At 40.1% G+C, this 144,179-nt stretch overlaps 3 protein-coding genes and 1 long non-coding RNA gene across 6 annotated transcripts; all 4 read left to right on the top strand.

Moving 5' to 3' along the window:
* The first annotated feature begins 47,684 nt into the window (after positions 1-47,684).
* LOC141350009 (uncharacterized) lies at positions 47,685-48,407 on the top strand. 2 transcript variants are annotated; one of them, XR_012357864.1, is made up of 4 exons: positions 47,685-47,815; positions 47,895-47,941; positions 48,010-48,088; positions 48,163-48,407. It is a non-coding gene; the product is annotated as an uncharacterized lncRNA (long non-coding RNA). The 2 variants fall into 2 exon arrangements; XR_012357863.1 differs by having other exon boundaries at positions 47,698-47,941.
* Positions 48,408-55,192: 6,785 nt separating this feature from the next.
* On the top strand, positions 55,193-63,239 carry LOC129443124 (retrovirus-related Pol polyprotein from transposon 412). 2 transcript variants are annotated; one of them, XM_073854020.1, is made up of 4 exons: positions 55,193-61,740; positions 61,820-61,867; positions 61,934-62,012; positions 62,087-63,239. In XM_073854020.1, exon 1 carries the CDS (start codon positions 57,395-57,397, stop codon positions 61,541-61,543), a length of 4,149 nt encoding a protein of 1,382 aa, XP_073710121.1. In that variant the 5' UTR covers positions 55,193-57,394; the 3' UTR covers positions 61,544-61,740; positions 61,820-61,867; positions 61,934-62,012; positions 62,087-63,239. The 2 variants fall into 2 exon arrangements, with proteins under 2 accessions (XP_073710121.1, XP_073710120.1); XM_073854019.1 differs by having other exon boundaries at positions 55,193-61,867.
* Positions 63,240-74,803: 11,564 nt separating this feature from the next.
* Positions 74,804-97,563, top strand: zdhhc15b (zDHHC palmitoyltransferase 15b). The gene is made up of 12 exons (XM_073854018.1): positions 74,804-74,983; positions 75,512-75,535; positions 75,689-75,783; positions 75,876-75,996; positions 80,673-80,742; positions 81,276-81,308; positions 81,402-81,522; positions 84,384-84,516; positions 84,645-84,771; positions 86,808-86,920; positions 88,971-89,037; positions 96,120-97,563. The coding sequence occupies exons 1-11, from the start codon at positions 74,863-74,865 to the stop codon at positions 89,012-89,014; spliced, it is 1,002 nt and encodes a 333-aa protein (XP_073710119.1). The 5' UTR covers positions 74,804-74,862; the 3' UTR covers positions 89,015-89,037; positions 96,120-97,563.
* A 2,227-nt stretch (positions 97,564-99,790) lies between these two features.
* On the top strand, positions 99,791-143,017 carry abcb7 (ATP-binding cassette, sub-family B (MDR/TAP), member 7). The gene is made up of 16 exons (XM_055178227.2): positions 99,791-99,992; positions 106,229-106,303; positions 106,411-106,485; positions 107,425-107,544; positions 118,434-118,566; positions 123,824-124,092; positions 124,204-124,292; positions 124,372-124,459; positions 126,307-126,481; positions 126,613-126,770; positions 127,377-127,540; positions 127,631-127,760; positions 130,610-130,781; positions 130,870-130,973; positions 132,798-132,905; positions 142,258-143,017. Exons 1-16 carry the CDS (start codon positions 99,843-99,845, stop codon positions 142,471-142,473), a joined length of 2,226 nt encoding a protein of 741 aa, XP_055034202.2. The 5' UTR covers positions 99,791-99,842; the 3' UTR covers positions 142,474-143,017.
* Positions 143,018-144,179: the final 1,162 nt, after the last annotated feature.

Below are 144,179 nucleotides of genomic sequence, written 5' to 3'. Positions count from 1 at the left end.
GTAAAATTCAAATGACATGTTAGATGTCAAATGACAAACATCAGTATATATATATTTATATATATATTTATATATATATATTTATAATGTTCTTTTCACCTCAATAAGGAATGAGCTGGCTCAGATGTGGGCTATGGAGAAGCTGGCTTGGACACACTGATGGTGTCCTCTGTGGTCTCAGCCTCGCATGCAGTGTCCTTACAAATCCCACCGGGCTCCGTGGGTCTCCCACAAAATTTTCTGACTGCCCACTCCTGCCTGCAGCATTGGGCCGTGGAGCAATGACGGACCTAGGCCATATAGGACTGGGGGACCTGGGTCATGAAGCACTGGGGGTCCTGGGCTGTGAAGCACTGGGGGACCTGGGGTGTGGAGCACTAGGGGACTTGAATCGTGGAGCACTGGGTGTCCTGGGCTGTCCAGCTTTGGGGGACCTGGATCATAGAGCACTTGGGGTCCTGGGCCATCCAGCTTTAGGAGACCTGGGTCGTAGAGCACTGGGGGTCCTGAGCTGTCTAGCTTTGGCGGACCTGGGTCGTAGAGCACTGGGGGCCTGGGCCATGGAGCATTGGGGGACCTGGGTTGTGGAGCACTGGGGGACCTGGGTCGAGCCATGGAGCAATAAGGAATGAGCTGTTATCCTCTGTGGTCTCAGCATCGCATGCAGTGTCCTCGCAAATCCCACCTGGCCCCGTGGGTCTCCCGCAAAATTTTCTGACTGGCCACTCCTGCCTGCAGCATCGAGCTGTGGAGCAATGAGGGACCTGGGCCATAGAGGACTGGTGGACATGGGTTGTGGAGCACTGGGGGTCCTGGGCTGTCCAGCTTTGGTGGACCTGGGTCGTGGAGCACTGGGGGTCCTGGGCCATGGAGCACTGGGGGACCTAGGTCATGGATCATTGGGGGACCTGGGTCGTGGAGTACTGGGAGACCTGGGTTGTGGAGCACTGGGGGTTCTGGGCCGTAGAGCACTGGCATGGGCTTGGACCAGGTCAAAGCTGGTGTGGACTTGAAACATGGAGGAGCTGGCTCGGATGTGGGCTATGGAAGAGCTGGCTTTGACACACTGATGGCATCCTCTGTGCTCTCAGCCTCACATTCAGTGTCCTCACCCCTCTTGGCCTCCGCCTCGCTTACCCCCTTTCATAAAACCTTTATGATGCTGGCCATTGTGGTCAGGGCAGAGTGTTAGGAGCTTGGGAGAACTCAGGTCCAGCCATCTTGACTGTAACAGGAAGCTGTGGAGTGGACTTTTCAAAAGATCAGCACCTTTCTCCAGTATAAATCATGCCACTCCACTCCTTACTCTGCTGCGCTCATATACTTTAGGGTGAAACAAACAAACATACTGTGGCTTGAAAAATTATTTAGACATTTGTGCCACATGCCTAAATGTCATTGCATTACTATAAAACTATCTTTACACTTTTGAGACATTTTTCAACATTGAGACATTGAGACTTCTCAACAGATGATGGTGTCAAAGTAATGATAGAAGTTCATACAGTTGTCCTATGGCAAAGTAAACACACAGGTGTAGTTCATCACAGAATCTACACTGACTTATTGAAGGTTTCACAATGTGTTTTGTCTTAATTTTAAGTGTACAAAGTTAACATTTATGGAATTCTGTGAAAAAGGAAAAATGAGAAAAGATGAAACTTAAAATTCAGAATAGCAGAGAATAGATCAATTACTTTTACAAGCACATGTTTACTGACCAGATTTCTTTGCATGGCTAATGTGACGCTAAAGAAACAGCTTGAGTTTTTATGATTTGTAATTGTACATGAAAAATAATCTGCAATAGAAGGATTGTGAGCACGCTCACTTTGATGTGATTATACATTAGCTAATGTTAGAGGTAGTTCATTCTTTCAAACATGTCTGAACATATTACAGATGACTTTCATATATAAGGTCAAGCAGACACAGCTGCAATGAACGTGATGATTTCTCTTCATGTTCAACATGTGACAGATGCATTCTTCATGTTAATCAGTTGAAAAGAGAATAAAAACATTCGCTGTCTTGAAAGGTCGCTGAATTACCGTGTTCAGAACCCAACTTCTTTCCTCTCACTTGTTGTCTAACAAGGGCTCAAAGTTGTGATGTAATCATGGATTGTAGTCTGTTCTGGCAGATCTCAGACCTTCCTTTCTTGGTTGAGTGGAATAAAATTACTCTTTTAAAACTTTATAAAAGCCAAAGAAACCTGTCAGCCAGATGTTTTTGCTGTAAGGAACAAAGTATATGATGAGGTAAGCGATTCGACTGAAACATTCTCAGAAATAAAATTAATCGTGGACACGACTTTCCGAGGCCAAAAGCTTTTGTTTTCTATGCCAGTGACTAATCTCTCTTTTGATTCAATGGTGTTTGTTCAGTACACTTGATATATTACCATATGAATCAAACTCCTTTACTGTCCTCTTCAAAGTATTTAATGTGATTTTATATTAGGTCATGTAAATCCAGAAACACTTAGATTTCCAGATCAACAGGATATAAAATCAGTTTGCATTCTGACTTATTAACACAGTTAAAGAGTTGTAATCCTCATGCTAAATAAATGCAAAGTGTCGAAAAAGCATTTGAGCATGTGACGGAGTATTTCTGGGCCAAACGCACATGTTCTTTTCCCTACAAGTTTCATAAAGTTTTTTTTAACATGGGTGCCCGTTAAGTATCATTTTCCTTTTTTGGGGACTTCCACCTAAAAAGCACGCCCAAGCGTCAATCAGAGTGAGAACGAGGATGCACATTAGCATTGTTTCTTTAAGTAGAAGTCACGGCTTCACTGCACACAACATCTTTGTTTTATATCAGGGATAGCAGCAGGATTATTTGGGCAGGGTTAAAAAGGTGGCTCAGTGGCGCACTTCAGCCACCGAGCATGGCCTGCCCCTAAATTATCGCAAGCATCCATTCAGGTTGTAGCTGTATTTAAAAGTTGAGAGAGACAGGCAGCCTTCCTGCGAGTGGGAGTGGTTTCAGCGCCGACAGTGGACACAACCCCACAGCTTGAGAGCAGAGAACATTGCCCATTTTCCGAGATTTTGATAACTTATTTTATTTACTTGGTATTTTTTTCCAGCATTCAAATTTGGTTGGGTGGTTAATAACACATCTTTCTATGGTATGACAAACTCAGAACACATTTAATATCTAACTTTACAGGGACTTTAAATGCCATACAATTCACATGATTTTTCATTTTCAGTGTGATGAAACATTTCTTTTATTACACTGGACTGTCAAAACTTTTTGATGCTTTGGATTAAAATGCAAAGCAATCACAAAATAATTTAAAAATGATGTGTGTGAATGCCACTTATGGAGCAATGCTGAAATCCAAGAAGCAGATGCTTCTAGCCAAGCAAAGCTATACTGGCACACAGACTTTGCATTTATTTGGAACCTTACTATAGATTTTTTATGGTAAAACTTTACCTTTTTTCAGGTAATTACTCTCAAAACGCTTCTTATATTGGTGAAGGTTATTTTAATCATGGACTGTTTTTGGGGGATACACACTATTCCATAAACTACAACTGCATCTGCAGTATGTTTCACTCGCACCATTTTGTTCATACAAGCCTGGACACACTATGATTTCTTCTTTCCAGCACATATAGTACAGTACCTCATCGCAACCCGATCGATCACACATGGAAAGAATGGGACGTACATGGCGGCTTTCAAACATGCAGTGTCTTTGGTGGGGCTACATAATGCGTTTCTAGCCTGTGCACGGTTCACTGTAAATGGTGTAAAAGTTCCCCCAGGAGCCTCTAGGGCTCGAGCAGAAAATGCCACAGTCATTCGTCACCAATGGAAGTTCACTTTACAAGCCAGTGGAATGAGAGCATCTTGGCTGGCTGCGGAGTCAGGCCGGGACAATAGACTCCCACCCTTCAGCTCCTCACAATCCCTCAAGATCATGTATCTCACTAAACGCATCCTTATCCGTGCAAACGGATACACCTCGAACTACCTCGACACAAAACATTTACAGCGAATTCATCTACGTTGGACGTGTATTTTGATGTGTCTAGCTTAAGAGGGGAGTTCGTCGCAAGCAGACGAATGTCTTCCTGGAGATGTTAGGGAGTGAACGTTGTGAAAGGCCGTCGACTCCTGCTTGAAGTGCTGAGAGTTGGGTGGTCTGTCCTTCAGCACAACATTCAGAGGGGGAGATGTACGACCCGTATCACTTTCAAAGAGTGAAACTCTACGCTTGCTGCATTTCTCTAGCCCTTAAATTTTGACAAAGGCACCTGTTGTTTGACTCTGACGGATTGACCGGCCTGTTTCGTAACTGCTAAAATAAAGATTAGGATATTTTTTTTAAATTGATGTTGGACTTTAATCCATTTCATTTCAGGACACACTATTTTCTGTGCATCAAGTTTTACTTTCTTAAGCATAGCACTGTAGAGTGACAATGTGAGAGACAAACATTTACCTTCAACAAACAAGTAAGAGTACCTTAATAGAGTAAGTTTTTGGCTTTTTGATGGACCAGTGCACCTTATGACAATGTAAAAAAAATCAACGACCCTGCTTACGCACGGCCTTGGATCTTAATGTTATGTGTTGCTATCAGCGAATGCTTGTAGATTTTGTAATAGTTGTGTATGAGAATGGCACATCTGGATCTCAATGTCAGCCACTGCTGATGTGTTGAGAACTCAGATGAGCAGAACACATGTGATGGAGGATTTTATTCAAGAACTGTGTGCTGCTGAAGTGTCCAACCAGGGATTCGGTTATTGATTATAAATACACATGTCTGTTATTTGGTTTGTAAAATAGCTCTATCATCAGTATAAATGAAAAACCTTTGTATGATGATGAGATTCAGGCTTTGTCACTAAAGTTAACTGAATCACTCATACACTACAATCTGCCCCAGGCATCATTTCACCGTCTACAGTATTTAGACTCGATATAGTCTGGCTATGAGTAACCCACTTCTAGCCACAATAACCTTGAATTTGGTAACCAAAATAAAATGTTTAATATTCCATCATGTAAGCAAAATCAACAGTGATTACAAGCTGTTTGCTTTCATATATTTATTTAATTTATTTAAGGCTATGGTTAAATGCATATTTAATTTTCGCTGACAGCCCAAACTTTGCTAAACGTCTGTGTTCAGATGCCTATTAGACGCATTTTAAATGCAAATGGTGACCGTAATGGGCCGTACACCCCAACCGGAATTTGCGATTTGCGTGAGTATATTACATACAAAGTCAATGCAAATGTGTAAAAAAAAATATGCTATGCGCCTCAAACGCGCCTTTATGCAAGTTGAAAAGATTCTGCTAAAGTGAAAAATTTGCATGATACGAAGTTAAATCCCAGGAGGAATGCGATGCTACGCGTTTGGTGTGTACATGTAACGAAGAGTAACGAGACAGAAGATCCATTTGCAGTTTTATTGAGGACACAGCTTTAAACATACAGGGACAATTCAGAATCATAAACAGGGACAGGCAGGGTCAGGGCAGGCAGATAACAATCAATAATCCAATATAACAGCCCAGAACAGAATAAACACAATCAGAATATAAATGCTCAGTATTGATCACACTGGGCAAATCAAGACTTAGAAAAGTCTCCCCTCGTCTTTAGGAAAACAAAAGATTTGTTATTTTCTAAGAGTTATTTGTTCAAGAGTAGACAAACAGAGACACAAGTTAAGTTCCGCCCACATGCGTAACCGAAACAACGCACTTGCGTCAGATGAAACCGTCTATAGATCGTGTAGGTGTAGGAGCTAGACATTTTGTTCCCGTTATGGTCATTATTGAGTGGATTACTTGCCCGGTAAAACTGATGAAAACTCACATTGCACAGTTCTTTGGAGTATTCACTTCTGACAGGCTAACCACAAAGATTTTCAGTCTGATATTTATGACTAGTTTAAATTAATATATGACACATCTGATTTAAAGGATATGCAAAGGGGGATAGTGGTTTTACAAGGGTTGATTTTTTAGTGTTTTTATTTTTTGTTTTAAAGAGAAAGACATCTACTCTGATTTGAAGGTCATGACAGTCAGAAATTCCCTTCTGACTACTCTAATTCTTTGAATATGTTGCCAGTAATTGTCAAAAGTAGTTTCTAGATGGGATTAGTTTTGAGAAAAACTAGAGGAACTTTTATTATTGCCATATTTTTGTTCTTAAATTATGTAATAAATATCCCTCACACTCCAGATTTTAAAGCATTGCACAAATAAGAGTGACTAACTCGGTTGAGGATAGACAAGATTGTCTTTCGGCTCTGTGTGTCCGGTAGGGGACAGTCAGACAGGAATAACTGCGGGTAACATGATCAGTCCTAGTCTCTCTTCACTACGGATGGGTTAGTAATAACAGAGAATAGCCTTTGTTTAACTGCCAAAGTGATTTATGGAATCCTGGAGAAAAATTCATTCTCATGTTTAAAAGATTCAGAGTCCGGAGATAAGATTCCTCTGGTGAACTTCACGGAATGTCCTCTCAATATTATTGGAGAAGTTTGACAAAGTAAATTCTCACGGTACTGAAAACTTCAACATTAATCTCACATTGACACAGCTCAGGCTCATGAGAGGAATCTTTAAGCCAACCAGGAGAATACCTGAATTTTGTGTGATGGACTTTTATTACCTTCAAGCATTCCACACATTTGTGCTTTAATTTGTCATTTTGTCAGATTGCAACCCAAAACTAAGATCTCCACATTGAAAATCTGTTCATTTGTAGAAATGTTTCCATGATTTTAGCCGTCTCCATTACAAAAACATCAGATGACGTCTGATGACCTCAGTTTGCCTTTGGTAAGCATAAAAAAGATGCCGTGATTAATCCGCTATGATGAGAGGTTAATTTTCCATCATTTGCCAAGCAATGATGTGTTCTATAATTAATATTCCATTTGCCTTTTGTCTGGGTTTACATGAATACAGGATATTCCAGTCTGATGTCTATTAATATCTCTTTCCATGTGTGCGTACAGAGCTCTCATCAGTGTATATATGCCGACAGAGGCCTTTCATGTGGCCTCACTCGCCGTTTTTAGATGCTGTCGGTTGATGAAATGAGTGGGGCTTAGTTGAGACAAACGCCCCTGTCACTCCTCTGCACAAAAGTATTATCATCTGTTTATTTCATTGTGTCCTGACAAACTGTTTAAAGCACGCTGGAATAGGAAACTGTTTAAGGTCACATATTTAATTCACTCCAGGTTCCAAGGTCAGAATCCGAGATGGGTAAAAGTTTGGGAAACTGCAACACGAATAAGAAAACCCTACACGAGATTCTCCAAGCCACCTGCTCCGTCAACATCCTCTGAAAACCATCCGCTCCTGTTGCTCATAGCTGTGGCTTCACAGCTGTTTCAGAAAGCAGCAATAAATTAATAGGCCTGCGGTACAAAGTACACAATGAGAGCTGCCAGCCACCGCTGTGAGACCGCTGACAGCCAACTCTAACGTTCACTCGTCCGACCGCGCTGACCTGACGGATGAGAAAGAGGAATGTTTATTGTGGCCACACTTGTGTTTTTGGTAGGAGCGTACACTTGTCAGCTTGTGAGTTTCACACTGAAGATATTAATAATGTCCTCAGTCCCAGACTGAAATGAGCAGTGGATTTAATGCGCTGCACGACGCTCACCGCAAAGCATTAGCCACGAATGACAACTAACTGCTGCTCTTAAAGAAACTCTTGACAGAGAGCTGGTGATGAAGTCACAACATTACACATCTCATGCTGAATAAGTAGGGAACAATTGACAACGAGCTGTTAAATTATTCGAAAATAATGCACACCCAAGGTGGTATTGCGGCAAGATGCGAAGAGGAGTGTGCATTATTTTCAAATAATTCAAAAGACCAGATTTGTCTCGGCAGTCCACAGAGTATTTTCCCAAAAGTCTTGGGGATCATCAAGATCAGCAAAACTGAGACGAGCCTTTATGTTCTTTTTGCTCAGTGTTTTTCATCTGTGCCATGCAGACTATTTTTGCCCAGTCTCTTTTTTTATGGTGGAGTCATGAACATTGACCCTAACTGAGGCAAGTGAGGCCTGCAGTTCTTTGGATGTTGTTGTGACCTCTTGGATGAGTCGTCACTGTGCTCTTAGGGTAATTTTGGTCAGCCGGCCACTCCTGGGAAGGTTCACCACTGTTTCATGTTTTCGTGAATAATGGTTCTCACTGTGGTTCGCTGGAGTCCCAAAGCTGTAGAAATGGCTTTATAGCATTTTCCAGATTAATAGATCTCATTTATTCCTGTATTTTTTGGATCTTAGCATAATGTGTAGCTTTTGAAGATCTTTTGGTCCACTAACCTGAATATCTGCTCTAGTTACAAAGTGTTTATATTTTTCATGTTCACATAACTTAATTCTGCAACCTAAAATCAGCTAATAGGAGCAAATGTTTTATGATTTTTTATGAGTTTGACATAAGACTGCACTACACAGAGTTTCTAGTTAATGGTCTATTTTTTTACAATCCTTATGTGAAATGTTCAAAATCAAGGACTTGCTCATCTGGAGTGAGTTGTGTTTCTGAGGATTGTCCTAGTTGCTCTGGGAAATAACTAACCGTGTTGCTTTAGGCGAATGAATGAGCTCACTTTTCCCTGTTGTACTGTATCATGTGTGGATGGTCTGGTGGAACTTTGCAGAGAAAAATTTCCTTGAGTGCCCATAGCAGGTGTCTGAACTTTCCACCTCGGGTTAACATCACATCACCTCCTGAACTCTCCAGCTTTCTGCCTACTAAACTGAACGTCTATGCCACAGCGTTTCTGATTCCTGCTGCTGTGGTACTGAATTCTGGATAAATCTCTTGTCACTTCAGGTCATGCGGTTCACAACCAATGAGCTAATGAGTTTATTACACGAGATAAAGGTGTGTGTATAAGATTAAGGAGACATCCAAACTATGCAGGTCTGGGATATTGTGTTTTGTAGTAAATCACTTCTACATAATCAACAATGTCCAACATCTGATCATGAGATTGTCCAGGTCTTGTTTATGGATGAGTGACACCAGGAGTTTGTGGTCTGTCAGAAGTCTACAACTATCTGTGCCAAAATATTTCTTTTTCCCAGGCCCACACATGTGCAAGACACTCTCTGTGTTGTGTTTGTGCATACCTTGTCTACACATCTGTCAGTGGTCTGGAGTAGTACACCTCTGCTGTTACTTGCATCAGCTGCTGTGTGTGTGTGTGTGTGTGTGTGTTCGTGCGTGCGTGTGCGTGCGTGCGTGTGCGTGCGTGCGTATGTGTGTGATGAGTGAAGGACTCTCTTTATGAATAGCACATAAACTGGCTAACCTGTAGTTTTGTGGTGTTAAAATATTTGCTCTGTTTGTTTCAGCATCTTTTGAATAGGACTACAGTACAGTACTTGTTAACTGGTAATTCTGCGTTTACACCAGCCGCGGTAGAGGCGGCAAGCACGGATGATTTACATGTTAAGTCAAAGCAAAGACACGATTAGGCATCCTGCGGTGTGAGAATTGAGCGTTGCCGCAGGAAACGTGCGAGTTCAAAAATCTGAACTTCGGCGGATTTCCGTGCCGCGTTAACCAATCAGGACCTTGCTGTAGTTGTGACATGATTACAGGAAGTGAGCGGAGTGGCTGAGTCTCAGCGAGTCTGCGCGTTTTTACCGCCTCTACAGCTGCTGGTATGAACTCTGCATAACAGTGCAGAAGTGGATTGTAAACTTGATCAGAAACTATTTCAACTTTATCAATTCCTAAAAACGTTATACTTTAAGGTTTTGTGCTTTCGGAATTAACTCTTATCTTGCACGTTCCGATCTGCTGAATCCAACATTATTACCTTGTCCTCTAGGAGTTCATTATGTGAATGTGAATTTAGCAGAATCTGCTCCACGTAATGTACAGTAAATGACCTCCAGTTCATTCATTGTTATCCACTGAGAGATTTTTGGTGAACTGCATAAACTGTATCTATCACAAGAAGTTATAAATGGGATTTCATGTGCTGCTGTCTACACACAAGAGGTTTCATTGGAAGCCACTAGACAGATCTATTGATGTAAACACTATCAGTTGTTGGAAGAATTCACTTTTCATTACAGTCTGGTGTCATTTATTTAATTCAAGCAATGTTGAAATCCTGGAGTGACCTGCTGCCTGTTTTATTAAAACAACCTGGACCACAACAACAGCCACGTGAGCTTAATGGCTATCATTTGTAACCTTTCCATGCCTTAAGCTCGCGTCTGCTCTCTCTCTCTCTCTCTCTCTCTCTCTCTCTCTCTCTCAAAGGAGGCTTTGTTTTCACTCCCAGTTATTAATTTACTTCCTCTCCTCTGAGACCTTGGATTTTTTATGTGTGATTTACTTTGATCACATCTAACTTTAAGCTTTAAAAGACAGCAAACATATTGATGTCAGTAATTGTATATAACAGGTCATGTTGCTATATTAGTGCTATGTTGAGTTACTGTATAGATTGAATGTTTATCTTAGGTGTTGGCTTACCTGGTCTGTTGGCTCTGCCTGGGTGGCTTTATGATCACATGATTTCTCATGAGATATAACCATAATCACTGCTTATTTACATTATGTTCCACATTAACCTCATATCATTAGGAAATACAGTTTAACTCGAGTTTATTTATCTTTGTAATTACAACATTGATATTAGTGTGGAAATTGGGCAATTGTCTTCAGCCATGTCACCCCTAGTGGCAGAAATTGGTACCAGAATATAGCAAGTTATGAATATGTTTTTCATGCAGTGCCCTCCTTGCACACTCTGAGAGTGAAGTTAAAACATTGTGTTTGATTTAAAAATATATATTTCCCTTGATACTTCTGTATTTCAAGGTATTTCTATAGGCATAGTTTGGCTGTGGACATTTGTGTTACACTTTTCCCCTACGAACCTTTTGCAAAGAACCCTTTTCCTAAAACATATATCCATTTATACACTGACCAAAATTATAAACGCAACACTTTTGTTTTTGCCCCCATTTCATGATCTGAACTCAAAGATCTAAGACTTTATCTATGTACACAAGGCCTATTTCTCACAAATATTGTTCACAAATCTGTCTAAATAGTGTCACGCGTCCTGTCTGTGTCTGCCCTGTTTTAGTCTACGGCCCTTTAAAAATGGCGCACTTCATTTGGACTTTCGGTCTCGTGGCCTTAAATTGCATGTGCTCGCTTAGTTTACGAGTCCGTAGGGTGTCCCCTGTCATTTTTAAGCTTTAAAGTGTGCTCATCAGCGCCCCCTTGCCCCCTTGATGCGGTCTCCGGCGAAGCCCCCACTGAAGCTGGCTCCGCACACTTTACCAACCCAGAAGACCTTGTGAAAGAGCAAACAGACCAATTAGACGACGAAAGGGAGGAGTTCGAACTGACGGGCAACTTTGCTTCCTATTTCCGGCGTGATGCTCGAGTCTTTCCCAAAATACGACTCCGGTGCACCCACATGGACTCGCATCAAGGGTCCCTAAAGTCTTCACTCTATGATGTCATCAAAGTGTGGACTCTGAGGAGGACCACAAGTCCGGAGTGTGCCATTTGGGACAGGGCCTACCTTGTTCCCTCTTGTTCCTGTTTTGCTCCGCCCCCCTTGTTTGTTGCCATGGACATTAATTCATTCTCCACCCACTGAATATCTGTTCCCATAGTAATTCATTGTTTCTGTTCTGTGATTGGTCCTTGTCATGTTTAAATACCTTGCCTGTTCATTGCTTGTTTGTCATTTGTTGTTGTTGTGTTTTTATGTCAAGTGTTCCTGTCAATTTCTGTTCCTGTTCTAGCTCTGTGTACCCTTTATGGATTTATTACACTTTAAACTGCATCTGAATCCGCCTCCTTGTCTTTCCTGCCTTCCTGTGACAGAACGACTGACCACTATGGATCCAGCAGTTGCCCTTGTACTTGTATTCCTGGACTCTTCAAATTCCACCGCTCTTCCGGAATGCATGCTCATTGACTTTTTCTATCATGGATCAAATTAACCACTTAAAACTCACCTCACCCGTTATGGTTCTCGAGGGTCATTCATGCGATGTGTGGATTATGCACTGTCCCTTGTAAGGTCTCCTTTCACTGTGGGCAAGGTGAAGGTGGATCCCTCGCCTAAACAGTTTTTTTGGGCGGGGGGAAGTATGCACCAAGCTCTGCAGGTCAGAGAGCCAGGCCGGTCACGGACGCCTGTGTGCACTACGCTAATGGTGGCTAGGCCAAGACTCATGCCTGTACCTGTTCCCAAGATGGCCGCCAAGTGTTGTGTTTATAATTTTGGTCAGTGTTTATATAATTTTGTATATAGAACCGTTTCAATTGTATATATAAAATATAGTGAATTTAATTTGTGTTTTTCATTTTCAGTTTAACAGCAAGTTTATCATTAAATGTATGTAGCAAATACATTAATAAGATGCAATTTCATTCTGACCAAAAGACGTGTTTATTCTTTAGTAAACATTTTTTGTATTGCTGTTTTTTACTGTGTCACAGCTTATTTGAAAATGTGTCATAAATGTCATTTAAGCGCGGGACACACCAAAAGATAATCGGGCTGAATTTTGGCAGATTTTCCCCTTTACGACAATCCAAGGTAAAGTTCTGATCATCTTCGTGGTTGGACCGATTATCATATCAGATTTTCCTGTTGTGCCCGATGTGTTAACAGCCTCTGAATCTGCTTGGAAGCACGTCAGGGCCCAGCTCCGATAGCAAATCATAAATACTTAAAATGTTGAATATTTACGATCAGAAATCCTGTTGTGTGGGGGTAAACTTGACGACAAATGCACATGCATGCTGTATTGTCACATGGAATGAAACAATACCCAATTAAAAACTGAGCTGATAATAGATGAAACCATAACAACTACAGTCATTGTGCAGCAGGCAGAGTCCAAAGTGAGATGGACATCAGAGATGTAAAAAAGCAATCCATTGTATTAATGCCATTTCTTAATGGTCGTTGTTCACCATGTTTGTTTACTGTAAAGTCACGTTTGACCACAAGAGACATTGTGAGATCTCCACTAGGGATGGGCATAATTAATCGAATTGATTGTTAAGAATTTCGTCGATGACGTTAATTTGTTATCAATTAATCGAATGCATTTTTTTATCTAACTCCTATTTCACAAATACTCTGTATGCAGTGCGTTTGCGTATGTGTGCGGCGAATCCGTCAAGCACCAGTTGCGCTGCTGACCGGTTATTCTGCATATAAAACGTTCATGTGTTTTGACACTTTCTGTGAACACTTTTCCTCATAAACAATAGAACAAATCATAATTTTTTTTCACAAAACAATATATTTTAGATATTATTTGACAGACTAGTAAGTGTGGAATAAGGATGTTTAAAATCTCTAGCCTGGTGTTCAGGATCTGAATGGATCAAATCAGCAGTTTTGCAATGCTTTATTTATCTCCACATATATCATAAATAAAAATAAGCAGAGTAACTTTGCAAGTCTACCCTTCCACATTATATATTTTCTACTATGTATGTATATGATTTCCAAATAATAAACGAGAGTATTCAACGACAAAAAGCGTCTCATATGGAAAAAATCCTCACAATATTATTATTTCTCAAAACTTTATGACAAAAATAAGCAACTGTATTCCTACAGTTATTCAAAGATGCAGACATTATTCCGCATATAATTTGAATATTATATAAAAGTATTCATTTAACGGCACGTTTCATATGGCAAATAAATATCCTCACATTAACATAACAGCATAATGAAATGAATAAACAGACAATGAAACAGGATTGAAATATAAATTGTATTATTATTACCGGAAAAAAAGCAATATTGCTAAAATAATCTCTGAGGTAAATGCGTCAAAAACGCTGTTACCCGCACAATAAGTCTAAATGAGCAATAACAGCGAAAAAAGCATTATTAGGCCATGTCTCAAAACTTTATATGACAAAATATATTTAAAAGTAATGTATACTTACAGTTATTCAAAGATGCACACATTATTCCATATTACTCCTGTTTATGAGCACGTTTGTCTATGGCCTCGCTCTGTTATGTAATAGATTGACAGGTGCGCATCTCCGTCTTTCAAACATATATAATTTTGTAATTACTACCTTAGGAAAATTAGCCATGATTTTATCATTGTGAAAATGTTTTTTTTTTTTTGCATATAAAAAACGATTTGTATTTCCGCAATTTTACTACAAATAACATGGTTATGGTAGGCTATATTGTGGAGTTGGAGACCATAGTAAATTTGTGTCTACTGTTGTTTTACAACAAATAAAAACTAAAAGACTATGTTAGTATAATTAAAGAATGGTGAATGGGGCTCACAAAACGCACGCTGTTTCACACATACTCTGTATGCGGAATAAGACAAGTTAGCGCTGAGGTACCTGTGCATCCCAGTCAGTCTCCTCAGAGCGGCTGTTTTCGGCGGCGGCTGGACTGACGGTCACCATGGGTTGCGGTCGCGTCTGACCCCAAAACATGCTTTTATTTCTCAAAAAAAAAATCAGTAGACTGGTGCAGAAGTTTTATGCGAGTTACTAAAGTTAGTTATTTTTCACGAGGCTTTAATATTTAATTTGTTATAGCCTAATGTTAGGAAGGCTAATATCTTGCACTTTCTTCTGGCTTGAATAATTTTGAGTTACATTTTGACAAAACCTTTCAGATCTAAGTATTATGTTTTTGTTTAATTTAATGTTAAACATGAATCTGTTTTTTGTTTTTTTATTTTGGAACTAATGAGGTCTCTGTTTAAAAACGCTGGCTCGCAGCTGCAGGTTCCGCTGCTTTAGAGCACCGCACATGCACGCACATATATGTTTGAAACAGTTTAACTGTCTGCCACAAGTTGATCTTGTAATAAAGGTCTCATCGAGGAAAAACACGCTGTATATTTGTATTCATTGCATTTTTTAAGTATAAAAGTTAAATAACAAATATTATTATAAAAATATTAATGATTAATCGATAGTCGATCGTTAATTCTCCCGACGATCAACAAAGAAAACTTAATCGAATGCCCATCCCTAATCTCCACTGGATTTCCTGTGTTCTCAGCTGAGACTCGCATTGTTCGTTGACTCAAGTTGATTGAGCGTGGCATGGTTGTTGGTCTGAGTTGTAACAGAGTGAAATATTTGTAACAGTTATTTTGTAATGAAAGAATGGAAAGGTGTAGAGATTCTACAAGCCATTAGAGGGCTTCTTCATCTCTCAGGACAAAACTTCATCCCAGATAAAAACCTTTATTTGATTTTTGTTTTTTTGTGTGTGTGAAATCAAAGAAACTGTTGCTCTAGTCTTTCATTTGGATATTTGTTATAAAGTGTCACAGAATTGTGGAATTGAGGCGGATGGGCTACAACAGCAGAAGACCCCACCGGGTACCAATCATCTCCACTACTAATAGGAAAAAGAGGCTACAATTTGCACGAGCTCACCAAAATTGGACAGTTGAAGACTGTAAAAATGTTGCCTGGTCTGATGAGTCTCAATGTCTGTTGAGACATTCAGATGATAGAGTCAGAATTTGGCCTAAACAGAATGAGAACATGGATCCATCATGCCTTGTTACCACTGTGCAGGCTGGTGGTGGTGTTGTAATGGTGTGGGGGATGTTTTCTTGGCACACTTTATGCCCCTTAGTGCCAATGGGGCATCATTTAAATGCCATGGCCTACCTGAGCATTGTTTCTGATCATGTTCATCCCTTTATGACCACCACGTACCCATCCTCTGATGGCTACTTTCAGCAGGATAATGTACCATGTCACAAAGCTTGAATCATTTTAAATTGGTTTCTTAAACATGACAATGAGTTCACTGCACTAAAATGGCCCCCACAGTCACCAGATCTCAACCCAATAGAGCATCTTTGGGATGTGGTGGAACGGGAGCTTCGTGCCCTGGATGTGCATCCCACAAATCTCCATCAACTGCAAGATGCTATCCTATCAATTTGGGCCAACATTTCTAAAGACTGCTTTCAGCACCTTGTTGAACCAATGCCACGTAGAATAAAAGCAGTTCTGAAGGCGAAAGGGGGTCAAACACAGTATTCACGAGTTCGCCCTTACATCTAATCTGATTGCGAAAGTAAGCATATTTTGGCGTGCTGTCCTGGGGGAGGGCTCAGGATCCGGAGTGAAGCTCGAACTCCGAATCCGGGGTATGGCCCGAACCCGGAGAACTCCCCCATCCCAAACTGGGATAGAACAGATTAGAGTGGCGAGTTGGGGTGGTGGAGGGATATCCGAAAACAATCACGATAGACTGAGGTAGGTAGGAAGTCTGTATATGTAGTGTTTGGCTGATTACCAAATTAGATGCACCTGTGCTTGATTAGTTAATTATCTGATCGTGCTCCTCCCGAACCTTGTTAATAAAACATCATTTCACGAGTTCGCCCTTACATCTAATCTGATTGCGAAAGTAAGCATATTTTGGCGTGCTGTCCTGGGGGAGGGCTCAGGATCCGGAGTGAAACTCGAACTCCGAATCCGGGGTATGGCCCGAACCCGGAGAACTCCCCAAAGGAAGCTTGATGCATAGGACAGCAGCCAGAGAGAAAAATATTTCTGCACCCCCCCAAAATATGCGTGTTGAGAAATATGCCGGCCGACCGGGAGAGCTTAGTGGTTCTTAATAGGAACTGAAGCTTGCAGCTTCGGCCTGATGAGCCCCCTGTGAGGGCTAGAAAAGGAGCACGAATATGATGCGCATAAATGCTGTGGGTGAATTAGCGCGTCGAACGGAGGGCTCCTGCTGCGCCTGAAGGGAGCCAGCGGCTCTGCTGCACCGGGCAGGGGGATCCCCATCCATCGCAGAACATGGTATAGCTCAGGCGACAGACGGGGCTCGCCCTGCGACCGAAGAGAGCCGTGGGTCTGCTGCACCGGAAGGGGAGCCCTGACTGACGATGAATAGGCATGTAATTAAACCGGGGTTGACGCGTCAGACGGAGGGCTCCTGCTGCGCCCGAAGGGAGCCAGTGGCTCTGCTGCACCGGGCAGGGGGATCCCCATCCATCGCAGAACATGGTATAGCTCAGGCGACAGACGGGGGGTTCGCCCTGCGACCGAAGGGAGCCGTGGGTCTGCTGCACCGGAAGGGGAGCCCTGTCCGATGCTGAATAGGCATAAAATTAAATCGGGATTGACGCGTCGGACGGAGGGCTCCTGCTGCGCCCGAAGGGAGCCAGCGGCTCTGCTGCACCGGGCAGGGGGATCCCCATCCATCGCAGAACATGGTATAGCTCAGGCGACAGACGGGGGGTTCGCCCTGCGACCGAAGGGAGCCGTGGGTCTGCTGCACCGGAAGGGAAGCCCTGTCCGATGCTGAATAGGCATAAAATTGAAGCGCGGTTGACGCGTCGGACGGAGGGCTCCTGCTGCGCCCGAAGGGAGCCAGCGGCTCTGCTGCACCGGGCAGGGGGATCCCTATCCATCGCAGAACATGGTATAGCTCAGGCGACAGACAGGGGGTTCGCCCTGCGACCGAAGGGAGCCGTGGGTCTGCTGCACCGGAAGGGGAGCCCTGTCCGACGCTGAATAGGCATGTAATTAAAGCGGGGTTGACGCGTCGGACGGAGGGCTCCTGCTGCGCCTGAAGGGAGCCAGCGGCTCTGCTGCACCGGGCAGGGGATCCCCATCCGTCGCAGAACATGGCATAGCTCAGACGACAGACGGGGGGTTCGCCCTGCGACCGAAGGGAGCCGTGGGTCTGCTGCACCAGGAGGGGAGCCCTGTCCGATGCTGAAAGATTTACAAAAATAATGGAATGATAATGAGATGAGTTGTGACTTATGTATATGAATTTATGGGCTGTTGAACGGAATACATGTTTAACCGATTAGGGCTGCATGTGCTTCTTTAATGTGAAGATGATTATACCTGATGTAGCTTTTGAAAGCGTCTGATGACCATCGACCGAGGGCTTGTATCTGATTTTGTGATAGACCTTTTTGAGCTGCGGTAGTTGCTGCGAAATGAGTGGCTGGAAAAATGCTCCACGGGTAAACCTGACAGAGCTATGATTTGTTTTAAGTGTTTTTGGAACCAAAAACGTGTCACGGGATGGTTGGAGTCGTCGACGAGTAAAGGGGCCATTGCGGATTTAGACGGGGAATTCCTGAGTTTTAAATAAGACAAAAGAGCCTGATACAGTTGAATTGGGGATGGGAGATTAAAAATGTATATATAATGGCCTTTCTTCTCTTGGTCCGTCTTACTTTGTTTGATGAAGTAAGCGATTGTTTCACTATCGAGAATGGACAAGTCGGAGATAGTCGGGTGGATTTTCGGGTTGAATTTTGAGTTTATTGCAATTTCGGAGCATCTCAGGAAACCGAAAAAAGACAATAAAAACATGGCATCGAGGGTATGAGCTGTATGGATCGAATGATAATCTGTGCGGAGAATTTGGAGACATTTTGTGAGGATGTCCAGGGTTATAGGTTGTCTTGAATCTATTTTTGAAGGACGAGAGCGCTGGATTCCTTTAATTAGAAGAGAAGTTTGAGAATTATTTAATTCGGGGGAGGGGAAACCGTAGATTAATTTATGAAAAAATTGGATGCCGCTTAAATATCCTTTAATAGACCCTACTTGGAGGTTCTTAACGGAATTGAGGTAGGAAATAAATGAAGTAATTGTGAGGAGAGAAAAATCTGGAAATTGCAGGTTAAAAGAAAGGTGAAATGTTTTGAAACATCTCCATGCTGTTAGATATGAATTAATGGTTTTAGGTGAAACTGCTTGGAGAATAGAATCGAGTGACGCGTCGAGGAGCGCTTTTAAAGGATGCGTTATGGGAATATGAGTTGTGAATAATGAGGTACTGGGGTTGGTGATGGGTCTGCCTCCGGAGCCAGCATTCTGAATTTCTGGAATATAAAACAAGAGAGAGAATCAGCTATTTGATTTTTGGATCCGGGAATATGTTTAGCTGTTATGATAAATTGATCACAAGCTGAAATCCAAAATAGACGTCTTATTAGTGGCATCAGAGCGATGGAATGAGAGCGGCCTTTATTTATACAATGTACGGTTGCTTCATTATCGCAGTATACCAGAATATTACTCGTTGACCAGTTTTTTCCCCATAGAAAAGCAGCAACGACTATTGGGTAGAGTTCAAACAGTGCGGAGGACTGGGGAGAGTTGAGCATTTGAGGGGGCCATGTAGACGCGAACCAGTGCCCCTGAAAAAATCCACCGAAACCGACGGATGGGGCTGCGTCGGTAAATAATTGAATGTCTTCGGGAAGAGAAAGCAGATCGTTGTAGAAAAAGGATAAACCATTCCATTGTTTCAGGAAAGTAATCCATAATTCGAGTTCGTTCCGAATTGCTTGATTAATGTCAATTTGGTCATCTAATGCATGCACGGAAGATGCCAGTGCGAGGAGGTGAGAGATGAAAGAGCGGCCTTGCGGAATTATGCGCATTGCGAAATTAAGATGACCGAGCACGGATAGGAGATCGCGTTTGGAGCAGTTTTGGCTTTCTGCCAGAGAGGTGGCTATTAAGATTATCCTATCAACTTTTTCCTTTGGCAGAGAAGCTTGGAATTTGACTGAATCTAAATTGATGCCCAAAAATTCGATATATTGGGTTGGTCCTAAGGACTTCTCTTGCGCGATGGGAATTCCCAATTCAGAAAAAACCCTGTGAACTTTTGTAATGTTTTCGGCTGGAATGGCATCGGGAGGAGATATGACAAGAAAGTCATCAAGCAGGTGTAAAATGTGAGGAATTGCGTAGTTGTTGGACAGGATCCAACAGATTGCTTCTGACAACATGTCGAAAATTTTTGGACTACTTTTACATCCGAAGGTAAGGCGTACTGAGAAATAAAACTTTCCGTGCCAACGTATCCCGAATAAGTGCCATGAGTCTGGGTGAATAGGCATCACTTTGAATGCAGAAGTGATGTCTACTTTAGCCAGCCACGCGCCGCGACCTACATTTTTAATCATAGAGATCGCTTGGTCTATATCATGGTAGAGCAAAGAATACTCTTCGCTGGGTATGAGGCTATTTATGCTGGATACCAGGCAATTATGTGGAGCTGATAAATCGATTATCAAGCGCTTTTTCCCTGAAAATTTCCTGGTAGCCACTCCTATTGGACTGATGCGAAAAATGTTAAAGGGGGGGGTCTCGAAAGGGCCGATCATGAAGCCCGAGTCGACTTCTTTTTTGATTAATTCATCTACTGTATCTGGTTCTGCGAGCGCGGATTGTAGATTGTCGCAAATAAAACTATGAGCCAGCGGACAATTAGTACCGGGATTGAACCCCTGTTGGAGACCGGATAAAAGAAAATTAGTAAAGTTGGTATCTGGGTGAAGTGCAAGTTCAGAGGAAAGACGCAAATAATTGACTGGAGTCGATAAGTAATTTCTAGATTTTTTATTTGAAGCTTTCATGACAGGGCATATTGTACGGGCATGAGCCCCACCACAATAATTGCATACGTGAAGATATTTGCAGTGTTGTCTCACACACTTCCCTCTGTTAAAATTCCCACAAACTTGTTGGTTGTTGGAAAATGGATTATCTGATGATGAGTTAGAGGTTGCGGGGCGAGGGACGTAGCTGGTGGATTTTACTTGCGTTGGTTCTGGGCAGGGTATGATGGCTGGGTTAATTTGTGGGCCTGAGGTAGTGGAGTGAGAAACTGACCTGCATACTGCACAGGAAATATTGCGGCAACTGAAAAATACCTTATTATGCAGATCGGGGTCCAGCGCGCCCCAATAGGGGCACTGGTTCCACTGGGCGACGCAAACTGCACATTTAGCCGAAAATAACTTGTGGTATGTGAAAAAATGGGTTCCGCCATAAGACAACGCGAGATCCGCGATTAACGCCAGATAATCATTGAGTTTGCGTCGTCTATGGGGAAAAGCGGTGCAGATTACTTCGGTGTAGCGGCCAAATGCAATGGTGAATTCCGAAAATGAAAGGGGACGGGATGAATTGTGAGATGCATTTTTTAACGTTACGGAAAAATCTCCGCAATCTATTTGCCGGTGAGATTCGGCGGGAGGTAATAAAGAGAGGAGAGATGATAAATCGATGTCTGCACCTGTCAGAATCTGCGTTTTGATGGAGTTAGGCACGGGAGGTGGTTCCAGAGCGGCAGCATTCACTGGGGTAGGTAGGTGGGTTGCTGTGAAAAGAGTGTAGCGAGGTTTGTCTTGTAAAGATGAGTTGGAAGGAAGATAAAGAGGTGCTGAAACCGTTTGCGGAGGCAGCCTCACGCACGGATTAGCGCCTGGGTCTTGGGGAAGCCCGTAGAAAGGAGTAGGAGGAAATTGAGAAAATAGGGGGGGCGTAGCCGTTTGCGGAGGCAGCCTCACGCACGGATTGACCCCTGGAGCTTGGAGAAGCCCGTAGGATGGAAAAGAGGGAGAAGGTCGGTGCGCTGTAGCAGGCTGATGGTGTGCTGCTTGTGCACCCCCAGCAGGGGCTGCTGGCCATTGGTAGGGAAAAGTAGCAGAAGGGTAAAGCTCGACTTCAGACATGTTGGCAGTTCGAAGCAGTATATCCGAAAACAATCACGATAGACTGAGGTAGGTAGGAAGTCTGTATATGTAGTGTTTGGCTGATTACCAAATTAGATGCATCTGTGCTTGATTAGTTAATTATCTGATCGTGCTCCTCCCGAACCTTGTTAATAAAACATCATTTAGTATTGTGTTCCTTATAATCCCTATAAAAATGCATCTTGGATTTTTCCGGGATCATTTGAATTTTTGTTCATTCACACTGCCAATGATTTGCTGGCATCTGCAAGGTCCCGGAAAGACGTGACTTGTTTAAAGTCCTGCACTATCTTCTACGCAGCGTCTCCAGTTTGCATATTATTTATTATTTCTCCCTCCAGAAACCACTCCAGTTTCAGACATTTCTCATTGTGATTGTTAATATGCATTAAAAAACCCTATTTTAAGGAGCTGAACGATATATCTTGTTGGGATGACGCGCAGGCATTTTTGTTTATTATAAGCTCAAATGAGCATGTGATGCAATATTCTTTTATACTGCTGAATGATCTCCTCTTCAGCGAAGTGACGAGCTAACTTACCTGATATCTGCGTCAGTCCAGTTTACTGACATTTCTCGTCGTGAATGTTGATCTGCATGTAAATCCCTCATTTTAAAGAGTTGAATCAACTTGCATTCACACAGAATCTTGTCTGGCAATTTTATGGTTATTTTCTGGGACCAAAGGTCTGTGTGAATTGGGTTTAGGTGAGTGTACTTTAATCTGAAGAAAAGCATGGCTGTAATTTACATTCAGATTTACAATGAAAGATATTTCACATTTCTTTCTGAAGTACAGATAACAGTATCAACCGTAAATGTGTCTTTGATACAGTAAGTAGTTATAATGGTGAGTGACAATGAATCTGTAATTGAGCTCTGTACTGGCACACGCAGTCACATCAATCGCAGGTGAAGGCTGAGTTAGACGTGAACTCTCTTGGCTTCAATGGGAGATATAAGGCATGACAGACTGAACAGACGTTAAGCAGGTCTTGGCTTTATGTGAACCCTTTCACAAATGTTTCTCGTATGTCAGACTATGTAGATACTGGAAAAATGTGGCATATTGCAGAATCTGTGCAGAAATGATGGAGCTGGTAGGGGTGTGAATTTATCATTTAAGTTTGCATAATTGATTGCTCAATGTTGGCTGTTACATGATAATAATATAACAGATCACATAGAAATCTCTATTAACATCTACTGTTCAGACACTAATGAGATCTAATGGTAAATGGAAATAAATGGAGTTCTCCACTAAGTGTTATGTGCATTTGCCAAACATGATCATTCACAGTTTGTCAGGTGTTAATGTAGTCGTATATCAAACCTACAAATTTAAAGTTGAATGTTTCTCAAGTAAAACACTGAACAAATCTTTACAATTCTGAGAAGGGTTACTTCTTTTTAGACTTTAGTGGAATAAATAAAAACACTTTTGGCAGACTTTTAGTGGTGATAAAATTAAGTTTAGCACTTTTTTGTATCTCATTTAGGTCTTTTCCAGCTTTTGTTTAGTTATTGTCTTACCTGAGCTGACCTTCAATCTCCACCCAAATCATAACATGATGTGATGTCTTTCAGCTTGTTTGTTTAATAAAGTCTTCATTTTCCCAGAAACAGTAAAATCCCCCGATAACGTTGCAATGGGGAAGTTTCACATATATCAACTGATGCAAGAAAGATGCAAAGTTCTGTGTGAGTAATAACTCATTCATATCAAAAGCATAATATCAAATGATGTCTAAAAGAAACAACTGTTCTGACAAAAACAAATGACATCATCAGGATTTTCCCCACCATCCAGTCATATAATAATATGGCCTTTTCCTCTTATCAACACCCATGCTAATAATCCAAATGAAGAGTTTTCAATCCTTTCAAACACTCTTACCATCTTCTGCACATGTTGCTATTTTAACAACACAATCAAATTAGATCCTGAACAATGATCAGTTGGGTTTTCTTGGCAATAGGTTTGTGTGCTGGAAACACCTGTTAGTTTTCTAATGCTTTTCCAAAATATGATCCAATAATGCCATGAGGAATAGATTTTTATAGCATTCGATGGCAAAGAGGATAAATATCAGGCCTTCATGTACTGCAGACTTGATCTGAGAAGAATGCTGGTGTGTGTGTGTGTTTATGTAATTGTGAGTCTTGTAGTTACGCAGATCTAAGGATATTTTTATAATGTGATAAATGTGAAAGAGAATTTTGAAGATCTGTATTATTCTTTGGTCCATAATGCAATATTCAAGACCGATGCTTGAGAAAGATATGGACTTCTGGGGTATAGTTGACATAGAAACTTGCCTTTATATGTGTGATGTGTGCCATGTAAGTGCTCTTTTTTTCTATCTTGCTTTGAGTTTTGAACCCATTTCAACATTCTTTGATCTGCCATTAGACGACGGAGAGAGTTATTTGCTTTGGCATTTTTTGTTAAATACAAATCAGCATGTCCTGAAAAACCCATTTTGTTGAAAACACAAGGGGAATGACAGAGAATGGTAGATTTGTCTCTCTACAGTAAAAGCAAAAGGGCTATGTGACCAATCAGATAACAGCATGTACAAGTACTGTATGTGTACAGGACAGGTGCTCTCAATAACATACCCAGTGAATGTATTCCCATATGCTTGTACAATAACATTACACAGAATTAAATGCATACATACAGTACAGTGATGTACTATACTTGCATTTGAACAAGAACACTATGGTAATGCTTTCATTATACAACAACTTTAATAAAGGCTGGGAAATTGAAGTTGCATGCACTGTAAACAATAATCTGAATAGGGCTAAAATAAAATGGATAAGGCGAGTTATTTTTATCGCAGGGGGACGTACCGAGAGAGAGAAAGAAATGAAAAGCATGCTGGGTAAAGCGTGCGTCTGCTTCCACTAGGATACAGCTTGTTATGTTCTGGCCTCTTTGCTTACTCAATGTTTATACTGTCTCCTTAGCTTTCCAAGACAGGCCTAATATCATCTGTCAGTTAGCCACTTGGAGATTTTCTCGCACTGTTTTATCTCCTTTGTTCTCCTTTGACAGCTGATGTTGTGAAGGTTGGGAAAATATTCCTTCTAGTCATTGTGAGAGTGTGTTGACAGGGTCTTTGGCAAAGCAAGTAAAGGGCTTTGGGTTCAAATACCTGGTATAGTGAGAAATGCTCTCGATAAGCACCCACCGAGGCTAAAATTTCATGCAGAAAAACCTGATCAGAAATTAGCTACTGCACTTCTGAGTGAGTACGGATGCTTACCCAGATTACATCAAATAAAACAGGATTGATGTGGTAATATTTGTAACCTACCTACAATAGCCCGTATACACCTAGGGTTGCCAACTTTGTCACTCTGTATTACGGGACAAAAGGTGGCCTGTCGGGTATGGTTTTGTGTGGCTATACGGCTCTCCTGATTTTGCCAAGTGGTTGATGTCCTCAAGGCAACATTATGTTGACCCTGGAACAACATTTCAATCAACCAATCAGATTTCAGAAATAAGATTATAGTTTGTTTTAAATTTAAGCTTAAAACCAAGATTAGCTGTTTCTAGACCATTGTTTTTCAGTTATCATGTCCCTCTGATTTTAGGGTTTGGTTATGGTTGGGGTTTAGGTTTTATTTAGAAAAATGTTGTTCTTGGGTCAACACAATATGTTGCCCTGAGGACATCAACCAATTGGCAAAATCAGCGTGAATATACAGTGTACTGTTTTAAGCTATTTATCAAAATGATAGCTAATCTCCTAATTAAATATTACTCTTATGCCTTGGCAACATACGCTAGGTTTATAATAGTTTGTTACTTTATAGCAGCTACTTTTAACACAGTCATTTAATTGAATTATTACCTTTACTATCTTAAAGGGGCAATCAGTAGGGTTAACCCCCATCTAGTGGTGGAATTGTATTTTGCATTCAAACGAACAGTGCTTTCTAGCACCTCCCCTTTCCAAAGGCGTGTTGCAACTACGGTAGCCGTTATGTAATCGCTGATCTCCTTGTCCGTTGCAGCTGGTTCACGTGTTCTGAATGAAAACGCGTTGTGGAAACGCGTTCGTAAGCTAGTGCTTTTTGTCCCTCTCTGCTATTATATAGTTTATCAATACGGCGGAACGACATGGATGCCTCCTTGGACTTACCCATTCAATGTAAAGAGGAGAAATTCTAAGCTTACAAAGAAAAGTCAGATTACTGGCAGAGGTCATTTGAAACAAACAAGGACATATTTATGAATAAAGACATTGATTTTGATTAATAAAACACTTAAAATCCTACTGATTGCCCCTTTAAAGGTATAGCGGAAGATTTTCCCAAATTTTTTAAAAGGATTGCCCCTCCGCTTTTTTTAAAAAATGCACATGCGCAACACTCTACCTCCTCCCAAGAGAAAACGCCTATTAACGTGTGCACGAGAGAGAGCATGCACGAGCCTAGTTCTTCTCTTCGCCCTGTTTACAAGTTGCTGCCGGCATGGCTCATACATTTAGATGTTTACCGTGTCTGGGCGGTTCGTGACTTGTGCCAAGGCTAGCATCGCTAATCATAGCTTACATCAACTTTTGCTAGCAGTGATTTTAAATGGATTTCTCCAAAAAGCATGACAAACTTTACCTGTCCAGTAGAAACTTTGCGGCTGAGGCATCAGTGGGAAGCCCAACCTTTGTGAAATATTCTCCCAAAAACACATTGGTCTTGTTTCTTTCTTCAAATGCCTTTCTGTTCTTGTCATACAATTCGTAGACACTTTTTCTCTTGTGACCCTCAGACATTTTGAAAAAATACATTGAGAACGCGAGCTTCAATTAATGTCTGAAAACGTAACGCACCACACATATTGTATACTAGGGGTGGAGTGGTACATGTATTCGTTTCGAACCGAATCGGTACAGGGGTCACGGTTCGGTGCATGAATTTAAACGGAGAATACACGGTATGAAAATAAAAAAACTTGCGTGCAAAATAATTAATGTAATGCGGAACTACTATTAGATACGCTGGTTCTTTAGGGACAGCTAATCTGTGGCCCCGCTTTAGCTCTGAAGCTCTGATTGGCGCCGATGCAGCCGAGCTCCGCCTATGTATGCGCTCTATCAAAGCCTGTCTACATTCTGGCACTCTGCAGTTTTTTGTCAGGTCGACGCCGGTCCAGTCAGTGAGTGAGCAGCCGACAGCGAGTATGGCAAGTTGTGGTGTTCCACCAGAGTTAGGAGATCCGCCGGCTTCTTTAAGATCACAAGTTTGGCAAAGCTTCGGTTTCCCAGTCAGTTACAGTAGTACAGGCGAGAGAGTGGTGGAAAAGACGAAGTGCGTCGCCGTTGTTCAGCAGTTGTTGGGTATGTGAGTGGAAATACATCTAATCAGGGCTCTCAAGTCTCACGCATTCACCTTGACAAACACGCATTTCAGTCAGTTCAAACGCCACACTTTGTATTTCTCACGCTGAGAAGTAGGAGATAAATTGTCCTGCTATATACAATAAATAGACGAAGCGCAGGCATACGCAGGGTAGTCCTGTTCAGCTGCTTTTTTTAAGTGTGCTCAACTTTACGCAGTGCCATCAGCAACAGAGTATCGCGAGAAATCTTGCGGAGGAGGCTGATTTCAAATCGCTCTCGCGTTACTCTGATGTCATCCACTGTCGTTTCTTGCAGCGCCTCGTGAAGTCGTACACACCTATTAATTCATCCTACAAGCCTATTTTTTTTGTTCTTTAGTACATTAATATAAAATAAGGCCAAAATGTAATTTTAAAATGTATTTAGGTAACACTTGTAATACATTTGAACCTATTTGTATGAAAGATGAGTACAAGATTACTTAAAGTGGTATACATTTTTGTAATACAAGATAGTATGTTAAATGAATTTCAGTTCATATTCATGACATCTCAAAATAACACTGATAATGACACCTATGTTATTAAGATTTTCAAAAAAAAATTGCCTTCTGCATTTTTGTTTTGCTTTTCCCTCCATTGTACCGAAATTGGATCGAACCGTGATGCCTGAACCGAGGTACGAACCGAACCGGGACTTCAGTGGACCGTTCCACCCCTACTGTATACACCTGAAAGTGCGCATGCACAGAAAGCAAACCTAGGGACAAACACTTACGATGGCCTAATGTTAACATATCATCAGAATGATTGACAACTGGCATGACCAAAAGTCTTGATGATCCACCTGGAAAAAGAAAATCTTCCGCTATACCTTTAAGTAAATCACTTGTTACTCATGCACTAAGGGTAAGAAAACGTTATCCCCTTCATGTTAATCTTACGTGTGACAAACTTAAAATAACATAGATTATGTGAGCTGTACTTTTATTAAAACACACTTACAATCTGTGAAACAGAAACCCGAGAATGTCCTAGCAAAGTTGGGGCAGTTCAAATTTATGCATTTTATTAAAGGATAATTCCGGTATTTAACACTTTGAGTCTCATTTCTGGTTTGTTTTGGATGAACTACAGTGATGTACACAGAAATTTTGACAATGGGTCGTGTCTTGAGTTTTCGACTCATTTAGAAGCTCATCGACTCATCTTGACTGCTTCAGAATGGAAGTCAATGACCATGCACAAACATGTCATTAAAACAACACTTAACGTTCATTTTCAAAACTGTACTACTCACTGAGTGGTTCGTGGTGTTCGTTGATGATTAAAACCAAGTTGTGTAGCAAAATACAGTTTCTGTTTTATTTGGCATTTTGTTGGAAGACTCATTGCTCGCTGATATATCACTCCGCCGCCGGGAAACAGAAAACGGTCTGTTTACATGTTTAGACGCTTCTAAACGAGTCAAAAACTCAAGACACGACCCATTGTCAAAATTTCTGTGTCCATCACTGTAGTTCATCCAAAACAAACCAGAAATGAGACTCAAAGTGTTAAATACCGGAATTATCCTTTAAGCAGGTCTGGATCAGCGATCTCTTCAGAACTGAGACTGAGCTTTGTACATATGCCGTTCTTATACATACACAAATAGCTAAATAAACCACTATATAACAAATCGAATTATATGACCCCTTACCAGAGGTGGAAAGTAACGAATTACATTTACTCACGTTACTGTAATTGAGTAGTTTTTTTGTGTATTTTTACTTTTTTGAGTAGTTTTTAAAATCTGTACTTTTACTTTTACTTAAGTATGTTTTATTTAAAGTATTGTACTTCGCTACATTTTAAATCATATCCGTTACTGAGTAAAAAATATTTTAAAAAGCAAGGTGATAAAGACGCGCAACGGATGTAAATGGGCGGGGCCCGGGGGAACGCGCAAAAAGAACCATGGAGACGGACGAGACAGGCGCGCGCTATTGCAGACCCGCCTCAGTTCAAATCTTATGAAAGAAACCCCTGGTCATATTTAAGCGACCACTTTCCACTGACGCGAAGCGAGTGTTTCATTTCTATGAAAGGTAGGATTCATGCTCTTAAGTACGAAATTGCACGACGCGTTTTTAATACCATGCGCATTATCTTCTGAGGTCTAGCAGCTTCGCGTCAAGTCAAACACAACTTCAAAACGTCCTCGAGAATGCGGTCATGAGAGAGAGAGCGAGAGAGAGAGAGAGAGAGAGAGAATAAAGGTCATCAGGTACCCAGTCAGGGAAGCAAGAAGATAATAAACGTGTCAAATGTATATAGACATGGCACTCATCTCATTATATGCTCATTTAAACTAGATATAGTTTAATAAAATAATGTATGTTACCAGCAATACATCAATTATAACATTACTATAGTGATTGTAGCTGCTGACCACCTTCAAAAGTGCATAACTCACATGTAAAATCATTAAATAATTCCATAAATGTTTCTTACTTTAAAAAAGCTTTTTATTTTATTAACTTTTTGTTATTGCACTTTAATTGTAAAGATGTTCCTACAATTAAAAACAACTAGTTTGAGATGTATATTCCCTTGTCGTTTTTGAACTATACTAGAATCCTCCACCTCTCCCCGCTGTAAAAAAAGTAACTTTTACTCTGAGTAAAGTTAAAATGACTTACTTTTTACTTTTACTTGAGTAGATTTTTAGACAAGTAACTTTACTTTTACTTAATTAAAATATTATTAAAGTAACTTTACTTTTACTTGAGTACAAAATTTTAGTACTTTTTCCACCTCTGCCCCTTACGTAAACTGATTGTGCTTGAGGTTGTGCGTCTGTGATTGGATGAGAGATGTCAGTGATCAGCACTGCTGCTGTTGCTGCTTGTTTGGAACCGACAGGTGGATGACATCAAAATACAGCAAGACCATTTCGATAACATTCCTCTTCTGTATGATTTCTGGAATTGCTTTTGCAGGGTTTTGTTGTCATCTGCATCTCAGTTCTTGTGGCCCCACATGAAGTCGAACAATGAACAAGGCTGTTGTAACAGTCACTGGTTAGATCAGCACAGCAGGGACGCGGGAGGTCATGTACAAGACAAATAAATTTGACCCAAAATACGGGACTTCCCAGCTAATGGGGTACAGTTGGTAACCATGATGCTGACAACACAATGCAGCCTGTACTAAAAACAATCATTAATGTCTAAAATAAGGTTTAGAAATCATCATGGTCGTGACATCACAACTTTGAGCAGCACACCTACTCACACTTACATATCAACAGCGAGGTCAAGATTTGCATGGTTATCGTGGTCCGGTTAGCCCCTGCTGTTAAATCATGTAATTACACCACATAACATCTTTATTTCCATTTAAAAGCTGCAGTATACAGTACAAATGAACCAAAATAGTGTGCAAGAAATATATAAATTGGAAACATTTCATTCAATATTTCATTACAGTAGATCTTTTGATAGTATTTTTTCTTTATGCAGACGCATGACATTAAGCTTGCATTCACATGTGGCATTTGTTTGTGTTTCTGTTAAAAGTCAGACAGAAGATGGATAATGACCATGTTAAACACAAGAGGTCTTGAGTAACAATATACATGGACTAAAAAATGATTAGTCCTTCAAATCTGCAGAAGTCATTTTAAGGTGCATATCGGTCTAACATCGCTCAGTTCCACTGGACCCATGCCATCCCATCCCACACACCTGCAGTATCTATTAAGTGAACCGACAGGATTCAAAGCTGTGGCTGATCTTTCCAGACATGGTGAGAGAGCGCATGTGAGTGTAGTTGTAACCGGTGCATTATTCGCTCTAAATTCTGCTGGGTTATTTTTAAACCAATGCTGGGTAAAAATATTGTACAGAACACATGTTGGATTATAAATAAACCTATACTGGGTTGTTGTTTCCCAACCATGAGTCATAACAACATAGCAATGCATTGAAACAACCCAGCGGGCGAATTAGTTGAAAACATTGGCCAGGTGCGGGTTGTTCATACATTGACCCGCTCATCACTGATGTAAAGATATATGCTGTGTTGTGTTCATGTTACCCAGTCTCACAAGGATTCGTGATATAATCACGTAAATTTTATATTCTTTTTCACGTTTTTTCGTGATCATATAACGAATTCCTGTTTTCGTGTGATTATCACGTATTGGTTACTCAACTGCTTTTTCCTATTTTCAAACTATTGTCGCTTCAGTTTAGGGTTAGATTTGGTGCTTGCATTAGAATGTCACTTTATGTATTGGTTTATACTATTTTTTCTGATTTATTTTCTTATATGTTGTCTGGCGTTAGGGTTGGGTTTGGGTAGGGATGTCATTTTATGTAAATCTAACCCTAAACCTAAATGACAATGGTAAGAAAATAGGACAAAACAGTTGAATAACCAATACGTGATAATCACCCAAAAACAGGAATTCGTTATACGATCACAAAAAGACGCGGACATTTTTGATAATATCACGAAAAAAGAATCAAAAAGTTACGTGACTATATAACGAAATTTTGTGAGACTGGGCTGGTTCATTATATGTATGTCCGTTAAAACAGTAAGATTCCTGCACTCTTAAAAATAAAGGTGTTTGAAAGGTTATTGTTATTTTTGGTTCCTCAAATAATCATTTAATCATAGGTTTTTACCTTTTTATAATCTGAAGAAACATTTTTTGCAAATAAGAACCTTTGCGAAACAGGAAGGTTCTTCTTCTGATGTAAAAGGTGTGTTATAGAACTATTTAGACAAAAAAATTCTATGGCATCATGAAGCACCTTTATTTTTAGGAGAGTGGTTGCTTTAAAATGTTTTAGTTATTTAGACTTAAAAATATTAGTTAACAGAATAAAATACAAGTGTGTTACAACTAATATTTTTAAGTCAAATTAACCCAACCAGGAAACCACTTTAAATTGAACTAACAAATCTTTTTACAGTGTATACTGCATGCTTGTTGGGTTCAATGCTGATTTCATCGACTTTTAGAAGCTTCTAGAACCTCTAACATTTACAAAACCTTTCTATTACATAAGTGAATATTTGTTGTGAAAAAGGTTTTACAGACTATAAAATGATAAAAAAAGAAAGAATAGGTTGTTTAAGAACATTTGACTAAAAGGTTCTTCGGGGAACAAAAGTAGTTCTCTAGACAGTGCACTGGGAAATTAAGAGATTTGCCATATTTTAGACACAAGTTTATAGATTTATTGTGTCCTTAAAGTATCTATGAATGAGAGTCAACCCAAAATGACTAGACTAGCTGAAATGAGTGCTACATTAGTCAACCTCCTCATCCAGACAAGACAACCTGGTCCTGCAATTTCCTCCTTTAGTCCAACAGTTTTGTCATCCGCCAATGAATGAGCAAAATTCTCCTGTCATCTGACTCCACGTCCCATCTGTAAAGGCCATCGTGAGAACCCATCCCATTTCTTCCAGGAGTTTCCTATCTATTTATGAAAAATCCACCACTGTTCACGCTTCCTTATCCCTAGGCTTTCATTATTCTTGGGAAGCTAGAAGTCGCCATAGAGATTAAGGGGGAAAAACAGTACAACAAAACAAGAAAGGGGCAATCAAAATAGAGAGGGGGGAAAAGTGGACAAAGAATAAAGAAACACAGGGAAGGGAACAATTGGGAAAATTCTCTAAAGGTTGAAGCGCCGCTTAGAAAAAAGGCAGCCATGAAAGTGTCAATGTGGAGTGTGTGACGCACTGTTAAAGTTGGGTTTGCCTGCTCGAGCAAATGGGTCTCGTGGGCTCTTTATATCTGAAGGCTGACTGCAATTTGGAGAACAGCTACAGTGGTCCCGAGCAACCATGTGCCAAAGTTGACAGCCTGCTGGAGGAGTGATGCAGGGGCGGACCTGTTCGTCCCATCCTATGAGTGGATATCCAGAGATGTGCATCCAACGCACGCCGCTTGATGTCTGCAGCACCCATTCTTGGGTACGTCAAAATGTTGTTTAATTGCAGCGACGCTCACTTTCCATCCACTCGCCTCTGACGGATGATTTATTCCCAGACAGGGCCTGCGTGGTCCTCACCAATAAACCAGTAAACGCTTTGACAAGAAAAGTGTTTCTAATGAATTGTGTCCATAGAAACCAACCAATCAAAGCAAGAACTGAAAACCTATTGAGTTTTGAGGACATCAAAAAAGGATCCAAAGTGCTGAGACAATTTTCTTCAATTGTTAGGGTTATTTGTTGAGTATAAAGAAACGGTTTAACAGCTCGATGTCGTTCAGTCATGATCCACCTAATGCAAAGTGATAATGGTGAGATGGGGTAAACCCAAGCATGATTTTTAGTTTTCTTTCTCTGAGAATGATATGTCTTAGATGACTAAGCGAAAAGATTCACAATTACACGGCCCTCAAATGTCAGATTACCAAGCCTCTCTCTAATGAGAACAGTATGTATATCCATAAATCATTCTTTGCTGGTGACACATGTATTTGGCAAACTAAATGATTTCTATCATCGCTCGATCTTCATTCGATTCGAGACAAAATTACCTCCAGTTTCCATGGGTTTTAATAATCAACATGCATCTACTGTATATCAGCCCAAGCCATATGTCATAAGATAAACATCAGTATGTAAAGTATAATGCCAACAGGCTGTATGTGCTTCAGTGATGGGAGCTTGGGATGCACGGGTCTTCTAATAACCCACGGGCCCCGTGAGGGGGAAATTGTAATTTTATTTGCGGGGCGGGCCGGGTCACTAAAAACAAAACAGAAAAACGTGTATTTGCATGCAATTCCCTATAGCCTTTAAAATATTTGGGAATACATATTTTATTAAAATCTTTGATAAGGTTACAATACACAGGCCCACATAGCAACACAACTTGCATGATGTCCCCAAACCTTTGGCCTTATTTCATGAAAGCGCCAAACAGCTCCTTGTTGTAAAAATAGGCAGTGGTGCAGGTTGGGCCAAATAATTTTATAAAAGCGTGACCCATGGGTTGGAAAAAACACCAACCCATGCATCACTAATGGCAGCGTGTTGTCATTGTGTTTCACCTCTGTGCATTTCGTATTAAACAAATAGGGATTTTCTTTATGCTTGTTTGGATTTGTTGATTAAAGATTACCAGGCCTTTTACCTTTCTTTAACAAGTAAAAGGAGTGAGGAAACAAACAGAAGCTCTTTTCTGCAACCTAGTGGGCTGCCCACCACGTTTGCATTTTAATGTGGAGTCTTTACTTTTTAGAGAGTTCTCAATGTTTCATCCTTTTCAACAGTAGTGATGAATTTCAAACAAAATTCGTGTTTTTATACCCACATTTAAGACCTCACATTCTTTTTTCAGAAGTCCAAAATAGATCAAGCGTAACTTTCAAACATTAAAACTTATTTTTCTCTTAAGGACTGCAAGTAAATAACTGTGACTGGGCATCTGAATGAAAACATAATAAAGTCCTTTAATATTTTTCTGCCTTTTTTAAAACAGTAATTTTGAAAAATTAGTGTATAACAACAATTATATTTTAGCATCAGAAATACTACTGTGACTAAAGAGCTTACACATACTAATGGTTACACATACTACACATTAACCATTACACAAACATAAACAAATCAACAATGCTGTAAGTTTAGGGCAGCTGTGGCACAAACTTTACTTTGAGTGATGGTCTTATACATTTCTTAAGCACTGCACATATTGAAGTTAAATGTGAGTCAAACTGTTTGTGTTTCTGTTTTGCGCATTGAACTTCTTTACAAAATGACTGACTCGTATTTTAGTTAGTGTCCTGTCTTAAAATGTAGTTGCATATATAGACAACAGACAGTGTGAAAGAACTTTCTAAGTTTAGAGGACAAATTGGTGACAAGGAGAATTTAATAACCCGAACGGCACACTGATAAACTTGCAATATTTCCTGTATACGTTTGATCTTTGTATGAGTGAGTTTTTGTTGACTTTGATCACAGTCATCCCAAAGGCCCTTTATGGAAGTCTCCACACTTGGACAACATGTTTCTTGATTATTGACCTCTGTCTACATGATATCTTTAAAATCACAGACTAAAATCAAAATAAAACAAAATTTCTGACCAACAATTAAACATGTCATAAATCGTACCATGAATTCTGCTAAAGCTCAAACTGTGCATTTTCCAAGTTGCTAATGCACATCTACAAAGATTGGTGAGTACCTTACAATGCATAGAGCCCTTCCCTCAGAGACTTTAAATGGGAAGGCGGGACTTCTGTTGCTAGAGTGGCTGTATACTAAATGTTGCATTGTTCCCCATGCAGCATCTTGTTATCATCTTTGGTCAAACCCAAACACATCCCTCAGTTTTTTTAGACAAACATTAAATTCTAATATGAATCATGTTGTAGCATGAGACACTGAAGCTCCACCAGTCATCAGGGGAATCCATCTGTGATGAAAACATCAGCAATAATGGAAATGCACACCGAGGTTAGTGGGGCAACACCACACTGCGATCATGTCAGGTCTTTTACTGGGTTTTGAAGAGCATTAGCTGGTGGCTGAACTTATGGTGATTCCCTAACTGCCACTATAACCCCCCTTCCCAAAACTGTGGAAATAACTTTAATATTTAAAACAGACTTTTGTGGAAAGAAACATACTCATATAATCTCTGGCAAGGATGGAAAACAGGTGGGTTATCATTGTTAGATTCATCATTAACTGGAATCTAGACTGTTTGATTCGGTATAATCCAGCACTTTCCAGAGTCATGGGGGACATAACGTTAAAGCCAAAGATGGATACTTTTACTCTCAAGCCTTTTTAAAAATGGATTTTCTTTATATATTTATATTTTAAACTATAGCTCTGTTTTTATGTTGTCTCAGCTCAGGTTTACATACTGTGGGAATACGGTGGCATATGGGTTTTCAAGAGGAATATGAGAAGAATAATGAGTGATAGATTTTGTACATTTTCTCATGCCTTTGTTAAGCTATACAGTTATAGAGTGTGCGTTACCTACATTCTCACATCATACTGTATGAACACTGTATAAGTACAGCCCAATTTTTTATGTAGTCTGCCCATGGCCTGGATGATTAGTACGTCCACAAAATGGCAACCTTGTAAAAGTAGTTTACACAGGTTAACACACACACGTTAAAACACAAAAGGTTGGAGCGATGCATAGAAACCAAAATATATTGTAGGCATCTTGTTAGAGATAGATGAGGCCTATGGTATAACCCATCTTTATTTGTTTCCCTTAAAAATAATGTTCTGGATAACAGGAGGGTTATTAGATTGCTTTAAGCTTAAATATATACTGAGACTCTAGCAACCAACTGTAAGAAGCGCTAACAGTAAAAACATGTAAACTGTAGCACCCAGTGGTCCTTTAAATACAGCTGGCCTCAAAACTCCAGCCTTGATGTCCATCAAAGACATTATTAAGCCTTATGCTGAGCAGAAAACACCCTGCAAATATATGAACATAATGACTGCCTTTAAGTTTATGGCCTGTTTTAGTATTGCACATGACTCTAATGCATGACTGAGGCAATGCGAGTACTGCAGGCTCAGGAATTCAAATGAACTTTGAAGTGCACACAAATGTAATGAATGTGGCCGCGTGCCAGGCTGTTAAAATGTGGGAATTGTGGTCAGACTAAATTCATGTGGCCGATTAGCCATCGGAGGCGCTCTGACTCACGGTACCTGGCCCATCTGTGTCCACCGCTGGATCAGATTTTGGTAATAGTTTAGCATTTGGTGTTAACAGCATACCACAGTTCTTTACACATTTGGCGTACTGGCACATCAAATTAAACTAGACGTTTACATTTTTTTCTTTCAGAAAATATGAGTGTGTGTACAAGAGCCTTTGGCATTGTGCTGTTGGTTGGTTGTCAGGACAGGGCATTGCTATGGGGTTGTTGATAGGGTGTTTTGAACTACGAATATGAGGCTAATGTATCACACTGTCAAGCTGCTCATTGTTTCATGTTTGACTTACTGTTTAAGTATCGTTGTTTTAATGCAGTTGTATCTGTGTATCTCTTTAATTACCTTGAAAAGCATTGGATGGCTCTCGTAAGAGTTTGTTCTCCGCTCTGCCTATCACCCCATTACCAGCGTGACGCGTTTTTTCAATCTGCACAACAGCTGCAGACCTTTTCTCAACAGAATGTCCCTTTAGAAATGTGTTCCCGCTTCTTTGAATCTGAAATATTAAATACCCACCCATTTTTGTCATGTTCGATTCGTTCCACTCCAAGTATGACATGATATACCTCATCTGGTTCTAGTTAGGGCGGAGTACCCTGTGGAGAAAGAATGAACACAAATGTTATTACACAACCGATAAAGTCGGCACATGATAAAACCCTGTTAGTTGATTGTACCTACGTGATATACAACAAAATCATGACATTTATCCGCTCAAAATGTAGATTATGTGTAAATTATAGGAATATAAGAGCAAATATTGACGTAAAGAAATGTTTCTCCAGACACAAAGTAATTTCATATGCATTTTCTGTTGAGTTTCAGAAGAGAAGACAACACAATCAAACGTTTCAGTAAGCTCAGTGTGATCACATATTGCAATATGAACTCTAAACCACGTCATTTCTAAACCACTAGCAACATCAAATAGAATAGCTATGGAGAGATAAGTGACCACATCAACAAACCAACAATGAGTGCGTTTACATGCACAAAATAAGCGAATAACTATCAAAAATCTGCTTATTACGTGGAATCGGTCTTAAGCTATTTTGTTCACACAGGAGACGTGCACATGAACAAAACTGTGAGAAAGCCGTTTAAGGTGTTAAAATGCAACACCAAATCGGGGTAATGAGCAAACAACTACCTGTGGCGATTGGTTTTTGCTAACATCATTTATGGGCTTTCCCCGATAAAACAAAACCGTTTTACGAGTTTACATGACCCCACACATTATCACTTTATTAAGCATAATCGGCATAAGACTGTGCATTTACTGTAAATGCACTAAGTGTTGGCTCTAGTTTCAATGCTTAAAGACCCTTAAAGTGACCTATGCCATTTTTTGTGGGTTTTCACTGGCTGGATAAACATTGTGGATGTTGAACTCTTCACTGACCTGTAATCACAGTTACAGTCTCTGTTAAGTTTTGTTTTCATGACTAAATTTTAAGATTTGATCCAGTCAGGAAAACTGAGATGTGGAGGTCTTGCAGAAAATGATTAGGATGTTGTGAAGTTAGTTTGTTATGTTAAGAGTCATGTTTTCTCTTTCTGTGATTCTTCTGAATCAGTTCAATGACAAAGCTCAGTTCTGGGGCCAAACAGCTGATGATAAAGCACAGATGAAGAGTTTCAATTACACAAAGCAGATGTTAACCAAATATAGCCCCTTTTGAGTTTGTGTTTGTTTTATCTATTTTAAAAGTGACCCTATTATGCCCTTTCGCAATTTTTGGGGGGTCTACTAGAATAGGTTTTCATGTTTGATTGTTTAAAAACACATTTTTAAATACATATTTTAGCACCTCTCTTCCCAATCTCTCTAAAATGCTCTGTTGTAGCACATTTCTCTGTAAAGCTGGCCCTGTCTGTTGTGATTGGTCACCTGCCTAGAGCGGGCTTCAGAAATGTCCTGCCCCTTCTTTAACCGCAAGCATGATCTGATAAACACTATCAATGGACTCTTTTCACACTTCCGTGCTTGCAAAGCAGAAGTCATCACAGTTGAGTAAACGCAGCAATGGCTTTCGCTGTGGTGTAGTTTCCCCATTGCTTATGGATTGCCGACCTTTAGGTTTGAAGACTTTGAACTACTTTTTCGAATTAATTCATTAAAGGTAGGGTAACACATTTTGAAAAATGCTAACGGTAGCCGCCTAGCAATGAAATCACGATCCCAGCCTCAAGTCAAATCGCCATCCAAAGTCACGTCTCTTTCAAAACACATGAATACGCATAGATCAGACGGTCACATCTCACGTCTCATTCACCAGTGAGACAACTTTGCAGTAGCCTACAAAGTGAATAACATTTCCAAAATAACCAACATAAACAACTGGTTTACATCAGAATTAGTTTAAGCACACTTTCGGTTGTAACTATATCGTTACGCTAATCCGTAAACGAACACAAATTTCATAAGCAACACAATGTTTCATCAAAGTAGAATATCTGAATCCATCTCAATACAAACATATTGCCTACCTACCTTACCAAAATAAACAGTGCAACGACCCTTTCAGACACTTTATGCCTCCTGCAGCTGTTTGCATCTCGTAGTAAAGCAGTAAAGTTACCGATGTTCATTCTGGTTTTTGCTGATCCAGGCAGTTTTTGCTGTTGTTGTTATAAAAGATGCCTTTCGTTTTGTGACTCCTGTACAGGTTGTCAATTCAGCAGAAAAGTTTGCTGTTCTCACTGTTTACAGGCAGGAGGTGAGCGCACGTGAATGTGCCGATGACGTATGGTGTCTGCGTGGACTCGCTGCGCGGTTGGCATTCAAATTATGCTTACGTATGAGGGACAAAAAAAGGAAACGTCCGTTCAGACCGAAATCAATGATTTGTTGAACATTTTTTGGTCCTACGCCTTTCACAGATGACATATATTTCTACAAATACATTTAAACAACTTAACACAGTGATTGCTATCAGAATGTAAGGAGACTTTTAACCAGCATAACAAAAAATGTTTCAGGATCAAATCTGTTACCCTACTTTTAACTGCATACAGAAAAGTCTTTGATACCATACACCAATCTGCCCAGCACTGCATTAAGTTAAATATACCTAATATTCCTTACCTCTCTGTGGCCTCTCCTAAAGCCCAATTTATACTTATGCGTTACCTACGCATAGATGAGAACCCTACGCTGTAGCCTATGCCGTAGACCAGTGTTTCTCAACTCCAGTCCTCAGGTCCCTCCTCCCATAATGTTTCAGATGTCTCTCCACTGCTGTAGACTGATGTGCACCTCTCCAAAAATGTAACAATTCATCAGTTCTATGCAGACTGCAACGATGTGATTGGTCTGCTAGAACCCCTCCGGTCAGGTCAAATACATCTGTGTCACCTTTCTTCTTATGCATTTCCGCTTGCGATGTTAAAATCAAAGAGGAACCAAGTCAAGCTTCAACAATGGCACTGTTTATTTCAACCTGATCTCACAAATTTCTGTGGGATAGTCACGGAATTTTTGTTTATTTTTCCGTGGCATTCTCACGGATTGGTTACTCAACTGTTTTGTTTATTTTCTTACCATTGTCGATTCGGTTTAGGGTTAGATTTACATAAAATGACATCCGTACCCAAACCCAACTCAAACCCCAACAGCAGGCGACAATGGTTTAAAGTTTAGAAAATAGAAAATAAATCAGAAAAAGTAGTATAAATCAATACTTGAAGTGACAAACTAATGCAAACACCAAATCTAACCCTAAACTGAAGCGACCGGTTTGAAAATAGGAAAAAGCAGTTGAGTAACCAATCTATGAGAATGCCACGGAAAAAGACAGTCAAAGGCGGAGATCCGTGAGAATGCCACGGAAAAATTGTCATGGTCTTGCCAGACCTTGGTGCTAGATTCAGGTCTGAGTTCAGTTGGCAAGACCATGACAGTACTATGTTCTGTGTGGGGACACGTGGAGTTATATTGTGTATGTGGCTTCCACGTGTTCCCAGTGTCTTGTCGCTGTCATGGTCTTGCCAGACCCTTGTGTGAGATTCAGGTCTGATTTCAGAGGGCAAGATCATGGCAGCATTGTGTTTTGTGTGGGGACACGTGTAGTCACATCATGTGTTGGTGTCACGTGTTCCCAGTGTCTTGTCACTTTTACCCTACTCCCTTATGTGCTCTCGTCCTGATTAATTAATCATGTACACCTGTTCCCCATTTGGGTTGTCCTTATAATGCCCTCTCGTTCTCTGTCTTGTGCTCGTTCGTTCGTCTAGATTCAGTGTGTGAGTTCATGTCTGTCGTGTTCCCTGAATCGTATTATCAAGAGTTTGTGTTATGTTTGGATTTAGTATTGTTTCCTGGTTTTGTTATCCAACAGTGTTATTTATTACTTGTTTTACGCCCTCGTGGGTTTTTGTGTTGTTTATTTAAATAAACCTTCAGTTTATTTTTACGTCTTGTTCTGCGTTTGGGTTCTCCTTTAAACCTACCGTGACAAAAATGAGCAAAATATTCCGTGACTATCCCACAGAACTTTGTGCGATCATGTTGGTCTATTTACCTCCATCATTGCTGAAGCTTCTCCAACAACGTACACAGCTACCTCTTCGTTGATATGCCCGTGGACCAGTGGTGGAGTCCTAAGAAAAAAAGGGATGTAGTATTACCCGTTGCAAAATGACCCAAAAAGTCAGAAGTCAAAAAGTTTTCTTTACTTATTCTTTAATTATTAAGTTATAGCATCTTCCTATAGTTTTCTATATATATATGGACAGATTTACATTGCCGTGACTGTGGGTCAATTCATTCAATTCCCTGGGTTGGACAATGAAAGCAGTGGGCCAATCAGTGAAATTGGATGTTAATTATCATCAAACCATACATTTTTAAAACAAGAAGTGTTGCTCAGAAATTGCAAAAATGTGTCTTAAGAGTAACACTAACTACATTTATAGAGCACTGTCTTGACTACAATACAATATTTCTAAGCAGCATATCTTTCACACATGACATTACATACACAATATTTTTAGTATTCAGTATTACTTCTAATAATTAATGTAGTAAGACTTAGAATGACACTAATTACATAAAAAAACATATGCAAGAATTTACTTTGTGCAGATACAGATGTAACTTTACTAACATCTGTGAACAATTGATTTGAACATGGGCGTCAGAAGCAAAAATAAATGTGGGTGGGTCCCCCGTCCAACCCCCCCACCAAAAAACACATTTACTGGAGTAGATCCAATTTTCATATTCTGTTGCCTTTTAATTAAACAATTGCTTTTATTGAATAAAAGATGGTAGCGGTCATTACTCTGGTCTGGTGTACTTTGTACAGTGTTGCCACAGGTGCACCTGAAAAGAAAGAGAGCATATTACGGTTGGTTACTTTTCAGATTATCTACTGTAACATCATCATAATCTTCACTATTAAAGATCCTCAACTACACTCTTAAAAATAATGATGCCATTATTTGATGCTTCCTGATGCTATAAAAGAAACATTTTTGACTGAATGGTTCCATAAAGAATCTTGAACATCCAAAAAAACTTTCAGTTTGAAAAAGGTTTATTGTAGTGTAGAAAGGTTTTTCAGATTATAAATGGTTCTTCTTAGAACCTTTTATTAAATGGTTATATGAGGAACCAAAAAATGATTTTTCCTTGGCAGGCTTAAGTTAACCGATTTTACCAAAATAAGCATTGTCAAATAGTTTACCCCTACGGTGAACAACATGGTTGACCTATTAACCTCCAGCTACATAACCACAGTCAGGCTGAATGAGACACAAATGATTAGCGCAAGGGTAAAGATGAGGTCAATGCTGTCTGTCATATACACATTTACATACAGAGATAACTCTAAATCGCATTTGTAAGTCAAGCATTGATAAAGGGAGTCGTTTTTCACTGTGCTAATCTTCTACTTCCGACCAAGTTATCAGTTTTTATACGTTAGTATGGTAACCTTTCCGGGCGCATGTAATCATGCTCACGTTAACACGATGAGTTTTCAGTGAAAAAGATGAAGATCAATCTGGAATTGTTGGTCTTTATATCCATGAATACATCATTTCTACTAGCCGACACACAAGGCATTATTTAAATCGCTGACATTTTCCATACGTCCCTTTCGATTATGTACGAGAGAGGCTAATGAGAGACATCAGATTTGTTTTTCTGTCCTCCAAGTACACGAGTTCCAACGTGAGATTCGTTTTCTTTTGAAGCCAGCAGTTAGCAATCATTCTAATTGGCCATGGCAATACTGATGAAACATTTCAGAGTAGAGAAAAACACAGGATTGGAAAATTTAATCAATATCATTAATCACACGCAGGAATCTCATATTAATTATGCCTGCTTTCTATTAGCCTCTACTTAGATTTGGCACTGTGTCTCTAAAATTCACAAAGCCAAAGTTTTGTGGACGGCCCAATAAACAGGCACCTTGCCGGTTCTCCTATTATATCGTTCCTGATCATCCTCCTGATGAAGAGTTAGCATGTTTAGGAATATGACTTAATCTGTTCTCAGTTTACTTCTTTGCTTAAACCCTGACCAAGTCAATTCTTGAAAGGCTCTCAATACCTCAAAGCTCATCACTGGTGTAGTTTAACGCATAGAAAAAGTTGAAGTCTGCTGGCTACTGTTTAGGTTTACTGTAGGTCACGATTGAGCCTTTAGGTGTTGAGTCTTTCCTTGTCCAGTTTGATACAGACATAAAACACAAACAGGTGTGATGGTCGTCCTTCCTTTCATGTTCTTAGTGGATAAAATGGTAAGGTTCTTGGGTTGGTATTGTCTTTTCTGGGGATGCTCTTTCCTGGAGAGTTTTGCTCCAACCCTAATCAAACACACCTGAACCAGCTAATCAAGGTCTTCAGAGTCACTTGAAAAGTTAAAAGCCAGGTGTGCTGAAGCAGGTTGAAAAGGAACTTTGCAGGACAGTTGGTCCCCAGGAGCACGGTTGAAGACGTGTGGTCTAAGGCAGTGTTTCCCAACCCTGGTCCTCGGGCACCCCCTCCCAGAAAGTTTTAGATGTCTCCTTATTTAACACACCTGATTTAACTCATCAGCTTGTTAGGGAGACCTGTTTACCATTTTGGAAGGAGGCTGATGAGTCGAATCAGGTGTTTTAAATAAGGAGACATCTAAAACTTTCTGGGAGGGGGTGCCCGAGGACCAGGGTTGGGAAACACTGGTCTAAGGTATAGGTCATGATTCCAGATTCACTGTGAAACCAAGCATTTCAATTTGGAAGCATATAGCAAATTTTTAAGAAATAATTTCTGTTTCAGTTTAGTTTCTATACCTTAAGGGTGATCTTGCAGATCATGGGTGATGGAAGATTTAATAATTAACTAGATTTTATTTATTAAAAAAATTCAAGCACAACCTTTAGTCATCAGGAGGTGGCAATAATTTTGTAACCTAACAACAGGTTATGGACCAAGAACAGTAAAGAGCAGCTGCTATGAAGCAGGACAGCTCCGAACCGTTGCAATATTTGTGAAGATATTGAACATGGCATATTTTGAGTAAGGTGGCGAGAAATGAAACGGAAAAGCTCTTAAACCGACAGTTTTATGCATGTGTGCTGGCTGAAGAATGGGCAGCCTCGTTCCAACGTGACAGGGTAGAACTTTGAGGCGGCAGTACCCGCCTAAATTCATCTGTGAGCTGATGCCAGACACAAGGTGGAGGAAAAGTCATCCAACAAGACATTTCAGATATTAAGATGCCAGCTCCTTCCTTTTTCTAGTTTGACTTAACTTTTCCTGAAATGTCAAAGAATGAACAAAGCTCAGGACAAAAAGCTTGTATGTTAATGCAGCACAAGACGGGTGTGTGCAGGGCAGCGTGATTTGGCAACGGGCATTTGGACAGGAGTGGTGTCACTTATGCACAGTTTTTCTTAGCTATTGCAGCACATGGAAAATACAATGAAACCGACTCTTTTCTTTGTATTTAGACATAGAGGATTTTATTGAATGTGACATTGAAAACTCCTTTCAACCTGGGTTGTTAAAGAGTCTGGGTTGTTAAAATCTGCCCCTCACCAATTTTCTCTTACCTTTTTTTAAAGGCTTGTAAGATCATCTAAACATTATCGTGCGTGTTCATGATGAGACGTCTGATGTCATGTGAGCCGGCGCTAATCCACCTGTTGCCATAGCAAGACTGTAATCGCTATATAAACAGCCAATGGTATTTTTCTAACGTTTCCTTTGCGTTGACAGAGCACGCGAGGGGGTTGAACCGCTTAACAAATTAAAATCCAATCTTACATGTTGGTCCGTGACAAAGGTGTTCTCACACGGACACAAAACAGCGCTGACGTTTTTCATCAAATATCATTGAGATAGCCGGTATAAATAACCCACGATGCATACTCATATCTATACGAAAGCGACAGTATGTGACAACATGTACAGAATACTGTAAATGACAGTAAGCAAATATCCATGCTACATACAGTTGTACATGCGTCGTTTCAGTACTACATCTGGCGAATGCTTAGCATTAAAAGAACAGCGGAGGCTTCTTGTTTGTCATTTCTGCATTTATCTCACAACTGCTTCACATTTTCATCACTCATATAATTAAAAGTGAAGGGCAGGCCAAAAAAATGAATCAATGCAAAGATAAAGCCAAAAGTTTTTTTTGTGTTTGCCTGCCTGAGATTTTGTTGAGTGTACTTCAAGTCTACAACTGTTGATCTCAGTTCCTGAGAGAGCGCTCCATATTCTGGACCAGAGACAATTTGATACTTTCTATTAAGAAGAAGAGACATATTTATGCTAAAAAACATTTTATTACACATCAACTTATCTCACGTACCAAACGTTATCTCATGAAAATATGTGTGTATTTTTACATTAAGTGTGGTTGTACCACACATACATTTACTTACGTTTTCATACACACTGAAATGTATAATATTGACGTGTTGACAGAACTAATATGTAAATTATTTACGTATCAATAGTTTTACAGACGTACAAATTTGTACATATTTATATATTAAAATGGTATTTTCAGACTTTTTTCTTTAAAACAGTTTATTCATTAACCTAATGAACTGTTCATGACTTTCAGAGAATTACACAGTATTAAACAAGACCACACTTTAAAACCTTAAAATGAATAACATTTCTGTAATCATTTAACTATTTTGTAATATTTAGTTTGTTTGCCATGACACACAAAACATGTTTTATCATATGCAACAATAATTACACCAAAACACAACATAAATTCACAAAAGACTATTAATCCACTGTCATCCACATCTTTAAAATCCATATGATTGCGAAGAACAGATCCAAATTCAGCCCTTTATCCAGCGATCTTTATCCCAGTTCTCATCAGCGACCCAAATCTTGAGTTCGTTATGAATTTCAATTCAAATATTGCGCCTCAAGAAGCTTTACGACACATTGTTTTACGGCAATGATATCAAACGCTTATTGCGTGCTACATCACAGATTTGCGACATTGCTGTCTTTCAGTCAATGCACTTCTGAAATTTGAAATGTGTGCCTTCACAGAGAGAAGCTGGATTAACCTTCTTCTAGATTAATAACTTTAATACTTCTCTACTCCAGAGAGGACTGCAGCACGTTGTCATTTTAACTACTTTTGGTACTGCTTTTGAAATTTCCCAATAAATAAATTATTGTGATAACACTTGTCTGTCTTTTATGCCTTTTATTTCTAACAGTAAGTGATTTTAATAAACTGTTTTTTGTACTATTCGCACGGGATTAGTATTATCTGGGGACCTAATGTGATTTAGAAATTACCTACCTACGTCTGAGTTTCGTGTGGCCGGTTCGCACGGGATAAGCAAAGCCTGTGATTTCACTTCAATTTACTGACTTATCTCCCAAATATAATGTTGAGGCTTTGCATAACACTATCACGCAACACCGCGACACGCTGTAAGGCGTACCTTTACCAAATCGTTTTTTATTAAATCATTGAATGTGTGAAAAAAAGTGAAACTGAGATGACAGAATAGCGTCTCTGCTGCCTCTAAATGCAGTTTTAAAGATTAAAATTACTTTATCTGATCAACACAAATACAAGGCGCAAAAATATAACTGATTGCTTACCAGCATTAAAACCGCATTTAATAAAAACAAGGTTTTTCTTTGTGTATCAACAACGTCCGCTCCGTGGACGAGGTAAGTGCAGCATGTAACGCCGATGGCTTTATTATTAACTGACTGAATACTTGACTCTCGCGCCTGGGCATTAAGATATGCAAGTTTTTCATCAACAATATCTGCGTGAAACATAAACATGATGATCATCTACCGACTCGACTGTTTCAGCACGGAGAGTCTGCTTTATTAACTGCTTTCCGTTTGCTCCGCGTGAGCTAAATTTGTTTGTTCTGTACTTTTTTACTTGCATATATTTCTACATATTTTCGACCAAGGAACACAAAGAATATAATATAAGTTATTATGGATAGCAGTTAAGCTTGTTCTGAAATGATGAAAAAAGCCAAATGACTAAAAAGGATCTCTCCAACTTAATTTTATAGATACAAATTAAAAATGTCCTATATTAATATGTATTGCCTTCTGTATTGCATTCGTTCTGTACACGTGCACAAATACTGCATAATTGTAATTTCTTTAAGACACTGCTGTGTTCTGTATTGACAGATTCTTTGTAAATTTGCACTTAACAAGCCTAAACAACCTCAGTGCATCTTATGCATACAACGCTATTGAGCCACCCGAAATCACCGCAAATGAAATTCCTTTACAGCCCCACCTAAGCTTAGAGATCGCAAATATTGACAGTTCTGCATATTTTTAATATTAATCATCAAGATGGCCGAAAGAGACTGATTAGAAGTTTAAAATCAGAAACATACTAATAAAGCCCTGAAGTTTCACCATGAAAGCCAAAAAAATCGGAGGGATGTGTCTCTGTATGTGCGCTTCACAGCTGCAGTGCGAGAGGCACAGAAACTGAGAAAAAAAGAAATAAAAAAGGCGCACTGGTAATGTAGCAGAGCCAGGAAGGGCATTGGTTTAAGTCACGTGATGGGATGGGAATTATATAAAAAGGCAAGTTTTGGGGCTACCTGGTGATGCGTCATCTTTGGCTCCGCCCTCTCGTGGGACCTGATTCATGGTTTCTGTCTAGGTATGTGCGTTCGCATGGTGTGCTGATCTTTTGGTAACTTTATGGATGCGCTTGCTCATGTTACTCTGTTTGACAATAGGACCATTTGGCTTTTTGGTTGTTGGCGTGGGCTGTCTGCTACCTCAGGTATGTGCGTTTTATTTGTTGCTTCATATGAGTTGGTGTACTGAAATTTACGTGCTGCACCATTTCAGCGTGGTTTGGCGTTCGTTTGAACTATGAACGAGCCACTGCGAGGACGTTCTTGTTAGTGGGCATTTCCACAAACTTCCGGTACGTATTGTTTTGGTCGCGTTATGCGCCAGTTTCTTATTTATTTTAATAATACGCTGCTATATGCTCGACAGGTTGATCTGGCCTTTCCGATTACCGTCTGGGAACAGAGAGGGTATTTGGCCCGAGTGTGTGACGGCGCTGCTGTTTTGCCTGTGGGGAGAACTTTATGAATGTTTTGCTCACCACAACTTGCCAGTTTGTTTGCCGACGGCGAGCTGTTTATTGTGTTGCCAACGGCGATCTAATTGCCGCTTTGCCTACGGCAGGTTAGCTGCTGGGGACGACTCCTGGACTGTGTGTGTGTTTATTCAGGAAGACTTTAACTTACGTGCTGCTCGTTCACGGACAAATTTACTGTCACCCGCCTCAGGGGAAAGCCCTTTGGGCCACCGTGATTTCAGCTCGAGGTATCGGGTTTCATTCTATTAATACTGTCGACGTGAATTATCCCTGATTTTGTGTATTACGTTGAGTCGCGTGATGCTGTGTTTTATGCGTGTTATGTATTTTCGTTTTTGACGTATTTCCTTGTTTTTTTTGGTTTGTTTTCTTTATTTTTGGTTTATTCCCTTACTACTGGTGATCGCTACTATTATGACCAGTCTTAAGTCATTCTAACTACTGCTTGAACCGCACCTTTTGTATAGCCATCTTTACTCCAAAGGTGTGCCTCACTCTGAGTTTACTTACAATCTGAACCGTACCTCTCGTATAGCCCTTGTCTATTGTGAACCACCATTGTACATCCGTATATGATGGTGGGCTGACCAACTATGTAAACACACTTCTGCGTAGTTATTTTTGCTACAAACGAACACTGCTACGAGTGTACGGAGGCAGAGTGTTGGCCTCGTAAGACCCTTATTAATGGGGTATTGTGTCCATGAGCAGTAGTGAATGTATTGTCTCCTTATGTAGCGGCCCCTTAGGTCCAAAGAATGAGGCATAGAGTTTCTACTGATGCTCAATATGATTTTTATTGTTGATGCATTAAACTCCTTCTCTGCATTAACTGGTTTCATGCATCCTCTCTTAATTGCAGTGTATAAAACACTTTATTGCACCGTAAAACTACACAAAAGACAAATAACAAAAAAGAAATAAACATAAGCACTTTAACATAAACATATTAACCAAATACATATTAACAATGTTCTATTTAGTGCATATCACGTTAATTTGGTAACCACGTGCAAAGTTCACTTTAATAAAACTTAACATCACAAATAATACTGAAAGACATGAAATACATGTAAATGAACATAAAATATAATACAGCATACCTCGTTCCGCACTCCTAAGGGGAAACTAAAACAATAATACACACATTTTCATCATTCACTCAGCACTGTTTGGGCATCTGCAATCAACTGAACAAATATGCTGCAAAAACACTGACCTCTGCCCTTATTTCCCCAAGACTGTTGCACTGCCCTCTAGCGATAACTCAAAGAGAGGGAAGGGGGCGGTCATTACACTCCCACCAATCATGTTATGGTACACAACAAAGGATAAACTAATTAACCTATCAAACATGATTTTAACCACAATGACCGCTTTTAGACTCTTAACACTGACACATCTTACTTAGAAATGGTCTGATGCAAGAGGGTCACCGGTATTCATTAATCATTCACTCTCAAGCAGGACCACTAACTTTTGAATTGGTCGCTCAAGGATGGTAGGTTTGGAGTGCAGCTCTTACTTGCTGTTTGGTTTTCTTTTTCCTGTTCAAACCTAAGGTAAGAACATGCACGGTACCCTAGACTGCTTGTTTCTGAGAAGGGATGCAGCTCTGTCGACAATGACACCAAAGAATGGTGGATGATAGCATCTTGGAATGGTGAAGTACTTTAGATCTTGGAGACTACTTTTCCACTTCTCCCACCGTGGGGTTAAATCCGCAGGAAGGAGATCATCCCATCTGATGTTTCTGCGGCATAGCTCCTGAAGAATACATTTTCCTTTCAAGAGAAAAGGGCGAACAAACCCAAGAGGGTCATACAAGGAAGCAATGACCGACAGAATTCCATGACGTGTTGATGGCTGGTCCTTCATGTTAACATCAAAGCTGAATGTATTATCTGCTGTCGACCACTGAATGCCAAGAACATATCCTGTTCCCTCAGAATTAAGGTTAAGTGGTTTGGTGGTTGTTGCCCATTCAGAAGAATTCACACTGCGGAGAACTTCCTCTTCATTTGAATTAAACTTATGAAGGTGCAGACCACCACGCTTGCACAATGCCTGGGCTTCGACTATTAGCTCTTTAGCTTCTTGGACTGATGGAACGGAGATCAAACCATCATCAACGTAGAAGTTTTTCAGCCATGATGAGGCTGATGGATATTCAGAATTGTATTGTTCTGCCAAGTACTTAAGGCCAAAGTTGGCGCATCCAGGAGATGAGGCAGCGCCGAAGAGATGCACAGCCATCCTATACTCATGAGGTTCTCTTTCCAAATCTTCATCATCCCACCATAAAAATCTAAAATAGTTTCTTTCATCAGGAGGAACAAGGACTTGGTGAAACACCTTTTCGATGTCACATTTCACAGCAACGTTTTCCTTCCTAAATCTGCACAATACTCCCACCAAGGAGTTGATCAGGTCCGGGCCAGTGAGAAGAGTATCATTAAGAGAAATGCCACGGAATTTTGCAGAGCGATCAAAAACTACCCTCAATTTGCCTGGTCGCTAAGTGTGATAAACGCCATGATGTGGTATGTACCACAATATTTCTCCATCAGATGTTGCGGGTGCTGGCTCTGCCTCTCCTTTGCTAAGCATTTCTTCCATGAAGGTCTTGTAACTCTCATGATACTTTTGGTTGTTCTTTAATTCCCTCTTCAAATGCTGTAGTCGTGCAATAGCAAGCTTCTTGTTATTGGGTAGTGACGGAGGACCATTACCTTTGAAGGGAACAGGCAGCTGATAATGTTCGTCATCGTTCTGCTTGATGTTATCGGTGAGATGTCTTATGAAACAGATATCATCTTGGGATACATGTTTGTCCTCTGAACTCTTCTCATTGAAGTCCGACTCTAGAACCTTTAAGATCTCATTAGCAGACGGGACTAACATTTCCTTCACTAAAACCCGGTGAACAAAGCTTTGGCTTCCTTGTCTATCCAGATGAGGATTACAAAGGCCTATGATGCTCCAGCCAAGTTCTGTTTTCTGGGCAAACGGCTCGTTCTCACTGCCAATAATAACCTCTAAAGGAGCTAAAGCTGAAGGACAATCATATCCTATCAGTAACCCTATGTCACAGCTTTGAAGTGGTGGCAACTCATTGGCTATGTGCTTTAGGTGAGGCCATTTTAATGCTGTCTTCCTAGTTGGAATATAAGCCTTGTCCACAGGAATGAAATCACAAGTATAGGCTTGCTTCACTTGAATACACTTCTCTCCTTGGAGTCCTCGCACTCGCAGGCCACTAACCTTGTAACTTGAAGTGACTGTATCAGTGGCGGCCATAGTGCTTAGCTTTAGCTTTACTGCCTGACTGCTTACACGTAGTTCATCCAGAAAATCCTTCAAGATGAAAGTCGAGTCACTTTGTGTATCAAGTAGAGCATACGTAAGAATTTCATTGTGCGGTTCCTCCACTGTTGAGATGAAGACAGGAACAATGCTAGAGGTGGCTGAAGTACACTGTGTTAGGGCATGAGATGTAACATTTTGGACTTCCTGGCTTGAATGCGAGTCTGTAGGAGCCGAGTCTGATCTTGGTGCTTTTACAGTCACTTTGTCACGCTCCTCATGCAAGCAAGTTGGATGGCGAAAACCGCAGGTGCCACAGGTGTGTCGTCTCTTGCAGTCTTTTATGATATGCCCCTTCCTCAAACATCCAAAACAGAGGTGGTTTTCACGAATGAAAAGCCTTTTGTCATCTGTAGATTTTGCTGCAAAGACAGGACATTTGGCGATATGGTGTGTTTCATTCTTACAAACAACGCATGATTGTGTTGGTTGGAATTCTGGTCTTTTTAGTGTTGAACCTTTAAATTGAGCTCTAGTGTTCAGAGCCTTGGCTCTTTTGGGTAATCTTTCGTCGGTGACTTTAGAACTCATCAGAAGGGAAGACGTAACAGGGTTGCAAGCTATCTTCGATTCCTTCTTTAAAAACTCTGCGAACCGTTTAAAGCTTGGATAGTCACTAGATTCATCCAACTCTTCCACCACAATTTTGTTCCATTTGCGTACAATCCACTCAGGTAATTTCTTGAGTAGTTTGTAATTTTCCTCACAGTCATTTAGAATATCCAAACCTTTCACATGAGGAATCGCTTCCGCACAGCCTTGTAGAAAATCAGTGAATTTTCGCAGTGACAGAGGATCATTAGCACCAATTTTCGGCCATTTCATAAGTTTCTCTCTAAAGGCTCTCTGAACAATGAATGAATTTCCATATCTTTCTTCAAGAACCTTCCAGGCGCCCAGGTATGCATCTTCTGAGTTTCTATAAAAGAACCCTTCCACTGCCTTGCGGGCTTCTCCAGCAATATAGGTTTTCAAGTAGAACATCTTCTCACTCGCTTAAAAAATTGACTTGCGATCAATAAGTGCTGTAAAGGACATTTTCCAGTCGATAAATTTCAGTGGATCACCAGTGAAAGTTGTTGGTTCTGGAATGGGTAGTCGACTTATACTCAGATAGTTTATTAATGCTTGAGTTAAGCTTGATGTCTCTTGGGTCACCTGTGGCTGTTGAAATGCCTGATGAGGATGGAAAGACTCTGCCTCAGGGTTCAGCTGGGGTTTGCGGTTAGCCTCTGTCCAATTGGGCATAGTTACATCTACTCTTTTCCTCTCATAGTCTCCAGAATTTCCATCAAAATCATTGTATGCCTTCACACGAGCTGCAGCTATCTTGACTTCCTTATCAGCCTTTAGCATCTGCAACCTTGTTCTCTCCTCCTCGAGTCTTAGGCACATTTCTGTTTCCCTTTGTTTAATCTCTGCTTGCATTTTTGCTTCTTTCACCTTCCAGTCATTTTCCATCTTGTGAAGTCTTGCTTGCTGATCATAGATTTCTTGCATGGCCTTTGCTTGCTCTATTTTGGCTGCAAGTTCTGCCTCGGCATCAGCTCGCTTACTGGAAGTTTTGGAGGATATCTTTGACAGGTCTTCTGGTAATGATTCTGAGATGACAGTTTCAGTGTTTGTACAGCCAAAAATAGATCCATACTCATCTTTGTTTAATACTTGTCTTACTTTCTCTCTTACAGCAACTTCATTTCTAATGTCATCAAAGGTTTCTATTCTGTTGCTCACCAGGTCACAGATTTCTGCAGTCACTATGGTACAAGCATCAACTCTTTGAACAATTTCTGGAGTTGCAGTATTATTGCGCAACAATGGAGCATAACACTGGTTAACTACATCTTGTCTGTCTTGAATATCTTTTTGGATTAGATAAAGATCTTCACGAGAGCATAAAGGTTTCAATTTGGACCTTGTTTCCTTAGCTGTCTGCTTCCAGGAGTCATAAGCCTTGTTAAAGGCTTTCTGATGCTTTTTTGCTTCCATATTATGCATCTCCAGGCCCTTCTCTGTTAAACTTCCCTTTCGTGAACTCGATCTAATTTGTTGCTTTTCTGCAGGGAGTGACATTTGACTTGCTTGCTCAGCTGTTTGCTTAGATGTGTCTTCCATTTCTTGTCTGTCTTCCATTTTAAGGAGCAGTGACCTCCTTGCATCAGACCTCTATAATTTAGACACTCAGTTTTATAGCAAACAGGATTAAGGCAAATGTCATGCAACCCCTCTACAAACTTTCAACATTCAGACAATTGTAGAAATTATTTGCATAATAAAGATACAATGTCAATGAATAGACATAACATTGCATAAATGCAGTAACTGCAACCCAAACAACTTCAGATAGGCCTATAGCATGTGATCAATCTTACAACCTCTTTACTTTTAAATTTTGAAGCTTTCAATTCTGCACATGTAAACTTCAAGAATGTTTATAAAACGTTTAATTGAAGTCCCATTTAGTAATAAAAGTTTCAACTTGCAAAGTCACACTTATAAAAGAGAGGTGTACTTGAGATTTGTTTCACTTATCTTGCTTTTAACCGAAGATCAACACTGCATCTTTAACAAGGTGCTTTGAGACGCGAAGAAAGCCTCGAAACAGCAGCGCTAATAATAGCCTCGGATGCAGCGTCACTTTCACTCGGATAAACCAGCTGCGATGAGAGCCTCGAACAGCAGCGCGAAGCGGTGATAGCCTCGGATGAACTAGCTGTGATGGGAGCCTCAAACAGCAGCGCGAAGCGGTGATAGCCTCGGATGCAGATTCACTTTCACTCGGATAAACCAGCTGTGATGAGAGCCTCGAACAGCAGCGCGAAGCGGTGATAGCCTCGATGCAGCGTCACTCCATAAACCATCTGCGATGAGAGCCTCGAACAGCCGCGCGAAGCGATGATAGCCTCGGATGAACTAGCTGCGATGAGAGCCTCGAACAGCAGCGCGATGCGGTGAAAGTTTCATATGTAACGGCGAGTTTTACTGTAGCGGCCCCTTAGGTCCAAAGAATGAGGCATAGAGTTTCTACTGATGCTCAATATGATTTTTATTGTTGATGCATTAAACTCCTTCTCTGCATTAACTGGTTTCATGCATCCTCTCTTAATTGCAGTGTATAAAACACTTTATTGCACCGTAAAACTACACAAAAGACAAATAACAAAAAAGAAATAAACATAAGCACTTTAACATAAACATATTAACCAAATACATATTAACAGTGTTCTATTTATTGCATATCACGTTAATTTGGTAACCACGTGCAAAGTTCACTTTAATAAAACTTAACATCACAAATAATACTGAAAGACATGAAATACATGTAAATGAACATAAAATATAATACAGCATACCTCGTTCCGCACTCCTAAGGGGAAACTAAAACAATAATACACACATTTTCATCATTCACTCAGCACTGTTTGGGCATCTGCAATCAACTGAACAAATATGCTGCAAAAACACTGACCTCTGCCCTTATTTCCCCAAGACTGTTGCACTGCCCTCTAGCGATAACTCAAAGAGAGGGAAGGGGGCGGTCATTACACCTTACGAGAACACAAATACCTGTACTTTCGCTTTGAGCATTGGGTTCATCCCCGTGGTAACGGGACTTCTTTTGAGTTTTTGGTTTGATTTAAGTGTTTTGTTATTTTTTTCATTTAATTGATGTTTGTCATTTAAGAGTGTAATTTCCTTTAAAGGTTGAGTGTTTCTGTGTTATTGTTATTTTTGTTTTGGGTTATTTGTGTGGGGTGGGTCATCATCCTTTTGGAGGGAGGTATCTTATCCTTTTCTTTGTGTGGGTTTCTGACACTGTGTGCTGTGCTTACCTGATGATCTTCACCTGTGTGCCGTGTGCATAAATTTGGGATTACAAAGTATATGTGTGTGCAGCTAGGGGTTATCTCCAGTCCCATTAAGTATTGACCCATTTCCAGTAGGTGTGTTTAAATGTTATGTGTTATCCTACGAGTGACCTTTATGTGTTGTGCTTAAGATTTTAAATATAAAATAAAAGTATATATATTTTTCTATTATTCTGGTGCCTTTGTTCCTTGCTCCCCTACCGGTAACGAACCTGTGTCCTTTGGATTGTTCCCCTGACAGTCAGGGGTGGCGTAGTCACAATTTGGCCCTGCCGGGTCTGGTTATTTACATCCGTAACCTTTTTGATAGACGTGTTCGCTGCCCACTCGACCGCTCTATTACCCTTTTGGGTTTAGGCCGGCCGCAGTGGAGTGTTTACATTACGTGGGAATCGCACCGCTCCGCTACATTTTGGCGTAGTCGGCAGGGTACCTTTGCTGAGCAAGGACGTGGGTATCAGAATACATTTTTTTTTGTTATTGGGTTTTGGGTTTTCTTTGTTTTTTGTTTTTGTGTGTATGTTTCTCTTTTGAGGCAAAACAGCAGCACCGGACGTTGTGTTTAACTGGGCCTTCTTCGGAGTGCTTCTCTCTACGAGTGGTGAGTAGTATTTGTTGTTATGGAGGACGAATTGCTAGAGTTGCGAGAATTATTGGCCCAGCTGAAAGCGGATAATGAGAAATTACGTGAGTAACGTGTCCTTGCGTTGCCTAGTCCCCAGTCACCTAGCCCCCAGACCCCGTCTCCTAACGTTGCTGGGTCGTCTACTGCTGTACCTCCAACCCAGGGTACGGGTGCCACTCTGCCTGAAAGGCTGGTTTTTGTACCTCGGGATCGGAAATGCCCAAGGTTTAATGGTAAGACTGGCATCGGTATCGATGAATGGGTTGAAGAGGTACAAGCGTGTATGCAACTTCGTCATCTTTCTGTTACCGATCAATCATTGTTTTTATTTGACCACTTAGAGGGGGAAGCACGGGAAGAGATCCGTTATCGCTCGGCCGTCGAAAGGGGTGATCCAGCCAAAATTATCTCTGCATTGCGTGACTTATATGGGTGCTCCCAGTCGTATGTATCTTTACAAGAGGTTTTCTTTTCTAGAAAGCAACAAGAAGGCGAGACCCTTTTGGAGTTTTCCCTTGCGTTGATGCAGCTCTTGGAACGTGTTAAGCAACAGGCGCCATACTCTATGCTAAATTATGAGATCGTTTTGCGGGACCAATTTGTCGAGCATGTCGCAGATAGTTCTTTGCGTCGGGAGCTTAAACAGCTAGTGCGGCGTCATCCTGCTTTCCAGTTGTTAGATGTTCGTAAGGAAGCTATCAGGTGGGAGCAGGAGGGACTGCCGGGGGGCGTACGCGGTCGCAGTCAGTCAGTTCCTTCGATCCCAGTAATTCAGTATGGGGTCCAGGGTGGGGCTGCACAAGAGGGCGGGGTCCTTTTGCAGAAATCTGAATTGACTGAATTACGGGAAATGTTTCAATCGCAGCAAGCGCAATTGACCCAGCTTACTCAAAGTCTCGCTTCGTTGCGGGATTCTGCTTTTCAGCAACCTCACCGTTCACACAGTCCTTCACTGCGTTCGCATAGTCCATTATCGCACCCGCGGAGTCGTTCATCCCAATTGAATAATCCTCCTCGTGGTGGTTCCGTGATATGCAGACGGTGTCAACAACCTGGCCATTTTGCCAGGGATTGTGATGGCGAACGTGTTCCCTTTCGTTCTCAGCCTTTTTCGTTGACGCACCCTCCTGAGTCGGGAGGTAGGCAGCCTAGCGCTCGACAACAGCCGGAAAACTAGTCCCCGCCGGGCTGCAGAGCCACAGCTCGGTTGGGAAGGAAATTGGCTCTAGTGTCTTTCAGAGTGCTAGTGCAGTGACCCGATTAATGTCGTCTTGTCCACATCTAAATGTCCTTATTGGTGGGGTAGAAATACCCTGCTTGATCGACACCGGTTCTATGGTGTCTACGATTCGAGAGAGTTGTTTTGTCCGCCATTTTGGGTTAGGGGGTCAGGATCAGTTACGGTCTTGTCAATGGTTACAGCTTAAAGCCGCTAATGGGTTGGACATCCCGTATATCGGGTATGTAGAATTAGACGTGGAGCTCTGCGGTAGGTTGATATCTGATTGTGGGGTGCTTGTTGTCAAAGATCCTCCTGGTGGCTCGTGCACCCCGGTACCAGGTGTGCTGGGAATGAATGTTCTCAGCCGGTGCTACCAGGAGTTCTTTGGACAACATGGCCCCTCCTTTTTTAAGTTACCTTCTGTAGTACAGGCACCGAGTTTTGTAATTCAAGCTTTTCAGCACTGCCACAACGTTAGCACCCAGTCTCGGGTCGACCGTTCTGGATTAGCCCGGGTTAGAGGGCGGAATAGGTGGCGCATCCCATGTAGTACGTTGCGGTTTGTTACTGCAACTTGCGCAGAACAATTTTCGTGTGGTCCAGTCCTCTTCGAGCCCTCAGAGTCTGGCTTACCCGCTGGACTGTTGATTTCACCTTCGTTGGTGCAGGTAAGTCGGGGAACTGCTTTCGTTCCAATTGTAAATGTGGGTACCACTGATGTGTGGTTGTATCCTAGGACGCCTTTGGGAACCTTAACAGGGGTGCATGTTGTCAGCCTGCCAGCAGGGGTTAGTGATGTCAGCCCCGTGGTCGCTACAGTTAGCTCTCAGGCCGTTTCATGTAGGGAAGAGCAAATCGGTTCCATTGACTTGCCAGGGTTGTCAGTAGAAGAACAGGACCAGGTTAGGGCTTTACTACGGAGATATCAGTCTGTCTTCTCCAGTCACGAGGGAGATCTGGGGTGTACTGACCTTCTGTCACATGATATTCCGTTGTTGGATGACGCCCCTGTACGGCAGCGTTATCGCCGCATCCCTCCGTCAGAATATGAAGTAGTTAAAGCTCATATTAACACCTTGTTGGAGGCTCAGGTAATAAGGGAAAGCAGTAGTCCATATGCGTCCCCTATTGTCTTGGCGAGGAAGAAGGACGGTAGCCTACGCATGTGCGTGGACTACCGTCAACTGAACGCTAAGACTAGGAAAGATGCGTTCCCTCTGCCTCGAATAGAGGAATCATTGGATGCGCTCACTGGTGCCCGCTGGTTTTCCACCATGGATTTAGCCAGCGGGTACAACCAGGTCCCTGTCAGTGAGGTGGACAAACCTAAGACTGCCTTTTGTACACCGTTTGGCCTTTTTGAGTGGAACCGTATGCCTTTTGGGCTTTGTAATGCCCCCGGGACATTTCAGCGCCTAATGCAACGGTTGTTTGGTGACCAACAGTGCCAGTCATTGTTGTTGTACCTGGATGACATTGTCGTGTTTTCTTCTTCTGTGCCACAGCATTTGCCGCGGGTGGAGGTGGTTCTGAGCAGGCTGAAGCATGAGGGTCTCAAGGCCAAGTTAGAGAAATGTTCCTTTTTCCAGTCGGAGGTAGTATATTTGGGACATGTGATATCAGCAGAGGGGGTTGCTACTGACCCACGGAAGATAGAGGCAGTGGCACGGTGGCCTCAACCTACTGGCATTACGGAGTTGCGCTCTTTTCTGGGCTTTGCGAGCTATTATCGCCGGTTTGTGGAGGGTTGTGCCAAACTGGCAGCCCCTCTGCATAGGCTGGGTGCCGAGCTTGGGCATGTGAAACCCAGGGTACGAGCAGAACAGAGTTTTGGCAGTGCTTGGACAGATCAGTGTCAGAAAGGCTTTGAGGAGCTAAAGGTTCGTCTTACTACCGCCCCAGTTCTCGCTTACGCAGATTTTTCCCTCCCTTTCATTCTGGAGGTGGATGCTAGCCTGAGTGGGCTGGGTGCTGTTCTCTCGCAAGAACAAGGTGGGAAGGTGAGGCCTATAGCTTATGCGAGTCGTGGACTTAGACCCCCGGAGCGGAACATGGTGAATTACAGCTCCATGAAGTTAGAGTTTTTGGCGCTCAAATGGGCAATGTCAGAAAAGTTCAGGGAGTATTTGCTGGGTAATAAGTGTACGGTATTTACGGACAATAATCCTCTTAGCCATTTGAACTCTGCCAAGCTTGGGGCTACGGAGCAACGGTGGGCAGCGCAGCTGGCCTGTTTTGATTTTGACATCAAGTATCGCTCAGGACGTAGTAATAAGAATGCAGATGCTTTGTCCAGGCAAAATTCATCCGTTTCAGAGGCGGTATGGGGCAGACTTCCGGGTACAGTGGTCCCAGTCTCTATACAGCAAGCAGTAGGACTGATTTCGGCTCCGTTGGTGACTCAGGCGATGGTGACTACCTTGCCGAGTCACTCTGTAACTGATTTGAGCACGTTGCAAGCAGAAGATCCAGTAATCGGAAAGATTCTGGGTCTCTGGAGAACAGGGAAACGCCCGGCGTATTCTGAACGTCAGTTACTTTCTAAAGCCGCATTGATTCTACTGCGGCAATGGGATCGCTTGGTGGAAAGGCAAGGGTTGCTGTATCGCCGTATGCTCCGTTCTGATGGGGGAGAAGAGATTCTCCAGCTGGTCTTGCCAGCAGCATTACAAAGGGAAGTTCTAACAGGGTTACATCAGGATCACGGGCATCAAGGGGTTGAACGCACGACTGAACTGGTGCGCCAACGTTGTTATTGGCCTGGCATGTCAGCTGATGTGGCACAGTGGTGCCAACAGTGTGACCGATGTCAATCTGCCAAAGACCCACAACCAGTGGCCCGTAGTTTTATGGGTCATTTATTGGCCTCTAGGCCGAATGAGATATTGGCCATTGATTTCACGTTGTTAGAGCCGTCCCGCTCTGGGGTGGAAAATGTGTTGGTGATGACTGACATCTTCACGAAATATACTTTGGCCATTCCAACTCGTGACCAACGGGCAGAAACCGTCGCTCAGGTCTTGGTGACAGAGTGGTTTTGTAAGTTCGGGGTTCCTGGTCGAGTTCATTCCGACCAGGGACGGAACTTTGAGTCACGGTTGATTCAACAACTTTGTATGTTATATGGGATTGAGAAATCCCGGACCACACCTTATCATCCAGCAGGTAATGGGCAGTGTGAGCGTTTCAATAGAACGCTGCACAATTTGTTGCGCACACTGCCAGTTTCGAGGAAAAGGGACTGGGTGGCTTGTCTCCCCCAGTTACTCTTTTCTTATAATACCACTCCGCACCAGGCGACAGGTGAGACCCCGCATTTTTTGATGTTCGGCCAGGAGCCTAGGCTCCCCGTCGACTTTTTGCTTGGACGGTTCCCCGAGCCTGTCGAAGGTAATGTACAAGAGTGGATTAGAGAGCATCAGGCTAGGTTACAAATAGCGTTCGAAGGCGCCCGCGATCATTTAAGAACGGCGGCTGATCGCCGTAAATCTTACTTTGATCAGCGAGTTCGAGACATCCCTCTGGAGGTTGGTCAACTTGTCCTCCTGCGAAACTGTGATGTACGAGGTCGTCACAAGATTCAAGATCTGTGGAGTTCGGTGCAGTATAGGGTAAAGGAAGTGCCCAGGATGGGGGGTGCTGTGTATACCATTGCACCAGTGGACGACCCTAACAAGATAAAGCGGGTTCACCGGTCACTGTTGAAACCCAGACTCCAAACTGGTCCCATTGTGGTTCCTTTAGATAGGCCAATGGTAGAGCAGGAGCAAGATCAGGAGGATAGTGTGGACGAGGTGGATTTATGGACCGTACGGTCGGACATCCCTGTAACGGCTCATAGCCGTGGTCGGGTAGAGGGTCCAAACCCATTGGAACCCATGTCTGGGCCCTTGCGTGAACCGATTCAACCTCACGAGGTGAGTCAGTCCATGCCTGGGTTGTCAGGCGAGCAAGGACATTCGTGTGATGTGGATGTCGGTTTACCTTCTGTGGCAGATGTCCTGCCTGGGGTGGAGGCTCAGGCCACCCTAGAGGTATCTGGACCCTCAGCCGCACTGCAGAGGCCAAGGCGGGCTACCGCGGGCCAGCATTCTAATCTGTACCACTTACCGAGGTCTGTGGGAAGAGAGGCTCCATCTGTTGACGTCATGTCTCATGTCGCTTTAGCGCATTTTCGGCCGTGGGATTAACTTTTGGGTGATTGGGCCCATCGTCGGGGCGCCGATGTATGATGCTGGGGTGGATTGTAGCAGAGCCAGGAAGGGTATTGGTTTAAGTCACGTGATGGGATGGGAATGATATAAAAAGGCAAGTTTTGGGGCTACCTGGGGATGCGTCATCTTTGGCTCCGCCCTCTCGTGGGACCTGATTCATGGTTTCTGTCTAGGTATGTGCGTTCGCATGGTGTGCTGATCTTTTGGTAACTTTATGGATGCGCTTGCTCATGTTACTCTGTTTGACAATAGGACCATTTTGGCTTTTTGGTTGTTGGCGTGGGCTGTCTGCTACCTCAGGTATGTGCGTTTTTATTTGTTTCATATGAGTTGGTGTACTGAAATTTACGTGCTGCACCATTTCAGCGTGGTTTGGCGTTCGTTTGAGCTGTGAACGAGCCACTGCGAGGACGTTCTTGTTAGTGGGCATTTCCACAAACTTCCGGTACGTATTGTTTTGGTCGCGTCATGCGCCAGTTTCTTATTTATTTTATTAATACGCTGCTATATGCTCGACAGGTTGATCTGGCCTTTCCGATTACCGTCTGGGAACAGAGAGGGTTTTGGCCCGAGTGTGTGACGGCGCTGCTGTTTTGCCTATGGGGAGAACTTTATGAATGTTTTGATCACCACAACTTGCCAGTTTGTTTGCCGACGGCGAGCTGTTTATTGTGTTGCCAACGGCGATCTAATTGCCGCTTTGCCTACGGCAGGTTAGCTGCTGGGGACGACGCCTGGACTGTGTGTGTTTATTCAGGACGACTTTACGTGCTGCTCGTTTACGGACAAATTTACTGTTACCCGCCTCAGGGGAAAGCCCTTTGGGTCACCGTGACTTCAGCCTTGAGGTATCGGGTCTCATTTTATTAACATTGTCGACGTGAATTGTCCCTGATTTTGTGTATTACATTGAGTCGCGTGATGCTGTGTTTTATGTGTGTTATGTATTTTCGTTTTTGACGTATTTCGTTGTTTTTTTGGTTTTCTTTATTTATTCCCTTACTGCTGGTGATTGCTACTGTTATGACCAGTATTAGGTCATGCTAACTACTGCTTGAACACCCCTTTTGTGTATAGCATCTTTACTTCGAAGGTGTGCCTCACTCTGAGTTTACTTACAATCTGAAACCCTTATTAATGGGGTATTGTGTCCATGAGCGGTAGTGAGTGTTTTTGTCTCTTTACGAGAACACAAATACCTGTACTTTCGCTTTGAGCATTGGGTTCATCCCCGTGGTAACGGGACTTCTTTTGAGTCCTTTTGATTAAAGTGGTATTTTGTTTTTGTTTTCATTTATTTGATGTTTGTCAATCAAGAGTGTAATTTTCTTTAAAGGTTGAGTGTTTCTGTGTTATTGTTATTTTTGTTTTGGGTTATTTGTGTGGGGTGGGTCATCATCCTTTTGGAGGGAGGTATCTCATTCTTTTCTTTGTGTGGGTTTCTGACACTGTGTGCTGTGCTTACCTGATGATCTTCACCTGTGTGCCGTGTGCATAAATTTGGGATTACAAAGTATATGTGTGTGCAGCTAGGGGTTATCTCCAGTCCCATTAAGTATTGACCCATTTCCAGTAGGTGTGTTTAAATGTTATGTGTTATCCTACGAGTGACCTTTATGTGTTGTGCTTAAGATTTTAAATATAAAATAAAAGTATATATATTTTTCTATTATTCTGGTGCCTTTGTTCCTTGCTCCCCTACCGGTAACGAACCTGTGTCCTTTGGATTGTTCCCCTGACAGTCAGGGGTGGCGTAGTCACAATTTGGCCCTGCCGGGTCTGGTTATTTACATCCGTAACCTTTTTGATAGACGTATTCGCTGCCCACTCGACCGCTCTATTACCCTTTTGGGTTTAGGTCGGCCGCAGTGGAGTGTTTACATTGTGTTGAGAAACGCACCGCTCCGCTACAGTAACAAATGCTGCCCAAATTACAGAGATGCCAATTCGCACGGGACTAATATTATCAGAGGACCTCGGTGTTCGGCGAAATATGGTAGGTCATTTGCGGAGGGATTTTCACTTTACAAATTACAGACATGGCCGATTCGCACGGGATTAAGATCACAGACAACCTCCGTAATTATTACAAATCACTAGAGGTCACCAGGTAATACTAATCCCGTGCGAATAGGGCTTTAGGTTTAGGGGTAGGACTGTATAAGCACCTTAAATTATCTTTTAAATGCTATATTGATACTAAAATGTTGATTCCTAAACATTTCTGTCTGTTACTTTGCAGAATATAAAAAGAATGCATTACGTTTTTTTTTTAATTATAAAAGGGTTTAGTTTAAGGTTTGGGTTTACTAGTTCGCCTGCGCATTCAGGTCTTAATGATTAATGGTAAACGAACTTAGCTTGCTGTCCACGAAGGGAGCTCTGTACCTGAGCTCTGAACCTTCAGAGAGAGCGAACTTGAGGCTGGGGCTCGACCCTCAAGTTCAACCCCCTGCAACAGAACTGCACAGAGGAAGAAAGAGAGCAGTGAAGGAGGAGATGGGGAGGAGGAGGGATGCCGGAAAAAATTGCAGCTGGACGCCCATGATGATGATGATTGACAGGCCTGAATGTTTAGGCTCCTCCCGAACCTACGTTTAGAACTACATGTAGGGTGGTAACATTATGGATAAAATGGTTTAAGGGAAATTATACAGCAATCTTTATGGTATGAAAGATTTGTAAATATTTTAGGTTTTGTAGCTGTAAAAATGTAATAATGCTACGATTAAATGTTGTAAATACAACTACATTGTATGCTTCAGCATCTTTTTAAACGTAGAAAAAGTATGTTTTTGTAGGTTACGTATTAATACTAGATATTAACATTGACCAGGCTGTATGTTCAGACCTTTCATCTATTTTTTCAGATGAGGAACAGAAAAATGATTTAATGAAAACAGTTCTGGTTCTGCTAACGTTATTGTGTTTGCATGCACATGGTCTTGTGGAATAAAAATCAGAAGACTTGGGGTGACTTTGTTGACAAAACTTTGCCATTTCACTTCAGCTCCCAGATGCCTGTTATGATTCTCAGCGCATCCCAGTGAGGAAAAAAACAGAGACTGCAAAGCTGACCTCTCTTACTTGAGCTACTCTGACCTTTTGAAATGAGATGAACCTGGTCGTCATCAAGTTTAGTGAGTGATGGATGAGTTGCATTGCTTTGCTATTGTTACACTTTTTAATGTACAGTACAGTAGTTCTGCGTAGATTTCAGTGTGACACAAAAGTGTTGCTTGGTGGTTACCGAATCAAATCCAAAAAGCTTTTATGATAATCTGCATCCTACAGAACAGGGGTCTCATTAATAAAAATGTGCGTAGGATCCTTCCTAAAAGTGTATGCACAAAAGCCAAAAATGGCATACGCCAAAAATATGAAAACTTATAAAACAAAGCAATGTTCCCTTTATAAATCACAGATCACCTGCAAGTGTGCATACATGAATCATCTTCAGATCCCACCCTGCAAGCCCATTTCTCATAAAGTTTGTTTTTTATAGATCACAACCTTTGCATGGAAACTGGCGTATGCACTGTTCCACCCCCGTTTTGTGCGTATGCACCCTTTATAAATGAGACCCCAGGTCAGCAACTACATTAGGGAGGCACCAATACAAAACTTTTGTGCCAATAACCATACTCAATTACTTATGATGACATTTGCAGATAACGATAAATACTGATAGTTTCGAGTTTAACTCCGTGTATCAAATGATATAAATGTCATGATATAGTAGTGCAGAGATATGAACTTTAATTCTGTTGTCATAGACACCCAATTCAAAGTAATCACACAGTATTGTAATGTGGGTGCTTTAAACAAACCAAAAGAGAGTTGAATCCATGTGCAAAAGAGGTTTATTAAAGTAATTCCCAAAAGGGCAGGCAAACACATCCAGTAAGGGGCAATCCAAAACGTAATCCAATAACAGGCAAAAGGTCAGGGCATGCAGAAAACAATCGATATCCAAATAACAGGCACGGGTCAAAAACAGGCAGATACAAAACAAGAAAGTAAACAGGCTGGACATACGAAGTAATAATCAGCAGTGATCTAAACAAAAGGAAGTGGCTTTATACTCTACAAACAGGAAGTGGGAAGTGAGGCATGGCATGATGAATTTCAAAATAAAAGCCGGAACAGAACAGGGTGTCTAAATAAAAGTACAAAACACAACATAACACAAGACAAAACCCTTACAAGTATGAGTTCTGATGCGTTTTTCCACCCCTTTATGGGACCCAATCATCGGCTGTTTTTAAACAATCGCTTAATGTCCAATAGTGAGAAGAAATGCTTTTATCCCCTGATAGTGTTTATAGGCCGAAATATTGGTGCATACTTAAACATCAGCTTGGACAGCAACATTTTACATCAAAGTTGCATCTATTATTATTGGTTAATGCATTAGCTAACAAGTATGCAGCATAATGTTTGTTAATGTTAATGTTCGCGTTGGGTGGTTTTTCACCTCCATGTCATGCATTGAGTATGGGATAATGTATAGGCAGCATTAACAATTGATTTGAAATATTTTATTTGCTCATTTTAACAAATACAGACCTTCAGTGAGGAAAACACATTTACTTTTAGTTTTAAGATAAGACAAAATGTTCAAATGTCATGCACACACTATTTGGTTTAATCATTTGTAAATATAGGGCCCTATCTTGCACCCAGCGCAATTTACTTTGTCAGTGACGCATGTATCATTCGTATTTTGCACCGGCGCACAGCGGGTTTTTCCCTCCACAGACGCACGTCGGCATACTAGGGAATGAACTTGCGCTCCCTGGGCGGTTCAGCGCATAAAAGGAGGCGTGTTCCGGTGCAAACCATCCCTGATGCTATTTTGCAGTTTCAAAAAACAATTGCGCCACTGACCAAACAAAAACTAGTCTAAAGTCAGTGGCGCGTTGCGCGTGGTTCATTATGCTATTTTAAGGGCGCATGCTTGACCATAATGTATAGCGTGCACAACGCGCACACAATTTGCTTATCTAATCTACACAGATGCAACAGTTATTTTTGCAAATCATAAATTGTTACAATAAAAAATATTAACAAATGAGATAAGGGAAATCATAGTGGTGAACATTGTGGTGATAGTTTTTATTTATTGTGTGGCTGCGTTAAAAAATTCTCATGCAAATAACGATTAAAATATTTTCATAAGTTTGTTGTGTGGCTGTATTACATTTATTTTATGTAAATAATTATTAAAATGTTTTCATAAGAAACCTTAATGTGTATGAACTTGATTTGTAAGTGTACTTTGGGGTTGGACCTTGTTTGCGTTTCTTGGGTCCGATTTCAAAGCCCCCAAACCCTTTCAGCGGTGAGGGTGGACGCAGCGATGTCCTCTGCTGGCGTCAGGTCATGTGTAGAGGCAGATCCACCTCCCGTTATACGCCGTGCCCGATTTATGCTGGCAAGCTTAGGATTCCCCCGTCTCTTGTAGCGCTTGGCGCAATGATGGGGATGCCAGCTGATGAGACAATTGTGGCTATTTCCTCTCACGCCTGTTTAACCGACGCTGATTTGGGCGGATTTCTCCCATCCCCATACAAAACAACTTCTCTGTCTTTGACTGCTCTTACAAGAACGTTGGTCTCCTCGGCTGTGAACCGAGCTCCTGGCGTGCGCCTGGTAAATCCGTCATAATAATAGCAACCCGCCATGGAACTTGCGCACTTGCGTTTAAAGGGAATGTTGGATGACGTTCTGATTGGTTTATTTGACGTTACGCCCAAACCACACCTATGAATAATGAACCTACTTCAGACCAACCCCTTATTGATTTGCGCCTGGCGCAAGAGTTATTTCTCCCGCCGGGTAAATTGCAACAGCGCCCAAGATCCGCCCACAAAGTCACTTGCGCTTTGCGCTTCACACTTGCGTTTCAGATCATTAAAATAGGGCCCATTATCATTATGTCATATATGTTTAATAAACTACAAAAATTTATATTTACTTTTGTGTAATATTATGAAACCTGTCAAAATGGTTTACCGTGTGCTATTAGAAAATTAGATTTTTTTCCTGTCATATTTATTCTACATTTTTGTATTTTTTATGGATTTATGACATACTGTATGATTTCAACTTTTATATAACAGCCTGTTTGTCTTTCCCTATCTTACACGTGAACTATAATGCAAAGCCACTAATCCTGTTAAAGTTAAGGTCTAGGAAGGCATAAACTTGTAAAGTTCAACATTTGTATAAGCTATTCTTTTAGGAACGGTGTTTATCGCATGGGGTTGTGTTATTTCCTCAACAGTCTTAATCTTTGTCGTATTCACAGCCTGTATGCAAGGGTCAGCACAGCTGTCAGTGCGTTGGGTTTACTAAGGTCATTCGTGACATCAAAGGTGCGGAAATGCGCCTAAGTCATCCCGATGAGGCTATAAAAAAGAAAGGTGTCTATAAACATGCCCTTTCCATTTCATTCAACCCTCTCTTCTTTAATTCACTCCTCAGCTTTATTGCATGATGAACACTTCCTCATCAGTCAACAGGACCGCATGTATTAGTGATACCGCTGGTATTTATGGAAACATGATCAAGGGTGTTGAAACCATGATAACTGAGCAGATTTCTCTTTTGTTCCTTCATCCAATGCTCTGTCTCTATGCACACTATATTTAGACTTGATTTTCCAATCGGCCTTTCCATTGCAAAAGAAACGGTTAAATTTAAACCTAAAGGCGCAGTTGATGTGTGAACAGGTTTTAGAAAAACGCAAGCGACGGGGGCGTGCACTTTGATCTACATTACGTGATGATGGCTCTATTATTATTTGTATTGTTTTATGTACTAAACCACTTTGGACACTCTTGATTGGACTTCTATTGTGTTCATTTATTTAGTTGGATCAGATAAAGCAGTGTCACAGAATCCATCAGTACTCTTTATAAAGCTTTAAATATTTAGTAAATTTTTTGCTCTGCATTTTAACATTTCTTCTTGGACTAACTTTAAAGTAATTCCCAAAGCATATCCTAAAAGCATACACAGCTGTTAGTTAAGCAAAAATAAATAAAATGTTTTGTCGTCAAAAGTTATAAATAATGATCCTCCAAGCAGTTTGCTTTTCTCCCTTGTCTGTTTATTTAAAACACCTGTCACAGAGTCACTGTTTGCCCATGTATGGTCACGGGCCAACGAGAATTCACCTAATTCACTGCACGCACGAAACCTCAAGACTCGCGCAGCAATAATTTACTGCTTTTATTATTGCACATATTACCTTTCTAGTGGCACAAGCGTTTGAAATTTCCATGATTGTTGAAGACACACTCCACCCCAGAGCAGATTTATTTTCACACATCTGGATGAGGTGTCTGTAGTTTCTCCCGCCCTGCCGTTGTTTAAGTTGCTGTTAGGAGTGAATCTGAACAGAGACGCAGGAGCGGAGAAAGCGGTCCTCCCGTCCGGCGATGGGAAAGGAAAGAGCTTTTCAACAATGTTTGGGTGGTTTCATTATAGGAATAATGGTCACTTTGAGATACGTTGGCCTGGTGTGCATTTCAGCTCCTGGGAAAAGCGGTATTTAATGACAGCTTTAACTGTTATGAAGAATACTTTCCAAGCCTATTAACACATCTCATGTCTTTACAATTAACCCTCACAGAAGTCCTTTCAAAAATAACAAAAGCCCATTCACATGAAACCTACATATGAAATGATCATTACATGAATTTATAGATGTTAGATCTGTGTCTAAATCCCATGATAGCCTATCACATGATATAAAACTTCATTAGTTGATCATTAATTCAAAAAGAGCCTTAAACCCCTAAATATTTCTAAAATATTACTATTTGTAACTGTGGGTTCACACCAGATGCGAGTTCAACGATTTGCGCGAATAGATTACATATAAAGTCAATACAAAGATGTGATCAGATGCGTTCTCGCGTGGGGTGATGCGAATGACGCAATATGGGCGTGAAAACAAGCGCTATTTGCCTCAAACGCGTCTTCGCCCAAGTTACAAATATTCAACTCGAGCGAAAAATTCGCATGACGTGAAGTTAAATCCCGCGAGTAATCTAGAGCGATGCTACGTGTTTGGTGTGTACGTAGCATTATACAGACATGTGACTTACATTATTGAGTTTTTAGTTACTTGTTTTTTGCATGGCAGACTATAAAATGGGTGAAAATCCCATAAACAAATAAAGATTAATATAATAGAGACCTGAGGGTGGGCTTTTGATTCGAACCAGTAAGAATAACCAACTACCACCACATCCCAACAACCACCTAGCAACACCCTAGCAACAGCACATCAAAGAAGCAGGCAACCCTCAGAAAGTTTTATGTAAGTTGTTTTTGAGGATTGTATGTCAGGTCAGTCATTCTATATGTAGACTTTATGTATTTGTCGATTGAATGTGATTGAAAAGAAGCCGACTGTATATGGATAGAGCGAATGTAATCCTAGAATAAGTCGACAAGCTAATGTTACTCCTTTTTTCCATTAAGCTTCAGATGCGTCAAGCTGTTTTCTTTCATCGCTGTGAAGTCATGCACTTGTTTTCATGCAGTTTTGTAATTAACATTTCATTTTCATGCGCGACTCTTTTACAAACTAGGAGGGACTTCAGAGGCTTAACTGGAAGGAAAATAGACAAGAAAATTCTTCGTCTGCCTGCACAGATCAGCGACTTTGGCCGTGTGATGAATGTAGAGTTTCCAAAATCTATTCCATCCAGACTTTAAAAAGTAGCACAGATGATGAATTTACTGTCCAGACACTTAAGCATGCAGGGAATGAAATGGGAATGCTATCAAACTCTATACTTCATTTCGGCATGATTCAAAAAACACCGGTCATGGACGTGAAACTTTACCATGGAATATCCAAACAGAGAGCCACTTCAGAAGACAGGCCTGACACGTCTGGAAATGCACTTAACGCAAGACACAGACAGACGCATACAATGCACTTCATCATCACAAACTCTACTGTAACTATTACTTGCATTCAATCAAACCTTTGTCTCTAAATTTGCTCACACTCACATATCATTACATGTAAACCTTAGATTTCTATTCCTAAATCGCACGGGGGTATTCGTAGAAATAGCCAAAAATACACTACATGGGTCAAATTTATAGATTTTTTAATGGCAAAAATCATTAGGATATTAAGTAAAGATTTTACCATAAATATATCAAAACTGTATTTATCATTAGTAATATGTGTTGCTAACAACTTTATTTGGACAACTTTAAAGGGGATTTTCTCAATATTTTCATATTACAGATTTTCAAATACATGTATCTTAGCAAAATATTATGCTATCCTAACAACCCATACACCAGGGCTAGTCAACTGGTGGCCGCAGGCCAAATGCGGCCCTCCAATCATATCTATTCAGCCCGCCGGTCATCTTTGTCTGATTTAAAATCAGCGTTGTTACTTTTACCTTTCAACTACACATGACAAATGACGGCCAATAAACCAGAAGGAGAATCGGAAAGGGGCTGCGTATGGGTGAGAAAAAGCGCTGGAATAAACTCTCTCTAATGTTAACATGGATGTACTATTAAACTGAAATTTCATTACGACTGCCACTAGAGGGCGAACTCCGACAGTTGCATCCGAATGTAGTGTATGATGGAAAGGCATTTTAGCTTTATATCTTTAAAATATAAAAAAAAACATGAAGTGCAATTTTATTCATTAGGAGAAGACTGGCTATATGATGTGAATACTTGAAATGTAACAATTTATGAAAGTTAAAGAGTTAGAAACAAAAGAAGTTTAAGAGCTCTCCATAGTGCTATACAAAAATACATGCGTTATTTTCATAATTGAACTATTAACATTTGACTCTTGCAATGTTAAACTGCAATTGTTTTTAAAATATTAAAAAATATATGAGTTTTTGATAATTAAAAGGCAAAATACTGGATATAAGAAGTGTGCACGTTTTTTAATATCCTATTACAAAAAGTAACAAAAACAACAATGCTTATTTACCCAACATTTAAGATGATGTATAAATCTAAATTTCCAAAAAATTACCCATGACTGACTAGTTTTGTGGTCCAGTGTTACATATTATATTTTTGTTTAAAGGAAATGTAATGAATCCTAGATAAAAAGTTTTAAGAACATCACATTCCTTTTAAAATCCAGTGCTTTCTTTGCATTTTCACATTAAAGCACAGTTTATAGTCACTTAAATATTCAAAGTAAAATTATTATAGGTCACAAAATTTCAGTGCTAACAACATAAGTCATTTTCCATATAAAATTCAATAATTGTTTTGTGATTTTGAGGGCTGTTAAATGTTTTATAGATGTATTATCATAGTTATTTAAGAGCACGTAATACAAAGGGAGACAGCAGGGTATCTTAACACTATAATAAAACAAGACCATCAATTCAACATCTTTTAGCATGAAATAGACTCATTTAGGGTCCATTGTTAAACCTGACCCCCCAACCCTGAGCCTCACAGGGTCATGTCTCTCCTTCTGTGGTCTCTGCCAGTGCGCTTCATTCAGTGTGCCAGAGATTTACCTCGACCTGTCGACACAATATGTTTGTGTTTCACCTCACTGTGTAAATGTTTTGATTGAAACCCTGCTACTTTTATGATAAACACATGCTCTTTGAAGTGGTTTGGATGATGATGGGAGAGTGAGCAGGTGTTACTTACAGCGTCCTCTATAGGTAACTGCAGGAAAGATGAGTCCCACCACCAACTCCATAAAACGTATAGCTAACATTACTCCAGTGTTCATTCTGTCAGTTCAAATTAAAGGGATAGTTCACCCAAAATGAAAATTCTGTCATCATTTACTTACCCTCATGTTGTTACAAACCTGTATAAATGTCTTTGTTCTGATGAACACAAAAGAAGATATTTTAAGAAATATTTCTAACCCAACTATTCGTGGACCCCATTTACTTCCATAGTATTCTTTTTTTCCTACTATGGAAGTAAATCGTGTCCACAAACGGTTTGGTTGCAAACATTTCTCAAAATATCGTTCTTTGTTTTCATCAGAACAAAGACATTTATGCAGGTTTGAAACAACATGAGGGTAAGTAAATGATGACAGAATTTTCATTTTGGGGTGAACTATCCCTTTAACCAACTTAATTTAAATCAAGTCACCTTTATAATGTTTTATGTAATACAGATTGTAATCAGTTCTGGTTGAGTTTGTAAACCTGAAGTCAGTGTCAGGTTAGTGAACACTTAAACCAATGCAAACAAGAATACAGAATATGAGATTGATGTGTTATACATATCGTCTTACCTTAAATATTTTTATAGGAACCTAGAAATAAACATTGTATATATTGAACATTTACTGGTTGACGGTTTCAAATTTGGTCGAGATTTCATCTTCAACATTAAAACAAATATAGGATAATAAGATTGTGTAATGTTTATCTAACCTCAGATAGCTTCAGATGAATCAGGTTGTCACAATGGATCTTACCATTTTTAAAAAATGTACACAATTAAATAAATATAAAAAATCGTACTAAACAATAATATATGACATACAAACAATTTAAAATATTGTTTGAAAAGTTTGAATACCCTCGCCCTAAAAATACATTTGAATTTTTCACTTAAAAAAATTATCATCTTTTTCTTTATTATTTATAAAGACATACAGAAGAATTTGTGTAATTTGTCGTCTGACTCAAAACTCTGCATTTACAGATAGAGCTTATGTGACGACTACAATAAACTATAAATTACTACTAGTATATATTACGAATGACAGCTTAAATATAAATCTTAAACGTGATGAACCATGAAAAATAATATTTAACATTGTCTGTACATACACAAAACTTTATAAAATAAATATGAAGATAATAATTTCACATCAGCAAAGAGTATATATTGCCATCAGTATTGAGGATTTTGTCAACTAGAGGTGTGATCTGTGATATGCAGTGGTCCTCCAGTGACACCTATTGGCTAAATATTGTAAAACAGCAATAGGGTTTAAACGTAGGGTTTGATGTTTTTAAAGATTTTGCTAAAAAATATTTATATATAATTTAATACAAACATTTTAATTTTTGTATGCATTATGGATATCTATGGGCTAGACTGTCTTAGTGGTTTTCAAACTGAGGGCCGGGGGGCCCCCAGGGGTGCCGCGAGATGGTGCCAGGGGGCCCCAGTTTTATGACATTTTATGAAATACAATAATTTATCATAAATGACGTGTAGTTAAACCTAAAAAAATAAGGCTACTAACCAAAAGGACTACTTTTTGTATAATTTAATGTTTTTTTTCATTAAAATGTTGAGTTTTAGAACAGTTTTTTGTCACAAATTTTCTTTGGGGGGCCGCGAAGGAATGCACCGTACACAAGGGGGGCCGCACGCTGAAAAGGTTTGGGAACCACTCGACCTTCGAGTATTTTGAAAGCTAAGCATTCACAGGATATAACCAGAGAAACATTTGAAGATTATAAACATTTGAAGATTATATGCAAAGCTGAATAAATATTTATATTGAACTGCACTTTTTGTAAGAGCTGCTCTGAAACTGAAAGTGTTACATTTTTCGATTTTCTTTTAAACAAACGGAAGTGTTTTTGGTAAAGTCAGGCATACTAGCAGATGACCGACAATCGATCCCTGGCGTCTGCCTGTCGCATTCCTAGACCGCGCAATCCAGTAGAGTCCGCTCCTATGATACGTCAGCGGCGCCGCCATATTAGATGTGGCAAGCCAAACCTGCAAACAGCAGCATTTTTTAGATATAAAGAACAATAACTTTAACATCTCTCTCAACTACAAGATGGACAATGTATCCGTCGCTTATCCAAAACGAGGAAATTCGGCAATTTTGATTTTAATAAACTCATGTTACAGTTTTATAAGAATTAAACCATATTGTGAATTCGCAATATTAAGTAACATGCATAGCTAAATATTGCTATCTCTACTCTACCTATTAATAGTCTGCCACCAGTTGCCAACTAGCTACCAAAATAATGTTATAATGATCAAACACAACCAGAAACAACTGTTTAGCCTTGTAAAAGGAAATTCCCCGAGAGGGTGCACACGACGGAGGCATTTTTTTTCTCCAGCTGCCATGAGAGTAATGGAGAAGTGGCCACATCTAAAATGGCGACGCCGCTGACGTATTGCAGGAGCGGACCAAAGCGGTCAATGCGCGGTTTATGTATTTCTTTACTGTCTAATGTCTATGGTCTTGTCGGCTCTCGGCAGACTCTCTAGCAGATGACAGAGCTGGTGAGGATGGCTTGAGGTTGATCATGGCTCTGTCGAGGGGTCTGAGATGTTGTCAGAGGATTTTCTCCTGGATTCCCGTCATCATTATCTCATGTGTCGTGCTCTGGTCTTATTACGCGTATGTCTTTGAACTGTGTTTCGTAAGACTTTACACTTATATTTGATCTGATTGGTTTGGGCTCATGGTTGTCGATCGTCTGTAATAAGGAAGTATGAAGAATACGTACAAATCCAACACGACTAATGTCAGTGTATTATGTTTATGTGGGTATTTAAAAAGCAATATGTAGACCAGATTTAAGTGAAGTTTTCTCTACATTCTCCTGTTTAAAGAACTGTTTACACTGGCTGATTTTCGGGCACCAGACTCATTTTAGGCACCATAGTCTTCACACATCCCACAAACTGCCTACCTAAATCTCATGTATGAGCAGCACAGTCAGCATATAACGTTACTGAACTGTATACAACTGTGTCTACGTCATAATGTCTGAAGTGATTTACACCTGTATAATGTTCAAGATGTTTATCTAGACATATTTTGGGACATCATATGAACCGTAATGCTACCTAAATATTTAAGTAGGCAGCCCATTAGTTCTGTGAAAACTGTGCTGAGAGACAGTCTTGTGTTATATGTGACTCATATTGATCTCATCTGCATTTCAGTAACTCTCACCAATGATCTAGAGAGGGGTAAGTTTAAACTTTATGCTGTCATTGCATATTAGTCTTCTTGATCTAGCCTAAATGATATAATAGTAAACAGTCAAGTTTAAGATGGATATAGTTTATTAACATATGACGTGTGAATATAACTGATGCTATGTGATGTGATTTTCTCGACAGTGACCTATCTGTTGATATTCCATGTGTGTTTTATAATGTTCTGTTGGACCTACTGGAAGGCCATATTCACACCACCGTCTGCACCATCTAAAAAGGTTTGTGTGTTGTGTGAGACTGTTAGATCTCAGGGGATGATCATCATAATCTAAACACATAAAACTGATGATGTGCTCTTGCTGTGAATCAGTTCCAGTTATCGTACACGGATAAAGAAAGATATGAGTTGGAAGAGAGACCAGATGTTCAGAAACAGATCCTTGCTGATGTTGCCAAGAAGCTTCCTATTTTCACACGTGCTCAGTCAGGAGGTAAAGCTTCCCTTTAACGAGTAGTTCTGCATAGTCTCTTAGAAGTCAAATGTTTCATTTTTTGATAATTTAATGCTCGCTCCAATTCTTTGTCAATATGCAAAGACACCTATAACTAAGACATTTATCCAAAGATTTCCCTTCAAACTGTAAACCGTCTAGTGCTATCAAACCACTCTGTATTAAAATTTTCACATTAACATCCAAATTCACACAGCAAGTAGGGCTGGGCGATATTCTTAAAAATCTTGATATCTTTACAGATTTTGTTGCTACTCGATAAACATCTTTTTTTTTTGTGCTAAAATAATAAAAAATAGATTTTGATAAAGCATTTGAAATAGACCTGGTGGCCACGTACTACTTCTTATTAAATTTAATGTGTAAATGCTGCTTAAGTGTCACTTGCTGTTACAATTTTGGGGAGGTCAAGTTACCTAGAGTACCATTTTTTTACAGTATTCGTGAAATTCATTAATTTCATTATTTCATATCCTCAACACATTTCATATTTAGGCATTTAGTAGACGCTTTTATCCAAAGCGACTTACAAAGATTAGTAAACAATAAAGTGATTTGTCATAGGGAGGCAATAATACAAGAAGTGCTTATACCAAGTTACAAGTTTTCACTATTCTGAAACAATACCTGTTGAGAGAGAGAAAGACAGTTAGTATTTTTTATGTTAGAAGAGGTGTGTCTGCAGTCAATATCAATTTGTCAAGTATTTTTGGAAGAGATGAGTTTTTTAGTCTTTCTTTTGAATATTGCAAAAGATGTGGTTGATCGGACTCCTATAGGAAAATCATTTCACCAGCACGGAGTAGTAAAGGAAAATGAGCGGGAATGTGATTTAGTGTCCTATGGTGAAGATATGACAGAGTGCTGATCATTTGCTGAAAGTAAGGTTCTGGATGGGGTGTAGGAATGTTTGAAAGTATGCCGGTGTGCACCCCAGTGAAAGTTCTGTAAGTGAGTTGTAGTGACTTATACCTGACACTGGCTTTAATCGGTAGCCAGTGGAGAGAGATAAAAAGCGGCATCCTGGAAGATGAGCCGAGCTGCTGTGTTCTGAACTAGTTGAAGTGGTTTGATAGGCTGTGCAGAAAGGCCAGCAATGAGAGCATTGCAAAGTCCGGCCTAGAGATTACCAGGGCCTGGATCAGGAGTTGTGCAGCATGCTCCATAAGGAATATATGCTCCATATATCTTCTCAATATTGTATTATGCAATACGACATGATCATGCTGTCTTTGCAGTGTAATGGGTAAAGGACCTTAGTGGTTCATCAGCCTAGCAGTTGAAGGAGAAGCCATGTGCCTGTATGATAGGTCCTAAGGGTGTTGTGTAGATGGAGAAAAGGAGTGGACCAAGCACTGATCCCTGAGGGACCCCAGTGACCATCTGGTGAGCTGGGACAGTGTGCCCCTCCACGACACCCTGAAGGATCTATCAGAGAGATAATATCTAAACCATTGAAGCGGAGTACCTGTGATCCCTAGCGATGATAGGGTGGCTAGTAGGATCTGATGGTTGACTGTGTCAAAGGCTGCTGACAGGTCTAACAGAATCAGAACCAAGGATTTGGATTCCAACTTTGTTAGCCATAATGCTTCTGTGACCGAGAGGAGTGCTGTTTTGGTAGAGTGGTTGCATTTGAAGCCTGACTGCTTGTCATCTAGTAAGTTGTTCAATGATAGAAAGGAAGATACTTGATTGAAAACAGCTAAACAGAAGGAGTGTGACAGGTCTGTGAGAGAAGGGTTGAGTGTGGCTTTTAAGCAGTGGCATGACCAGGGCATGTTTAAAAGTGAATGAAAATGTGCCAGTAAACAGGGAGGTGTTGATGATATGTGTGAGTGTTGATGCGAGTGTATCTGAAATGGCCTGTAAGAGATTGGTGGGAATTGGGTCAAGGGGACATGTTGTGGGGTGGGTGGATTGAAGTTTTGTAACTTCAGTGTCAGTCGGTGGAGAAAAAGAGGTGAAATGGTTGTTGGATGTGAGTGTAGTGTGTTTTGATATTTGTGGTGTAGAAAATTGGTTTCTGACAAATTATGTTTTGTTAGTGAAAAGATAAGCAAAGTCATCAGCTGATAACGAGGAAGTGGGTGGAACAGGAGGGGACAAAGCAGAGAGTTTTGAACAGCTGTTTTGTGATTTTGTGTTTTGTGGTAAAGTAGGATGTTTAAGCTGTAGTGACGTTAACTGAAAAAAGATCAGAAGTAACTGGTAGTGACAGAGATTGACAGAATTGTTAGATTTGTGCCATTTCCTTTCAGCAGCCCTGAATGTAGTTTGTTGCTCACGGAGAATGTCATATAGCCAGGGGCAAGAGAGAGTGGGCAAAGAGTGTCTAAACATGATGTTAGAGTAGAGGATAAAGTGTCATTGGCAGCATCAGCATCTAAAGACGAAAAGTGAGATGGAAGAGAGGATGCCACCTCAGCGGAAAGGGGAACAAGGGGAGAGAGAGCGAAGGTTAACCTGAAATGTACTGGAGACGGTGTGGGTGTGTAGGATGTAGGAAGGTGCATGTTGAAAGTTATGAAAAAGTCGTGAGATAGATACAGCCTTAATGTTGTCTGTAGTGCAGTTGCGGGTGTAGATGAGATCAAGCTGGTTTCCTGACCTGTGTGTGGCAGCAGTGGTGAGCCGAGTTAGGTCGTGTGATGAAGTCTGTAGCGTAGGGCTTCTTTAGGTGGATGTTAAAGTCCCCGGGTACGATGAGAGAGCTGCAGTCCTTGGGGAAAGAGGAGAGCAGCATATCAAGTTCCTTTATGAAGTTCAGAAGTGGACCTGGAGGGCAGTAAACTACAACGACATAAAGTTGAGTAGGAGAAACAGCATGGTATTCAAAAGAGTTATTTGTGCAATAACATGAAAATATCTTATATGAGTTATATATTACTCAGCCCTAACTTTGTGGTTGCTGTGTGATGTTTTTGGTGTTTCTCCTGAGAAGCTCCAAGCTGTCAGACGTGTCCTTAATATGAACACATCTGTCTCGTTTCCCAATGGGTCTTATGCAATCAGGCAATCTTTTAATTCATGCTTGCACAAAGCACGCTGTACTCATACTATCACGTAACACATAATGCATATTTGTACTTTCTTTGTTTGCACATTCCTATACAGTTGAACTGTTGCCTATATAATTACTGTGTGCATCATTATTCTGTGTACATTCTGTTTCTGTTCATTCTAGATTTCTGTTTTATTTAGATTCCAAATGTTTCTTTTATATTGTTATTTTGTGTTTTATTATTGGCTTTCTTTCTATTATGTTTATTACTTGCAAATTTCAAGCAGACCTACTTGTGATGATGATTTGAGTTCTGATTGATATAACCTCTCAGTACAAGCTACTTTACATGGACACCTTTTGGCTCCATCGAAATGAAATTTTAATTGATAAATCCTATCATAGTGTTTACATGAACACTTAATAATGTGATTGGATTGTTGTGTGTGTTTATATGGCACAAGCTTTAAATTAGATTTGATCATTTGACATGCGCACAATGCAGGTATATGGTTTCGTGCTGTTTCAGGATACACATGGAAGCCATGATTATATTTATCAAGCAGCAGCAAAAACACCCATTCATTGTGTCCAAAGAGAGCTTTTGACATCACACGGTGCTGCAGAGACCATCCACGAGAGCAAGTCCAAAGTCCACAGTTTTCCTTTGTACTGTATCGCTCCAGTAGCACTGCGCAACGCCGCGTGAAGTTGAACACACACATTTGTGGATCAGAGTACTCACCTTCATCTGCCTTTATAAAAACCTTCTGATGCACGCAGCAGGGTTACGTGAATGTTTGAGCTGCACACGGGACCAACAAGTAAGGAGTAATTGACGACAGGCCGTTAAATTATAAGAAAATATTTAATGCATGCATTATTTTCGAATAATTCAAAGGACCGGAGTCAATTATTACGCTTATACTGTACCACGGTTCCCACAAACATTGCTCTGGTGCCTTTTTTAAGACATTTGACAAGTTAGGTGTGCGGTTTACCGAAAAATAATCAACACCCATGGAAAATTTCTCAGCCAATCAGAATAAAGCATTCAACAGCCCTGTGGTGTGAAGCAATATAATAGGCATGTGAGAGGGCTGTGTGTCATCACGCACCAAACATTTCAGAATAAACAACACAGACTTAAAGGGACAGTATGTAAGAAATGTATATCAATGAATCATAAAATGCCCCTGATATGTCACTAGACATTAAGAAATAATTTTCATTTCAAATACTTATATCACTGACAACAGTGGTCTGGTCAGGATATTGTCATTTAAAAAGTGGAGTTGCAGCCCTCAACTGATGTTTATGTTGTCATTTTGTGTATTGGCCACCAGTTGTGTGATTGCAGTACCAGTTTTGGCCACAATCCTACATACTGTTCCTTTAACATTACGAAGGGTTCCAGTGTTAAAAGAGCCCTTTCTGTTTTTTTGCAAAACAATCGCATCCTAATAATGAGTAAGTGCGTGCTTCTTGGGGGTTTGGGAGGGGGGATTATTCCACACAGGCACAGTTTGGTTAGGTTAGGTATAATAAGAATGCGCCCTAACCAGATGTTGTGATTGGCAGTGTTCGGCTGTAAAACATGTGACTGAATGCAAACGCTGAAAGCTGATCTTCTTTGTCTTCATGTCTTCAGCTATCAGGTTCTGTGATCACTGTCAGGTGCTAAAACCTGACCGCTGTCACCACTGCTCCCTGTGTGAAACGTAAGTCAACCACCTTACAGATCTATGTTCCCCAACAAGCATTTACAATGGCAAGAGAAAGTATGTGAACCTTTTGGAATTTCATGGTTTTCTGAATAAATTTGTCATGAAAGGTGATCTGGCGTACGGACATTCACACATTATCCCGAAGAATTGTCTGATATACTTGGGAATTCATCTTCCCCTCAATGACTGCAAGCTGGCCAGGCCAAATCATAATGTTTCCTCCACCATACTTTACAGTCGAGATGATGTTTTCATGATGATATGCCGTGTTGTTTTGGGTTGTTTTCAATAAAGACATGAAAGATCAGAATTTCTATGTATTATTATTTTTAGACACATTATGTTTGTCAATACCCTTGACTTTTTGACATTTTATGACAAATTTATTCAGAAAATCATGACATTCCAAAAGGTTCACATCTTGCCACTGTATATAGTAGAAATTAAAGTTAAAAGGTGCAGTTTAACAACATGATTTGACTTTTGATTGGTTCATTGAATGATTTCTGTGCTCCTGTGTTTTGTAGATGTGTTTTGAAAATGGATCACCATTGTCCTTGGTAAATATGAATAGAATCTGCTTCCTCTTTTGTTCATTGTGTATTATGAGTAACAATGGATGGTATGGTGACATGTTTGTTTTATTTATTCAGGGTGAACAATTGTGTCGGCTTCTCCAACTACAAGTTCTTCTTGCTCTTCTTGTCATACTCTATGGTGTACTGTGTGTTCATAGCATCAACAGTGTTTCAGTACTTCCTCGGATTCTGGGCGGTGAGTTTCAGCATGTACTGTAGTTTAACTTGAATTTGTGGGTTATTTACTAAAAAGGTGCAAAATTAAATAACACAGGTGCAACAGCTGATTTCCATAATGACCAACGCAATCTACTAAGAGCAGCGCAAGTTAGTTCAGGGTCGCAAATAAGTAGAACTGATGCTTCTGAAGGTGCGGGTGATCTACTTACACCTGATGTGCTTGAGTTCAGCACCACGGACATCACAGCTGAAAATGCAGGGTGTGAAATTCCAAAACAAAGCCATAGTATACTAAAAAATGAAGTTTTACAAGAAGTTTTGAAACACCTGCTATTGTGTGACTTCTCCTAGTTCCTTCAGCAAATAAAAAAAATTGCTTGGCAAACACATTTATTTAATAATATGTTCCTTTGGCATTCCAAATAAACTGCTAGGTGTTAAAAAATCCTCTTCCTTGTACCACATGCTCTCTGATCTCTGTGATGCCTCTTCCTATCAGCAACAATTGCAGCCATTTCAAGCACAAAATGATTTAAGACATGCTTTTTCCGGTCTTAACCCGTTAATTGGCACTGTCCCGTGAGTGGGACACCTACGTTTATTTCAATATTTTCTATGTAAATGTTAATCTATCACGACAAACTATATATTGTTGGAAAGGTCTAAGAATGTAGTTTTCATATTTCAAAACCTTTTAGCATTAATAATAATGCAGTAACTGTAATTTATTCATTTGTGACACAAGTATGCAGCAAACCTCAAAGCAAACCAGCACAAACCTCAGTTTTTTGACAATTTTATGTATTAAAAACGATACTATATTGCATTTTTATTTATTACAAATAAATGTAAACTGCTTTAAAAAAAATTATATTTTCACCTCCAGACACTTCCCTAAAAAATGTTGAAAGGGTTAAATAATGGCGCAAATACCAGTTATATCACATGCTCAAACATGAGTAAATTGCGTGAATCATTTAAATAATCTCCTCCCATAAATTTTGCATCTCAAAGGGAAACTCCTAGAAATGCATATGCAATAAGGTCAGTCGCAAAAACAACTAGACCACACCTTTACAGCGCTAAATATCCACTGCGTGTCTTTAGTAAATCCCAACAGTCATTATTTAATGCCAAAATGATGGTTTGTGTTGGCAAAAGCTGTTAGTAAATCTGGCCCTTGAAGTTGAAATGAAATTGAAATAAAAAAACGTAATTTTTTAGGAATATTGTGGTATTTTTTTTTTTACAAATGACAGCTTCATAATTTTTTTCCAATTCATGCGCCCTCTTAACCTTAAACGCAAATCTCCTCCCCTCTTCAAAACTATCTCTCTTTACTTCCGGTCATATGGTATGGCAGGTGGGCGGGGTCGGGAAAAAGATTACAGCGTTAGCAATTAACAGTTTGACCCAACTTCAAACTATCCAATCAATTTTTGATGGACGAATAAGTCCCGTCCTACCTTTTTTCATTTCAGAAGCCATTTTACTTGGATATATACGTCACCACATCGAAAATAAGACACTTGCTACTTCCGTTTTATGGCGACTTTAATATAAGTCTCAGGTGTGTCTAGAATGTATCTGTTTCAGCTCAAAAAACCTCACAGATCATTTATTATAGCGTGTCCAAAATGCCCCTATTTGGGTGGGAGAAAAAAGCGCCATTAGAGCTACAACATGCTAACAAACACATTTAGAAAAGCTTTTGGGTCAAATTAACCAGTCAATCAGTGGCTGTGGGCGGGGCTTATTCAGTGTTACATCACATTACAGAGGAGCATGTCTAATGATACTGCTTTGCTTTAAAGGGGATTTATTTATGCCCAAATACCTTGTAAAAAGTGAATTTTGCGTAATAGGTGCCCTTTAAAATAAACAACATAAACAAAATGTTGCTAAAATGTATAGATGAGTCCAGTTCGATGGACACATTTAAATATGCTTAAATTAGCATGAGGAGTTTTGGTGTCAAACTCAGTTCCTGAAGGGAGTTTAGCTCAAACACACCGGCCTGAATATTTCTAGTAATGCCGCTGTCACACTCGACTTTCAGCATGCATCATTTCTACACAGACACTTGCATATGTGGGCAGTAACCAGATATGATGTCACGTGTTTACATGTCACAGATTCTGAACTGCTTGCACAGTTATGGTCGCTTTTATTATTATTGTACAAAATAGGATTGTGCGATACTGTTATTTTTACTTAACCTTAAAGGGACCCTTTGACATTGATCATCTATAGGTCATCACACCTTCATGTGACACAAGGTCACAGGTTAAGAAATCACCTGATACTGGAACTTTGGAATGCAGTGAAATTTGCACAAACTTGCGTTTTCTGTCTAACACATTTGCATGCGTATGAATGGAAGTGAATGAAAGTACAGTGTGACTACACCTTAATCCTGAAGATCCTGATTGGCTGGATTAATTGGTCTGTTTATTCAGGTTGATCCTAAATTCTGCAGGACTGTTGATGCCTTAAAGGAGTCCTTATTATGCTTTGTCACATTTTTTATGTTATTTAGCGGTGATGTTTGAGTATAAAACTGATCTGCAAAGTTACGATGAGGCTCAAAGTCCACTCCCAAAGGAAATCACTAACAGAGAACTAAAACAAACAGACTAACATCTGCTGTGAGAGCTAGTCTATCTAACACAGAGATATTGTGTGAACCTTTTTTTAAAGGTCTATGACATTGCATTAAATGTATAAGACAATTACAAAGAAAAACCTCTACTGAAAAGCATAATGTTCAAGTTGTGCTTACAAAGGTTGTTGTGTTAAATTATTTGTTTTACTAAAACTGATGCCATTATTAGTGTTAACATTATTAGGAAAAGCCTGTTTGTATCTGGTTGTTAGGGAGATCTTCCCAGCGGACCAGCCAAATTCCATGTGCTTTTCCTTTTGTTTGTGGCTCTCATGTTTTTTGTCAGTCTCATGTTCCTGTTTGGTTACCACTGTTGGTTGGTGGCTAAAAACAGATCTACACTTGGTGAGCGATATTTTCACCTACATTAAAAGTACAGTATGATCTTTCAGCTTTGGTTATTAGATATGATTTATATGTTAGACTGATATAGCTGTAGTGTATTCTGAATGGTTTTCATTTGTGTTTACCAGAGGCGTTTTCGGCACCAGTGTTTCAGAACGGTCCTGACAGGAACGGCTTTAATCTCGGCTTCAGCAGAAACCTCCAGCAGGTGTTTGGGGAAAATAAAAAGCTCTGGTTTATACCAGTGTACACAAGGTGAGCTTGTGTCTGAACTAGCTGGAAACAGTCAAACCTAGGCGTTATGGTCCACACATACAAATATTTAAATGTATCTAACCCTGTTTCTGGAGGCACATTTCCTGCAGATTTCAGCTCCAATGCCAGTCAAACACACCTGAACCTGCTAATCAAGTTGTGCAGGGTTACCTAAAAATTAGAAGCAGGTGTATTGGAGTAGGGTTGTAACTAATATATGTAGGACAGGTGCCCTCCAGAAATAGAGTTGGAGATGTATGGTTTAGATAAACTGATGCAAAACAGCAGCAACATTAGACGATGTGCAAAGGTGTAAACAACACTATGTATTCAAACTGGTGCATTAAAGACCAGACACACTGAAATGTATAATGCTTAGTCCAAAAATTATATTATAATATAAATATATTAATGGGTTTCTATAGCTCAAAACGTAGAGTATTACATTAGCAACATGAAGGTCAAGATTCCAATCCCAAAAAAAGATTTGGATAAAACTAAATGTAAATAACAATCTAAGCTACTGTACGTTTAAATGCTCAGTTTTCATTTTGGTAGTAATATGAATAATTCAAAAAGATGCAAAAGCAGCTAAACTCAAAAATTATGTAATGGTATTAACCGAATGCTCTCGGCACATATTATATGTTAATCAAATACTTTAGATTCATATCCGCTTAATCCCAGCCTTAGGTTACTCAGAAGTACTGATTTGAAAAATCTGTTAAGAGTCGGATAAAAAATGCTCAATTACAAGAGAAAACGTGTCAGATGCACTCGACTGTGGGTTCACACCAGCCGCGGTAGAGGCGGCAAAAACACGCCATTTGCACGTAGTTGGATGCTTGAACATTTTGAGTTTACTTGCTTCATTCGCGTGTGAAAGCCACGCATGAAATTCCAGTCATGTGAGTCATTTGCGTGGAAATTTGTGCCATGGGAGGGGCTTCTGCAACTCCACTCGCTCCCTGTTTTTCAACTCGCGCGTTTCCGGCGGCATCTGCTTTGCAGCATCTGTTTCGCGCCATTCACGCGTACCGCAGAATGCCTATTCTTGTCTTTGCATTGACTTAACATGTGAATCACTCGCGCTTGCCACCTCTTCCACCACTGATCTATATAAATGACTGGATTGCGCATGACGTCACAACTGTGATGCCACCGCGCCGCCATATTGGTATACCCAAACATTGTATTAAATTAATGGACGCAATCAGATTTTAATGATAAAAATCACTTTACTAGTCTTCGTTTTTATATCTGAAGTTACCCTGTACATTATTACAACACAAACGTCCTAAGCATGTACATAGTTATTTACTGAAAGTTGTACATTTTAGTTTTTAATCAGTTATTATACATTCATCTTCATTACAGTATCAGATCAGCAGACAGACTGCAGCATATTTAGTATTAATGACAAACGTGCTCATTCTGAAATCTAAATAAATAATCATACTTTGTACCGTATGTGCATGCAATAATTAGTTGGTTTTATGTTATCTAAACTTACAAGTTACCTAAACTTATTTAGAGAAATATCGCTGACCGTGTAGCTGAATGTCAAAAAAAACTTTATTTATACCCGTGTCATTAACAGAACGCAGCAGACACACTCACCTTAACGGTTTTTTATAAATCCATTTTCCTGCCTGATTAAAGCATACACATTGCAAATAACACCAGAATTAACAGTTAATTTACATACACATATCCTAAAAATAATCTTGCGTGACTGATACGCTGTAAAGCGGGTGAATTTAAAACATGATTTTGAATGGAAGTCAATGACGCCGTCTGCCGGTTGGGTATACCAAGATGGCGGCTCGAACTCTGCGCTGGCTTCACCTCACGCTGTTACATAAGCGTTCTATGCACAATCCAGTCATTTATATAGATCAGTGTCTTCCACGTCTGGTGTAAATGCTACATTAGAGGGTTTGGCATCTGAGCTCTTTAAATCATACATGTATACAGTGCATTAGGCTTGTGATTGTTTTTCATATGTTGTGTGGTTTGGTATATTTATATCATAGCGAAGGTGATGGACACTTTTTTCCCCTGAGGACCTTGCGTGAATCTGAAAACCCTTTACTGGCCAATGAAGAGAAATGGATGGAGAACGGTGAATCAGATGAAGAGAGTGCAGGTGAGATTGACACAATGATAAAACAGAGCCGAACTAATACAGTGAATTAAAGGATTAGTTCACCCCAAAATGAAACATTTTGCCATTACGTACTCACTTTCATGTCTTCAAACCGCTGATGGCTTTCTTTCTTCTTTGGAAGCAAGACACAGATTTTTTTAAAGGGCACATATACCCATTCAGGGCTCAAAATTAACTTTTTTATTTGGTAGCACTGGTGCTCCCAACTTTAAAGAGTTAGGAGCACCAGCAAAAATTTAGGCGCATCCATCCAAAAATTAAAAAACACCACAACTACAATGTAAATGTTAATAGATTTATTTTATTAAAAATAAAACACCACCACCGGGCTTTACACGTCCTATGGCCAGCATTTAAAAGTTGGTCTTCTATTTTATTTTATTTTATTTTTTGCTGCATAAATTCCTAAATTAATACCCAAATGCTGTTGAAATAGTATAACAGCAATAATAATTTAACAATTACAGGTAACATGATTAAGATTACATAGAAAATCTAGCAAACACGTAAAACACTGATTAATTGTGACATTACAAAAGTGACCTTAATATAGAAGGCTAATATATATATTGGTATTGATAACTGCATTACCAGGATGCTTTTACTACTAAATAGGCAATGTTTTAAAAAATACAACAAAAACATACCATCAGCATTGTCGTGTTCCACAGCAACATGGACCACAAGGATGTTTGTCGAGTGTCCATTCACCAGCGCATGCGCACATACACCATCAAACACACTTTGACAGACAGGTCGGTGTCTCCATCAATAATAAACACATTTGTCATGACACGTCTTGTGTTTTTGGCACTTTCGCCATGTTTAAGCAAGGTACATCTGGCGCTTAAAATGTTTTGATTCCGCCATTAACGCCGTTTTACAGGATTTACAGTAAACACAGTAAGTTACATTTTTATAGCGGAGACACTCGAAATCTTTAAGCCACTCTCTCTGAAAGGATTAACGTCAACTCGTATTTTCCGGTGGTGGAGTTACATTTGAATCCGGATCGTCGTCAAAAAATACAGTAATAACCTTGGCTGTAATCTGCTCGCTCTCGTCATGCTCGCGACGCGTTCGTCTTTTCATATTTCCGCGCTTCACGGCAACAAGGAATGACTGACGCTCATATTAGCCAATCTGCGGTCTTCATTAAACGCAAGAACTTAATGGTGAAATTTGATTGGTTATGTATCGTTGGAGAGAACACTGAACCTGGGACAGCGCCAGCACGCAGGATCACAATCAACTCGCGTCACAACAAAATGGGCAGTCGCACAAATGCTCCCAAATATATTTTAAGGTCGCACAGATTAAATTTCGGTCGCATATGCTGTTTTTGTGTCTGTACCTTTAAATGCAAATGAGCTACAGCTCCAGACCTAACGGGGATTAAAAAGAAGGAGAGTGTGGGTTTATTTCATTGTAGGGTGGTTATATTCACACACTGCCAACACACATTTATGTCCAAACACCTTGTAAAAGTGGATTTTGCATAATATGGGCCCTTTAAGTTTTGATTAGATTTTTCTGTTTACAATACAGTAGATTCTGTCCAAGCTCAAAAAAGTCTTTAAATAAATATATATAATATATATCTCAAGTGTATCCTGATGTAACGGAACAGAATAATTGGTCTTTTAACTAGATTGAAACCGTGAAAGTGTCTGAGCCCCAAACATAACCGGAAGGCTATTCCAGAGTTTAGGATGTGAAAAGCTAGCAACGCCAATTAATTTCAACTTAAAAATAAAAGCAGCAAAAATGTTTTACATGTGTGTTGAAGGACATTTACATGCACTCTGAATCAGGTGTGTGCCAGTAGTTGTGGTGGATTCTCAGTAGAAAAAATTCTTTTTAAATTATATTGCCAGTATTTTTAATATACTTTCATAATATAGTAATGTATGTTTTCTTATTTATAAGGGATAGGGATGTTATGCAATTTACTCTTTTATTTTGTAATGTGATTTAACAATCAAATGCTGTTATAGAGGTTATATAAATTCGCTCATGTTGGTTTCAGAGGATGAGAACGGCTCTTCAGTCACTATCAGAACAGAAACATAATCTCTGGACGGGATTTATATTAGGTGAGTATTCTTTACTGACGTAAACATCATATTACTAGTGTTCAGACTTGGAGTTAGGGATTTAAACAAACCACTAACCCTAAATATTAAACATATCATGCTTAGCTGAGATCAGAGGCTAGAATAACATAAAGGCACCTATTTGAATAGTCTAAAGTGCACGGCGTAAGTGCACTTAAAGCTGTCCGAGTTCACTTTTGCTACTTTAACGACAGGAAAAATGGTCTATGCGCCTGGCGCCCTGTCTAAAAGTGTTGTTCCTATTCTCGTAATGGGTGTGTTTTGGGTGTAACGGGCAGTGGCGGCTGGTGCTAAAAAAATTTGGGGGGCGCAAACACACTAAAAATCAAACTTTTACTGTAGTAATGCAGTACTCTTAATAGCCATTTATCAGGTGATGAGTATCATTAGCATTTAATGCTAAAAATGTTACAGTTGAAATCAAACGCACGAAATAAATGTACTATGAATCTGTAATTAACTAATATCAAGGTAATCATTCACACTCACGCACACATGCACACACACACACACACACACACACACACACACAGAGCAACGAGAGAGAGAGAGAGAGAGAGAGGTTGCGATAGACATTTTCAATCTTCGTCATTTTTTTTGAAAAACAGCGTTGTAAAGAGTCCTTCGCAGTCATTTATAATCCGTCATTTCATGTTTTATTATTTTCATTTTCGTTCACATGTCCATTTCTAATCATAAACTTACAAGACGAGCATACAACTCAAATGTGTTTATTCATTTGTTTAGAGAACAGATAAACGCGGAGACCGTGCATCACTTTACCATCACACGAAGCAGATGAATTAATGTTTTTTTTCTCACAATGACAGCGGAGGCAATAAAACACGGAGCTTTATGCTGAACAGGCAAATATGAACAAATCAAATAACAAAATACTACTGCGATTAAAATATCAATAAACATGTAAAAATCTGAATTGAACTAAACTCATCTGAAACCATCTTATGTAATAAACGCATTAAGGCAGATTAATGCAGACTCTTGTCATTAGATTTTGTATCTTTACCTTAGACAGGCGTCTTGTTGCAGCGCTCCTGACCTGTAGTGTTTAACTTCAGCAGCCATGCGCAGACCAATAAGTGTATGACATCAAAAAATCGCGAGAATATCTAGAAACCAGGGCGTCATTTGAGCAACACACTGCCACCAACTGGACATACATAGGAATTACATTCTCAAGTTGAGTTGTATGGGCATCTGCCAAAATGGCGCTCATATTTTTCTTTATCCTGCTTAAATTTTCTCCGTCAAAGACTTTTCGTTTAACGCGACCGAATACACACAAAAAGAGACACTAAAGTTGCCTAACCACAGGCTCGTATGTTTCTTTTTGCTTTTATAGCCATAGCACAAGCACATTTTCCCCTCACAACAGACTAAGTAACTGTTACATACAGTTCATCAGCTCAATATGCATGGTTCGTGAAGTTTCCTTAAAAACAGTGGTTTTCTCGTGGGTGCTTTTTAAACTCTACAACACTGTACAACAACAAAACTAACAACAAAGTTGACCAAGCCACGAAATATACCGGATTATATGAGCAGCACTCGCTCTCATTATGTCCACGCAACACAAGCTCAAAAGCGCCACAAAAGTTCATGTCGTGCACGTCTATCACGCATTCAGACTTTAAAACAGCAAACAGGGAAAAAATAAAACTCAAGAAGACTTACATAATATCCAGCTAGCCAACTCCGTTTGCCATGAGAAGTGGTGGAGAACACAGACTGCCATCATTTGACTCCGTTGGTCGATCTGATCCAAGCTTCTTAATCCTTTATTTATTCATCAATTAAATACCTTGTATAGGGTGATTTTGTAAGGATAAAAGCATATTTTCCTTCATCTCAAGATATTTCACTTGCTTTCACTGATCTGTACTGTAGCTAGCAGTTAACACAGCAATCTCCAACGCGGTTATGAGACTCTTCGAACGATCCAATCACAGGAGGTAAAAAACATTAAAAGCAATATTGATTTGCTTTCAACATAAGTGGGAGTGTTTGGGACGCACAGTCCTGCGCCCCAGGGCGGATCCGAAACCAGCCACTTAGAGCTCAGCCTCAGGTCACATGTTTTTACCCTTTTTCCTGACCTACATAGACACTCATTAGGGGTGCGCCCCAGACACACAAACATGACACACACACAACGAACTCAGTTTTGATTTTTAATTGTTTAAATAAATTATAACATGACTAACAGTGAAATAGTACAACTAAATGGATTTATTTTGTATTAATTTGCACTATATATTTCACTTTTTGGTAACATGTTAAAGTAGCTTTCCTCTCTGGCCAGCTTTAAGGAGGCGGCGCCCCAGCGCCCCTAGTGACCAGCCGCCACTGGTAACGGGCAATAATCCAATGAGAGTCTCATCCCCTTTAAAAGCCAGTTGCACTCACGCCATGCCGATTCTCTATTTACATGGTAGAGTTTGTAAGCAGAAAAACTGTAAGCAGAGGAAGAAGACCATCAGTTTAAAGGAACAGTATGTAGGATTTTTAAATGACATTATTACACGGCTCTCTGGAATGCTTGATTCTGATTGGTCAGTTGAGAAATTTGCAGGTTTGTTCTTTTCAAATAATAACTTCTCCAAAGTAATAACGCATAGCCGGACTACTTGTAAGTTTAAAATCCCTCCGCGCCAACAAAGATTACTGTTTGGCGCCATCTTGTGACAAACACTGGACAACCACAATTAAGAATGGAACATTTTGACATTAAAGGCGGAGTCCACGATGTTTGAAAAACGCTTTAGAAAAGTAGACGGGCCGACTACCAAAACACACTTATAGCCAATCAGCAGTAAGGAGCGTGTCTAATAACCGACATCCTTGCCGTCCAGATTCTATTGGGGTAGGGCCGTGTTTGTTTAGGTGATTTTGTCAGGAACTGGAGACATGGACGAATGAACCCATACGCAAACGATATCGGGGAGTGAACACTGAACATTTAATAACAAAGAACAAGAAAACAAAAGCCCACGTGGGGGCAAAACTACATACAACATGAAATACACTGACATAACATGATTTTACAAGACTAGATGAAAAACTAAACTGAATGAACAATGAGCACAGCTTGACATGACAGGAATGAACACAATGAACCAGCGCCAGACAAGAGACAAGAGGAGATTAAATAGGGAAACTAAACGAGGGCAACACAGGTGCAAGGGATGAACTAATAATGAATAATTAACAGGGAGAACAAGGGGGCGGGGCCTAGAGACGGGACACCAGAGGCCATGCCACACTTAACAAGGCATGAACCTCCAAATGAAACAAGAGACTGTCAGAACTCTGCCACCACAATAAAACATAAATATAAAACAGACTCTTGTGGCAGAATCCTGACAGTAGCCTCCCCCAAAAGAGCGACTACCAGACGCTCCTCAGGGGAACACATAAGACAAGACCAAAAACACTAAACAAAACAAACATGAGTCCATGGGCACACAAAACAAAGTCCATGAACCAAGGTCCGTAGTCACAGCTCCGCGGGACAAGTCGACCGCGAGAGCTGTGCGGGACAGGAAAACTGCGCAGGTTAGGCGGATCCGGCCGTGCTGAACGTGCAAGCTTCTGCGGCTCCGGTCGCGCAGGACGCACTGGCTTGGGCAGCTCCGAGCGCGCTGAATGCGCTGGCTTGGGCGGCTCCGGCCGCGCTGAACTGTGCAGACTGGGCGGCTCCAGCTGCGCTGGCTTGGGCGGCTCCGGCTGCGCAGGACGTGCTGACTTGGGCGGCTCCGACTGCGCTGGACACGCTGGCTTGGGAAGCTCCGGCCTCGCTGAACGCGCTGGTCTCGGCGGCTCCATCCGAGCTGAACGTGCTGGCTTCGGGGGCTCTGGTCGCACTGAACGCGTTGGCATCGGCAGCTCCGGCGGCGCTGAACGCGCTGACATCGGTGGCTCCGGCGGCGTTGAACGCGCTGACACTGACAGCTCCGGCGGCGCTGAACGCGCTGGCTTCGGTGGCTTCAGTCGCGCTGGACACGCTGGCTTCGGGAACATCGACCGCGCTGAACGCGCTGGCTTCGGCAGCTCCAGATGCGCTATACGCGCTGACTTCCCCGACATCGCTGCTGGGTTCAGTGTTGGCTGGTTCATTCTGTCAGGGACTAGAGACATGGACGAATGAACCCATACGCAAACGATATCGGGGAGTGAACACTGAACATTTAATAACAAAGAACAAGAAAACAAAAGCCCACGTGGGGGCAAAACTACATACAACATGAAATACACTGACATAACATGATTTTACAAGACTAGATGAAAAACTAAACTGAATGAACAATGAGCACAGCTTGACATGACAGGAATGAACACAATGAACCAGCGCCAGACAAGAGACAAGAGGAGATTAAATAGGGAAACTAAACGAGGGCAACACAGGTGCAAGGGATGAACTAATAATGAATAATTAACAGGGAGAACAAGGGGGCGGGGCCTAGAGACGGGACACCAGAGGCCATGCCACACTTAACAAGGCATGAACCTCCAAATGAAACAAGAGACTGTCAGAACTCTGCCACCACAATAAAACATAAATATAAAACAGACTCTCGTGGCAGAATCCTGACAGATTTCAAACATCAACATTGGCTTTTAAACATCGTGGACTCCCCCTTTAATTTTAACATGTACGAAAAAAACAAAACATTTAAACAGTGGATAGAAGAACGAACAACGACAAGACACAGAGAGCTTACTGAGACTGAACTTGACAAAATAGAGCATGACAGCTATGAAGCCAACACTCAAAAAAATACAGAATGGGCATTAAAAGTTCTCAAAGACTGGCTAAAAGAGAAAAAAATGAAGACACACAAGTATGAAGCAGAGGATCTTAATCAGGTATTACGATCATTTTATGCATCTGTGCGAAGATTCGCGGAAGGATAAAAATGTTAATTTAAAACAAATATGCCAATAAAATGTTTAAAATTCATATTCATGTCCAGTTTTTTTTCTTATGTGGCAAGTAGCCGTGTAATAAGCGGGATAATGTAGAGGCAGCCGGTAGTTATTGGGAAATAAGCCCCTTCAGTGTGATACAAGACCCTCCGCTTCGCGTCGGGTCCTGATCACAATGTCGGGGCTTATTTCCCGATAACTACCGGCTGCCTCTACATTATCCCTTACATCAGTGGTTCTCAATCTTGTTCCTGGGGACCCCCTGCTCTGCACATTTTGTATGTCTCTCTATCCTGCAACACTTTGCTTAGTTCATGGAGCTCTCATCTAATGAGCTGATGATTAGAGTCAGGTGTGTTAGATAAGGAATACATATAAAATGTGCAGAGCAGGGGGTCACCAGGAACAGGATGGAGAACCACTGCCTTACATATCCTTGCCAGACCACTGTTGTCAGTGATATAAGTATTTAAAATGAAAATGATTTCTTAATGTCTAGTGAAATATCAGGGCCATTTTATGATTAATTGAAATAAATTTCTTACATACTGTTCCTTTCAAATTGATGTTATAAATGTGTTGTGTTTTATTTATTGAATTGGTTATTTCTGTAATTAATTAATTAATTGGTTCTCTTAAAAGTCATTATTTCAGTCATGGAGTATTAAGTAAAATAATCCGATAAAGTATGATACATGATCAAAGGTTTTTATAAGAATAATTTACAAATATACAAAAAAAATGCATGCATAAATACTTTATATTTGTAACAAACAGGAGATAAAGAATTTACAAAGTTCAGCACTGGGACAACGCCATTGAGTGTTTTGAAAAATATTACTTAAAAATGTTTCTCATCTCAACATGTCCAGAGGTACAACGTCTTTATTTACAATAAATCCGTGGGGTAGCATTTAAAAAAAAATCTAAATAAATGCAAAATTTGCATTTTTTTTAAAAAGAGCAAAAAAAGCTTACTTGCCAGGCTACAGGTGAAGCAGCTCTTCACGCCTTCTAAAGTCCTGTAATCGGCCCTTATTTATGTGCAAGAGACTCAATAATAATCTTTCACATTTGAATTCTTTTATTTTTCATATTTAATAACGTTTGTGTGCTGCTGCGCATCCATGTGAACACGCGTTGTTGTCGTCCCGCTAATAGGCGCATACTAACAAGCTTTGACTTTAGACTAGGTTGTAGTTGTCTATTTTAATAGCTTCAAAATAGCAACGCCCCAACAATGTGCCTGAACACACTTTGTTTTCAAGCCAGCACACCCATGGGCGCACAAATGCATTTGCTATTTAAACAATGTTGCGCTGGACATGAAATGATAACTGCATCGGGCTGAAGCTAGCAAAAACACTTGCGTTACTGTTTGCGCTGCATTGCGCCAGGTGTATGAAAGGGCCAAAAGACATTTATGGGCCAGTAAGCAACCAATCAACACATACCGTATAGGAAGCCCTCATCATAACACCCTATTAATGATACAGCAGTCCCTTACGAAAATTAACCATGTTTTTTTTGTAAAAGTGTAGTAACAATTTTGTTTTGTATTGATTACTATTTGCCAATTACTAGTGCTGGGCAAAGATTAATTGCGATTAATCGCATACAAAATAAAAGTGATTTTTGGCATAATATATGTGCGTGTACTGTGTCTAATTATCATGTATATTTAACCACATACACATTCATATATTTATTTCAGAATTGTTTTACTTATATATACATTTTTTAAATTTATATTTAATATAGAATATATAAAAATATAAATAAATATATATAAACATGTAAATGTTTCTTAAATACATACATGAATGTGTGTGTATTTATTTTTACATAATAATTACATACAGCACATACTCATATGTTATGCCAAAAATCACTTTTATTTTGTATGCGATTAATCGCGATTAATCTTTGCCCAGCACTACCAATTACCTTTTTGTTTTTGTCTAAACTTTAGTAAAACCATGGTTAGTTTCGTTAACCAACCCATGACGCCCTGGCATTGCAGTGGAAAGCATCGCTTAAATTATCTTCAGAAAAATTTACTTCAATCACTTTTTTTCTTTTAGCTAACATTTGTTTGTTTTTTATTTAACTAGTGGAACACACTACTTCACTTCAAACATAAACATCCAGAACGGTTTGAGGAAAGCATCCGTTTTTGAATGTGACAACTCCATTCCAGTTCCTGGATCATTCCTGAAGAGCATGTTCATTAGGAGCCAATTATAGCAGACTGTGGAGATTTCATTTCTTAATTTTGAACTTAAAACTCATTGTTGAATGTTAACAAATATCATCTTTTCTGAAAAAGGAGCGTCACAGGACAATCAGTGACATTTTCAGATGTCGTCGACCTGTTGGACTGTGCATTATAATGAAAAAAAAACCTGACACATATCCGTCATAAATAATCATATAGTTGCCTGTAGTGCTGGAGGTATTTACAGGAAGCTTTTGATTTGATTTATGCTGCATTTTAATTCACATTATGGAGTGAATCTCATGAAACCCATTAAGAACATGTCAGTTCATATTTCAGACCAAAATCAAAAGCGGGCAAAAGTTAATTTGCTTAAAGTACATTTTGAGGACTACTTTGAGATGTTTCATGTTGTGGCATTGTTTTCATGATCTCACCCTCAATTCTTACCACTGCAAGGCCAAAAAGTGTAATAAATAAATATAACTGTATTGTGAAAGTCATAACAGTATTTGTTGTACTGGTTTGTAAAAGTATTTTGTTTCTATAATACAGTAAGAAAGTCTTTTGATTTTGGTCCTGAGATTGACAGATGAAACAAACAGAAACACAGCTGCCACTGTTAAGGGTTTGTTTCCACCACTTTGCATATTCATGTGGTTGGAAATCCTATGCATTTATTCACTCTACACAGTTATATCATTGATTTTGCCTGTCAGTTTTATTAAGCTTTGTTTATTGTTTAATTCTGAATATATTTCTCTTGTAAAAAGGGGGCACTCTGACCGTTTATTAATTTATCTTTTTCTTTTGCATTGTGATGCAGTATAAACATTTTCTTACCTCTCTGTACATAATTGTGGGCTACTGAGAACCTGATTTATTATTGTCCAGTAGTCTTCTAACATGTAAAACACAAAATAAGATGTGATTTCATACAAGTGCATTGGCATATCATCAAACTCATAATCCCATCATATGACTGTTTTCAGTTAGACTGTAGAAATGTCTTGTAAGATGCTACCACAAACAATAATCATGTTTTCCACTGGTGTTACAGGAATAGTTGTGAGATAGATCTGGATATTATTGTATAGTTATAAGGATGTTGTATTGTGAGTGGGTGGGCATCTTTTACAGTTTTGTCAAAGTTTGGCAAGTTATTGTATTTTTATAAGTCCTGTATTTGTATTGCTTTGTTTTATTGTGTATGCTACCAAAGCTTTTTTATTTAAACTTCATCTGAAATCATTATATGTGATTACATGCCAATGGTACAAAATACAGTATGTATTGTTTTAAAGGTCTTCAGATCATTAAATATCAAAAATCCTTTCTTATTTAGTGTGTATTATTCATTTATTTTTAAATCCAGCCTTAAAACTCAATAGAGTCTTAGGGTATAAATGCCCTCATAATTGAGGATATGTAGACAAACAATAATACAAAGAGGGCTGAACAAATTAATCATGAAAATATTCACAGTTCAGGTAACTGAATAGCAGAATGTGGAGATTTACCTTTTATCTCTCACATACACAGACAGAAAGTGAGCAAGAGAGAGAGAGAGATGTTAACTGTGTTCTGGTAAGATTCCTGTTTGAACCTTGTTTTATACAGTCTATAGTACCTGCCCTACTAGAAGAGCGAGCTAGATTTCAATCGGTGAAATCTGTGCTATTTGCATCCTTAAGAAATAAAGTGACATAGACGTGCTAACAGATAAAGCTGTGATTTTAAAACATATAAATACTGTGTATTGTTTTAACAATATTACACTAAAGTAAAGCCAATTAAATAGTATTTTAAATAATTAAATTGTTTTTATTTTAAAAAGGGTATAAGGTTTTTGGCCTGTCCCTTGCTATAATTGTTCTTTTTCAAATGTGCAAATCGAATGCAAAATGATACAAACATCTAATTTGCATATTGTTCTAAGTAGTCTTATTGTCAAGCAATGTTTTGGCATAAGTATACATTATTTTTATAAAAAATAACAAATCACTTTATTGGTGTCCCCGCTTTCATGTTAGCACTGTTACCCTCACCAAAACTCTTATGAAACAATAATACATTCCAGTGACATCACTTTCAGGAAGTTCCATCATCTCTCAACAAGGATACCAATAGTTAAAAACACAAGTTAGTTTCTTTTTCTCTCTCTTTCTATCTCTCACTCACTCCCTCTCTCTCTCTCTGTCTTTCTTTCTTTCTTTCTTTCTTTCTTTCTTTCTCTCTCCTATAATTTTCTATTTTTGTTGATTTGTGAGGTTTGACTGAGAGGGGGACATCATGCAAACACTTATTTATTTAATGTGTTATAATCATTATCTACATATCCATTCAAAGTGTACAACATGTGTTTGTTTTTAGGTTAAAAATGGTCAAACTTGTTACTGTCTGACTCAGCCATGTTATTTTTCCTGAGTAAATAGTAATAGTAAATAATAAAAAGAATAAAAAAATACACCTGAGATGGCACAATAATTTTTTTTTGTCATTTTTAAGTCTTCATTTCATGTATCTTATTTTATTTATTTTTTATCATGGGTCACTTTTAACTAAAGTCCTTTATAGTAAATCTATAAAGCTATACAGTATTACTAAAACTTAATCTTACATTCACTAATCTTTGTTTTTAATAATATTGATATTCAAAATTTAAGTGACCATATAAATTGCTTGCACTATGAGATAGGACTGGGTTTAAGAAATAGTCTCAGATTTTAACCGTTTATTAACCTTGGTTTGTATTTAACTTTTTGAGCAGGGGTCACCAACTGATTGGGGTTGTAGTTGAACTCTATAGGACAGTAAATCAACAGGGGCCCATACCATGAAAATGGTTAAACAAACTCAGGGTTACAGGATTAGTTTCAGGTTGACAAAACCAAGCCAATGTGCAGGCCTTGTTGGTAAAAGCTATTTTCATGGTACCCAAAACCCAGGATTTGCACAAACTAATCCTAAACAAAGCTGGCTAACCAACTTAACCAGCTTCATGGTATAGGCCCCAGGTTTGATGACCACTGTTGTATGTAAATATTATCTGTACTTCACCTGTCGTCCTGAAGATGTCACTGTCGTGTTAAAATTGCGAACTCTACTGAGAAAGTTCATCAACACCTCTGTTGAAAAATCTGCTTATTTAAAAAAAGATTAGAATATAGTGAATAACTGTTAGTTTTAAGGACTGTTAATATTTTTATGTACAATGTTCAGGGGCAATTTTTAAAACGTTTTGGTAAACGATTTCTTAAACATTTTTAAGGTAGGCCTACAGTTTAGATATTACAGGTTGAATTGTTGTTAATTAATTTTACTCTGCATTTACATGTGTTTGTCCCATTGATAATAAAATGTGTATTTTATCAATCTATTAGTTAAGTAGGCTGTTTAAAATAATCAGCGTTCTTTAGTGTCGACGCAATAATACTTGCTGTAAATAAAAGTTATGAATTTCAAATTTTAAAGACCATTATTTATTCTAAAATCGATGTTTCTTTGTAAAATACTGAAAATATTTTTTTGATGAAGTCCAGTCGTCGCTCTTAGCTAAACGTCGCTTCCGGACGGAAATGATGCCACGTGTGACGTCACACCGGCCCTTCACTGAAGCATGGCGCCGCTCTTGGTCTCTCTAAAATGTGGCTTTAACATTCAAAGGCGTAAATTATCACTGTTACTGCAGCAGAGTAGCACCGTTCACATCTGGAGCTGTCACGACCAACGAGCGGCGAGGAACCGGAAACACCGGAGCTCATGTCAGGTACATCAATTCTGTCACTGACACAAATCATACAAGGACACACACACACAGGAAAGTTCATAACTCAAGTGTTTTACTGTGAAATACACTCAACTGTTGATTTAAGTTACACAACTCACCTGCGCTTTTGTTTACATGAGATGTCTGCTAACTTAGTTGTTGTTTAGATGAGATGTCTGGAAGTTGTTGTTTCATACTAGCCTTGTCGGGTAGTGTAGAAGAAAGTGTTTGTTCACTATGACTAAGGAAGTGTAACTACGTTATCTGTCTGTCATCAGAGGTAAATTTTTCTTCTGTTGTATTGGATCTTCTGTCTGTTTAGTATTGTTTTATTTTATTAAGTTATCAAGAAGATGATATGTGCTGACAAATAATGTGTCCACTAAGTTAGTTTGAAGTGTGCTGTCATGTGATACACACTCACTTACACTACAGTATGTTTGTACTGATAAGACTTAATCACACTGTCTAAACACATGTGATCTACGACCCCTTTACAACATCTTGCAAACACACAAGGTTATTATCACATTAGAGTCGTGGTGTTTGCATAACTTTATTAAAATGTCCACCTCAAATAATCTCCCTGTGCACGAGCTGGATGAAAGTTAAGGGCTTATGCTGTCCGTAGCTCTGCGTAGACTGATGCGCACCTCGCCAAAATTTGAACAACTTGTCTGTTCTATGCGGAACGCAAGCGCTGTGATTGGTCCACAAAAATATTTGTGTTGCATTACTTCATAGGCATTTCCACTTGTGAATGTAGGACCAGGGATGGGCCAAGTTTGGGAGTGGTTTAACTCAAACTGCAACAGAAGCCGCTTTCTATTTACCTCCATCACTGCTGGTCTTCTCAAATCATAAGCCATTTCTCAATACCAAGTACTAGGGGTGTAACGATTCATCGTGCAAATGCGCGTTTTCTCAATGAATGAATTTGAATGAATTACGGTGAAATCCAGGCACATCCGAACACCAGGGGGCGCTCCCGTGCAGGAACTCCCTTTGTGCCACACAAGAAGACTTAGTGGTGGGCGATACTGCAAAATTTGGTATCGATCCGATACCAAATACATATAGGGTCAGTATTGCCGATTCCGATACCAATCCGATACTTTTTACTTAAAAATACTTTTGTGTAGGGGAGAGCAGTATGTCATTATTTCTGAGGTGAATAAATGATCAATTCTTTAGGCCTTTTTTATTAAAGTAATAAAGTCCACAAAATTATTAGTTATAAGGAAGTGTAGAATTAATTTGTTACAACCTTTTAAATAAAAAATAAAGAATAACAAAAATCTCTCCCTTATTTCTGGTTTTAAAAGCAAATGAAATAAAGTGCACACAATTATTACTTTTTACACGTTTCAAGTTATAGTATTATTATTTAGAGCCGTAAAATAGCTCCACACAACTCTTCTCTTCCTCTCGGCCATCCTGATCTCTCACTCAGTTCGCTGCTCCTCGGCACGTTGTGTCAGTGAGTCACGTGACGACACAACAACGAATCACAGCAGAGCAGCAGGAGGGGAAGGAGTTGCAAAGTGGGCCAGGATGGGAAAGCAGCGTTTGCTCAGGATTGTAGAGGTAGAAGACACGAGCAAAGTATAATGAACGTAGAGGAGAGATATTTAAATTGAAGTATCGATTCAATTACAATTGTATCGATCTGATACCAATACCAGTGTTGGCATCGATACTATCGATATTTAGATCGATCCGCCCACCCCTACAAGAAGTAGCATTACAAACGCTATTCCAGGAAATGTCTACACATGAATATTTATACGCTGTTCTTCAAATTGTTTCAGGTATTTTCATGATAATAAAGACGACGTTTCACAAGTCCACAAGAACGCAAGTACAGACAAGAACGCATATTGAGAAACGGCTATACATAACAAGCTCTGCTTCTTCTTCGTTTGTGGTTACCGGCCAAGCTGCTGCTTCTTTGGCAGTTGCGCTGCTGTTGTAGGTTACACGTGTGGATACTGCCTCCTAGCGGCCTGTATGTGCGTTTGCACGTCGATGCGGTTGACGGCGCTGAAGTTAGGGCTGTAACAAATAATCCCAGCACATCCAAAAGCCAGAGGGCGCTCTCATGCAGAAACTCCATTTGTGCCACAGAAGAAGTACAATTACGAACACTTTTCCAGGAAATGTTTATAAGTAAAATAATACGCCATAATGTACGCACAAGCTGTGCATGAAACACAGAATTGCAGTCTTGCGTTTCAGAATCAATTTCAGACAGGTCTTTTTAATGGAACATGCGATTTATTGTCACAGCCCTAGCAGAAGTATATATGATAACCAACACACAGCTTATGCGTTGGAGCTACACTGTAGGACCTACACACAACTATAATGAGCCCTGTAGCCTTAACGCCGTAGGCTACGCATCAGGTTTCATTCATACTTCTGAGGTGTTGTTTGCGTCAATGTGCAATTACACATGCAGATGGCTAGTAGGCAACAAAAGCCAAAGAAGCAGATTGTGTAAGTTTTTTTGGAAAAGCATCAGCAGTAATTAAGGTAAATTAATTTTTGTTGCAACCTGAGTGTTAAATATGGCTCCTTACCTTGGCCCATCATTGTTTTTTCAGTCGCAAGCAAAAATGCTTGCTAAGAAGTGAGATGCAGATCTTTTTGACCTGAGGGAGGGGATCTAGCAGACCATTTTCAGCACTTGTTGTCCACGTAGCATTTACGTGGTGTTAAGTGTAATTTATAGTTGTCCGTAAGTTCTTTGCCATAGACTATACGTAGCTCTGTGTAGCCAAAAATTTTACAATGCGTCCGTTCTACGCGGTCCACAAGCGTTGTAATTGGTCTAGAACCCCTCTATAAAGAACTACTGACTGAATATCAACCTTCAAGATCTCTACGGTAGGGCTGCATAACAACTAATCACAACTAATCGTTTGCAGAATATAAGTTTTTGTTTATCATATATATGTGTGTGTACTGTATAATAATTATGTATATATAAATAATACACACACACCCATGTGGAATTTTAATTGAAAAATATGTCTATATATTTACAATATAAATGATATATAAATATAAACACGTATACACACATATAAGTATTGCTTAAATATATACATACATGTGTGTGCATTTTTCTATACAATGTTATTATACACACAGTACACACACATATATGACAAACAAAAACTTTTATTCTGCAAATGATTAGTTGTGATTAGTTGTTATGCAGCCCTACTGTACGGTCATCAAATGAGGCTCTTATGTGTATGTGTACCCATAAATCAAGGCTTAAGTGGGTGATTCTCACGAAAACTTGGTTTTAAAAATGTCAAGCATGAAAATGTAAAAATTGCTTAAATTTACTTTTTTCCCCACCAGACATTGAAAAACAAAGTCTGGAGTAAATGGGAAAATTAATTTAAAAACTTTTACTTATCATAGAACACTTTTTGTAACATAATTAAAAAAATTAGTCCTAAAAAATCTCATTACCGCAACAGTCAGAAAACATCAACACTGACATATTTTCAAAATGAAATGACAAACCTGAAAGAACATAATTTGGAGATTCTGCACATGCATTTAAAATCAAAGTATTATGCTTCTATTAATTAAATTAACATTTAATAAGCATCTGTTGCGGTAATGATAATCAAAATGTCGTGTAAGCATTCTGACAAGACAATATTTCAAATTAACTGTAAAAAAATGATCTTACCTGGTAGCCATCTTGAAGTAACTGGTCCATGTGCTTGGTCACTCAAAATCAAACTTTATTAAAATTCTGTATGTGTGCTTAAACTGTTCTCAAAAAGGGTTGCGGATAGGGATGCACCGAAATGAAAATTCTTGGCCGAAACCGAAAACCGAAAAAAGGAAACCAAGGCCGAAAAACCGAAACCGAAACACCAAAATAAATTATTATGCCAGTTATTAATACAATTGCATTTATGGCTATCACTGTGAACTAACTTTACTAGGGGTGTGTGACGAATAAAAAAACCTCACAGTTCGGATCACATTACAGTTTTTGAGGCACAGATCAGATTATTTTTCGGATCAGCAAAAAGGTGGGAAAAATCTAATAAACAATAAAGAAATTGCAAACATTTATAAAAAAGAACAAAGTTGTACATTAATAAGGTCTGAAATTAGCATTTTAACACAACTGAATGCTATTTTCACATATTATCTGTTCTGTTGTCAGACATATAGTGGCGTTTTCCCAGACAGGGATTAGACTAGTCCTAGACTAAAATAAATATAAGAGCTGTCCAAACTGAAAACATCTTGCACTGACATATCTTTAAATACATCAGTGCCTTTAGTTTGTCCTCAAAATGCACACAAGTAATGTTTTTAGTAAGGCATGTTTGTTTAAACTAATTATATTTCCTAATTAAACTAAGGTCTAGTTCTGGCTTAAGCTAATCTCTGTCCAGGAAACCACCCCAAAGACTATTAAAATAGTGACTAAACATGACCCAATAACCTTGTGTTTAATCCAACCAGCTGTTACTTTAACTACTAAGTTACTAAAATCTTGATTTATAAACGAGACATCGCAGACAATTCGGTGCAAATTACGAAATTGCCATTACACAGAGTTACTACAGAAGGCATGTGCGGGCATAGGAGAGAGAGAGCTCGCAAGCACATAGAGAACCAGTGTGTGTGGGAAAACATTGCTAACCTTTCATGATAAACTCGAATCAGTCGTCTTCTCTGTCAGTAACATCTGACGTTTACGTGAAAATGCAAGTACACAGAGGAATCCGCATGGAAAACACATCCAACTTTTAATTCTTTCACTCAGTGTCATGTATGAGAGGCGCTGTCTAGGGGCTTCACGCACAGAGAGAGAGAGAGAGAGAGCGCGTGCACAAGAGAGGCACCACCGAGCGCTCGCAACAATAAATGAAGCCGTTTTAAATGAAAATAAAAATGTAAATGTTGCGACCATTGTTGATTTTGTGGCGCACACAAACAAATAAATGTATGGATAACACTGCCAGGAGCAGAAGCCGCCATTACGCGAGATTAATGTAAACAGCGTGACGCGTCGCGTAGTCGACGTAATCGATGACGTCGACGCGTCGTTGCAGCACTATTTAGCACGAAGGGGAGGGAGACGACTGATCTCCGTGAGTGAAACCCAAGCGCTAGCGCACAGATGGGAGGGGCACGGTTGACATTCATTTTCGGTTTAGATTTTCGGCTGGATTTTTTATTTCGGCCCGAAACCGATAATGCCATTTTCGGCCGAAATTTCGGTGCATCCCTAGTTGCGGAGGATGAGAACATTAGGCATGGACACATCATTTTCCTAATTTTTCTTCATTATTATTATACATGAATATTCAGTAAATATTTTTTCTGTCATCTAAAGTAGTCTAGCAAAACATCCATTTATTTTTTTTCTTTATATTTTTGTGTTAATTTGATTAAATTACAACATAACGCATGTTCAAACACAGCCGGACACATTGCGGTAATGAGAATTTCAGCAGAAAATGAGATAAAATTTCCAATTATAAATTCTTATGTTGAAATCACACATTGTGCAAGGTAGAACACAGTATTGTGTTAATTCTGATGCTTTTTAATGTTACTATATTACACATTTTAAAGCTAAAATCATTAGTGCCGTGGTGTTTCAATGGTTTCGTGAGAATCACCCAAGTGTAGGGGCGATCAAGCTTTTTACATTGCAGCCCCCAGGCTTTGGAACGCCTTACCAATTAGCATAAGACAAGCTCCATCTCTTCTGACTTTTAAGTCCAGACTAAAAACATTTTGATTTTCAAAAGCTTTTAATTGAAACTGTGTCATGCGTATAAATGATGTGATTTTATTTTCTGTTTTTGTTATTTGTCTTGTTTGTTTGCTATTTTTAGTATGAATTTGATTACATTGTGGAAAGCACATTGGTCAACGGCCTTTGTTTTAATTGTGCTATACAAATAAATTGTCATTGTCATTAAAAGAGTTGTTGATTTGGGTAGAAATAATTGTGATTGATTTCATAAAATAAAACTAAGACTGCTACTAATGATAACGCATTCAAATTTATACAAATTAAAACAAACATTTTATTTGCAAATGTGTGGTCAGAGTTACAATTCTTTGTGAGTTGTCTGATGTAAATGACTTTGCTTTTATAACATACACTGTGCTCAAAAGTAGGCTATGTTTTGGCAATAGAAGGACCAAACGTTACACACATTTTTATTTTGCAGTTAAGTTCAAACCTAGTTTCAACATGGGCCATCAGCAGAAGTCAAAACAGTCAGCAGATTCTGGAAGCAGTGAAAGTAAGTCACAATAAAGTGTTCAAGTAAGAAAAAATGATATCAGAAATGCTAAATAGTAAACGAAATGAATAAGTAAACATTAATAAATTTGAGTTGGTGTATTTCAGTATTTACAGGTTTCAGAGAGACAGTGCTGGCATGGAAACGCAGGAGGAGGTCTGAATGCAGATCCCAAGAATGTGGTAAGAATATATTCATCTCAAATGTGTGATGAGGACATTGTTGTCTATATTAATAAATGTTAATACAAAATCTCTTTTTTATTGTACGCCCTGTTCTCAGTGAGTAAAACCAAATCAAAATTACATGATTTTAGAGATGTATGTCTTTCCATTCATACTCAAGTAGAGAGGACTTTAGTCTTGCGTGACTGAAATAACTGCGTTGCAATCATGGCTGCCTAGTGATGCGAACACCCTTAAGGAACTTTGATCAAATCCTCTCGTTGTTAAATATTCTGTTTTCAGGAATATGACGCATTAGATAAGTAAAGCTTGGTTGAGAATTGTGAGAAAAGTAACTTTTTATTATAAGTGCCTGTCAAAAAAAGTTCAATATGACAGAGAAAAAATTACAGATGAATCTGAAATCACAGATTCCTTGATACACGATTGATAAAGTTTATGAATGTTATGAACTGTGATAAAAACACAAATGGCCCAATAGCGACACCTTGTGTCCACTGGAAGTGGTTACGTGAGTAATGGTGTCGAGTTTAGGGTGACTCTGATGTTTTTACTCTTTTTCCAGAAATACACATTTGTTATAAATGACACCGACCTTGGCTCTATCAGAAATATATTAGTTTTATCACGGCTTGCCTCAAGACCTTTAAATAATCGTGATTATGATTTTGCCCATAACCTATCAGCCCTAATTTATGATGTTTTAATCATCGTTAATAATTTGCCATGACTATGCCTCTCTTTCATGATTCATTTCGGGATAGTTAGATTTTGTTTCACAGATATTGTCTTATAAGGACAATGGAAATATATTTATCGTGTACACATGTAGGATTATTTCCTTTGAACGTTTGAGCTTTTTTATTGTAAACATGATGAAATTAAAATTGTGTGATTAAGTTATGATGGAGTAACTCTGTGTATGTGTATCACCAGCTGAAAGAAGTGAATTCATCGAAGATTCTTAAAGCGATGTTCACGTATGTTTGGCCCAAGGATCGTCCGGACCTTCGTGCTCGTGTTGTCATATCTCTGAGCCTTCTCGCTGGAGCCAAGGTGTGTTTGTTTATCACATCACATTACTGCGGATAATACTGCTTTAGTTCAGTGATAGGCAACATTTAAAGTATTTTCTGAATACAGCTTATTAGTAAAATCTTACTCGTTTTCAATACCAGAATAGATTCAAGATTTTACTGTAAATAATACTGTTATGTTTTTCTGGATTACTTTTAGATGTATTGGTAGTCAAATAATTGTGTCAAATACTATTAGATGTTTGTTACTTTTTAATCTGTCTCAACGTAATTGTACTTTTTGTTGTGAGCGAAATTGTAGTATCCTAACAATGAGATTTGCTGTCCATGTAATATTAGCCAGTTTGGCCTCTTTCATGCTTCATGCATCAAAGTCAAAATGTTTCACTATTTCTGAAGTATAAGAAAAACTTGAATTTTCATGAGCAGCCGGTTTAGTCTGCCTTGTGCAGGCTATTATTGTGTCAGCCTGTTTGGTAATTAAAAGTGGTTTATATCCAGTTGCCTTCTGACTCTGTCCTCTTGGTAAAGGGCATTGCTATGAATGTGTGTGCTGTTAGAAAGTGAAATTACACCTGAGGTGCTGGCAGCTCATTTTTATTTGCAACCAATGAAGCTTCAATGCAGTAATTAGTAAGTTACAGATCTCTGCTTTATTTTACTGTGACACAGGGAACTTTGATATTTTTGGCTGAAGCTTAAATAAACATGATTTGCTTTGTTTCACCCCCATATAATCAAAATGAACAAAAAAGTAAAGTATTAATTGTTAAAATTAATCAGTTTTTGTTTGTTGAACACAATCTTAAGCCCTTATTCAGACGGTAATTGTTTCTCATGGAGACGTAAGGTATTTTCAACATTTACAGGGGGTAGTCATTGTTTTATTGCCATCCAAATCCAAAATGTCAGTGTTTTTCTCTGACCACCCGTGTAAAAATCCCTTGTCAAATTATCTATTGTTTTATGACAAAAAAAAATTATAACTGAAATGATGAGAAGTATGGTCACAATCTTTCATTGCATTTCAACAGCGTGTGGGAGCTGATATAAATAAAGAAAAAAATCACAAAAACGTTAAAAATGTCTATTATCAACAGCAAGAAGTGCTAAATACAATTATAAAGTGTATTTAATTACACAATACTATTCCATACACAGTATAAAGTGGCAAGAAAAAGTATGAGGCTGTTTACACTTGGCATTAACATGTGTTTTCGTCGATCGGATCACAAGTGGACGATGTTAATGCCAGGTGTAAACGGTGTTCAAAACGTTTTGAGCTCGTCCACTTTCGACCACTTTCAACCACATCCAGAGGTGGTCGAAACCACTTTCGATCGGATCGCTTTGGAGTTGCGGAACGCACATGTGATTGAATGCGTTCGAACAGCCGCACGCGACCGCCTTCTCTCCGCCCATTTATCTAATCTGAGGTATTAAACACAAGTTTTACGGCTTTTTTTGACTTCTGACGTGAACATTCGGTGAACAGCGCTATTTTCAGCCTTTCATTGATAAAACTAAGCGGCTGATCTCCGTAGTTTCGTTTTGAAAGCGTGTGAAAGTTGCGCAATCCTATTTCATCAATTGCGCTGAAGATTCAAAGAAAGCTCTTACATACTCATGTACAAAACACTGTGCAGCATGTTTACTTGCTAAACAAGCAGTGCACTCCGACATAATATTAGTTTGCGTCCACATAAACTCATAATTACTCCCGCTCGGGTTTGAATGACAGCAGAGAGACTCGCCCACCGTCTAACAGACCACCCCCTCATAGTATTCAGGACAGAAGCGGTCGAAAGTGGACAAAAGAGACGGATTTAAATACCAGGTGTAAACGTAATGTGTCTCTCTCGTCCACTTGTGATCCGATCGATGAAAACACATCTTAATACCAAGTGTAAACAGCCCCTATGTGAACCTTTTGGAATTTCATGGTTTTCTGAATAAATTTGTCATAAAATGTAATCTGATCTTCATCTAAGTCAAGGGTATTGACAAACATAATGCATTTTAAAATAATAACACAAAAAAATTCATGTCTTTATTGAACACACTCATTCAACAAAAAACAGTAAGTGAACCCTTACAATGAATAACTGGTTGACCCCCCTCCTTGGCAGCAATAACCTCAACCAGGCGCTTCCTGTAGCTGTGGATCAAACCCGCACATCATTGGGGAGGAATTTTAGCCCATTCTTCTTGGCAGCACTGCTTTAGCGCTGTCATTTTCTTTGGATGTCTCATGTCTATGGCCTTCTTTAAGTCAATCCATAGCATCTCTATTGGGTTCAGGTCTTGGCACTCCAAAAGGTGGATTTTGTTTTTCTGAAGCCATTCTGTTGTGGACTTGCTGCTGCGTTTTGGGTCGTTGTCCACCTTCTACACAGTTTCAGCTGACGTACAGACATTCTCACATTATCCTGAAAAATTGTCTGATATTCTTTGATAATTCGTCTTCCCCTCAATGATTGCAAGCTGGCCAGGCGTTTCCTCCGCCATACTTTACAGTTGGGATGATGTTTTCATGATGATGCCGTGCCCTTTTACGCCAGATATACACTGTGTGTTTTTCCAAATAGTTTAATATTAGTTTTAACAGTCCACAAAATATTTTTGGAAATACCGCTGTGGAGTGTAAATGTGCTCTTTAGCAAACTTCAGGCGCGCAGCGATGTTCTTTTTAGTAAGCAGTGGCTTTTTTCGTGGTGTCCTGCCGTGGATACCCTGCTTGTTCAGTGTTTTATGTATTGTAGACTCATGAACAGTGATGTTTGCAAGATCCAGTGATGCCTTTAAATCTTTGTCTGTCCTTTGGGGTTGTTTCTTTACCTCGTTGATGAGTTTTCGTTGACTGGGCAGTGGGCACCCACTTCTTGGTAGAGTAGCAACAGTCCCAAAGCGTCTCCATTTGTAGGTTGTTTGCCTAACTGTAGACTGATGAATTTCTAATGTCTTTAAAATAATTTGTAACCCTTTCCAGCTTTATGTAAAGCAATAATTCTTAATGGTAGCTCCTCTGAAAGCTCTTTTTGGCGCAGAGCAAACTCCAAAAGTTTGAGGGGTTTTTATCAGTAAAAGTAGCTTTATTCCACACATCCAAATGTATTTTCTTAACCAGACTCCATGCTAAAACCTCAACAAGCTTTTTTGAGGTCATTAACTCAAGGGTTCACATACTTTTTCCATAAGCACTATGAGGTTTTTTGGTTGTTCTCAATAAAAACATGAAAGATCAGAATTTTTGTGTTGTTATTTTTAGACACATTATTTTTGTCAATACCCTTGACATAGATCAGTGCTTCTCAATTATTTTCTGTCACGCCCCCCCTAGGAAGAAGTAAACATTTCGCGCCCCCCCCAACTCTCCGCCGCGACTGTAAATAGTATAATTTGTCTATAAAATTACACATCTGCAAAACATTGTATCCTTATTAACATTGAGAAAACACAAAAAGAAAACACACAAAAAAAGAAATATCGATCAACTTACAACAAAGAATAACTTTATTAACATTGTTCCCTTTCAGTCGGTCACTACGACGTCACGTCGTGACCGACGAATTGGGAACCGCTTCGCGGGTGACCTATCTACTTCGAGAACTATCAAAAACGCCAATGAACTTGGCATGCAGGTATTTGCATAATGCCGGCGCCGCCCCGCCAGGTGCGTATATAAGGTGCAGGTGCATAATACCAAATCAGCTTTATTGCTTCGAAGCCGGCAGACATCTGCTCTCGAGAAGCTGTTAACTGATCTTCGTAGATCCTGTTCTGTGTGGGAAGAAAATATCTCAGCTTGCTGAAGTTGGTTGGGCAAAGACACCTCAGTGGAGGCTCGCAGTGTTTTTTCCACCCTTTCTCTCTCTCTCTGTCTCTTTAATTTAGGACTTGAGTTCGAGTGAGTGCGTTTGCCTCTCCCTGTGTGTTTCACCAGCTCGCACAAAAGAGTGATTTCCCTAAAAGAGCAGCACGTTTGAGCTTTGTGTCTTTTTAAAGACAGCCACTCATTCGTGTCACGGTCGGGGTCGTCTTTTTAAAGATGGATTTCCGTCCGTGCTCCGTTTCTGGATGCGGTGTGTTCATCGCCCCCCAGGATGGCCACAAGCGTTGTCTCTCGTGTCTGGGGCTCCAGCACGCAGAGGCAGCGTTGCGTGATAGTTCATGCCCCGTCTGCGAGGGCATGACTATAGCGGATTTGCGGAGACGGGTGTCGTCCCTCCGGCAACGGCCCCCGCCTTCCCAGTCTGGTGCTGCTAAGGGCGCAGCTACCAGATTGGCGAAGGATGATCTCCGTATAACGGTGCTGGGTCGGTCTGCTGGTTCGTCCAGTAGCTCCCAGCGCCCTGATCCGTTGCCAGCGGAGGTCCCGATGGAGACGAGCGGCCCGTGTTCTACGGTGTCCTCGCGCTCTGTCGAGCCTCCACCTGACGCGATATCCACCGTAACGTCGGAGGGGGGGTTGTCAGCCTCGGACGTCGATCCGGATCCGCTCCCGCCTTCGGGCCAGGTTGCGGCTTCTGCGTTCGACCCTGAGATGGCAGCCATGCTCGCTCGGGCGGCGGAGGCGGTCGGCTTGGAGTGGGCTAAACCTCCCCCACCTGAACCGTCCCGCCTCGATGATTGGTTCTTCGGGGGTGCCAGGGCTTCTCAGTCCTCGCCCCCGGTGCCTTTCTTGCCCGAGGTGCATGAAGAGCTGACGCGGTCGTGGAAAACCCCGTTTTCCGCCCGGAACCGGCCGTATCAGCCTTCACCTCTCACCTCTCTCGAGGGTGGAGATGCCAAGGGGTACACTGGTATCCCGTCAGTGGAGCGCCCGGTCGCGATGCAGTTGTGTCCGGCCGGTGTCGCTTCCTCCTGGCGGGACCAGCCTACTCTCCCCTCACGGGCCTGTAAGCAGTCTTCGGCGCTGTCCGGTGCTGCTTACAAGGCTTGTGGGGAGGCAGCCTCTGCCCTGCATGCCATGGCATTGCTGCAGGTTCATCAGGCTAAGGCTCTGAGGGATCTGCACGCGGGAGGTCACGACTCGGCGGAGTTCTCTGAACTACGTGCGGCTACTGATCTGGCGCTTCGTGCGACCAAGGTCACCGCACGCGCCGTCGGGCGTGCGATGTCTACCCTGGTAGTCCAGGAACGCCATCTCTGGCTGTGTCTGGCGGACATGAAGGACGCTGATAAAACCCGGCTCCTGAATGCTCCGGTTTCCCAGACCGGCCTGTTCGGCGAGACGGTCGAGGAGTTTGCCCAGCAATTCTCCGCGGCCAAGAAGCAGACTGAGGCCATCGCTCAGATCATGCCACGTCGGAAGCGTCCTGCGCCTGCCCCATCCACGTCGGCGCCTCAGCCTGCTCCTCGCCGAGGGCGTCCTGCGGCGGCCGCCTCCGTTCCTCCCCGGGGCTCTTCTAAGAAGCGAGGAACCGGTCGTCAGCAGCCCGCCCCGCCCGCTCAGCCCGCTGCAACGGGTGGTAACAGAAGAACAACGCGGCCCTGAGACGGGCGACCTAGAGATGGAGGGGATCGCTCTTCGGGAGATGGTGAAGGCACCACTCCCCCCACCGGAGGAGGGCCGGTTGGGGAATCTTTTGTTTCATTTTTCTGTTCCGCCGACTTTTCAGTCGGCACCCACAAATCCACAAAAAGAGCGAATTCCACTTCCATCTCTAGGTCTTCAGATGAGCTTCGGAGATACGAGAGGGCTCATAACCCCCCCTCGTTCTCCGACTCATCAGAGGAGAACGAGAGCGACGCACGGGCTCATAACCCCTCCGCGCTCTCAGCCGGTAGGAGACAGCTACGGGCTCATAACCCATCGTCTCCCTCCTCCTTCGCCAGAGGGTGCATCGAGTGGTGTGAGGTGTCTTCAGCAGAGCCTCCCTTACTCAACCACCCAGCAACGGACTCAGGTGAGTGTTATCACACACAACACTGCTGTCGGTGCGGCCGTTACGCACACACCGGCGATCACCTCCGTTGCGCCCGCCGCGGGTACACCGATCGTGCCTTTAGTCCCTCTCGCACGGTATCTGGGGGCGTGGGAACAGCTTCCCAGCCCGTCGCGTTGGCTTTTACGCACGATTCGTCTCGGCTATGCGATCCAATTTGCCCGGCGTCCCCCCAAATTCTCCGGCGTTCGTTTCACTACGGTGAGAGCTGCCGATGCGCACGTCCTCCGTGCGGAGATCGCTGTCTTATTGGCGAAAGACGCGATCCAGCCGGTCCCTCCAGCCGAGATGAGGTCGGGGTTTTACAGCCCTTACTTAATTGTACCCAAGAAAAGCGGCGGCTTGCGACCGATCTTGGACCTGCGTTCGCTGAACCATGCACTTCACAGAATGCCGTTCAAAATGCTGACGCCCAAACGCATATTTCCATGCATTCGTCCAAACGATTGGTTCGCATCTATCGACCTGAAGGACGCGTACTTTCACGTATCGATTCTCCCCCGACACAGGCCGTTTCTCCGCTTTGCGTTCGAGGGGCGAGCATACCAGTACAAAGTCCTCCCATTCGGGCTCTCTCTGTCGCCCCGTGTATTCACCAAAGTAGTGGAGGGGGCTTTGAAACCCCTGAGAGAGAGAGGTGTGCGCATTCTCGCGTATCTGGACGATTGGCTAATAATAGCTCAAACACGTCAGACGCTGTGCGATCACAGAGATTTAACTTTAAAACACCTCGCTCGTTTGGGTCTTCGGGTCAACTGGGAAAAGAGCAAGCTTTGCCCCGTGCAGAGAATCTCTTTTCTCGGTATGGAACTGGACTCGATCGATTTGACAGCTCGTCTAACAGAAGCGCGTGTACAGTCGATTCTGACTTGCCTGAATACATTCAAGAGCAAGAGCGCGGTCCCGCTGAAACAATTTCAGAAGCTTTTGGGGCATATGGCAGCAGCCGCAGCTGTAACTCCGCTCGGACTGCTTCATATGCGACCGCTTCAGCATTGGCTTCACGATCGAGTCCCGAGGAGAGCGTGGCTGCGCGGCATTCACCGTGTTACCATTACACCTGCGTGTCGTCGCACTTTCACTCCGTGGTCAGACCGTGCGTTTCTCCGAGCCGGTGTGCCTCTGAGACAGGTCTCCAGGCATGCGATAGTATGCACAGATGCGTCAGACACGGGGTGGGGGGCCACGTACGATGGGCTTGCGGCTTCGGGGGTCTGGACGACACCCCAGCTGCATTGGCACATAAACTGCCGGGAAATGTGGGCTGTATATCTTGCGCTCGTCCGTTTCAGCAACGAGTTACGGGGCAAAGATGTATTAGTTCGTACAGACAACACTGCGACCGTGGCGTACATCAATCGTCAAGGCGGTTTACGCTCGCGTCACCTGTCGCATCTCGCCCGTCACCTCCTCACTTGGAGTCAGAAGAATTTGAGGTCTCTTCGTGCCATTTACATCCCGGGCACGCTCAATGTAGAGGCGGATGCGCTCTCTCGGGCTGCGCGTCCCGGCGAATGGCGACTCCACCCCATTGCGGTTCAGCAAATTTGGAGACGTTTCGGCAAAGCGCAGATAGATCTGTTTGCTTCCCCAGAGACGACCCATTGTCGCCTGTTCTATTCACTAGCCGACGACTCGCTCGGCGTGGATGCATTGGCACACAGCTGGCCGCGAAACATGCGCAAATACGCGTTCCCTCCGGTGAGCCTCATTGCGCAAACCTTATGCAAAATCCGGGAGGACGAGGAGAGCGTGCTGTTGGTGGCACCGTATTGGACAACCAGGAGTTGGTTTCCAGAACTCTCTCTCCTCGCGACAGCCCCTCCGTGGAAGATTCCCCTGAGGAAGGACCTTCTTTCTCAACAAGAGGGCACATTATGGCACCCGCGCCCCGACCTGTGGAACCTCCATGTGTGGTCTCTGGACGGGGCACGGAGGATATGAGTGATTTACCGCAAGAGGTATCTAACACTATTGCTGCTGCGCGAGCGCCGTCTACGAGACAGGCTTACGCGCTTAAATGGAACCTGTTTGTCGACTGGTGTTCTTCCCGAAGTGAAAACCCCCGAGAATGCCCGATTAGTGTTGTGCTTTTATATCTCCAGCGTCGTTTGGAGAATAGGCTGTCACCATCCACTATTAAAGTCGATATCGCTGCGATATCAGCTCACCATTCACCCGTAAACGGTAGAACAGTGGGTCAGCACGACCTAGTCATTAGATTTCTCAGAGGCGCTCGAAGACTGAATCCTTCGCGTCCCCCCTCTATTCCTCCTTGGGACCTGTCCTTGGTGCTGAAATCACTCCAGGAAGCCCCATTCGAGCCTCTGCATAGTGTGAGTGTTAAATTTCTTACAATGAAAACATTAACACTCCTTGCTTTGGCTTCTGTTAAGAGGATAGGGGATATTCATGCATTTTCGGTCGATGAATCGTGCCTTCAGTTCGGGCCGGCTGCATCCAGCGTAACACTGAGACCCCGGCCCGGCTTTGTGCCCAAAGTTCCCACCACTCCTTTTAGAGATCAAGTGGTGAATCTCCAAGCACTGCCTTTGGAGGAGGCAGAACCAGCCATGGCTTTGTTATGCCCTGTTCGTGCACTACGTGTGTATATAGACAGGACGCAAAGTTTTAGGACCTCAGATCAGCTCTTTGTTTGTTACGGTGGTCAGCAGAAAGGAAAAGCTGTCACCAAGCAGAGGATGTCCCAATGGATTGTGGATACTATAGCCCTTGCATATCAAAAGCAGAATGTGCCTTGTCCATTTAATTTACGTGCCCACTCTACACGCAGTGTGGCATCATCTTGGGCACTGGCTCGCGGTTCCTCGCTAACAGATATTTGTAGAGCTGCAGGCTGGGCGACACCTAATACGTTCATAAGATTCTATAGTGTTCGTGTCGAACCGGTTTCCACGCGGGTTCTTTCTACTAACTAGTTAAGAATGCCGAGGGTCGGCTCGTGTGTCGGCTTGGAGCCTCTATTTTGGTGCTGCACATTTGCACCATTATGGAAGGCCATCGGGGCAAAAACGTCTAAAAAACTGTTTTTGCCTCTCCTCCACCGCCCTGATAGCTGGTGTTGCGGAGCATCCGCTGTCAACCTATCACTGATGTATTCTCTGTAAACCTGTGTAGGCTAGGCGTCCACATTTGTCCCCTACGTGGGGTTCATTTGTGTGTATAGTCCGTGGGGTTCTAATCCTCCACGTTTTTCCTTAGCAGAGCCTGCTCTGCATCTCTCAACATACCATGTATTGTTCAGAGACTTTATTTGAGCAACCTGTCGGTTGTTTCATATATTTTTATGTCATCCATTAACCTTCTTAGGGGATGGCTTCCGCAGTGTTCTAGCTCCGCTCAGTTTAGACGCTTCTCCCAGTTCGCTGCTTCACTATCGTGGGTTAAGGAACAGGTAGTGACCGGCCTTCTGCATTTCGCCTTAGGTTCCGCCCCTTTATGTGGAGGGCGGAGGGCTTTTGCAGGCACTGGAAGGGTTCAGCTGCAGTAGCGTTTTGGTAGGGATTCCCAATTCGTCGGTCACGACGTGACGTCGTAGTGACCGACTGAAAGGGAACGTCTCGGTTACGTATGTAACCCTCGTTCCCTGAAGGAAGGGAACGGAGACGTCACGTCCCGTCGCCACAGTTTGCTGTTCCATTGCTGTTCAGGCCGGGCACTGTTGCTCGGCTTCTCAGCAATAATATAGCTGATTTGGTATTATGCACCTGCGCCTTATATACGCACCTGGCGGGGCGGCGCCGGCATTATGCAAATACCTGCATGCCAAGTTCATTGGCGTTTTTGATAGTTCTCGAAGTAGATAGGTCACCCGCGAAGCGGTTCCCAATTCGTCGGTCACGACGTGACGTCTCCGTTCCCTTCCTTCAGGGAACGAGGGTTACATACGTAACCGAGACGTTTTTTAGTCTGTAACAGAAAAGACTAAAATGCATCAATTTGCCGGAAATAAAAAATCAATCCTTATTTAAAGTATAATATTTTTTGACCATTTGAAAAATTTAATTAAATATAATCAATAAATAATAATAAAAAACAAGCGGCTTATCAGCGTGATTGGGGTGTAATGTCTTTAAGTGACGGTGCAAAAAAAATCACTTTCTGAAAAAGTATTTTCTCTGGGGTCTTGCGCGCCCCCCCTGGTGTCGCTTCGAGCCCCCCCTGGGGGTCCCGCCGCACTATTTGAGAAGCACTGACATAGATGAAGATCAGATCACATTTTATGACAAATGTATTTAACTATGAAATTTCAAAAGGTTTACTCATACTTTTTCTTGCCACTGTAATCAAGTATCCGGGTCATGTGAATGATCATGTAATTAACCACACGTGCGGCACATTTTCAGAAGTTTTGAATTATAAACTCACACATCCACCGCAAATTTATCTTCATCTGAATGCATGAGTTTTATCTCGGAGGAGGCATGCAAATATATTTTAGAGACATCGTCATGAGAAACAATTACTGTTCGAATAGGGCTAAAGTTAAAAAAAAAATGTATATTTTAATGTAATGCATCGACAAAGTATACAATGTATTCACACGAGGAGCTTTGGATAAGTTTCTCGAGAAGTAAAATTGAAAGTGCCATCTCCTAAAATGACATTACAAGCTGTCTGAGTCACATGGGATGAAAGAGGTGAAATAAAGTGGGGCCAAATTAAAGGGAAATGGCGTGCAGCTAATGCTGTGCTGTGTATTGGCGTGGCCCTGCAGCTGTCCGAGAGCTTTTAATTAGCTTTAATAACCATTTCAATTCCATTAGCGAATGCATCATGCAACTCATTTTCAGATGTGTCTGCAGGAGCGCACGCTCAGCCCTCTGTTAATGCAATGCCACGCGGTGCCGGGGTTCTGCCCACCGCTGCACTCAGGAACTTATCAAAACATTTGGCACGCTCACACCAACCTTTTTCTTTTTTCCCGTTTGTCCTCCAGATGACCAATGTGACGGTGCCCTTCATGTTTAAATATGCGGTGGACAACCTGAACCAGATGTCGGGACACATGTTGAACCTGAGCGATGCGCCAAACACGGTGGCAACTATGGCAACGGCTATTTTGATTGGCTGTAAGTCCTGCCTGCTCCTGTCTTGGCAGGTGTTTGGCTTCATTTTGGAAAGTGTGCTGAATATTAAATGTCGGCTGACCTTTCCTGAAAAGTTTTGTGTCAATGTTGCTGTTGCAGTCATTATAATGGGTTCTGTCATGCGTGCATCTGCTCTTATAGGTGAGGTGTAAAGTTTCATGTTTAATTTGCTTATCTTATTGACAACACAAACCTGCTCCTGGCTAAACACAACACTATAACCTTGGGGGGAAATCTGTTCACGGTTGTTTCATGCTTGGTTTTTTAACAACTGCATTAGTGCATTAAAGGCACGAAATTATGTAATTTGGTTTTAGGACTTTGACGATTATGATGATTAACTTTGCAAGGTTTACCTGGTAGTAAATATTTTAAGTAAAGTAATTATTTAATTTATATATCTTTCAAAAACTGAAAATTCTTCATAAGAAATAAACACAATAAATTGTCATAACTGAAAATAAAAATGCAATCAAAATAAACTGACTATACCAGATCAGGCCTTAAATAGTAGCCAATCCTACTAAGGTCATATTACTGTAGTACTGGAGTGGCTGCAAAAAAGTCTATTCCTTACAGATCCTTAAGAAAGCATCATTCACTTCCCTAAATTTGGAATTGCTGTTTTGGAAATGTATGTTTTACCTGGCAGTTCATACTGCTTATCAAAGTTTTGCGGCATTTCTTTTGCAATATATTACGTTACACTGTCAGTTAAGAAGCGCCATTTGATACGGTCTCGTATATACAGCTGCAGCTCCCCCTTGTGTTTTTTACAGAGATATGTAATCATTGCGGTGATCTGAAATTATCATGATGAGGTCAAACAATCACGATGAGACTATTATTTAAACTTTTAAAAGTGTAAAAGCCACACTAGGCATGGGCGGGTATAAGATTCTGGTGGTATGATAACCTTTAGCCAAAATACTATGGTTTCACGGTGTTGCGGTATTCCCATTGCAACACTAAAATGTGTTATTTTCAAATGCCAGGTAAAAAAGCCTTTAAATTATATTTTGCTTTTTAAAATATATTATATTTTGGTAATGTATATTAAATGTAAACATTAAATCAATCACATGACTTAATGATTTAATGAATTTTGTATAAATACAACTCATATCTTAGAGACGGTATCACAGAACATTTTAGTGGTTTTGAAACCTTGACTGTTTAAAACCTCAGTATACCTTGAAACCGGCCCATGTTTAAGCCACGCACTACTACAGTTTTACTAATATAAACTTTGAGATTTTGTTATTTTAAACCTAAATAAATAGTTTGTGCAGGTTTTAAGTAATAAAACATCTGTAAATGTCAAAACATAAACAAACAAAACGAATTGAGTCTTCAGGGATGTGCTGTTGATGAAATTTTGCCACAGATTAATAAACTTATTTTAATCTTCAGCTTTAGACCTTGATGAGTATTAAAGGCGGAGTCCACGATGTTTGAAAATGAGACGGGCCGACTACCAAAACACACTTATAACCAATCAGCAGTAAGGGGCGTGTCTACTAACCAACATCGATGCCTGGGTTGCGTATGTGTGGGGCGGGTCTATCAAAAGAAGGTCCAGATTCTATTGGGGTAGGGGCATGTTTGTTTAGGTGATTTCAAATATCAACATTGGCTTTCAAACATCGTGGACTCCGCCTTTAACATTATTCATTATTAATAAAATAAATAAGCCATTATGATATAAAAGTGATATACATTTGTTGTTGTTACAGTAATAAAAACTTGGATTTCCCCCTTACTTTAAAATAGATGCATAGTTTGTGGTTCAATAATTCAAATAATTTGTTACATTTATATACTGCAGCACTCAAAACACATATACATATGAAAGGAGAATTCTTCCCAACAAACTCACTTATATTAAAGGAAATTAAACTTTTATTAACCACAATTTGCTCTTTTGTCATTGTCCTGTTAGGGTTGCCAGATCTGCGTAACAAAACCAGCCCAATGGCCATTCAATTAGTCCAAAAGCATCCCAATGACTATTTACAGCCCAAATACCAACAACTAATGAACCAAATCATTCAATTTCTAACCCGCAGAAAAACATTAACATGCAGAAACGCCCAATTTAGAACTCCCTCAAAAGGCAGAGGACCTGGCAACGCTGCCTTGCTTTTAACCAAGCTGGTTGCGCGGTGAGAATAAGGGTCTGATAAACGTGCAGCTCACATTGTGTAAAGAAAATCTGCCTGATTTTGAGCACACATCTCATGTGAATTTAATTATAAGCACACAGTCCGCGCTGTGTGAAGCAGACACGTGTCCGCGCTGTCCAACGTGGAGCGGGAGCATGTGATGTCACAGACCAACTAATCAATAATGAAATTTGTTGACAACCAATTTCATTATCGTTTTTTATTGACTTAATCGATTAGTTGTTGCAGCCCTAGCTGTATGTTAAGCATGTGACAGTGAGTTTAGACCCAAGTCCATTTTTAAATAAAGAGAAATGAAGCTAATGAGTAATGGTAACTAACCACTTAGCAGGTCATTGTGTCTTCGAGTGAAAATTAACTTTCTCCCATAACTGTATGTTTTAATGAGAGCCATTAGGTGCTGTGCACACATGTCATTAAATGTTTCTCCGAGCCGCTTCTTGTGTGAATGTGTGTGTGTGCGTGATGTATAAGCCACAGATTATCTTTGCACAGTTTGCATTAATTGAGTTTAAAGCTCTTATTTTGCCTCGGAGCGGATTGTGTATTTTAAATATGAACCGATATAATTGTGGGGTTTATTCTTGAAACTGGAGTTGAAATGTTGTGTTGCTGCCCTCAGTATATCATGCACCCTGTTTAGGGTAAGATTTTTGTCGTTTTGCGATAACAACTGGCCATTATATAAACATCTGAGCATGTGGGCATCATCATTACGACCATATGATCATAAACGCAGTCTATCCGGTGGCGGTGAGGTAACACAAAAGATTTATTTTTATTTTACAATGTAATGCAGCATTACATAAAGCCTGTCTGTAAACTTGTGTAATGGGGATTTGATAAATACAAACTTTGCAATATTAGATTTATTAGGCATACTGTGTGATGTTAACTAAACACACTTTTTTATATGCTCAGCCATGTTACTTATAAACAGAAGGTTTTTTAGCAATGTCACCCATCCTGATAAATAACACTGTGAACTATAGAGGTTAGATACATAAAGTCTACTGTACTTCCAAACAATCAGAGATGACATGTGAAATGACCATTGGAAATGTGAAGTAAGGTTGTTTATAGGGTTTTCTATTGCATTGTAGCAGCAAAATCTAACCACATCTCTGCACATTGACTGCAGGCATTATTTTAAGCAACAAACACTAACAAGGCTCCGGTTACCTGACATTGTTAATAATGGAAAGTGAGTCAGATACATTCACAGGTCAAGAGGATTGTAAAGTTCATCTATGTGTGATGGTATGTTAGCTGCTTTAATGAGCTTCAGGTACTCTTGAGTGAAGAGAAAGAGGACACAAAGACTGCATGAAATCCCATCCTATACAGCAAAAAAAATATTTTTAAATACATTTCAAAATATACAAAAAATGGCCAAAAAATATATGTACTGAAATATAATTTAAAAAATGAAATATGTTTACAAAATTTATTTTTCACCAATATAATTATTGCCCATGTTTTTGTATATTTTGAAATATATTTTAAAACATTTATATTCACGTCGCATTGGAAGAAAAACTTTGTAAGTAACAAACCTGTAAACATAACGGGTTTAAAAAAGATTCATATTAAATATATTTTCAACTGCAAAAATATTTTATACAAACTTTTATATTTTGGCCAGGAAACGTATATTTTTGCCATATATGTTGTAAAATTAGAAATGTATTTGTTGCTCCTGAAATACCTTTTGTAATACATGTTAATACGTATATGAAGGTTAAAACCAAATATATTTTCAAAATCAAAAATATATTTAATTAAGCTTTGCTTTCTACAAAATGTATTTAGCATATATTTAACACATATTTTTGGCCAAGAGCATTTATTTTTGCATTCATACTGTGGTGTATTTGTAAAACATTTTTAGCATAATTATCACGGTTAGAGTAGTGTGGAGTTCGCTTTAGTTTTGGGTATTTTGTGGTTTTGCATTAAAACACACACACACACACACACACACACACACACACACACACACACACACACACACACACACACACACACACACACACACACACACACAGCTGCAGAAAAAATTAAGTCAAGATTATTTTCATTTTTTGAAAACATACTATTTATAGGTACTGTATGTGTTTAAGTAAAATGACAATTTTTACTATAAATTGGGCTTTAGTGTTTTACATTGCTGTTGGGTGACTTAAAGGAATAGTCTAGTCATTTTCATATTAAAATATGTTATATCCTTAACTAAGAATTGTTGATACATCCCTCTATCATCTGTGTGCGTGCACGTAAGCGCTGGAGCGCGCTGCGACGCTTCGATAGCATTTAGCTTAGCCCAATTCATTCAATGGTACCATTTAGAGATAAAGTTAGAAGTGACCAAACACATCAACGTTTTTCCTATTTAAGACGAGTAGTTATACGAGCAAGTTTGGTGGTACAAAATAAAACATAGCGCTTTTCTAAGCGGATTTAAAAGAGGAACTATATTTTATGGCGTAATAGCACTTTTGGGAGTACTTGGACTCGCCTGAAAAGTCCGCTCCCCTTCTCACTCTCATAATGGGAGAGGGAGGGTGTTACTGCGCCGAGTCAAAGTACTCACAAAAGTGCTATTACGCCATAAAATATAGTTCCTCTTTTAAATCCGCTTAGAAAAGCGCTACGTTTTATTTTGTACCACCAAACTTGCTCGTATAACTACTCGTCTTAAATAGGAAAAACGTTGATGTGTTTGGTCACTTCTAACTTTATCTCTAAATGGTACCATTGAATTAATGGGGCTAAGTTAAATGCTATCGAAGCGTCGCAGCGCGCTCCAGCGCTTACGTGCACGCACACAGATGATAGAGGGATGTATCAACAGTTCTTAGTTAAGGTAATAACATATTTTAATATTGAAAATGAGTAGACTATTCCTTTAAGGTTTTTGCTTTTTCTGGAATTCAACAGACACTGGACAGAAATGGTTGTAATACATGTAAAAATGATGATTAAAGACAAAACTGGAGTGGTCTCTTAATTTTTTTTATATAAAATTGTCATGTTGTGTGTGTGGCTTACAGACGGCTTGTCTCGTGCCGGAGCAGCGCTCTTTAATGAGTTGAGGAACGCTGTCTTTGGAAAAGTGGCTCAGAGCTCCATCAGAAGGATCGCCAAGAACGTCTTTCTTCATCTTCATAACCTGGACCTGGGCTTTCACCTGAGCAGACAGACGGGAGCGTTGTCCAAAGCCATCGACCGCGGCACACGAGGGATCAGCTTCGTGCTCAGCGCTCTGGTCTTTAACTTGGGACCCACTTTCTTTGAGATGTTTCTGGTCAGCAGCATTCTGGTGAGTCCTGATTGACTTCATACATAAACGTCTTACATAAAGTGCTCATTTCACATTTTCTTTAGATGGAGATGTCACTCACTGGCAGTGGTGTTTGTTGTTTCTTTTCAGTATTATAAATGTGGTGGTCAGTTTGCTATGGTCACTTTGGGAACCCTGTCAGCGTACACTGCGTTCACCGTCGCTGTTACACAGTGGAGGTACAGTACTACATTACAATAGGTGTTTGTTTTAAAAATATGTACAGGTGTCATTACTAATCAATCTATGTGTGATCAGGACGCGGTTCAGGATAGAGATGAATAAAGCAGATAATGAAGCCGGAAACGCTGCGATCGACTCTCTACTCAATTATGAAACTGTTAAGGTGAGTCATGCTACATGTATAATGTACAGTAAAGTCATTCCACGAGTTATCAATTAAGAGAAAATGCTTCCCTGTCAAAGATGAGTTTTTACGTCAATCCATATTTCTGCTATTATCCACTAGGTGACGCTCTTACCCAACTTATAAAACACTATAGCATAAACGGATCCAAAAACAGTAAAAACTTTTTGTATATTTTGATTATCGCTCTGATCTCTAACAAAAGTCATTTACAAAATGCAATTATCTCAGCTTTTTGTTCAAAAATTTGAAATTGAACTAATGAAGATAGGATGAACCAGTTTTTGGGGAGGGTCTATTGTTTCATTTGATATATTTACATATTCAAAAAAGAAACATTTCTGAAAGGCATTAAACTTTTATGAAAATCATAAAATGATTAAATGAGAATCATTTCATAAAATCATAAAATTGTATGCAGTCTACAGTCACATTTATTTATTTATTTATTTATTTTGCAGACATTTAATCGACAGCAACTTACAAAATAAGACAGCATTTGACATTTTGTAAAAGAAGCCAACAATACACATAATCAAAACTATTTTTAGTAGGGTTTACAAGTAGGAATTGAGATGTAAACAAGCTGCAACTTAACCTACTGCAACTTGCCTACTACCAAGAGAGTATAGTTAGTTAGGTACAGGGTTAATTGACAATTTTTCCACCTTTTCATGTTTTGTATAGAAATCTGGCATATCTATTAGGTCAGTGGTTCCCAAACTTTTTCAGCGTGCGGCCCCCCTTATGTAAGGTACATTCCTTCGCGGCCCCCCAAAGAAAAAATCTGACAAAAAAACTCTACAAAAACTCAAAAAGTTAATAAAAAAAAAGTTAATTATACAAAAAAGTATAGCTGTTGGGTAGTAGCCTTATTTTTTTTTGATTGAATTACACAGAATTCATGATAAATTAATGTATTTCATTAAATGTCATAAAACTGGGGCCCCCCTGGCACCATCTCGCGGTAAACCACTGTATTAGGTCACATTCTATCAATTTTTTTAGATGCATGTATATGTATGTGTGTGGGTGGGGCTTTATCAGTGTGATGTCACATTAACAAAAGTGTCAAAACAGCATGTCTAATGAAACTGCTTTAGTTTAATGGGGATTAAAGAAGGAGTGGGTGGATTTTTTTTCATTGTAGGGTGGTTGTGTTCACACACTGCCAGCACACATTTATGTCCAAACACCTTGTAAAAGTGGATTTTGCATAATATGAGCTCTTTAAAGGTTGCAATCTTATATCCTAACAAGCTATTGTGCTCTGCCCTTATATCTTCAGTCTTAAGAGATATATTTTGTGCAGGGCTTTAGTCCCCGTCACTGATGTCAATGCAGCTGGATTAAGTGCGCATACATAATGAGATCTCTACCCACTCCAAATCCGTTAGAGATACCCCCGTATCTCTCCGGTTCCCTGTAAACACACAGCATTTCACTTCCTCTGATCATTGCCATTGTTAAGTTTGATGCTATTTCATATTAAAAAAAATTTAAGATTTAGCCATAATTGAGAGATGTTTTCAGTTTCAATTTCTCTATAGGGCAAAATCTGGGTCAAATCTGTACCACAGACACATAATGCATAAATAAATCAAAATGTGACATGAGGAGTGTGCTAAATATATCGTCAGCAAACACTACTGCACTGTCCCACGTATAACAAGTGACCATACTGTCCAAACAAGTGCATTTCTATGGTAATAGTAACATAACTTTACAATTTATGTTCATATTTCTCTTTTTCTCTGGTTCTTTTGAGACGACTAGTGCATTTTCAATTCAAGTCCTTTAGTTTTCACATGGGTTTTCTGTTTCAGTATTTTAACAATGAGAAGTATGAAGCAGAACGGTATGATAGTTATCTGAAGGTGTACGAGTCGTCCTCTCTGAAGACGACGTCGACGTTGGCCATGCTTAACTTCGGTCAGAGTGCCATATTCAGTGTCGGTCTCACCGCTATCATGGTGCTCGCCAGCAAAGGCATAATGGCAGGTGAAAATCAGTGACGTGTGATGTTTTCATCATGCATCTTCATTTTATATTTTATACTATTTTGTTATTTATTTAGTAAGTATGCGATTATTTTCTTATTGATTAACACGCTCTTGTATGTTTTTCTGTAGGGACGATGACAGTAGGAGATCTGGTGATGGTGAACGGCTTGCTCTTCCAGCTCTCTCTACCGCTCAATTTTTTGGGCACAGTGTACAGAGAGACGAGACAAGCTCTCATAGACATGAACACACTCTTCACGCTGCTCCGTGTTGACACTAAGATAAAGGTCTGCTATACCTTCACCGCAGTCGCTTGTGTTGCTTTATTTAGCCTGCAAAATTACAAATTATATACAGACTGAATGTGAATTGAGAGTCGGCTTTGTTTGATTTGAGCGAGCTTTTTATTAAACTACCAAGAGCTTCCTTTTTCCATTATTACAGATTGACGCATTAAAGTGTGTGGTAGTATTTGTTTCAATTCAGACAACATTTGAGTGTTTTCTGTCTTTCATGGCGTCAGTGGGGGATGGATGATGATGAATCTCATTCTTGCTTTGGCTAATTTCATATGCGGCCTGTAATTACCGTGAATAAAATCTGTGCGATTGTTCGCAGTGATCAGTAATGGTTTTCACCGCATGACAGCACTGCCCATCAAGCCATTATCACAAGACTCTCTAATAACGCGTCTGTCTGTCTGTGTGTGTATGTGAATCAATGTAAACTTGCAGAGTGCCATTCGGTTACCATTGCCATTACAACAGTTACCATTAAAAAAAAATGTTTAGAAAACCTAAAAAAAATGTCTGCTCAAAATGAATGAATGAAGTGTGATTTAGATATTTCCCGCTATTAAATGTGTTTTTAAGCCTTTTTTTTGTCTTTTGAAGGAGAAAGAAATGGCCCCGCCTCTGCTCGTAGCCCCTCAGGAAGCCACTATCAGATTTGAGGATGTGTATTTTGAGTATTTGGAGGGGCAAAAGGTGCTTAACGGAGTTTCCTTTGAAGTACCTGCTGGGAAAAAAGTGGCGATTGTTGGTGGCAGTGGATCCGGGTTAGTTTAATGAAGGATTACACAGTTACATACTGTACTAACCCATAGTTTTATATCACAATGCTGACATTGAATGAATGTTTTTTCTAGGAAGAGCACAATTGTTCGTTTGCTCTTTCGTTTTTACGAGCCACAGCGAGGAAACATCTACATTGCAGGCCAAAACATTCGTGATGTTGGATTGGATAGCTTGAGAAAAGCTGTGGGTGTTGTACCGCAGGTGAGAGTTTTATCCCGTCTCTAAATAAACACAGAGAACATGTTAAATGTAAAAAAAATAGTTACATATCTAGTACAAAATTACAATCATCTACATGAATCATCTTAAAAATATGCTAGCGATGCACCGGTACAACATTTCTGTTCTGATTCGATAATCAATAACTTAGAATGACATTTTCCGATAGCAGTAGATACCTATAGGTTTGAATTTTTTTTATATGTATAGAAACTGCATATCTGTTGTCATTGGCACCCAACTCATGTTCTGCTGTGTTTTGATTGTCAGGATATAATCTGCCCTAAAATCATTGGCTGTTTTTAAACAATCTGCCGATGTCCAGTAGTGGGATAAATGCTTTTATCTACCGATAGCGGTTATAGGTCATATGCGCCATTGCAGAAAAAAACTTTGTGGTGACGATGCAACAAACAATATTTGTTCTGAAAAAAGGCAAGGAAATACCTCTGTATCACTGCCACAAGTGTTTTAAAGGTTTCAGGCCATATTTTAACGATCTAAGCGCATGGTCTAAAGCGCACGGTCTTAATCTGCGTGTCCGAACCCACTTTTGCTAATTTAACGACAGGAAAAATAGTTATGCACCATGCACATGGCCTAAAAGGGTTGTTCCTATTCTCCTTATGAGTAATGGGTGTATTTTGGGCTAGAGCTGTAATCGGGCCTTAAAAGTTAGGCCCAAAATGACCGAAGCCCGACAGAATTCGTCTCGAACCCGAAAGTACATTTTGATTGACAGCTTTTTAAAAACCAGAACTCGTTTACAGCCCGACATTTAAATGTGCGCACGTACACAGCTTTTGTCGAGAATGAGTAATTTACACAGGTTTAAACATTATTTATTTATGACTAACTAGGCTACGCAACTTGGAAGTTAAAACAAAGAAATAAAATAAGTAATCTGTAACATCGTAACATCTTACTCTAAATAGGCCTATGCAATACACTATAAATAGGCCAACATGCCAATAAAAATAATTATTTCTTAACAAATTAAATAAAGATAATACATTCTGAATTAAGATGGGTATTTGGCAATAATGAAATTAAGATGAAGGCTCGGCGGGATTTGCTTCGCCACTTCTCTCCTTTAATGCCAACATTAGTCTATATCCTCTGTCTAAATTATGGATTTAAGACTCAATTAATATTTAGTTATACATTGAAAAACCTTTACTCACCAAGATTAGGCTACATGTTTTTGTTGAGGAAAATTATTAAATCCACTGTAAAAGCAAGTTGCACCTGGCGCCATGCCTAATCCCTATTTAGAAAGCGGAATTTGGAGACTGAAAAACTAAGCGGAGGAAGAAGACCCCCAGTTTAAGATTAATGTAAAAAAAAATGTGTTGCTTTTATTTGTATTGAAATAATTTTTTTTTATTAAAACCTTTGTCATAAAAAAAGGCTTTTATTTTGCTGTAAATGTATTGATATCCTACATAATCATTGTAATCTCATAAAATAATTTGCAAATATGCAAGAAAAGGTTTGTGCTCTAAAAATACAAAGAAGAGATAAAGAATTTACAAACGTGCGGAGAGCTGAAGCGTTTCAGCACTCGGACAGCGTCATGTTTTTTTAAAAAGCATTACTTAAAAATGTTTCTCATCTCACCATATCCACAGGTACAGAGTCACCATATACAATAAATCCGTGAGGTAGCATTTAAAAACAGATGCATTTGTTTAAAGCAAAGCATTTATTTACTTACCATGCTGCAGGTGAAGCAGCTCTTTTTGTCTTCTAACGTCTCATAATCAGTCCTCATTTATGTCCAAGAGACTCAATAATAATCTTTTACATTTCAATCCTTTAATCTTTCATATTTAAAAATGTTTTTGTGCTGCTGCGCATCCATGTGAGTGATAAGCAAACGCGCGTTGTCTCTCGTTTAAAGGCGAATATTACTAATGCGCTCTTTAAATAACAAAAACAACATTGCGCCATTGACTTTAGTCTTTAGAGCAGGTTTTTGTTGGTCAATGGCGTAGTCTATTTTAGTTGCCTCAAAATAGCAATGCGCCAACAATGCGCCTGAACACACCTTGTTTTCAGACCAGAACGCCCATGGGCACAACATTGGGCGAAAATGCATTTGCTATTTAAATAACGCGGCGCTAAACGTGAAAATGATAATTGCGCCGGGTCGCACATTGCGCCAGGTGTCCGGGAGCCCTTCAAGTTTTTAAAATTTTAAGGTTGGCCACTTAAAGTGTAAAAGCACAGGTGCCATTTATTTGAACTCTTTTTATTTATCAATGTTAACATTCTGTAGTTTATGTTTAACAGCTAACAGATTTTAAGTTACTCATCTTAAAGGGTCTAAAATAAGTAAAAGAGACTTTACGTCCAGACTTTAAGACCAGCACTTTATTATAACTGATCGTCATGTGTAGCACTTTTTTTTCTTGAGTGCAATAAATGTTTTTGTAAAAAAAAGAGAGAGAATTGTGTGAGAGGATTGTGATCTTATTTCCCATAGGGCACGAATTTTGCAGCCCAAACTCATAAAGTACACAAGCAAAAACATTACAACATGCTAAAAATCATTTTGATCACTTTAGCAATCAGATAGCAACAGCCTGACAACTACACACAAACTCACTAGCATTGTGGTGGGTTTGTTTAAAACTTAAATGTTCTTCATAAAAGGTCAAAAGCTAGTTTAATGTCTGTCTTTTATAAACCAGCAGTAGGTACCATGGGAACAGTGATCACGCTAAATTTGAGAGACTATGCAAAACTAAAATGAATTAAACATTAGATGATCTCTTTAAATAGAATCTGGTTACAAACCATGTACGTATAATTTCTTGTCTTTTCAGGATCCCGTGCTTTTCCACAATACCATATTTTACAATCTGCAATATGGCAACATCAATGCCACAGCAGAAGATGTGTACAACGTGGCCAGACTTGCAGGAATCCACGATGCCATTCTCAAAATGCCTAATGGGTATGACACACAGGTGGGAGAGCGAGGCTTGAAGCTGTCAGGTACATATGTGACATGATGTCTTGTTTTGATTAAAGAGTATCAGTGAAGCGGTGATGATCTGATGAACACGCTGTGTCTTTATAACAGGTGGAGAGAAGCAGCGCGTGGCTATAGCACGGGCCATCTTAAAAAACCCTCCCATTCTGCTTTATGATGAAGCCACGTCTTCACTAGACTCCATCACTGAGGAGGTGACTCTTGCATATCTATAATAATCTCTCTAGCTTATTCTGACCAACAAATGGCACAAGAATGAACTTTTTGTCATTTAATTGCTCACACAAGATGTTTTTATGAAATCCGAGAGCTCTCAGAGCCCCCATAGACAGCAATGCAGCTCAAAACTTTCAAGGCTCAAAAAGGACATTGTTAAAGGAAAACACCACCATTTTTTAATATTTTACTATGTTTTATACAATTTATACATACCTATCTTTTTTCAATGCGTGCACTTTTAATCTTTGTACAGCGCGTCATGAATGTGTTAGCATTTAGCCTAGCCCCATTCATTCCTATGGCTCCAAACAGGGATCAATTTAGAAGCCACCAAACACTTGCATGTTTTCCCTATTTAAAGACTGTTACATGAGTAGCTACACGAGTAAGTATGGTGGCACAAAATACATTTTTTTCAAGAAGCGCTGTACAAAGATTAAAAGTGCCGCATTGAAAAAAGATAGGTGTATATTAATTAATCTAAGTTGAGGTAAAAACATAGTAAAATATTGAAAAATATTGTGGTGTTTTCCTTTAAAATAGGATTGAGAATTAAGATATTAATATTTTATGTGTGGCATCAATGCATTGTATTTTATCCCATCTCTAAATAAACACAGTGAAAATGTTAAATGTAAAAAAATAGTGATTTTACATCATGGTTATAGTGACCAAAATCATCATGATTATGTACCCTGACACCTGGAAGTTGCATAAAGCCAGCAAATCAGATACGAGCTTAGCAGTTGGAGAAAGCTCTTGGCATGTTTGTGTGCATTAGGCGGACAGACAGTGTGATTTATACACTCACCTAAAGGATTATTAAGAACACCTGTTTAATTTCTCATAAATGCAATGGTGTAATGGTGTGGGGGATGATTTCTTGGCACATTTTAGGCCCCTTAGTGCCAATTGGGCATCGTTTAAATGCCATGGTCTACCTGATCATTGTTTCTGACCATGTCCATCCCTTTATGACCACCATGTACTCATCCTCTGATGGCTACTTCCAGCAGGATAATGCACCATGTCACAAAGCTCGAATCATTTCAAATTGGTCTCTTGAGTTCACTGTACTAAAATTGCCCCCAAAGTCACCAGATCTCAACCCAATAGAGCATCTTTGGGATGTGATGGAACGGGAGCTTCGTGCCCTGGATGTGCATCCCACAAATCTCCATCAACTGCAAGATGCTATCTTATCAATATGGGCCAACATTCCTAAAGAATGCTTTCAGCACCTTGTTGAATCAATGCCACGTAGAATTAAGACAGTTCTGAAGGTGAAAGGGGGTCAAACACAGTATTTGTATGATGTTCCTAATAATCCTTTAGGTGAGTGTAAAACTTAAATGTATTTGGCTTGTTAGTCTTTGAATCATTTAACATTGAAGAACTATCCAGCATGCATCTCTGAGGTGAATTCCTCTGAGTCTGTAATGTAGGTTTCTATTAATATTGAGAGTACGTTTTTTCTTATATTTACACAAAGTCTTTTCATTTTCATGAGAACAAGGCTTTATACTTCATTAAAGGGAAGGTGGTGTTTGCTCTTTCGGCTTTCCTCTGTGTTTTAATGCATCTTATTGTGTCAAAAGGGTCTTCATATAAATCCTGTCAGTCACATCAGCCCTTGTTATTTCAGGGAAACCATCACTGTTGCGAGGCAGAAGGATGCTTTTATGAAAAAAAGACATTATCAAAGCTTTTTTAATCCGGAGTACCCATTCAGTGGAATAAAGATGATAAAGAGACAGCACTTCAAACACAATGTGATTTTATGCTTATTTTCTTTGCAGAACATTCTGAGTTCAATGAAGGAGATGGTGAAGGACAGAACATCTGTGTTTATCGCTCACCGGCTGTCCACCATCGTGGATGCAGATGAGATTGTTGTATTAAATCAGGTAAGCCTGCCTACAGCTGGTAAAACATCCAGAAATCAGATTTAGGAGTCATCTTATACACATCTCTGCTCCCATAGTCTAATAAACCCATTTGGTAGCCAACTTCTCCCTGTTTGTCCAACACATTGCAGATTGATGTAAAATTGGCACAGACCCTTGCCGTGATTTTTACTTCGGCCTGTTTGTCATTATAGTTTTAAAGTCGTTATTGTGTGATGTAATGGTATGTGAGCAGTGTCACATTGACCACATTTCAGGGTTCCCACGGGTCCTTGAAAGTTTGCAAATCTGGGGAAAAAATTCAAGGCCCTGGGAAGTTTTTGAAAATAAACATACATAGATGCAGGTTATTGAAAGTGCTTGAATCTATTTTGTGCAAAAAGTTTTCTGGAAAAAAAATCCATTATTTCCTGTGTAGTGTAGGATAAAAAAAATTCTAGCCTTTTAAGCACACGTGCTAAACTGTTCGCTTTAAATGCTTATATCTTCTGTATGTCAATGTTGATTCATACCAAAATGCTTTTTTGCATAGTTGTGTTTGACACATGAAAACGTCTCGGGTTATGTATGTAACTGTTGTTCCCTGAGAAGGGAACGAGACGCTGCGTCTCCCTTGCCATACTTCCTGCGTCCCTGTAACGCCGTCTTTGGCAATATTTCAGATAGCGATATACTTCCTGGCTCCCGCGTCACCCTGTCTTTGTCGTTAAGCCTCATCATTGGTTGAATTTGATATACACATTCAGACGCACTTACCCCTGAAGGCGTCCCCAAAGTGTCACCGCAGTGACGCAGCGCGAGTTCCCTTAAAGGGAACTGTAACAATGTATCTTAAAAGGTAACACAATGTAACCTTGCTCTCACTTGAAATGTGTCCCCACATTTAGTCCTTGAATTTGAGGGTATTGGATCTGGAAAGTCATTGAAAAGGTCCTTGAATTTGAAGTTAACTAAGGTGTGGGAACCCCTCATAATGCGATTACAATGGGATTTTTGCAATACGCATTGTGTTAAAGGTGGTGTACGCCGTTTTTAATCGCAATATGCGTCCATGTTAACACTTAAAAAGCATTTATACCGCACTTACTGAAGTGTGCATGTGTTTTAGTCACGCACCTTAAAGGCGGAGTCCACGATGTTTGAAAGCCAATGTTGATATTTGAAATCACCTAAACAAACACGCCCCTACTCCAATAGAATCTGGACCTTCTGTTGATAGACCCGCCCCACACATACGCAACCCAGGCAACGATGACGGTTAGTAGACACTAGTGTTGGGCGATGTGCCCTATTTTCAGATCGTCCTATCGTCAGCCTGTGAGATCGGCGATACACGATAGTATCGGGGGGCGGGGCAGTAGTTTACTCATTTTTTTATTTGTTAATTTTTTACTCATTATAACAAGTCACTTGATGGGTGGACAAAAAAAAACAAGAGCAACGCCGTCATGACCGCAACCTTCTTAAAACTGATGCCATTAATGTGAGCACGTCATTAAAACCCTAACCATAAATACTTAACTGTAAAAACATGCATCTGCGAGTGCGTTCGCGCACACACACACACACACACACACACACACACACACACACACACACACACACACACACACACGTTCGCGCACATACAAACAATTCAATGCATTTGTTTAGTGGTGATGCAGAACGCTACACGTGTCAAGCAGTGGTGCTCTCATGAGGTGCCTTTTTAAACGCATCGGTCCAGCGGAACGCGATCATATTTTGAACACAATCATATATTAAACACAAGGGACGTGTTGCTACAACTCCTTGAAATGCATATCATAAACAGGATTAATACCTAGTGATCTGACTTCGGACAGAGCGCAGCTTTCTGCACGTACGCAAGAGTGAGAGAGAGGCGCTAATATGCAGCGGGTCATATTTTAAACAAAAAGTAAAGTTTGCCTCAGCTCGCATGAAACGCATTAAACTGAACAAATACATAAGGATTACTACTTTAGTTTATGTTTAGACTTCGGACAGACGCGAGAGCGCGTGCACGTGAGACAGAGAGAAGCGCAGCTGCTCATGACGCGGCGCGCTGGATTTAGTGGTAGAAGGAGACCAAGACGCGCGCATTAAGTGCAGGTACGTGCAAGAAGGAATTCTCTCTTTACAAGCTCTCCACGTAAAGTGAAGCCCACAAACCCTCATGTGAGGAAAGCATTCATTGTGGATGTTAATATAAAACTATGATGATAATAATAATAACCATTCGCCAACTATCGTTATGACTATCGCCATGAAAGCCTGCCATTGGCGATATGTCTGAAGATCGTCGATACACGATACTATCGTCTATCGGCACAACCCTAGTAGACACGCTCCTTACTGCTGATTGGCTATAAGTGTGTTTTGGTAGTCGGCCCGTCTCCTTTTCCAAAGCGTTTTTCAAACATCGTGGACTCCGCCTTTAAGCGCAAATACATTTTAAACTTGACAGTCGTAAGTTTTCCCTGAACTCTGTTAACACAACTCGCTGTCAGCAGTCTGTCTTCATCCAGAATCAGATCAAATAACACAACAGCAGCAAATAAAACTCTTACAGGCACTGTCATAATATTTTTGTCTTCATCACGGCACCGAATAAGAAAATGTTTGTCATTTAACATAGTTAAATTAAAAAAGTGGACCGTGAATGTGAGTTGATCATTTGTGCTCTGCATTGGGCTATGTGTGCATAAACACAATCATTAGCGAATAATCAAAAAATAAAAAACTGCATGTAAACAGGAGTGAAGAGGTTATTATAGCTCCAGTCATGTTAACATCTTACTGCCATTAAGTCCTTACTCTGATTATTGGAAATAATTGCATTGTTGGTGTACATGTAAACATAGTCATTGAGAATGAAATGTATTCTGAGGAGAGATTGACAGACGCTGTGTGTGTTGACACTAGATACAGAAAGCATTTACATCATTTGAACATCTCATCTATATCTCGTTGCTGTTTCTACACATGTGACCTTGTGCATAGTTTTTTCTTGGCCTGCTGGTGAAAGGAGCTTGTAAACTGATGCCTGTATTCTCACAAGCTGCTCTTGAATTAGAAGCAAAGAGACTGCGGAGCCGTGTGTGCGGTTACAAAAAATGCCGTGCACACCTCCACGTGAAATGGGGTTATTCGGCACCCAAGCGCACGACCGGCCCCTCATTGATGTTTATATTTATATAAGTCACTTCGCCGCCATATTTGCAATGCCTCCAGACAAGACAGACTACTAGACCTGTCAATTTTGCGCAAAGCCACTTTTCCAGAAGATTTTGATTGATGATTGGCTCTCATTTACTGGGGGGTGGGACTAGAGCGGCCATTCTGACCACTGAAATCTCCCCCATTCATATCAATACCAGTGACACATCGTATATTGACTCTTTCCCCGCCATTGATGAGTTGCTTGTCAATTGAGAGAAAACGCTTCCCTGCCAATGACGAGAATTTCCGGCTTTTAGCAATAAAGCTATTATCCACCAGGTGGCGCAACCTTTACAACCCAGAAGTAACGCCTCACGTGAAAGAGAAAGAACTCTGTGTATGTTTTAAAGATCGTTCTGCATCTGATCTCTATCAAAAGTCCTTCACAAAAATGTAATTATTTTAATTATTTAAAAATCAGCTTTTGCTCAAAATTAGGTGTTTTTGAAGATAAAATGAGAACAAATGAAGGTATGATGAAATGTTTTGTTGTTGTTTGAAAGCAGAGGGTCTGTTCTTTCATTAGATATATTGTATTGTTGATATATTTCAAGAAGAACATTTTCTAGAAGGCATTAAACTTTTGTGAAAATCATGAAAAATGCTGGCGCTGGCTGGCAACTTTTTTTAAAAACGCTGGCAGGGAAAGAGTTAATATTGGCTCTTTCCCCGCCAATGACGAGTTTTCCGGCAATCCGTATTTCCGCTATTATCCACCAGATTGCGCTCTTACCCAACTTATAAAACCCGAAAGTATTCCCTTAGGGCAAACAGTTCAAACTCCATGTTTCGAGGATCACTCTGAATCTGATCTCTATCAAAAGTCCATCCACAACAACTCAATTATCTCAGTTTTTTGCTCAAAATGTGGTATTTTTGAAGAAACCTTCTCATAATTGAATGTAAATATGTTACGGGCAAAACTTTTACCCCTATTTTTACCTTTTATATATTTTTACGTATTTTTACAAAAAAGCATTAATTGTTTTCACCTTTCACACAGTGTTTTGATTGGAACACACTGAAATACATCACTTTTGGTTGGTGTGTCGCAGAAGTTTATTTTTTTAACTCTTTCACCGCCATTGACGAGTTATCTCGTCAATTAAGACAAAACGTTCCCCGCCAATGACGAGATTTTCCGTCTTTTCGCAATACCACTATTATCCACCAGGTGGCACTTTCGCAACTTATACAACCCGGAAGTAGCGCCTCACGTGAAAGAGAAAGAACTCCGTGTATGTTTTAAAGATCGCTCTGCATCTGATCTCTATCAAAAGTCCTTCACAAAAATTTTATTATCTCAGCTTTTTGCTCAAAATTGGGTGTTTTTGAAGAAACCTACCCATGTTTGAGAGGTGATTACAAGAGAATATATTGTTTGTTTTTATATTTAAAGAAGAACATTTTCTGGAGGGCATTAAACTTTTGTGAAGGTCATGAAAAACGCTGGCGCTGGCTGGCAACTTTTTTTAAAAACGCTGGCGGGGAAAGAGTTAATGCATCCAAAGCACAAATTAGATCTGATAATTACGCACCCACAGATGGTTGGCCCCCTGCGCAGCCTCTTTCCGACTCTCTTTACCTTTTTTCGGCCATCATTTGTCATGTACAGAGTAAAGGTACAAGAAACCACACTGATTTTAAATCAGACAAAGATGACCGGCAGGCTGGATATAGATGATTGGAGGGCCACACTTGGCCCGCGGGCTGCCAGTTGACTAGCCCTGCTGTAAAACATATAGTTTTAAAATCTTTTTATTTTATTGATATTGATATATGGTCTATTTATATACAAAAATGAAATACTTAATATAAACATATAGAAGTAGTCTTACTTTTACCAACATTACATTTTTCAATACCAAAGAAATAGGTCAATGCCAGTTAAAATTTACATTTAAATTATACATTTGAATTGTGATAGCACAGCAACTAACATATACTGTAGAAACCCCTATGACTGACATTCATTGATCAAACACAAAGAAAATACATTTTGGTTAATGTTCACACTGCTTGTATTTTTCTGTATGAATAATAGTTTTCTGTAATTCAATGAACCCAACATTCACCCCAACTAGAAGTAGCTGTCATATCTAACTATAACTATAGACCTGATATAGTTCAGAATAGAGTTTTTTTTGCAAAATATCTTGAGATATGTCTGATATACTATTATGTAAGCAAAATCAACAGTGCTTACAACTGTTTGTTTTTATGCATTTAATTTATTTATATTTTGTCTAGGGTTAGACGACTATCAGATTTTCCACAACGTCCCACATTTAGTTTTAGCCTAGATGTCTGTGTTTGGTCTGCTATTAGACGTCTTTTAACCACAGATTTGCTTTCTGAGACCATTCGTTACGTCTTTCAGTTTGGTGATTTTTGTTTTGCTGACTGTGTGCTTGTATAGACGGATTAAATTTTCCTATAGCTTTAAATAGAGTTTTTATTGTGTACCATAGTAGCAGTGCAATCCCTAATCAATAGTATTTTGATAAAGTTCTTTCTCATCCGCAGTAAAGTACACATTTTTAGTGTGTAGTATAGTGTGGGAATATGTGAATTTGGATGTGACCTCCGTGTTGCTGGAGTCTTGTTATGCACTCATAACATCATCAGCAGGATCAGAGGGGTTTCGGCTGCGTTCAGGTCAGAAGATGGCGTGCGGGGGCAGACGCGTTGGGTTTTTAGCTCATTAACAGTGGAAATACCTTTTGCCCGGCACTCGGTGACACCTTTGTTTATCTCCCACGAGCGGAGACCTTTTCAATCTGGATTCGGCTGGGAGGTGAAGCACGTGATGGAAAGACGCGGCTGCTGCCAGCTTACAGCATTGTGAAGCAGAAGGTCAGGAGAATAGAAAACTGCTTTAAATCAACCTCGCCTTGCACCTCCAAGTAAAGAAGAAAATATTATTGCGTTTGCCCGGCAGTATTTAAAGAAAGAAATCGTAATTGCAGCATACGCCGTACACGACAACAGCTGCTAAAAATACTATGGTCTTTGAGTCTTGCTTGGCAAAGCAGGGTAGTAATTGATGCAAGTAACTAGAAAACCGCCGGGAGATATATTCACTTGTCATCGTGCAAGCTCATTTCATACTTTGCTTTGTTGCTGGCAGTCTTTTAAGACCCGGTGCATGTACGCCTACACCGCTGCATCTGTTATCTACAGTTCTCTTAGACCTTTCTGGAGCAAACACACGCCCTAGCTCTCTCTCTCTCTCTCTCTCTCTCTCTCTCTCTCTCTCTCTCTCTCTCTCTCTCTCTCTCGCTCTCAGTGCCCCTTCACAGCCCTAAATCTCTTGTTTTGCCTGCTTCTTCCAATTTGGATGCAGATGCACACTGGGTTTGTCTGCAGGCAGCATTATTCTGCATTTAAGCCCTGCTTCTTTTATTGATGTCTTGATATTCACCAGCAAAACAGTCTCTGGCCTCCTGAAGCATCTCAAGGCAAAACATGCATGCATACGGTATCAGGCTCTTCTATCTGAACATCTCACTGCATCACAAAAAAGCTAATATTACACATTGTTGTGTCTGTTTTTTATTAGTATCATTAAGTTTAAATGACTGTGCTCAATACATGTTAAGCCTATTTATCGAACAGTAAAAATCTAGCGTTAGACAAAGGACCAACACACACGGTTTTAAAGTTTTGCTACTTACTGTAAAAAGATGGCAATAGTATGAATTATTTGTGCAACATCTTAAACGATCCTGTATTTTGACTATGTGAAATTAGTAAGCACAGTAACCTTTACATGGTACACGCAAGTATAAGAAAAAAGTAAATGATGTAACTCTCTGTAAAGCACAGTTTACATGAAGCAAACACTTAGCCATAGATGATATTATTCATGAAAATCGTTCTCCTCTTGTAGTTCTTAGCCTTTAAATCTCGTTTTGCATATTCAGACTTGCAACTATTGACATGATGTTTGAAAATCAAAGGTATACATGATATTACTGATATATTTAAATACACCAAGATGTGAATGACATTTAAGGGATATCCAAAAATTAAGATTGGTTAACAGCAGTGATGAACTGATGTAAAGTTGATGTGATCTTGACTTTTTAACTAATTCCCTGCCAGCCTTTTTTTTTTAAGTTGCCCGCCAGCATTGTTTTGTGATTTTTTTTCTTCTAAAAATATATAAACATACAAATATATCAAATGAAAGAAAATACCCCCTGCTTTCAAACAAACAATATGGGAAAAACGTTTCATCCTTCATCTATATTTTTTCTTTGCTTATATACTCTTAAATGTGAGTGTTTGTTTTTTTAAATAAATTTTTTTAGCAAGAAGCTGAAATAATTTAGCCTGGCTCCGCCCTCCTACGTGCTTCTGTTTAAAGGATTAGTCCATTTTCTTTAAAGAAAAATCCAGATAATTTACTCACCACCATGTCATCCAAAATGTTGATGTCTTTCTTTGTTCAGTCAAGAAGAAATTATGTTTTTTGAGGAAAACATTGCAGGATTTTTCTCATTTTAATGGACTTTAATAGAACCCAACATTTAATACTTAATTCAACACGTAACAGTTTTTTTCAACAGAGTTTCAAAGGACTATAAACGATCCCAAACGAGGCATAAGGGTCTTATCTAGCAAAACGATTGTCATTTTTGACAAAAAAAAATAAAAAATACGCACTTTTAAACGACAATTTTTTGTCTAGTTCCGGTCCAGCGCAACCTAACATAAATGCGTAGTGACGTAGGGAGGTCACGTGTTAGATATATAAAACACACATTTGCGGACCATTTTAAGCAATAAACTGACACAAAGACATTAATTAGTATCAGTTGACATACAACAATGTAGGAACGGTCCTCTTTCAACACACTTGTAAACACTGGGGCGGAGTTTCGTGTTCGTTCTCTGTGACCTCTTGACGTATTGCGTGGGGTCAGCTGGCGCATCATGACCAGATCTACATGACGAGAAGTTGTGCTTTAAAAGTGTACATTTGTTAATTCTATTGTCAAAAATGACAATCGTTTCGCTAGATAAGACACTTATGCCTCGTTTGGAATTGTTTAGTGTTGAGTTAAGTATTAAATGTTGGGCTCCACCAAAGTCCATCAAAACTAGAAAAATCCTGCAATGTTTTCCCCAAAAAACACAATTTCCTCTCGACCGAGCAAAGAAAGACATCAACATTTTGGATGACATGGTGGTGAGTAAATTGTCTGGATTTTTCTTTTAAGAAAATGGACTAATCCTTTAATTTTCATTTCACTATGTCTGGGACTGCTGTGTAGAGTTTTGTTTTCTCCAGCAAAAATTTGCAGGTCCAATCAGCGAACAGATGGGGGTGGCTAAGAACAATGACGTTGAGGTCGTGCGTCAGTTTGAGTTGTAGTTCAGTAATGGCAGCGGAGAAAGACGTGAGAAAAGCTATTCGGTCCGTTGTTGCAAAACTGCCGAATATACAGAAGTTAAAGTCGGAGAAAGAACAATGTTTGCAAAGTTTTGTTGGTCTGATTATTCGGACTTGTTGTTTTTGTCTGGTTTCGGCGCATGATATACATCACGACCACACATCAGCGATTGCCTATGGCAGATCCTGAGTGACTCTGGGCAGATCCAATAGTTTTAAACTTCAACAGAGGACCCTCCTTAACGGAAGTAACGCTTTGCAGTGGAGCGTGGCCAGACTCTGTACAAATGAAATGAATGTACGAGAGTCTGGTTGGACCAAGCTAGAAATAATTGCATTTTTGTGAAGGAATTTTGTTAGAGATCAGATTCAGCACGATTATCAAAACATACACAGAGTTTAAAATTAGTAAATAACGTTTTGGCATAATTTTTTTATAAATTGGGTAAGTGGATAATCTAATAGATAATCGCAGTATTGCAGAAAAATTGATCAGGAACATGTTTTCTTATGCAAATGTTTTCTCTTAATTGATGAGATAACTTGTTAGTGGCAGGGAAGGAGTTAAGTGAACAAACAAAAACAAGCAGAAGTACTACTAAATATGTGTTTATTTCTGTTCATTCTTTTAGTTTTTTTCAAGTGATGTCTAATAAACAGTTTTGCACAGATTTTTTGCCTTTCACCTCTAACATCTCTGTCCTCTCCTCTTCTTGTCCTGTGACACAGGGGAAGGTGGCCGAACGTGGCGATCACCAAACTCTCCTCAGCACACCGGGCAGCCTGTACGCCGACCTGTGGAACACACAGAACAGCAAAATCCTGAATAACAACAGCAAGACTGAGCAAATACCTGAGCGAAGATCACAGAAAGAGGAAGAGAGGAAGAAACTGCAGGAGGAGATCATGAACAACGTGAAGGGTTGCGGGAACTGCTCGTGCTGACGGCCTTTCATATCCTCAAACCCCTGCTGCTTCACAGTGACTCGCGTTCATTGCCGGGTGACAGAAATTTGCCCCGTGTTCATTAGTTGTGACAGCGGCGGGTCAAGAATATGATTTAATCTTTAATAATCTGTAACGGATGATCTCACGGTGCGTATTGGGCCTATGACATTTTATCACAGCATCATGGGCCCATACATTTATTTTTTGTTATCAGGGTGATTCAAACCTTTTTTTAAATTATTCGTCTGCATAATCAGGAACTCTCATTAGCTGTTTTTATTATAGGTATGTACATATTACTAATAAACTATTTTGGACTGGGAAGTGCACAGGAGCATAATTCTTATATTGTTACATAGATATTTTGTCTGTTAAAATGTATTCAATATGTCTGGAGCGTTTTGGAAAATATTCTGGATGCCACATATTTTAAGATTTGAGTTTGATACAGCAAATCAAATCAGAGACATCGTTGAGCCTATAGAAATGAACTTCATTGGCTGTCTGTGACCTTAATAAACTTGAGACCATTTTTGTCTGACTGATGTATAAAGTATAAAGCTTTGTTTGGATCGTGCAGCACTTTTAGCCATTCCATATTAAAATAGTTAAATCTGGACACTAAATGTGCAGTGGAAAGATGTTATCAAGTGTTGTGAGAGAAGTTGTGAGAGAAAAGTGTGTAAAGCTGAAATAAAAAATTACTTTGTCTTAAAAGTACTTAATTGTGGCTGAATTAAAGTGTTTTATAACTAAATAATAGGATGTGGTGTAGGAACCCATTGGCTGCATTACAGCAAAAACCCAGACACATAACAACACATAACCCATGTCATGGTTAGTTATATCACATGATGATTTTATGTCATATGATAACATTTTAAAGGGGCCATGGCATGAAAATCTGACTTTCCATCAAGTGCTATGATTGGGTCCCCAGTGCTTCTATCAACCTAGTAAATGTGAGAAAGATCAACCCAGTAACTTAGTTTTGGTAAACCATTCTCTACAAGCACATGAAAAAATAGGTCTTGAAATTTGGCGCTCCTTATGATGTCAGAAGGAGCTCTTATTATAATAATACCACCCCTTAATCTGCACTATCCCACCACAGCACTGCCATTTAGTGCAGTGAAAAGACAATTGAGTTTTAGGGCTCTATCTTACACCCGGCGCGATGCGTTGACGCAAGTGTCTTTTGCTAGTTTCTACCCTGCGCAATTATCATTTTCATGTTTAGCGTCACGTTGTTTAAATAGCAAATGGATTTGCGCCCCCTTTTGCGCCCATGGGCGTTCTGGTCTTGAGGCAACTAAAATAGACTACGCCATTCACCAACAAAAACCTAGTCTCTACGGCGCAATATGTTTTTTGTTATTTAATGACCGCGTTAGAAATATGTGCCTATAAACGGGGCGACACCGCGGGTTTGCTTACCACACACATGAATGCGCAGCAGCACAAAAACTTTTTAAATATGAAAGATTGAGGGCTCTATCTTACATCCGGCGCAATGCGCGACGCAAGTGTCATTTGCTGTTTTCCACCCTGTGCAACAATAATTTTCATGTTTAGCGCCGCGTTGTTTAAATAGCAAATGCATTTGCGCCCCCTTTTGCGCCCATGGGCGTTCTGGTCTGAAAACAAGGTGTGTTCAGGCGCATTGTTGGCGCGTTGCTATTTTGAGGCAACTAAAATAGACT

The sequence above is a fragment of the Misgurnus anguillicaudatus genome, chromosome 16 (genome assembly GCF_027580225.2).
Source record: "Misgurnus anguillicaudatus chromosome 16, ASM2758022v2, whole genome shotgun sequence".
NCBI lineage: Eukaryota > Metazoa > Chordata > Actinopteri > Cypriniformes > Cobitidae > Misgurnus > Misgurnus anguillicaudatus.
This window is presented reverse-complemented; position numbering and strand designations above follow the sequence as displayed.

Bases quoted from the DNA above. Each gene is read 5' to 3' on its own strand.
- LOC129443124 (XM_073854020.1), top strand. From the start codon at position 57,395: ATGTCGTCTTGTCCACATCTAAATGTCCTTATTGGTGGGGTAGAAATA.
- zdhhc15b (XM_073854018.1), top strand. From the start codon at position 74,863: ATGGCTCTGTCGAGGGGTCTGAGATGTTGTCAGAGGATTTTCTCCTGG. The intron at 75,997-80,672 runs GTAAAGCTTCCC...TCATGTCTTCAG, and splicing joins CACACGTGCTCAGTCAGGAG to CTATCAGGTTCTGTGATCAC. The intron at 84,772-86,807 runs GTGAGCTTGTGT...TTTATATCATAG, and splicing joins TTTATACCAGTGTACACAAG to CGAAGGTGATGGACACTTTT.
- abcb7 (XM_055178227.2), top strand. From the start codon at position 99,843: ATGGCGCCGCTCTTGGTCTCTCTAAAATGTGGCTTTAACATTCAAAGG. The intron at 124,460-126,306 runs GTGAGTCATGCT...TTTCTGTTTCAG, and splicing joins TCAATTATGAAACTGTTAAG to TATTTTAACAATGAGAAGTA. The intron at 132,906-142,257 runs GTAAGCCTGCCT...CCTGTGACACAG, and splicing joins AGATTGTTGTATTAAATCAG to GGGAAGGTGGCCGAACGTGG.